Source organism: Triturus cristatus, chromosome 12, assembly GCF_964204655.1.
Source record: "Triturus cristatus chromosome 12, aTriCri1.1, whole genome shotgun sequence".
NCBI classification, from domain to species: Eukaryota; Metazoa; Chordata; class Amphibia; order Caudata; family Salamandridae; genus Triturus; species Triturus cristatus.
This window is the reverse complement of record NC_140595.1, coordinates 447046023-447190201: the sequence shown is the minus strand read 5'-3', so window position 1 is coordinate 447190201 and position 144179 is coordinate 447046023.

Here is a 144179-nt window from a genome sequence, read left to right as displayed (position 1 = left end):
TGTCCAGGGAATTGACTGAAGTAGCCAAACCCACGGTCAGGGATTATTGCCTTATACAAGTTCCTTCCTACATTGCTCCGTATCAAATATATGTAAATAATGTGCATGAAAGGAATCTGTTATCTAGATTCAGGCTGGGATCTTTTCATTGGTTGATATGCTTCCCCTGGTCAGTATTCTCAGAATCTATTATGGTCTGCCCCTGTGATGAACATTCGAGTCAAACCATTTTATATTTTGTATTTTTTGTCAATTTTATCTTCCATTTACCAGGAAATTTTTAATACATCTCTTGCACAGGCACAAATTTACTAAGTGCAAAGCGGGTTTGTACTTTTTGCAGCAACTAAATGATTTCGATGTCTGTTTTGTTGTTGGCAGCTTTTTGAAGTGCATTTTAGCAAAGAGAAGGAGTATGCTGTTTTAATTTTAATGTATTTTATCTCTTGTATGGAATGCATTGGTATTGCTGCTAAAATGTTTACCTGATTTGCTAACTCCTTCATAGGCCTAATTTTATTCATCTACTTTTTGCACTATTAGATGATATTTGCTGCTACTTACGAACCCAAGTGTTTTGCACTGTCACTTTAGTTCACATTTGATAAATCTGCTGCTACTTACGATCCCAAGTGTTTTGCACTGCCACTTTGGTTCCGAGAAAAAGTACTGTATTTTTTTTAAACGTAAAATGAGTTTGTATTTGCTGTGACAAGATTGATCTTATATGATGTTTATATCTATGTGTATCTTTTATGTCCTGTCTTTGGAAGGAGGAATAAAAAAAGAATTGAATTGAATTGTGTGAGGAATTCAGCTTTTGAAATTCATGCTGATAACACTGAAGGATCCAAAGATCATGTTATGCTTCATATAGGCAGGCAGGCTATGGCAGGTTTACAGCTGCTCTATACATGGTCTTGTGGGTTATGCTAAAGACTTTAAGGGCTTCCTAAGAAGCATTGCAGAGTTAGTGGAAGGATGTTTGGAGACTTAAAAATGCCATGCTTTTATGCAGTTTGAGGGATTGCTTGAGAAAGACCTGGCTACTGCCTTGAATACCATGAAGCAAGAGGTGACCTTTGTAACACATAGTTTGCTCTGCGTAGATGAGGAAGTAAAAGTATCTGGTACATCCTTGTCCCATAAAGGTAAAAACAAACTTACCATTGAAATAAAGGTCTACCCAGCTAAACACAATATAGGCACTCAGAGGAGACTCTCTGGTAAACCAAGAGTATCAAAGATTCAACAATCTCCACACATCATGCATGAAACACATACCCCTGTAACCTATCTGTTAGCACATCATTTAACTCTCGAGCACTCACAGACACCACAAGCCAGACTTCCATGAACGAGAAACTCAAACATGTGTAATAAATGCACACTTCACTCAGGAAGCAATGGCAGATATGTATTATATATTTGTTGATAACAAAAGTTACACTTAATTCATGGTATGCTTCCCAAAGCCATTGGTTAAACCTTTAGGAAAGCCACTTGCTAGCTTCCAGCATAATTCTCTGATCATTCAATTTTAGAAACTGCATTGTGCTCCATCCATCTACGGCACTCAAAGAAGTTATCTGGTACTTCTCAATATGATTCTGTGTGCTTGCTGCCTCTCAACAAGAGACTTTGTACTCACTCCAAGGGAGATGTAATGTGATCTCTCTGTAAATGAGTACACACAGCCACAAAGTCATGACCTCATCCACTCTTCCAAAGGGAATATCAACACCCAGCCACCCTAACCCTCTAAAACCCTGTGGCTCATTTATTTACTGTAGACCACTCAGTGATAGGCCAGATGCTGAGTAGCAGGACAGGCCAAGCCATGTGTGAAAGCAGGTAAACCAAGGCTCTCTAAAAATATCACTGCTGAGCTGTCTTAGGAGTGTGGTTGTTGGATCTCCTTCATATTTCCTTCACTGACAAATTATCTCATGATGGATTTGTTGCTGTAAGATGTTGGGTTGTTGGTGGAGGGGGTTGAAACCCTTCTCAAGCAGCAACCACAATTCTTATGAGGTGAAGTCACAAGCAAACCCTAAATTAACCTGTGCTCAACCATTGGGTAGCTCGGCACAGAGCAGCCAGGCTTAACTCAGAAGAAACATGTAAAGTATATGTGCAGCACTTCAAGCAGTAGCACATGGAAAACACACTACAAATGGATGCCCCACCAGTTTAGAAAAATAAAGTAGTTTTTAATAAGTAAAACAAGAAAGACCAAAATGACAAAAATTCAATCAGTAGAAACTGAGACATTCAAATTTAATGATTCAAAAAGCACAGAGCGCCAACTGTGAATATCTGGTTGCGTAGGGCTGGGACAAAGTCACAAGTTCAGTCCAACTTCAATGGAGCTCAGGCCGGCTACAGAGACACAGTTAACCCCTCTGAACCAAGTATCTTAAATCCTGTTTGCGGAGCCTTACGAGGGTGTACATTGAAGATGCGTCAAGTAGCCGAAGCAATACGTCGTTTCCGAGAATCGGTGAGGTTGTGGTGCGAGGTCCTGCATCATTGTCAAGGATCCCAATGATGATGGCTTGTGATGCAAAGTCCAGTGTCTAGGATATGTGGCGAATTCAGGGAGGTGTGTTGGTTCCGAGAAGCAGCAGGACTGAAATGTGGAGTCCATTATCAAGGCTGCCATCAATGAGGGATGCAAGGGCCTGCCCTGAGGATGCGTCACACAGTGGCGGTTCCGAAGAGGCAATGGGATGAAATATGATGTAGGTGTTTGGGATGAAACTGATCCATGCAGCTGCATCGATGTGTTGATTCTACTTGGGATTGAGCCACACAGCAGAGGAGATGCGTCAGTTCTGCTGGCACCACAGAGGCTGGCAGATCACCTTAAGCCCAATTTCAAGGGGCAATGACTGAGGTGGCAGGACTTGGCAGGGGAGACTCACCGATGGCAGAGTCCAGGTGCTGGTTTCAAGGTTGCAGTCCTTCAGAGCAGCAGTCTAGCAGAGTGGCAGTCCTTTCAGCAGCACAGCAGTCCTTCTCCTGGCATAGTATCCACAGTCCCAAAAATGTACTGAACAATTGGTCTCTGATGTCCAATATTTATAACTGGTACCCTCTCTCTGGAAGGTGGGAGAAGCTTCTAGAGGTTTCCCTTTGATGTCCCCATGCATCTTGCCACTCCTGCCCTGGTTCCAGACTAACTACAGGGAGTATGCAGCCCTTTGTATGGAGGCAGAATACAGCCTATTCAAGTGTAAGTAGGGCTGGGTCCAGCTCAACCCTCCCATCCTGCCAGTGATGTCCCATCCAAGCACACCTAAGTTCTCTATTGGATGTAACTGTCTAGGAGGAATACAACTATTAGCTACAACCAATCATGTGACCCAAAGGCAGGCTACAGGCACTAAATGGCTATGGCAGGAAATTGCCAACTTTTTAAAACGGCATTTTCAAAATACCAATTTAAAATCCATCATTACCAAAGGAGAGAATTTCTCAATACAATTCCAAAGACACCTAGCATAACTGGTTCTGCACCCATTTGGAATGTACAACATATTAAATGTAATAAGTTAAATCCAATATTCTCCTATGGAAAAGGTAAGCTCACAGTAGTGAAAAACAAATGTAATATTATTTCATTACCAGGACATATAAAACTTGAATGCCAACATCCTACTTTTATTAAATACGCTGCACCCTGCCCTTTAGGCTGGCCAGGGCCTACCCTAGGGGTGACCTAAATGTTTAAAAAAAGTAAGGACTGGGCTTGGAAAAAGGTTTATTTTTCCAGGACAAAATGGCAGTCAGAAACTGCACACAAGGCTGCAATGGCAGGCTTGAGGCATGTTTAAAATGCTAATTAAGTGAGTGCCACAATAAGTGTTGCAGGCCCACTTGTATCATTCAATTTACAGGACCTGGGTACATGTAGTACCACTTTAGTAGGGGCTTATAAGTAAATGTAATAGGCCAATTGGGGATGGACCAATGTTACCATGTTTTGAAGGTGTGAGCGCATGCACTTTAGCACTCATCAGCAGTGGTAAAGTATGCAAAGTGCTAAGGCCAGCAAAAACGAGATCAGCAAAAATGGAGGAGTAAGGCAAACATTTGGGGGAAGAACCCTGAGGCTGAGAGGTCTAGCAGTTTTGCCTGGAGCTATGAAACTCCTTGCAGCGAATCTGACTCTTGCCCCCCTGGTTAGGTTTCATTCATGTGAAATTAAAGGTGACATTTCAATGGTAGATGTCAGGGTCATGCTAAGAAGGAATCTGATCTAGCACCTTTCACAAGCCCCAAATCCACCCTCTAAATGTTTCAATACCTAAATGTGTTTTAATTGCCATGTGTCCTCTTATTGAAAAAAACGTTATTTTATCTTACAAATATTACCTACGTGTTTTTATATAGTATGTTTATCACATGGTTAACCATTGCACTATTCAATGTATTAGAGACTGTGTTTAATACCAGTTTTAAGATCGAATGTTGAAGACACATGCACTGGTTTGAGGGAGTAGCATGGACATTTCCAATTCTAAATTCCGACAGGATAGAATATAATTTCCACAATATTGATGGACAAAATATCAAATGGTAAGTTTCTATAAATGTTCTATTCCTAATTCCATATATTCGCTCCTTTGTGATATATACATATATCTTGAATGCACCCAGATGTGGAGTTAAGAATAGTAAATGCTTACCTCTCTCTTTGCAATTACATTTTACATATTTTGTCCCTCAGTAGTATTGTAAAGATATTCTGTCCTGTCGATATTTGTGATTCAATATTCCCAGCCACAGTTTGTATGAGTAAAGTTCCCATCACACAGACAGTCACATAGCAGTTATTCTATGTTTTTAGGGTCCTGCACTTCACAATCTGGGCTTTAAAAAAACTTTCTTCATGCAGTTTAGAGGCATATTAGCTCTAGCCCACCAAAATGCTGTGCTTTTGTCCCAACTGAAAATCATTTTGAAATGCAGAGACCTCAGCTGCTTTTGCAGCTTCCACACACTTGGTAGATCAAACTATCATCTTACACTCTGCAGTGAATCAAAAAAACAGATATGTTTCCTATTTACTGTGCAACGCTCTCTGTGTCCTTTGGCCTATGTTTGTATACATGTTCCCTCTAATCCAATCTTACAGTATGAAAATAATAACTTCCATTGGCTGTTTCAGCCAACTGGTTTATTATAACACCATTAACCACATACCCGTACTAGAAATTTGTGTAGATCACCTTTGTACTTGGGTAAATGTGATGAAATGAAAAATATGTTCCCTTTAGGTCATTGGGGTTTTCTGTGATGTTCAGCCTCTTGTAATGTGCATGTTGAAATGTTATAACTATTGGACAATGGTTCAAAGAAATAAAGAGTCAAGAATGTATGGAGACAAGAGAGAGAGGAGAGAGTGGTATTGATTAAATCAGTTATGTCATTATAGAACTGTCCTGGATTCCCTACTATAACTGTACATTTTGAGCATCCAGGGTATGTATTTATGATTAGAATATTGCTAAATATGTCAAGAGCTGGTTTTCTTAGTGGCACTTGGTAAGTCCTGTTCGTTCGTAGGTATGCCCTACTATGTCCATACACTATAAAGGAGGGGAAGCTCAGAGCACATCAATGTCCAGCATACATGCTCCTAAAAGTTAACTATGTATACTCCTACTATGTCCATGCTTATGTTCAAGGATGATCCTAAACACCTCTCAGTGTATGTGCTCTGCCCTGAAAAACATGGTAACTATTGGAAAATATAACTGACAATGCTAACTCTTTAGTAAGACCACACTAATATACTACAAAACATAAAGGTCCAATGTCACATATAGACCGCAGCATGCTGTTACACCATCCACAGGTGTAACTTTATACGCTTGACTACAAGACAGAAATTGCAAGCATAAACTAATGTGATCAGAAACTGCTGTCAGCATGTCAATGTAAAACATTTCTTACATATTGAAAGCATACACTTTACATTAACTAAGTTAATTAAGTTACCTACACTTACTACCTTGTGCTCCACAAGGCATGTGTGCATATTAAGTAAATGCAAAAAGCCATATTTTCCATACGTTGGCTTTTGATAGGACCAAATTATTACCCTTGCACCCGTAATATTCACCAAATTCTAATTCATTAGGTAAGATGTATTCTTGGTAAATATGCCACAAACATGGTATATGAAAATGTTGTCATTTCTGCACCAAGAACAGGCTGGTTCTGGTAGGTTTATTCTTAACTTCTACATTATTTCAATTCCTCAGCTCTGCTGAAGAGGTGTGAAGTGGTTCCTATGGAAGAACAAACAAAGTTTGGAAGCAGAATGGAGAGAACTTGAATGGCCTCTCACGGTGTTGCAAAAGCCATTAGAAGTTGCTTTAGGCCTTGCTTCTCCGGCATAGCTGGACAAGTTTAGGCTTAAATGTAATTCATATATTTGGCTATTATTATCACTGAGCTAATGTTACATGACATTTGATCTTGGTGCATAACTGTGTGAGTTCCATTAACAGAGCTACAATGTTTTAGGGCCAGCCTCAGCATGAAGGAGATGTGCATGTTTTGTTGACAGAAAGCACTGGTATTGAGTTGCACAAAAGGCATGCACATTTGTTGCACCTTTCAATTTGGACGGTGGAGACTCCCATACTGACAGAGCTGACAACTCTCTCTTCAGCTGTTGATGTGCAACATTGTATCACATGTCTCAAGTGCTTGCATGTGTGCCAGAAGCCAAACCCTGAGACCAACCTTCTCTGCACATGGCTGAAGAGGATCAATAATCCCCAGAAATTCACGCTAAAAAAACTAAGAAATAGCACTGAGAAAAAACAAACGTTAAAGTGACATTGTAATTCAGTATGATAGTAAATTCTCATTTTACCTTAAAAAAACTTTAACATTCACAAAAAAACAAAGGTACCTACTTGATGGAACCAGAGATGCAAAATTGGAGGAAATGTCCTACAGAGAACACTTCAGTAAATTAACAAAATGAGGGGTTCTTTTGTCACAGGAAGTATGGTTGGTGGTCTAGAAAGCTAAAATACGGACACATTTTCTGTGAGCTTTCAAATATTTTCATTATCCATTTCAGTAAAACGAAATGACATGCAGAATGAAACATCAACACCAGCAGCAGTCTGTCAGGCAATTCCCTAGGAACTAACTACAGCATCACCACAGAGTTCTCACAGACAATTAGAGCGGTAACATTTTACACTGAAGAAAAAAATGAGGCACTGCTGAATACCATTTTGTTGGAATAGGAGTTGTAGGATTTTAAGCGGCATTATAGTTAGGTTAGGTGCTAAGACCTAACTTATGATTTAAAAAAACAGAAATTTACTTAAAAACAGTTATTAGAGTTACACATTATAGTTATGAGACACTAGGTAATGTACAAAATCCCCAAACCACTTAAATAGGCCAGTTATTGTATGGTGAACTCACTTGTGCCATGCACTGCTTATGACCTCACATATTGCTTCACCAATGACATGTTTAATGACATCGTTGATGACATCACTCATGACATCTCACTTATAGCCTCTGGCCAGACTGCACCTAAACAGCATCAGATTTGAAATCATTACCTAGACTCTGGCAAGGCCTTCACCCAACCTCCGACCAGCATCAAACCTCCACTGCACACACTTTTCAACCATATTTAAGATTGGTTGTCAGAGGGCTTAGTCTGTGCCAAGGACTGCACCCACCCCTCCACAAGCAGCCAACTCAAACTATACACAGACTTTGGACATACACAGTGAGATTGACTGCAGGTCTCCAATCACACTAAACCCATGATCCATCATACAGTAAGGGTTGGGTGGTGGATTTTCTCTATGTTCAGACCCTGCCACCAATCCTAAGCATGCGAGCAACCCCGACTGTCTGTGTATCCTCACGTCTCCATGACGACCTAACACCCTAAATGCTCAGCCTTTAGCCCTTCACAGCTAAAGTTGACCAAAAGGTCAATAGTTCAATGATGTTCAGCTGCCAGCTCCCTGTAAGTGTCCTACCGAACTGTATTTATCCTTTAGATGAATATATTGGCATTCATCAAACGTTCTTCACTTCTGGAATATCCAGCTCCTTTCGCATCTTTTGAAAATGAACAGATAGGCTTATAAGAGTTGAACAATTGTTTTAGATTGTTGTAGTACTCCTCATCCACAAAGCCTAGAGCACAATGTCAGCATCATTGTTTGATCTCAGTAATCTCGAGTTTGCCTCCAAACAGGTGAGGCATGGAGGGTATAAGGAAAAGTGGCCTGCCTAAACGTCTGCTGAATTCATCCATTGCAAGTCATGTTGCTCTTTGGAAAAGGATGATAACAATATGCAAATAGTAGAGGGGTCTGTCTCCACTCAACACTTTTCTGTTCAAGACACAGTTCAGTCAGCGGTGACTGCACCAATGTAATCTGTGCAGGATGCTATTTGACACTGTATAACAGACTCATTGATCATTTTTCCTTGTGTTCTCTGGAGCTGGCAAATGGTTCACAGGGAGACAGTTCGTCCCTATCGGTTTCCATTGTAGGTTTCTCCAGAAAAACAAACTACTGCCTTCAGATCGGTTTTGTAAAACCCAAAATTTGCTGAGAGGCGGCATCAAACATGGTGGGAGCTCAGCAAACTTTCTGTACCTTCAAAGGAGCCACTAGTTGAGATCTTTAAATATGGCTGGAAATGGGTCACCTGCCAAAATCTAAGTGATGCCCTTAGGTTCTCAGGGGATTCCACAATAGAAATCGGGAGTGGTTACTTTACTAAGAGATCCATTTATGAGAAGGCAATCAGGCCAGGTGACTTTGACCCCGGTGCAGGAATCATTCCTTCACCTCCTTCTGAATTTATTGAAACAGTGACAATGACAAATTAGTGGGTATTGTGGTCACCTCAGGAAGTTCAAGTTGGGTCATTTTGCATTCTATGGACAATCCTTATTTTGTCCCAGAGGTTATCACGAATACTGAGTTGTGGGGGGGGGGGGGGGGGGTGGGCTACATCTCCTGCTATCACTGCATTTGTAACACACATAATACATACTCTGATGCTCACATGTGGTAGGAGTAAACTCCACTCAGAATGTCAAATAGCTATTCTTCTACGTAAACGTCTCATGACCCCAGGTGTTCATCAAGCAATAGTGTTCTTCTTATCGGAAAAGGGAAAGGAGCGGAAGAAGGATAGTATAGGACTATTCAAGCCTTTCGTCAAGACGTACTGTAATATGTGTTGTGTCCTTTAACTCAAATCATCAAAAATCCTGAGGATACGGCATTCACTGGTAATTCAGTCACTCTGCCTATCTTAAAGTCTTGGAAACAGTCAGCTATTTGTATACTGGATAACACTGATATGGCTATTGTGGAAGTATATACAAGAAAGTAAGATAACACACATTAAATATTTTGGTCCTGTTTACTACATACCCTATTTTCCAGTAGTATATATGGAAATTGCTCCTGAGCTAGGATTCGTAACAGAAACGAATAATATGCCACACGTTAACTTGTAAATTATTTCTCTATCTTCAGGGCACAAACCTTTTTACGTTTCTCTAAAGTAACCAAATGCCTCCGAGATCTTGGTTATTATTTGACACGCAGTACACACAGGTTTGTTCTTCTAAAATGCTATATCACAAAATATGCACATATTGAAAAGATAACTCGACACTTGGGAATCAGAAGAAAATAAACATTTTCTCTTTCACTTGAATTTAGAGTTGCATATTCCTGCGGTGATACAGTGCACCCCATAAAAATGCAAATGCAGTGGAATCAAACGAAAGAAATGCTATCTCAGTTTTATTTCCACTAAAACAACAATTTCAGGTCATGGGTGCAGTTATATTGTATTTTCTTCCGTGCTTGTGATTTCAGATGATGTCTGTCTGTTCTTGACATTTCATCCTATTAACAGGTCTGCTCCTCCTATATATTCCCCCGTGGCTGGAAAGATGATAGACAGGAGGATACATTTCACATGAAGTTTGCGTTTTTCCCCCTGCTTACAGTGATATTCTACATATAGGATCTGTCACTAAGGTAATACGGCCTGCATTTCCCTCTCTGAGGCATCTTGAGATCTGTTTTGCTCGGAGACCTCTGTCAGCAATGCAAGCTGAATTTTAAGTAGGACATAAATTACTTTTTTCAAGTTGAGTTTAGCATTGAAACAATTCTCCTTCTGGCGGTCAAATTGCTGGTGCATCTTCTGCCATTTGACACCCACGGATTCCAGACTGTGAAAGGCTTACTAGCACGTATATGTGGAATTCCATCCAAATCACCTTACACGTTCCTTTTTAATTACAGCTGAGTGCATCCCTTACAAAACAAGAACCCCTCGGAAATATTATTTCACTATACCTTGTGTTAATAAAAATGAACCCATAAGGTGGTCCATTTCATGGCACAATAAACATGCAATGTTTAGAGCGCACTGTATGCAATAACCTAATGAGTGAGAATGTAAATAGTAATGAGCCTGATTCACAAACTGCACTTTTGAGTAGGGGTGGGCGGAATTTGCGAAATTCACTTTCGCAGATTATCGCGAAAATGTTAAAAATCTCCGCAAACACGCGGAAATATCGTGAAGGTGCGGAAGTTTTTTCCCGCCCGTTCGTGGTATTTTCTGCGTGGTCACGGCTCACCAACTTACCCATGTGGTTGCTCACGGGCGCGGCCATCTTGTTTTCACTTGTCTCGCGGTGCATGATCGCGAGAAGAAAGACGTGATCGCGCGACGAATGATGTTACTGCGGGCGCGAACTGTCGCGAGACAGCGCAAATGGCTACCAACAATCCAACATCTCGTTGAGAACGCGACCGGATCGGGAAAAACTTGTCGGCGAACGCAGGGATTCAGGTAAGGCGTTCGCACGCAAGCGAGAATGTATTATTTTACAGCGCGAGCAAGCAAAAAATTTCCGGTAAAATGCGGATTGCGGAACGCAAAAGTGTCGAATTATCGCAATTTCCGCGAGCGGAACGGAATTTTAGCCCAGGCCTACTTTTGAGTACATTTACACCTTTGAGTACGTTTGCTACTTTTTGGTATTCACAAAATGCTCTTTTGTAGTGACTTACTCTTGTAATACCTTTTGTAGTAAGTCCAGCACTGCACATGGCCAACCACGCATCACCCTCCCATAGGAAATGATGGCAGTAGAATCTCATAATAAAACCCCATAGGAAATAATGAGAAATTAAATCGAAATCTTTAAAATAGATAATATATACAGAAAGATAAAGCAATGTTAAAAAGTATAAAAATATTACAGATTTATTATTTAATTATAAATTATTTAATAACCTAGTATGACATATTTCTGCAATCTGTAGAATATTTACAGCAGTTGATGATTGCCTGAGTGACATGAGGAGAATCTAATTAATAGAATGTCGAAAAACGGAGTTGTTTGCAGGGCACTCTTATGACTGTATTTCACTGAGAGCTGAAATGCTGCATGGGACCTAAACACTTGATATTGAAACTGACACCAGGGAAACCCAGGGTTGTGTACGGGGTATCTGCCTTACTACTCCATGTCAATCAATCAACCAAGTCAATCAGTCAATCAAACAAGCTTTATTTGACTATTAAAAAATTGCCATAAAAGCATAATAGATAAAACAAATAGGATACAAAGGCAATATACTATCCATACAATTAGAGATACAATTTATGTTGCCATACTTTTAAATTATAAAGAGACATAAGGAGAAGATAACAAATAATTAGTAAAATATTGAAACTTCATACTTTTGTGGTAGCAAATGGCTGCTTTTAAAAAACTATCTACAGCACAGCAAACTGCTGCATTCTGGAGTGACTGTAAATAATAAAGAGCTGGTCTACATTTAATAACCCCTTGCTTTTTTAGACTGGACCTCAAAAAACGCTTGGTAAAGTGTTTATAGTGCCCACAAAATAAAACAAAGCGCATCAAGGACTGGATTGAAAACATATCACATGACCAGACTAAAATGAATGAAGTATCATATTGATCAATAGGGAAGGATAAAAGAGACTTGAAATGTCTCGTCCAGAATCTCGTCAAAAAAAGTTCTCTCCCAAACATTATTTACCCAGTGAAGGTATGGCCCATGTGAAGGAGCAGACTGAATGTTTACAAAATCCTGAACTGAAGGTTTTGATAATACTGCACACTCTGTGTCACTCACCCTTCTTTCCAAATAATTTTTCTTCACTCAATTTTTATCTCATTAGTAATGTTCTCGGGTTTGAGGAACAAATCTGGTCTAACTAAATATTCACTCAACTTTTTAACATAATCCAACCATGGTATATTATGACTTTAAGCACAGCTCACACAGTCCTCAAAAACCTCCCTATTTAGGTGGGCTTTTATGAAAAGTGTTCCTACAACCAATACCTTAAACAAGCTTTATCAGCAACATGTACAGGTGAGCTTCGGAAAACCAGCTTGTCCTACTCATCCTTCAAACAAGCCATAAACAAATCAGCAAAATGTCACTCTTTGCTAGTAGACAAAAACATCCTCAGTAAGAGAAAACATGCCTGGATGGTAATTACCAACTATAAGACACTTTCCCCAGCACCATATCTAACCATCACATTCTCGGTCAATCGAAAGTTACAACTAATAGCCCTGTGTTTAGGCAAACTGCCGTCCATCACGGATCAGCCAACATAGGTCCACAAAGGGCCGAAGGAATGTAGATTATGTGGAAGCAGTAAAGAGGATTTCATTCATCTAGTCTGCACATGTCCCGAACTGTTAAAAGCACAAGTCACTTTATTAAAAAACGCTATGAACATCAGAAGAATAAGGATGTGCAGATCTACAATCAATGCTGGCTTGGATCCAACTGACACCTTACTGAACTGTCAATTGAAAGTTCCTTACCGTACATGAGCAAGCTTTAAAAACTGAATCTTGAGCCATTGCCCGGTAATGTTGAACAAGACTGATTGGTCTTTGAGAGTGAATACTGTATACTGAAAATACTGAAAAGTATGCTGAAAAGTATGTCGAGAACGTCTGAAAAGTATTCTCTTTTGTACAGCCAACTATGGGCTAATTAACGCTTCTGATCTACTAATTGTTAATCACATATTTTTTTAAACATCTGAATATTATTAATTGATCAATTCATTGTTTAACGGACATCTTTACATGTACTTGAGTATTAATAACAAAAGACTTTTATGATTTTAAGGAATTAACAAAAACATTTTTACTGTCTTTTTCAGTTTTTAGAATCTATATTGTTATGGTTTTAACTAACTGAAACAATATACATTTGAAATGAACTGAACTAGGTGGGCTTTATCATTGGTCCAGATCTATAGCCAGAGCCTTAGTGGAGCCAGCCTAAAATCATCCACAACGTAATTGAGCCTCAGCTCTTCATGGACTATAACATGAAAACTACAGGGCGGGAGCCTAATGAGTATTCTGCAGAACCTGTTTTCTTCAACCTGTTGGACCATAGCACCAAATAGGTGCCTTGTAGGTCAAAACAGGCAGAAAAAGAGCCCCAGTTGCTTGCACAAATCTATTGATCCTGTTTGACAGGCAGGGTCTCCGATTGCATCAGAACTACATGTTATCATGGACACTATTTCCAGTCCTGAACTTTTCCACTACAAATTATTGTGAAGAGTTGTTTCAGTCTAATTAGTTCAATGGAGGCAAAGCAAGACTAAAACACCCAGAATACATTAGGCTGACACACAGAATCCAAGAACGGAAAGCTGTGTCTTTATAGTTATCTAATCTAAAGATTTATGGTTAGACTGACATTTCTACATGGAAGCACAAAAATGCACCCCTTTGTCTAGAATGAGAATGGGGTGGGCGGGAGTCCCTTTTGAAAGACGTTTTTCCTCACCCAGTTTACCTGTTACCAGTTTATAACTGTTTTTTTATGTATTCCTGTTGGCACACAATACAATCCTCCTCAGATTGGGATGAATGAATGATATTACTGGGTTTGAATCAGGATACGTATGATATTATTATTCATTATATTAGATTTTCTTGATAGCCTATTACTTGGTCCAAAGGATACCCTTTTGATTCACTTTACAGAGTTTAGTGGCTGCCATAGAAAAGGAGTGACTGCCCCATCTGGACTTCAGAAATCTACGAGACACCATTTTTTTCTGTGAGGAGGATCTGAAGGTCCTCCCCACAGTGTATCTCTAAAACATGGATTTTAAATGTGATGAGCCTTTGCTATGCATAGCCTTATATACCATATTCAGGACCTTGAAGTAAATGCACTTCCTGATGGGGAGCCAGTGCAAGGCATGAATCCCTTCCCTGGCTGACTGATAGTTCAGAATGTTAAGAATCAGACTTGCCGCTGCATTATGTACCACATGAAGCTTGTTCACCCTGAAGCTTGTTCATGAATACTGCGTTGATGTTAAGGTACAGAGCGTTGCCATAGTCCAGCCGGGAGGTGACTTGTGCGATAATAATGGACCAATGCAGTTCAGATGGAACATATAGCAGCACCTTTCTCAGGGTTTTTAAGATGTAGAAACAGGTGCTGGCTGTACATCTGACCTGGGCAGCGAAGGTCAGACCCTCGTCAAAAATGACCCCCAGATTTTTTGCTGTTCTGACAGGAAGGGGACCACAGTCTACAAGCCACCAGGCATTTGACCAGATGGAATTTTGTGTTCCGAAAACTAGCACCTCGGTTTTGTCTGTATTGATCTGTAAGGAATTGCCCTTCATCCAGCATATAATGCTGGACACACATTGATTAAACTTTTGTGCGACCGATTGCAAATCATTTGTTATAGAAACAATGATTTGTGTGTCATCCACATAGGAAAGCACCTGGAATCCAACTGATCTCACCAACCCGGCCAGAGGATTTTCATAAAGGTTAAAAAGAGTGGGGCTAAGCGAAGATCACCAGGGGACCCCGCAGGGAAGGCCAAAGGCATTTGGTCTAAAGCCTCTACAGCTGATGATGTGCGTACTGCCAGACATAAAAGAGTGGAAAAGCTGCAAGGCTCTTCCAGTAACTCCCACTTCCTGCAGTCACTGGACCATGCGCGTTGGGTAGATGGTGTCAAATGCCGCCAAAATGTCACAAGAAATTAGCACCGCAGATCCGCCTGGGTCAACATGCATGCGGATGTAATCAGAGGCTGCTTTCAGGGCGGTCTCAGTGCTGTGACCAGCATGAAACCCATTCTGATAGCTGTCAAGGATTTCCTGGGATTCAATGTGTTTAATCAATTTGATATTGATGAATTTCTCCAGGATTTTGCCAGGAGGGGGGAGAAGGGAGATGGGGTGAAAGTTCTTCAAATCTGAGGGGTCGGCGTTGGGTTTTTTAAGGAGAGGTGAGACAATTGCTTCCTTCCAGGTGAATTGGTAGATGCTCGATATGAGTGTGGCATTGAAGACCTTGCACAGGAAGTTGGCTATTAAGTCAGGAGCAAGTCTGAGTGTGGGGGCATACAAGGGCATACAGGGGTCCAAAGGAGCTCCAGACTTTAGGCCGAGTAAGAGTTCCTTGGTTTGCAGAACTGTGATTTGTGGAAAGGAGGACAAGGCCTTCTTCCCGGGTAGCTTTGTGACCGCAGTACCTGCAAATGCCTTTATAAATGCTTGCCAGAAAGGTGGTAATTTATAAATTTGGTGGGTGGAGTAGCTTTGACCTGGAGGATGTAAAGTCCTCCCCCAAGCCAAGGGGAAATACTTCATCCACCAGAATATAAATCAGGCCCCAAATACTAGTACAATTAACATGCAATACAGCATGCCCTCCAATCCATTTAATTACAGAGACACAACTGGGAATGGAAATCGACAACTAACTTATCTCTACACTAGAAACAGCTTAAACCTAGTCTGTACACCAAGATAAATAATGTTGCATAATATACGATTTACTGGAACCCTCATAACTAGCACATCAAATTAAAGGACAGATTTATCAAAATGTCACGCAACCCAGTGCAGCAAGACACCTTTCTGCACTGCATTGCGTGACAGAGAGAGAACAGGAATTCACCATATTTGACATTATATTGTGCATTCCTGTCCTCTCCCTGCACTATGTACTATCTAGCACCAACGCAGGCTCCCTTGAACCCTGGGCACCTTCCTGCACAGAAACAATCCTCTGAGTCTTTTTCTTCCTTCTATGTGTGCTGCAGAATGCAGCATACACAAAAAGGGAAATAAAGTAGGAGAAATAAACATATTTCTCCTCGTTCTGCCTTCCCTAGGAAGACGTAACATTTGAACGCATTCCCAGGTCTACCAGTCATGGAAAATCTGAGAATGAGCCGAAATCCCATGGAACGCCACCCTAGGGCAGAGTAACGCCAGGCAGCAACTTGCACTGACTTGCATTACTTCAGATTTTCCAAGTCATGCAAGGCCACGCAATGTGGACTTGTGTGGCTTGGTAAACCTCATTCTAGGTTTGGAGTCACCCTACATGCCCTTGCGTGGTGCAAGGGTGCCACAGACATTTTGATAAATATGCCCTTAAATCTGGGTACCCAGGAAGATGCATGCTACTCATCTGCAAAGTGCATCAATGCTTTGTCAGGGGCAGTAAGCGTTAAATAAATGTACAATGCAATGCAATTCTATACAATGTTGTCAATTATGCTTGATTTGGAGTAGGGTTTTTCATCCCTCAGCAGATTTGTGTCTGTCATAACAGTGTTACTGTACACAACGGGAAGAGTGGCTTCTTGCATCATTGACCATGGTCCTATAAACATATGTATATATGCATTTCAGTGATGCAATATATACTAGGCAATTTAGGGCCTGATTTAAAGTTTGGAGGCTGGGTACTCTGCTACAAATGTGATGGACATTCCATCCGCATTATACATTATATAAAAATGCACTTATTGTAAGATGGGTGGGGTATCTGTCACGTTTGTAATGGAGTACCCATCCGCCAAACTCTAATCCGGACCTCAGTTTCTTGCACACCATTTGTACTATAAATACCAAGAAAGTTTGTGTGTGATGACAGTTTTATTTTCCATGCTAGAACACTGTAGAAACTTTCAGGCCAATGTGAACAGTGGAGTCATGAAATCACCATTAATTCCAAGGCCTGAATCTGTGCAACAAGTGTGCTGCAACAGTCCCAGCACCCAGGCCAACCTGCTAGCTCAGCATCAGTGATCAACGAGATACGCTAGCATTCTGAGAAGTACTCTGGTGTAGCTGAGTGGAATCCATAGAAGGCTGACATATTTACATCATATTATTGGTATCACAAAAGCACTGATGGAGTCTTCACTACCTTGTATGCAGCTATGTTATGACTTACCATAACATTAAAAACGGGTGCTGTTTCAATCATCTGATGATGTTATAGCTATTTATTAAGTGGTTGTTTTTTGTGCATCTAGGTTTTTTTTGTATTTGGCATATCATTCTTTCCGAAGGCCTAAATTACTTTCTGATTTTACAATATATTTGTTCTTGGTTTTCTGGCAGACACTCTGGAATATGCCATTAGTTCTCTTTTAGAAATACTTGTAAATCCTGGGTGCTCCATAGAATGTTTTTTAAAAGTGTGCTTCAAATTAACACCACTAGGCCCCTTTTCTTAGATTTGAGGTGGAGACCACTCTCAGACCTTCAAAGAGAGTGTCAAGCGTACTCTCTCTCTTGTTCGGTCCAATGAGGTGCTAGCATACATTTCTTTTGCCAGTGCTGACTTTGGAAATGGAGCGCCCCTGGTCTTCAGCACTTACTATTGTTAGCGAATTAACTGCAGTGGAAACAATTGGACCTGATTCACAAAGTGCCTCCGCATTCATGGCAGAGGCCCCGTGGTCGTGGAGGAGTCTCCACACTCAGGGTGGACTCTCTGCAATGAGAAATACCACTGTGGAGATTCTTCCCCGAGTGTTGCGACTTCCCCACGACTGTGGCGCCTCTGCAACGAGTGTGACGGCCCTTTGCGAATCAGGTCCTTTGTTGGTGGGGTGTGTATTTCCTTTGAATTATTTTTCTTGACTAAGCGTGGGTTCATATGTGGGTAATACTGCTTTGAAACCTTGATACAGATCTAGACCAAATACTGTGACTATGCTGGTTACAAGGGCTAATCCTAAATTGAAGCATTTGTAGGCAGCTGTCAAATTACATCACCACTGATTCACAAAGGTAACCCAAGGCTTAATTTGAGCTGGTGGTTTCCGGTGCACGGGTCCGGCACTATTGTCATTACCGGCACTTATGAAAGTCTGCCACATGGTGGTGCTGTTGTCTAATTTAGAAATTAGCCCAACAACAGTAGTTTATTAATTCAATATATTTTAACCCCTTGCGTGCTCATGACGGAACCACACCCTCATGAGCCACGGGCGGCGTGTGCTCATGACGGAGTGACTCCGTCATGCTGCGGCCGCTGCGGCCGCTCCGCCCACGCGTCGCTGATTCCCCGCCTGTGCGGGCGAATTAACGAGTGGGCGGAGTTGTGACGGAACCACTCCCTCATGAGCACAGCTCGCCCATGACTCATGACGGAGTGGTTCCGTCATGAGCATGGCAGCGCCGCGCTCACCCCGCACCCCCCCAGCGCCGCGGCAGAATTTGCGCCGCGGCGAAGGGGTTAAAAGGGAATAATACCTGCCACCTCTGACATTCTTACAGTGTTGGGTGCCTGGGATAGTCAGAATTGCCACACTTGTAGGAGTGTGAGGTTAGCAGTTGTGTTGATATTGTCATTTTCAGCACTGGCATGACGACCGGTGGCGCGAGCTGCAGTGTTCTCATGATGAGGGTAGTGGCCCTTTTATGTTTTTTTACAAATTAAGTTCTGAGGGAAAACCATTGCTACGTAGGCCTAAAAAATGGCCGTGTTGCTGTGGGATGGTCATATCTAGGACTCTAGAAATCACTGCACAGATGTGGCTTTTAAAAAACCGAGGCCCTTTGTGTAATGCAATGTCACTAGGGCAAGGAACTGTCTAGTAATGACCTAAAGCGAGATTGTAGTCATGTTGACCACTCTCAGACCTTCAAAGAGAGTGTCAAGCGTACTCTCTCTCTTGTTCGGTCCAATGAGGTGCTAGCATACATTTCTTTTGCCAGTGCTGACTTTGGAAATGGAGCGCCCCTGGTCTTCAGCACTTACTATTGTTAGCGAATTACCTGCAGTGGAAACACATTGGACCTGATTCACAAAGTGCCTCCGCATTCATGGCAGAGGCCCCGTGGTCATGGAGGAGTCTCCACACTCAGGGTGGACTCTCTGCAATGAGAAATACCACTGTGGAGATTCTGCCCCGAGTGCGGCAACTTCCCCACGACTGTGGCGCCTCTGCAACGAGTGTGCCGGCCTTTTGCGAATCAGGTCCTTTGTTGGTGGGGTGTGTATTTCCTTTGAATTATTTTTCTTGACTAAGCGTGGGTTCATATGTGGGTAATACTGCTTTGAAACCTTGATACAGCTCTAGACCAAATACTGTGACTATGCTGGTTACAAGGGCTAATCCTAAATTGAAGCATTTGTAGGCAGCTGTCAAATTACATCACCACTGATTCACAAAGGTAACCCAAGGCTTAATTTGAGCTGGTGGTTTCCGGTGCACGGCTCCTACACTTAATTGCCAATACCGGCACTTATGAAAGTTTGCCACATGGTGGTGCTGTTGTCTAATTTAGAAATGAGCCCAACAACAGTAGTTTATTAATTCAATATACTTTAAAAGGGAATAATACCTGCCACCTCTGCCATTCTTACAGTGTTGGGTGCCTGGGATAGTCAGAAATGCCACACTTGTAGGAGTGTGGTGGTTAGCAGTTGTGTTGATATTGTCATTTTCAGCACTGGCATGACGACCGGTGGTGCGAGCTGCAGTGTTCTCATGATGAGGGTACTGGCCCTTTTATGTTTTTTTACAAATTAAGTACTAAAGGAAACCCATTGCTACGTAGGGCTAAAAAATGGCCGTGTTGCTGTGGGATGGTCATATCTAGGACTCTAGAAATCACTGCACAGATGTGGCTTTTAAAAAAACCGAGGCCCTTTGCAATGTCACTAGGGCAAGGAACTGTCTAGTAATGAACTAAAGCGAGATTGTAGTCATGTTTATTTTCTGTGTTGCCATCGCATGTAATCTTTTTTGAAAATGTGTTTTGCTGAACCTTGTCAGAGTAGTATATTTTTAATCAGTTTGAAATACTTTACATTTTGCATCATAACAAAAAATGTTTACTTTGCAAATATATTAAACTGTAGTCTATATACCAATATTTTCCAGCATTCCCTGTCAAGAAGAAACGTGCGGTTTTACAGAGAAACACGAACCCTTCCAAAATCATTGTAAAACTGTTCCTTTAAAATAGGAAGCGCACAATTTCCTTATATAATGCATTGCTACACAAAAAGGTATATGCACATTCCGCAGACGAGACCTTAACTATCAGATTTGGAGAAAAAAATTAGTTTGAAGTTTCCTTAATGAAAAATAATGTAATTTCTGACTTTCCATTACGTTAAAGAAACGATTTTTTGCTTTGCGTTCCATTTTCATGCATGTAGTCCTCGGGTCACATTCAAGCAAGCTCGTCTAATCAATGAAGGTACCTCTGGAGATTTTACATCACTAACACAAGGCCCTATTGCATGACAGTTTGTAATTATTGTCTAAAATCTTTACGAAGGTAATGACAATGACAAAGCCAATTCCCTTTTAAGATCAGAATGTTGCTAATCGTTGCACACAGAATTGTTTATTTCTTGGACTAAAAGATATTGGTTACAATGCACTAAAGCCAGTGCTTAATTTGTAAAACAAAAATGAGTGCTGCTACCCAGAGCTCTGCTCTAACTCAAATGTCAGCGCGCCGAATACTGAGGATGCGCAGTCTTCAGGTCCCCTCATGCTCTTTAATCTCCTACCAGACACCATGTTCCCTTTTATCTTACTATTGCAGGTTCCTTCTCATCTTGCAACAGTTTTTCTGTGTTTCTCTTTCTCCATCTTTCTCCTTTGTGTGTTTTCCCTCTCGGGGAAATGTCTTATCAGTTAAAATAAGTGCAGGTCCCCAAAATGAGTGCTGGTGGCCCCGCCGGCTCAAATTAAGCACTGACTAAAACAGAGGTGTCCAAAATAAGCCCAGGAAGGCCTAATCAATGTCAGACTCTTCTGATAACCACGGACTGTGTAACTGAGTCAGTTTTAATTAACTTCATACAATGAACTCCCTGTAAATGTCGGAAAGATCTGCCAGGGTTTGGACTTTTTGGATGGAGCTTTGACACCACTGCAGTCAAGGTTTCTAAGGTTTGCAAGAAAAAAAAATATATATATATATGTTTAGACATCCAACTGCTGCAATTTGACTCTCTTCAAAAGAGCAGTTGTGAGGTCTTGCCTTTTATCGTTTGTCACAATAAGGCTTAAAGGGTATACTGGCTGCCCTATGAGGCAAGAATAAAACTAAAGATCGCCTGCATGACCCGTATAGCCCTGCATAGCAACACCCTCAGTTACTTAGCACAAAAGCTAGAGCCGTCGCGAGCATGCAGACAATCGCGAAGTGCAAGTTCACTACTACTGAAAACACAATCCTTCCACAAAAAGAGAACTGGTTGCAGAGCATTCTCATACATCGCACCGAAGATTTGGAACTCCTTACCTCCAGATGTACGCAGAATCTCTTCCTTTACCTCTTTCAAAAAAGAAGTAAAAATGCTTCTAATGAACACATTCACATCCTAAGACTTTAATTCATTGATGACTATTAGCCACCCGTGCTATCCATATACCACTGTCTACCTCTTTTGTATTGAAAGTCGAATTTCGAATTTATGTATATTACCCCAATCATCTAATGTTTAAAAACACTGTATTATAAAGCCCTCATAGGTCATGTTCGCGCTATATAAATCTTTATAAATAAAAATAAAATATTACAAATGGAAGTGAAACTGTTTGCCAGGTTCACTGTAAACCGAAGCACAATGGCTACTTTTTTACATTCATTGAGCCACCTCAAAATCAGCACTTAATACTCTGTAGTGGGAAGAGTGTCACTGCTTAAAATTGCCTCAAGAATTAGGGGTGCAATTAGTCACCAACATAAATAGTAGTAATGAGCGACACCAGAATTTCTTAGACTTTATTGCTTGCGTGAATTTTCCGATTCGCCGAAAAACTCTCATTTTATTTAGGTTTACAATGTCACTGGTGGAGCAAAATAGTGTCCAACAGTGAGCTAATATCGCCCACCTAATTTTAATTTTGGTGACAGCAGCTGTGTTGAGGAAAGTGCGCAAAGGAGAACACTTAGGCCCAGATTTAAAAAACTTTCAAACAACACACTGCAGCACCCAAAGCACCATTGGGCATACTTACAAGAAAATGATGCAGCGCTGCACCACAAGCCTTCTTGCTGTGCCGAGCTGCGTTAGTAGGAAAGTGCAGGGATATGTCGTATTTACAATACAAGGCATCCCTGTGCTTTCCTCTGTGCTGGCGCACAATTGTCTGCCTAGCGCCAATGCAGGCACCCTTGCACCATGGTGTCAATATTTCTTTTATTTTAAAATTGTGCTTCAAATGTACACAAATGGGCCCTTTTTCATTTATTTGGGGTGGAGACCACTCTCAGACCTTGAGAGTGTTAGGTGTACTCTCATTCACTCTTTATTGTAAGGTCCAATGAGAGGCTGGCATCATTTTATTTTTTGCCATTGCTGACTTACGAAACAGTGCGCCCTGGTCTTCATCACTTACCATTGTAAGCGAATCAGCTGCAGTGGAAAACATATTAGACCTGATTCGCAAAGGGCCTGTGATTCGTGACAGAGACCCGCGATCATGTGGGAGTCTCCCTACTTAGGGTGGACTCCGTGCTGAGAAATATCATCATGGACAGTCTGACCAGAGTGCGGCAACTCACCTAGGACTACGGGGCCTCTGCCATAAGCGCATAGACCCTTTGTGAATCAGGCCCATTGTTGGTGGGGTGTGTATTTCCATTGAATTATTTTGTCATGACTTTAAGTGTGCTTTCATATGTGGTTGATACCGCTTTGAAACCTTGATACAGCTCTAGACAAAATACTGTCACTATGCTGGTTACAAGGCCTAATCTTCAATTGGGGCATTTGTAGGCAGATGTCAAATTACATCACCACTGATTCACAAAGGGAAGCCAGTGCTTAATCAGTGCCGGTGGCTAATTTTGGCATAAGACTGGCCATTTTATGTCAGATAATATGGCCTTTTTGGGAAAACATGGTGGCTACCCTAAAAAAACAATGGCCCATCATTGACACATTGTAAACGGCGTGCATCCTGAATATTGACCTCAGAAGATTGATGGGAAACAAAATATTAAAAAAAGAATTTTGAGTGGTAAATTGGCCTAGATTTCCTGTACATAACTCCACATATATGTACCTATGCATATACATATATCTCAAATAGTACGTAGGGGTAGAGTTAGGAGAAATCAATCTATACTTACCTCTATGAACTTACCTTTCGATATTTTGTCCCTCGATATTCTGAACTTGACATTCTTGCACCATGATATTGTGGGTCTTGGTATTAAGCAGCAGAATCAGTGTAAACATTGTGGACAACATTGTGGCTACTCAGGGCATAACAGGGGCCCATCTTTCACATATTGTCGGTATCTGTGAGATAACTCTTGCTATCTCTGGTTTAAGGTTGGTGGAGCTGCCTCCCACTTGAAAGACGTCGCTTTTATTTCATAATGATAAATAAGCATTAAAGTTCAAATTTGCCAGTGTGTGGCAGTAGTACACAAATGTTTTTAATGAAAAAAACAAGATGATGACTACTTTCTAAAAAAACAAATCAGGCAGCTACTGACTTTTATACTTCTAGATTGATAAATATTTCCTACAGGATCAAAACTGCACTGTGATGAGGATTTAGCATGCATGTTTTTACCTGGGTTCAGATCCTGTTTTGTCTCAGAATATTGACTGCTATTTCAGCTTTATGAGACAGTATGATTCGCCTCCTACTGCTGTCTATTAATAGTGATTGTTAGATCTGTGGGATTAATGGGATTATAAATCAGCTCTGTGTTGTACCACAATGCTCTGCCCTTTCCAAAATGGAGGTTTGATCACCTCTCCTACAACAGCTTAGGGTGTTTCGGAGGAAGCCTTAAAGCAGTGCAGGAGAGGATAAAGCTCCACTTCCTAAAAGTTAAAGCCCTTAACAGGCAGAATTGACAAGGTATGGACCTGGTTGGAAAATAAAAGGCTGTGCCTTGTAGAAGATTGTGACCCATTTTGTTCCAACTTTCTTTGGGGGAAAACACTCCAGTCAATCTCAGTGGAACCAGGGTTTGCTCGAAAATGTAAAGTTCACCAGCTTCAAATGTAGATAGCCATGCATTTAAAAAATGAAATGGTGTAGCTTAACCGCCCATCTAGGTGTCCAAAATGTCAGAACCTAACAGCACAATATGGGAAACATGGGTCAGTTATGCCAGAGAAAAGGAGGGGCCAAAGACAAGATATTGTCAACCCTGCTGTAGAACTGTCCAAAGTGCACAGGCATGCTAGTGAGTTTAGTTTAAAAAAAAACATAAACATTGGTGGATTCAGAGGCAAGGAACATTTAAGGAAGAGGCGTTTTTCATTAGGTTGAAGCACACAGAAAAATTGATGCTCTGTTAAATGATTCAGATATTTTAAAAACAAACATTATTTTGTGTTGGTCTCTTGTATTAAGTATTCACCTTCAGAATGTGTAAGCATTTAAGATATGCCTCTGTCTTCACCAGCACAGATAGGGACACCCATTTTCATTAGCTTGAATCTTAACCTGCATATTGAACGATGGATTATATACTGAGACACAAAAACATAGTATAAAGCATATCAAAAAAACAAAAATATAGTCAGAATATATTGAAAATAAGTACATTTCAAAAACAAAAACAAATGAAACATGATTCAAACCACGAGAACAAAAATAGCTGAACATATCGAAAACATTAGAAATAAGTCAGATTGATAAAAATTAATTATATTTACTATTTGTGTATAAGCATACATTTTAATATATCACAATATTTATTATTTGTGTATAAACATAATTTTTCAAAATATCACATTAAACATAAAATAATGTAGAGCACACATATGTAACAAATGCTAAATATTATAGCAAGACTAAATTAAACAAAAGTACAGAATAGCAAAATGTATACAAACACAATACGAGTCAATCCCACCCAACAAATAAATATTATAAGAAATGCAATAACACCCGATGTTGTAGCTGAAACGCTGCTAAATCTGCAAAATGCTGCCCATAAATGTTAAAATATTGATAAAAAATGAAATCCTGCCAAATTGACCATATAAAATCCATGGACGTCCTCCTAAACCAAAACAATTTAGAAAATGCTCCACAAAAATTGAGAAAAAATTTGAAATAATTAAAGAAACAGTTTTTCCTTTTTAAAACACTAAACACATCCACCATTCAACTTTGTATATATTACCTGTAAAAGAAAACACACACAAACCCATCCTTGAAACAAACATACCTCACAGAAATAGTAACACAAAAGCCACAATTTCCAATAATAGTTAAAAATACACCATATTTCCTTACAATTATAATGCATATAAAATGAAACATAACTAGGCCTACAGCATGCACCTAGAACAAATATGACAAGGCCCTATACCAACTTTACCTAAACATCAAATTGACTTACAGCATTGATCCTGTCAACCTCTTCTCATCACACATTCAAATCCTCGAAAACAGATCAAAATAACAGTGACCTTTACCGAAGAGCAGCAATGTGGAACCACTTGCTTGAAGTCCCAAAATGACAAACACAGACAATAAAAGCAAACAGTAACAAGATGGCTGAATAACTGAAATGAAAAAAGAGACATTCAGACAACAGACATAAGGCAATAAATAAATGCAAGTATTAAATATATAGGGCCTCATTACGATGCCAATCAGACGAGCGTCCGACCATCATCATATCAGAATTGGGACTGACCAACAAATAGTCGGAGGTCCCACCTGCCAAATTATGATGCAACCACCGTGTAGACGGTTGGAATCATAACTTTTTCAATTGTGGCTTGTGCTGTGGCCCTGAAGGGCCGCAGCAAAAGGCACAAAGGAAAAACGGATATTTTCAAACATCCGTGCTGCGTGATCCAGGCTCCATGTGGTTTTTGGGGGGAACAGCATAGGTGCCTCCCTGCACCCATAGTGCAGGCCTACGGAGGATAGGGGCCTTCCAGGGTCCTCCAAAGGCTATTGTAATTCCTACAGCGGGGCCCGAACAGGCACCGCCTTTACTGTAGGGTATAACATTCCGACCTACAGGAGCTAGTCAGAAGCGTCCGTCGGTCTCTCTACCCGCTGCCTCCGACTGCTGTGCACCATGATGTGGAGGTCAGACCATGGCACCAAATGTCAGAAAGACCGCCACAGACAGCCTCCAACGAGTATGCTGCTTTTCCAGCCCTGCCCCCTGGTGTGACGGGGCACTGACGCAGCGCCAGAGGGCCAGAAGCGACTGCGCTGGGCCACACCTCTTTCTTCTAGAGCCTGGACCTCAGAGATCTTGCTGATTTTGCTGATGGTGAGTGGTCACACCTGCAGCTGTCTTCCAGTACTTTGATAGTGTTCTCCCTTCTCTGTCACTGCCTTGTTTGTTCATACCTTGGTGTTATTTTTATTCTGAGCACGGGGAAGAGAAAGGCAGAAACAACTAATGGGGGTGATGCATAGACCAAGAGCCAGAACATCGATTCTGTTTTTTTAAATTAGGCTGTGGGGGTGTTATTAGAGGAGATTACCAGTGCGGAAATGGATCTGTCTGTGAACCATCAAGTTATAGCCCGAGAGATGGACACTTTGACCGGGGGAGTGGTTGATCCTAACAACATCATTATCCGTCCGTCCTCCATGTCCCCCCAACCTCCACAAGCACTTTGACTGGCTATTCTAAAATCAAGGATTTATTGTCTACACCCAGGGATCCTATGTTGAAATGTCCCGCTAAGACCCGCAAACTAGTGGCCTGATGCAAAACCTCTGTCCTGGGACAGCTTGTTTCTACTAAATCAACAAAGAAGGCTATACATGATCTTGGGAAGGCTTCACTTACACCAAGTCAGGACAATCTTACAGCCAGTGGAAAAGACACTTCAGAAGACAGTCTTTTGGTGTCTTTCAGAAATCTGGAAATGAAGATCGCTGCGGCTGTAAATACATTTGATACCTGGATCTCTGCGCTCAAGTAAATAGTAGGATCATTAAAGGGGTCAGTTAATAATCTACACTCAAGCATAATCAGCTGGCTCTCTGATTTTCAGAGGAGTTTGTTAAACACAGGTTTGAGTATTATTTCTTGTGGTGTCATTGATAACTCAAGGGCTGGAGCATCCTCACAGGTTTATTACAATCATCTCTGTATACCCATATTTCCAACCAAAGTGGCCCACCATGTTCTTAATTTACATATATGTTCCTTAAGTTCCTTTAAGAATCTTACCTACATCTGGCTCTTATGTTTCTTAATATTCGGAGTCCCTGTTCAATGTACCTTGTTGGGTAAATCTGCTCCCACAAGTCCTCAATGTAAGAGTAATATGGGTACACTTAATGTGCCTTTCCGGAGTTATCTAATAATAAAGAGATAATACAGAAATATTATTAAAAGAAGGGGTACATTTTAATTCTATCTGATTTAGTCCAAACAACAATCAAGGTTAAGCCACTACATTATTTTTTGTTTTGCTTCAGTATGGACGAAGAGAATAGCATCTTCACCACTCTCTACTTTATAAGCAGTGTATTTGACCAATAATCCTATTCACTTTATTCTCACTGTGGCCTTTCATGTTATATGTTTTAAGAGTAAACTTAATGCTCATATATTATTTAGAATATTAGAAACTTTTCTTTCTTAATTCATAAAACAATTAAACCCCTCTAAAGCTGGCCATATTAAGGGTTTTTTCATACCCGACCCGGTTAATCTATATGTCACATTACACATGAGGAAATCACTCCAGGCGCTCATCAATTTAGGGTTTATAATATCCCCAAACAACCTCGATATTAGAGCAGGTCTTGCATGGTACCCAATCTCTGGGTAGATACTATTCTTGCTACCCTAACTGCTACGGTCTAGACCCTTTATACTGTAAAATCTACCTGCTAAAACTCCCCTTTACAAATTTCTAGTATTCCCGTCACAGCGATCAAACATTTATTTTCCTTTTTTTTAAAAACACGTTGTGGAGGTAGTTCTCCTTTTATTTTTGCTTCATGTACTGCGTGTAATGCGTCCTTTGTCTTACTGCACCACCCTTTTTAGGTCAGGCGCGGTTTCATCATATCAATTATCCCGTAAATTGACTATATATTGTTGTTCATGGATATAAGATACTTTAAATCAAAGCTGTTTCTATTTAATTTAAGTTAACCTCTCTACTCATTTTGATGAACATCGTAGGGGCAGTCCTCTTTTTCTTCTACATGTTTCGCTATGTATAGAGCCTTAGTGGTCATTGCCCTGTTTTAATTAGTCACGAATATGTACCACCACGTATCTATATTAAAAAACGTGAACTACTGTATTTGGTACAGGATAATGTGAATTTATCTTGTGACACAAAATTGATTAACATTGTAGTAAGTGCCTCTAATTTCATTGTGTCATATAATCTCTACAATATAAACATACATGATTCCTACAGACACTATAGATTTCATTATGCAGTGACAATTGTAACTCACTGAGGTGAAACTATTAATATGTAATTCTTATATTATATTCCATAAGAATGTAATGGTCATCATTGCGTCAAGCATTCATAATATATTAATAAGGTCCCTAATATAATTTCCTTGAGATTTTTAACTGACCTATTATAACTTGCATGTATTTGGCCAATTTTCAATCTGCAACTTTGGAAATATACATTTTGACAATTCAAATTATAATATTAAACTCCTTTATTAATTATGGCACTAGCCTTTCTCCTTAAGGTATATAAATTATTTTCCCTGTTTATGTTCACCTATGGCATAATTAATGTCTGTGCTAAGAGTAGATACTACTTCGATACTGCTGTATAGTTCAGTTGATCGTTGGATATCCTAATCTAGGTACCTAAAATTTATTTAAAAAAAATAAAAACACTTCGTTCCCCTATACCTACCCACCCCAAAAAAAGGTACTTGAATTCAGTTACCATAACTCACAATATACTATATGGACAATCCGACTGTTACTAAAACAGTTGTTCCCATTCTTCCCTATTGTTTAATCCAGATTTATATCTGTCGAACGTACTAATGTAAAACTGTTCTTGCTTCCTTCTTTTGTTATTAGAATTGCCACCCCTGGCTGACCCCTGATGCATTCTAACATACTCCACTTTATATCACGTTCTTTGTGTTTGTATTGTATCCAGTGTTCAGTAAGGGGCGCAGTCTCCCTATTCGTTCTTATAGCTGACCTGTGTTTGTTTAGTCTAACACATATTCCCCTTTTTGTTTCTCCTATATAACCTCTGTTACATGGGCATATTGTTAAATAAATTACATTCTTTATTTTACAGTTCATCATGGTCTTAAAGGAATGTTGTTTACCCTTATGTTCTATATTACTCCCTTTCATTATGGACTTACAGTTTCCACAGCTGCCAAATGGAAAATTGCCTACTAATTTCTTACCATTGATCAAACTTGTTTTTTTTACTGCATTCAGCTTCCTACATGTATGAGCCAGATGGTTACGGATGGTTCTATTCCTCCTATGGGCAAATAGGGGTTTTCATAGACTAACTTTCTCTATTGAATTTAATAAGGACCAGTATCTATTGATAATGTTTTTAATCTTGTTACTAATACATGAGAAGTCAGTGACACAAACTATCCGTTGTCCTCTGTCATTAGTTGTTTTCTCCTTGGTTTCAAATAGATGATCCCTATTATAATATTTAACTCTCTTATAGATTGTTTGAAGATTCTTTTAGGGTAACCTCTATTTTGCAATTTCTCTTTAAGTACCTCTGCATGATATTCAAAATCTTTTTTGTTTCTGCAGTTTCTTTTTAACTGTAAAAATTGGCTGAAGGGAATACTATCCCTTTGGGACCTTGGATGATTGCTTGAAGAATGCAGAATGGTGTTCCTATCTGACGGTTTGGTAAATAATTCCACTTTCAGTATATTATCAACCGCCTTAATCTTAATATCAAGAAAATCATAACAGTGTTGGCTACTGGTCGATGTAAATTTCAAGTTTATATCTCCACAGTTGATCCACTCAATAAATTCCTCTAGTGTGTCTTTATTACCATACCGAATAAAAAACACGTTGTCAATAAAACGTGACCAATGAGTTATATTTTCAAAAAATGGTGCCACCTCATTAAAAATATGTTTCTCTTCAAAATCACCTACATAAAGGTAGGCCAGACTAGGTGCCCAGGTTGTGTCTATCCTAGTCCCTTTAATTTGGCAAAAATATTCGCCATTAAAAAAAAAATGATTTTTTTTTAAAATAATCTGAACTCAATCAATGATCAATCTATCATGTAGTGTTTATTACCCCTCGTGATTTCTACTAGTTTTCTAATCATCTCTGGTGTAGCCTCTTGGGGGATATCTATGTATAATGCTAAGGACACAAGCCACTCACATTCAGGGTTAAATTCTATGCCTTCAAAAAGGGTAACAGGTCAGATCCGGCCTGTTTTAGGCCCATTTCCCTTATAGATTCGGAGGTGAAAATTATTGGTAGGATCTTATTAAACCGCCTCACAGAGTGGGCCGAAGAGCGTGGCATTTTATCTGACCTTCAGCATGGGTTTTGCCCAGGTCGGGGTACTATAGAGCAGACTTTGAACCTCTATCTATTAACTTGTAAATACACCAAGGACAAGAAGGGCGCCATCCATCTGGCCTTCATGGACCTTAGCTCTGCTTATGATAGAGTTAATCGCTCTAAGCTTTGGTCCATGATGGAACAGATGGATGTTGATTTAGTTTTAATCAATTTCTTACGTGATTTGCACAATGGTCTTTCTGCCAGTGTTAGGTTTGGTCCTAACGGGGAATGTATTGAGCACTTTGAACTTCGGTGTGGGGTGTGGCAGGGCTGTATTTTAGCTCCTTTTTTATTTATTTTTATATTAATATCATAGAGCAAGGTTTGACAGTTCTGGGTGTTGACGTCCCTAGACTAGGAAGTCATTCTATTCCTGCGTTGCTCTATGCAGATGATACAGTTCTAATGGCCCGTACTGCTAAAAGCCTGAAAAAGCTCCTTGCCCCTTTTTTAATTTTATGAATAGCCTTGACCTGTCAAAAAATTCTTAAAACTACACATTATGAAGTATGGACCATCAAACATGAAAACTATGAAATATGTAATAGATTGCCAACGTAATAGGCTGGTAGATAAGTTTAAGTACTTAAGGATAGCTCAGAACGTTTTATCTTTTAATAGGGCGATATTCAGCATTGGAGATTTTTCATGCCTATTGGGGCGTATTCATTTGTAATCGGTTGTGGAAATTTACAGGCCTAGTGTGCTATGGCAGTGGAATTTGGGGATATGGCCAGGTTGCTCCACTCCAAGTTGCTGAAAACAAGTTTTTATGGAACCTTTTAGGAGTTTTTGAAAGTATACCCTACGAAATTGTCCACGAAGAATTAGGTAGATATTTTTTAACTGACCGGCTCCACCTCAGTCCATTAAAACTTTGTAATTCTATTTGGACAAAGGAGGAACTGAGTTTTAGTAGACTGATTTTACAGGATTGCCTGCAACTAGAAAAGTCAATACTGATTCCCTGGCTGGCGTACATGGTGCGTGATTTGCGGGCCCTAGTGAGGCCTGAAATGTTTGTTAACACCTCAAACATAACTCCTGCTGATGGCAAATGGGTCAAAACCGCTTTTAGGGACAAGCTGACATCAGAACATGAGGATGTTGCATTAACGAAACACTCTATGCGACATGCAATATTGGTGAAAACAGTTAGCAATAATTAACCATCTTTGACTTGGAATATGCCTCGCCATCAACGCCGATTGACGACCTATTTCAGACTAAGTTTATTTCCCGCTTAGTCCCTAATAATTGTGGTTGTTTTAAGTATTCAGATTTGCCCCATTGCAACTGTGACAACACATCAATTAATGACACATTACGCGTGGCTATGCTCTGCCCAAAATATAATAACTTGCAATACAAGTTTATACATCCAATTTTAATACCTCTGAATTTTACTCAAGTTAGGCTAGCCTTACTGTTTTTACAGTTGTTAAACTCTTCTTCTATTTGCTTTTTCCTTGTACTTTTTTGATAGGGGGCATTAAAACATGAATGATTGTGGCACTGAAATTTTGTACGTTGTTTTTAACGATTTGTCTTTTATGATTTTATCCTAAAATCGAACAAAGATTATTATGATTTGGATTATGACAGACTGTCGGTGGCAGTCCGTCGGACATCATAATCGTGCCCATAATGTAAAACATGTGCAGTGTGAGTAAAACAGTGTTAAACAGAAATATAAATATCTATAAAAATACTGATATATATAGGAACACTAATTTATTTACAGTATTTGTTTAATAAATAAATAATATGAATAAAATGCAAGATAAAACATTTATAAACACATTAAAAATACAAAAAACAATTTGTGTAAAATTGTATGAAAAACTGTAAACAATATGCATTTAAATATGTATCTTTGCAATTTTACAACATGAAGGTGTGACAAGCGGTTTGCAAGTCACAAGAGTTGCACAGCTTCATTCACATTTGTGTTTTAAGTAATCCACGTAATCAGTAGTAATTTGCAGTTCATCCATTTTATTCACAAAATATGCTAATCCTTTTCCATCACGTCAAAGGTACATCGTTCCATTGTTTTATGTGTTTTATTGCTCCAGAATTGCCCATCCGGGCCTATTCATAGGCACATACTGAAACTTGGTTCCTCCATCACATTAAAATCCACCCAATGCATTTCGGTCCACCTGGACCTTCGTCAGGGGTATCTATGGTGATTTAAAAATACGTGTCAACTGCATGCTATGAAAGTGTATAATACAACATAAATAAATAACACATCCTTTAATTTAAACAAATCTACGCTCCCATCAAATCTATACCATTTCATCTGACCTCTGTTCAAAGAAAAACATTACACCCACCAACAACCTATCCTTTAATTTAAACCTATCTGTACCCCCATTAAATATACCATTACATCCAACCTCTACTCAAAGAAAACTCTAACACCCTCCATACAAAAACCTACGTAAGTATAAGTGCTCTAACCCCTTTTTTTTCTATGCTGTTTCCCAATAAAAACGATAAATATGGATTAAAAGGACTGAAATTCAAGGAAAGGTGTGCTTCAGGTCTATCACAAAGCATCTTTGCAATTTTACACATTTTGCACATAATAATTAAAAATTAAAAAATATTTTTTTGTTAATAAACATTGTTAAAATTAACTCTTTCGGTTTAAATAAAAAATAATAGTGAAGAAGTTGGGAATATGTAAAAATGTTTACACTGTCTTTCTGTTATTACTAAGGACCTTATTACGAGTTTCGCAGTCCCAAGAGCACTGTACCTGTGGAGGCAGTCCAACGGCTGCGACCCCCGCAATACAACTGCCGTACTATGAGATAGTCAGATTACAGTTTGAAAAACTGATGGCGAACAGCCGACACAACTGGCAAACTCCAACCACAGCACCCGCGGAAAGGGCCAATGAGGCTGTAGAAGGGCCAGACTGCCAGTAAAACTGCCGGCCCAATTATGAGATGCATTGCATCTGGCATGATCGTGGTGCTCCAACTACGACATCTGATATTGCAAAAAGGGAGGCGGATAGGGCTGAAGCTCACCTCTTCTCACCTTTACATGTCGTCATGGAGCCCCTCAGACACATCTTGCCGCTGCTGTACCTGCTCAATTACGTTCAAAACACACTCCGTCATGGACGAAATAGGCAGTAAGTCATACAACAACCAGTTTCCATACACTCCTCAACAAAATGATGCCCTGCCATGGACCAGGCAAGGGAGTTTGAGTCCCTAAGTAATTTACAAGTTTATAGGGACCCTATCTGGGATTGTTTCTTAAGAATAATCAGAAATATATCTGTAGGATGCCCTCCTAGGCCAAAACAATGGTACTGCACACCGCACACAAATGGACATGTGTTTGAAAATTCTATTCAGTGATAGTGATGTGTGCATTATTTCATATTCCACAACAGCACCTCCTCATCAATATCACACATATTGTCTGTCACACATATCTTTTGCCCTTTCTCACTTGTCTGGCATGTTACAACTGATCTTCACACATCATGAACCTTACTATTCCTCAGGTGTTGGTAAAATGAGATTGAAGTGACTACAACTACCATGTGGCCCTGTCACTGCAACTCTAACCAAGATGCTGGACTCATTTTGCCTCTTCTCGCTTGTTTGCAATGTCCCTACTGATCTTCACACACCATGCAGCTTACTATTATCAAGTGTTGATAAGGTGAGATTGAAGTGACTACAGCTACCATGCTGCCCTATTACTGCACCTCTAACCAGGATGCTATAGATATAGATATACTCACATTACACCCAACCCAGGTCCTGTTTTGATGTCAAAGAAAAATCCGTATGAATGTGTCATTAAAGTGAAACACACCTTCTCTGCTGCAACTCTGTATTGGACTCTCACACATCACCCACGTGAAAATGCAATGTCAGCCAATGGGATTATATAGCATTAGTGTGAATAGTATTCTAAGGGCAAAATAAAACACTCTCTGCAGGATAGCTATGACTCTATTGGGGAAAACCCTCAAACACTGGGGCCCTGGAGCACAGTACATTTTGCACATGCCTGACAAACTCAATGTGCACTGGACCTGGGAATTGAAGTATATCAAGGAAGACCAATAGCATAGCCAAGTGCCATGCATGTGTAATGAAGATGTAAGTGCAAATCATGAACGCAAACACAGCACTAACAGCATGTGACACACATCAGGCTAAAGTAGCTGTAAGGTACACACAGAAAAATGGGCACATGTTGATGCAGAACTCCACAATGGTATGACAAGCTAACACCCTCCATGTGTGGATTAACACATATCTAACTTAAACACACCTAACACATATACTACATACATCATAGGGAGAAGTGCAATCTAAATGATGTTGACAGTGACCAGGCCAAGCTGAAATACTTACTATATAACACCCAATGCAATGTCTGTCCCATTTGGATGTCATCCCACATAGACATCCATGAAACATTTCCCCTTGTCTTGTGTAACTCCAGCTCTGGCTCCAAGGTCACATCAAATGAGCCACTTAAACTTGATCAGTAATCAGGGATGAAAAAAACACAACTGTGGTCACACATCACTAACTATGCAATGACATAAAATACTTTGAAAAGTAATGGCAGAACCAATCTCTTCAAAACTATGAAACGATTTTAATGATAGTATGTCACAACAGGGTTCTAAACAACGCCCAAAGATCAGACCATTCAGTTTACATATACCACAGCACAATGCTCTGCCACCAAACTTGACCCTACTGACACAGCCAGGGAACCTCCTTACAAAGGGGCTTCCATTGGACACAGTAGGTACTTTGAAGATGGTACCTGGGACGGAATGTTAAGGTTGAGGGAGAGGTGGGTTTGTCCTTGGTAGGGGTTTTATATATTTTTAAACATTTTGCCAGGGTTTAGGGGGGAGGGAATGCTGTTTCTCTTGCGTGTCGTGGGAATTGAAAGGTGTGGTTTGTCCTTGGGAGGCGTTCTTATGTTCTTTTTTTTTTACTTTGGCCAGGGTTTAGGGGAGGGGATGCTGTTTCTTTTGGGTGGAGTGGGAAGTAGAAGGGGTGGTTTGTCCTTGTGATGAGTTCTTATGTTTTATTTTGTTTTGCCTGTGTTCCGTGGGGGGGGGGATGCTGTTTTTAGAGGGATAGTGTGGGAAGTGGAAGGAATGAGCTTGGATGTGGGCTTTAGTGGGATCAGGTATCACAGGGAAAAGGGCAAACAGCATATTCACAGGGGAAACACATAGGATGTTCGGTATGGAGTTTGGGTTGGGAGGAAGAGGGAGTGAAAGTGTAAACTGTGTCTGCTGTCTGCACCGTGTGTTGTGTTGGTGTCTGTTGTGTGGGTGACTGTGAGTGTTTGCATTTTGATCCTCTGTGTGCTGTGGACGTGCTCGGTGTTGTGGAGGGGGCTCTGTGTTTTGCTATGTAGTCTGCGGGTATGAGTGTGGCTGTGGAGGGCTTTATGTCTGTTGCTGTGTCATCTGTGGGTTTGAGTGTGGCTGTGGAGGGGTCTGTATGCCTTTTAAAGCTCATCCTTGCTAGGCGGGTTCTGGCCTTCCCAACAACTTCTAAGACCCAAAGTGAAAAAAAAATTCTTGACGTTATTGAGCCAGCTGACCCCATGGTTACAGTCCAGGCCAATTACCTCCTTAAGTGCGATGGTTTAGCTAGCAAGTTCAGGGGTTCGCAACAAACGAGCCCAAAAGAGCAATGGCCTTAATCTAGCAATGTCTTTAAAAGAGCGTCTTCCCATATCGCTCATCAAAGGCTTGAGCGGAACATTGCAGGGGAGGGTCACAAGCTCTCTCAGGAACTTATGTTCCGAACTGATGATCTCTTGCACATTGTCAAACCCCCAAAGTTCCGCACCATACAGGGCGATACTTACTGCCCTTGCTGCATAGATCGTGAGCGCTGGGGCAACAGGTCTGCTACATGAGCGACGATGTTCCCTGCCTATTGCCCCAGTCACACGCCTATGGTTCAAATGCATCTTATTGATATGGGGTTTCCATTGCATTGTATCTGAAAGGCGAATACCCAAATAGTCAAAAGTGCTAACTCTTTCTAGAGAAGCTCCACCCAAAGAAAAGATGTGCCTAAAAGGCTTATAGGGGTTGAATGTCATTAGTTTGGTCTTTGTGGTGTTAATAGTCAACCCTCTTAATGAGCAAAAAAGATGATACCTATCTAAGAGCTTCTGCAACCCGACCGGGGTCTTAGAGATCAACAAGGTATCGTCAGCGAAGAGTAGTGTAGGTATCCTATCTCCTGCCAGGGCTGGGGCATCAGATGGAATTTCCTGGAGAAAACTAACCAGCCCATTCACATATAAAGAGAACAGGGTGGGGGCCATAACACAGCCCTGGCGTACTCCTCTATTCACTGAGATTCTTTCAGTTTTCTGTTCTTGTGACCCCCATCTCACTTGGGCATAGTTGTCCTTGTGCAGTCGGACAAGCAGATTCAAAATGAACACAGGCATACCCATTTCTGCCAAGACTTCCCATAGTTGGTCCCGTGGGACCAAGTCAAAAGCTGTCTTTAGATCGATGAAGGCAAGATAGAGGCTGCCTCCACCTATCACCACTACCTTCCAGTTAAACACCTGGTCCATTGTTCCAGTTTTGGGCCTAAAGCCCGCCTGATATTGGGAAAGAATGATCTCATCATCGTCCCATGAATGTATCCTCTGAGGTAATACCCTGCCAACTACTTTTTGTATCTATCAGGCTAATTGGTCGATAGTTGGCAGGGTCCTCCCTGGCCCCCTTCTTAAAGATAGGCACCACTTCAGCTCCCTTCCATGACTCTGGTATGGGGCAGCCATTAGCAATAGAGTTGATTAGGAGCATGATATACTTTGCCCAATTACTAAGACTTGCACAGAATAAATCCCCTGGGAGACCATCCGGTCCCGGGGCTTTTAAAGGTGTTATTTTATTAATTTCTGCTGTCACTTCATTTAGATTAAAATAATCTGTGATACTAGGAGTTGGGCAAGTAATTAACTTAACACCGGCACCACCCTTATATGTTGTGACTGTCCTAGTGTACAAATTCCTAAAATGATCAAACCAGACTTGGCTGGATATGTGGTTGGGAATTACATCTGGATCATTCCTATTAGCCCCCTTGACAAGATTCCAGAAAGAGTAGGCGTTGTTTTCCAGACTCGCGTCTTTTAGGCTCTGCCAGTGCGATTCGTCCCAATCTAATTTAGCACGTCACAGCGTCGCCTTGTACTCCTTCCTAGCACATTGAACGCGAGAGATGTTTTTGCTTTTAATAGCTATGACTAAAGCCTTCCTTTTCTGTCTGCAAATTTTTGAGAACCCGGCGTAACTGCTTTTTGGACAAGCTTTTGCAGATCTGTGGTTAGCAGTAGTCATGAATAGGGATCCCAACTGTTCTACCGTTCTTGTATAGACATCTAGCACTTTCTGTGGGGCATCAAGATTAATGGATGCTTCTTGTAGGTCTATTAGATTTTTAACCAGTAGGCGATTAATTTCAGCCATCTTGACTTCATTAACGACTATTTTAGACCACTTAAGATGTCTCCTACTATTTGAGGGAACTATTTCCTTGGTCATTAGGTTATTAATTGCCTCAGAAACTGGGCCAGGAGAGGACCAAAGGAGTTTAGTACTCAAACAAAGAGGATTGTAGTCGCTGTCGATAGATGGGACAACTTCCATATCAATTATATTTCTCCACAGTCGTATATCTATTAGAATATAGTCAATACGGGATGGGCAACTAATTCTATTATACGTGCAAGCCCCACCAGAATCTGATATTGTTCTACCATTTGCAGCCCTTAGCCCATATTCCAAGACAAGTGCATTCAGCTGTATTGCAACCCGTGACCATTTTTTGATGGGGGGAATACTTAGGGGGGGAATGCCCCACCTGGTGTCATCCTCCTCCAACCCCATCATGTCTTCCCAACAAAGGGGTTCGAACATGCAGTTAAGGTCTCCCGCTATCATAAGGAGCGAGTCGGGGTGGTATTTAGACAGTTCTTGCTCCAAGGAAGATACAATAGGTGAAGATGTACCCCCTTTTGTCCCTCTCACATACACATTAAACAGTTCAAGGGGTATAGCTCCTTCCTTCCCACTTATAGTAAGTCTCATTATGTCTGGTCTTACACAATTATGATCGATGATTCTATAACCCAAGGCAATATTAAACCAGGCCATCAGGCCTCCTGAGGGGCGGCCTTTCCCCAGGGAGACAGCTGGGAGAAAAAAGCAAGTATACCCAGATTTATAGAGGGGAACTAAGCTCCAGGTTTCCTGGAAGAGGCAGATGTCTTGATCTTCTATTAGCCTGTTCCAGTCGGGTAAAAGCAGCTTACTACCAAGACCAGCTATATTCCAGGATATAATCTTGAGCTGTAGGTGTCGAATTACAAGGGCCGTCTCACATCAGGGTATCACTTGGGGTTGCAATAATGGATCAGATCTAACAGCAACAGAGGTTACCCTATTTGGTTCTGTAAGTTGGATCCTCAAATTGTCGGTATTACGGTCAATATTAAAGTTATTAGATGACTTTATCGACAAATGACCAGGGATGCTTAAGGGGTATGTGCAGAGAGTTTTTGAATTATTATTATAACATATCTCTATAGGCTCAAAGTTAGGACAGGGGCTGTTCTCAGTCAGTCATTGACATCCAGTGTAGATCCTCCCTCAACACTCTTCTCTGCTACTTTGCCCTTGGCCCCTGTATCAGTGGACATTGGAGAATTTCTAAATTGGATGACTGAGGACCCTGGAGAGAAAAAATCTAAACAAATGTTTAGAAAAACAAGTGCACTACTCAGTGCCCAGGTGGGGCATATTGATGTTAAACATAAATAAATAACGTACTATCACAAATGTTGTCTGGACAAGTGAAACAATTATTCAAGAGTGACACCAATTTTATAACATTTAAATCATCATAGTAGTTAATTCTCCACGCTTAAAACACAAATGAATGTCGAAGCTGAATCCATGTGTCCATATGGTATTTACTCGATAGCAAGAAAAAGTTAACAGAACAATGTTTCTTCTCAACGAGAATTCACAGTTTCGGAAGGCAAATCCCAATGCATTTCGGGCTTAAAACATAGCCCTTCATCAGGGAAATCTCTAGAAACAAACCATATATATATATCAATTAAAAATATGTCACAAATTCCACTAAGTTCAATTTCGCTGTACAAGGAAAGCGCAAGGGGATAACATTATAGTCATAACACCAGAAGTAAAGTACCACCACCAAGGAAACCGAAAAAATATGGTGTGAATGCCTCAAAAGTATGTGAGTATTGGAGACAAATTAATGCTCAAAACAGTGCCTTGTAAATAGCTGCACAAACCCGTTACCAGTGTAAAAACAGTACAACACCAACCCCTCAAGAGACCAAATCGTTGTGTCAGATTCGTAAAAACAACGCATACCTGCAAAACTATGATGGGTAAACCACAGATGGTGTGACAGAAGCACGACGCTAACTATATAATTAACAATCCGGAAGTCCCACTGTAAAAAATACGTGAATTAAACCAAAAACCTAATCGTAACAGCTCGTTTACGCAAGTGTATGAATAACCAAGATACAAAGCTTACCCTTAAAACTCACACGAGTGAGATTGATCAAATGGTTAACCGACCAGAAGTATTTTAGTGCAGCCAACGTGTAAGCTCTGCAAAATAGCAAAACACGATTTTTAGCAAGCTAGTAAAAATCCAAGACTGCTTAAGGTCTAAAGTGAAGACGACGTTAACACTTACCCAATTAAACTACGTTACACCTCAAATCACCAACAACGCTGGCTCTTCAAAAAAGCCGCCCAGGTCGGCGTGTTATTAAGTGAGTATTGTAATAGAAACAGGACTAACGTTTCCAGGACTAACGTCTCTCCCATATCTGACGGCCGCCATATTTAACTGGATGTAACAATAAGAAATTGTAGGAAATACGCAACAGAAATGCAACAAGTCAAAGATAAAGAAAAAGAATAGAACGGAAACAACTGGTGCATGACCAATAATGTTTTACATCAAGTGGGGGTACAAATGCAACAAACTATAAGCATTATGCATAATTAATACATCAATAAATTGCATGAGAATTGATAATGAACTTTTATAAAAAACAGGACAATTCGAACTTATCATTAAGCCCCTTTGGCAAGAGACTTTGCATGAACCAAATCCAATACGCTTCGCGCTGCAGCATAAACTTAGTCATATCTCTATCGGGACGTGGTATCACTTTCTCTAAAATACCAAATCGCAATTGTGAGATAGAATGCTTTTTTTCAAGCCAGTGCGCTGCCAGGGGTGAGCTGGTGGTTTTAGTACGAATTCTGCTCTTGTGCTCAGTCATTCGGACCCGAATTGACCTTTCCGTTTTGCCAACATAAAACATCTCGCATGGACATTTGATGAAATATATGACATGGTGACTGTTGCAATTTGCATCAAAGTTAAGGGTAATCTTTTTCCCTGTCCAGGGATGAGTTATGTACTTGCCAGTAACGGCATTATTGCAATGTGAGCAGTTCATACAAGTAGTCATACCTCTAAATGACATAGTGGGTTTGACAGAAGTCTGATTCAGCATTTCCTTCAGGTTGTTGGACCTTTTATAAGCAAATAGTGGTTGCTCAGAAAAAAGATTACCAAAATCAGCTTCATTTTGGAGTAAATCCCAACGTTGTAGGATACTTTTTTTAATGTGGTTGGAGTTTCTAGAAATAGTAGATACAAATACTTCCCGGCTAGAGGAAGCCGGTTTATCCTGTTTGCAAAGAAGTGATTCACGACTCTTAGTCATTGCTCGACTTTCTGCATCATTCACCAATTTCAAAGGATAACCTCTAGCTAGAAATTTGTCCTTGAATTCATGCATGGTCTGCACGCTTGACTCAGGGTCAGAGGAGATGCGTCTGATCCTTAATAGTTGGGAGAAAGGCAAATGTCTTTTTAGGGACCAAGGATGAAAACTCTGATAGTGCAGAGCATTATTGCGATCAGTCTGTTTCTTATATACCGCTGTCTCAATATGAGTTCCTGTCCTTGTCAGAGTGACATCAAGATATGCAATACTTAGAGGGTCAACAGAATATATGAATTGAATACGAGGATTAATTGTATTCAACTGATGGATGCATGATATTAGTGCATGTCTAGACCCCTGCCATACAACCAAAATATCATCTATGTATCGACGATACATCAAGAGATTAGATGCCCACAATGGATTAGAAAGAATATACTCAGTTTCATATTTAAGCATAAAAATGTTGGCATAGCTGGGTGCCCCAGAAAAGCCCATCGATGTGCCATTGGCTTGGAGAAAAAACTTGCCCTTCCACTGAAAATAACTATGGAATAAACAAAAGTGTAGTAGTTCTAATAAAAACACTTTATTGGCTCTGATGGAGTCCTGTTTAAGTAAGGCCCATTCAACAGCTTCTATCCCCTCCACGTGGGGAATCGAAGTGTACAAAGACACAACATCGATGGTACAGAAAAAGACTTCAGTTGACGATGGCAATCTCATATCTGCAATGATGTTCAATAAATGCGTAGTATCCTGTAGATAAGATGGACTAGACTGCACCACTGGTTGAAAAAAGGTATCTAAGTATCGTCCCAGTGGATCATGAATTGACCCACAACCGGAGACTATGGGTCTCAACATTACATTTTTGTGAATCTTTGGCAGCATGTATATGGAGGGTCTACGAGGAAATCTCGTAAACAAAAACTCTCTGGTCTTAGTGTTGATCCAACCCATATCCTCAGCATTCTGTAAAATTGAATTTAATAAGGACAAAAAGGAACTTGTAGGATCAGCGGTGAGCGAAATATAGGTGTCTTGGTCAAGTAACATTGTCTCAACTTTGGTTTCATAATGAGAACAATCCATCACAACAAGTGCCCCTCCTTTATCTGCTTTCGTGAAATGAAGAGTGGTGTTAGATCTTAGAGAATTCAAAGCCATTTTTTCGCCTTTTGTCAAGTTAAAAGACACTGTTTTTGAACACGGAATGTGTTTGAGGACCTGTTTGACTAGATTCTCAAATAGATCAATCGTTTTATGTGAGAAAGGAGGTAGGAAGGAGCTTTTAGGTCTAAATTCTAGATTATCATCCTCTGCTGTAAGATTGGGAGTGGTCTCAACTGTGGAAAAAAAGTAACGAAGGCGTAGTTTTCTGGTGAATTTGAAAAGATCAACCTGCGAATCAAGAGTCTTTCCTGTGTATGATGGAACAAAGGAACAACCTTTACTAAGAACTGAAATTTGTTTGGTAGTTAAAGATTTAGATGAAATATTAACTACTAGTGTTTCTTCCTTCTTGAGGGTCCTGTTTTTGTCGAATCTGTGCCCTCTGCGGGTTTTGCAGATGGAGTTCCTGTTGGAGGTTGGTTTGACGCTGGGCTTATCTCCAAAAAAGCCACCTTCGAAGTACTTGGCCCAGTTTCAGTTGGTACACTGTCTTGTGACTGAACATGAGTAGAGACAGATGGACGGGACAACTGAGTATCTGTAACCGAAACTAAACTCTCCTCAGAAGAGGTAGTTCCTTGTTTCTGCCAATTACGTTTCTGGGCGTATACTTCCGCCCAGGTATAGACCTCATCTAACTTATAATCAATAGTGTCCCTGCGGAATTTTCTAATTTTGCTCTCATGTATTTCTTTGGCATAGTTGTCTAGTTTAAGATTAATGTCATCAAGTGTTTTAGACCAAACATCAGGTGCCATTTGGGATGTTAAAGTGGCCTGCAAATTTTTAATTTCAGATTCAAGCTCAACGATGACTTGTGATAACTCTTCCACAATCAAAAGAATTAAATCCAAAGAGCACTTATTGAGAATGGCGTACCATTTCTCCATAAATTTCTTATTCATGTTAAAAAGCATGGGCTTAATTGCTAAACGCAAACCCCTAGGAATCCTACTCGCTTTATGATACTGAACAAGAGTCGTCGCGTGCAGGCGCTGATTGACTTCACGACGCATTAAATATTCCAATTGCCGAAGCTGCTGTAGGGTTGAACCTGTGGATGTATCAAATGCCCTTGCTTCCTTGATCAGCCCATAAATGTCACTAGCTTCAGCTGATGTGTATGCTTTCGTGTGGGCTCGATTATCTGTCAAGTGAACAATCTCTTCAAACGACATATTTACGATGGAGAATTAATTTGTCTCCAATACTCACATACTTTTGAGGCATTCACACCATATTTTTTCGGTTTCCTTGGTGGTGGTACTTTACTTCTGGTGTTATGACTATAATGTTATCCCCTTGCGCTTTCCTTGTACAGCGAAATTGAACTTAGTGGAATTTGTGACATATTTTTAATTGATATATATATATGGTTTGTTTCTAGAGATTTCCCTGATGAAGGGCTATGTTTTAAGCCCGAAATGCATTGGGATTTGCCTTCCGAAACTGTGAATTCTCGTTGAGAAGAAACATTGTTCTGTTAACTTTTTCTTGCTATCGAGTAAATACCATATGGACACATGGATTCAGCTTCGACATTCATTTGTGTTTTAAGCGTGGAGAATTAACTACTATGATGATTTAAATGTTATAAAATTGGTGTCACTCTTGAATAATTGTTTCACTTGTCCAGACAACATTTGTGATAGTACGTTATTTATTTATGTTTAACATCAATATGCCCCACCTGGGCACTGAGTAGTGCACTTGTTTTTCTAAACATTTGTTTAGATTTTTTCTTGACATTGTTGTATGTAGGTGGCTGGCAGTGCCATCTTTCAGGTGCACACCATAATTGTTTGAAATTTGATTACTTTTGAGTACATTATTACATTACAGTTTGAATTTGAATATTGAGTGCATTCCTAGCTGCTTTTGTCTCCAGTGAGGACCCTGGAGGGCATGTCCGAAATTCTAATGCCAACAAATTTGCCGCCAGGTCAGGCTTTATCAAGGTAAGTTCGATAGAGTCAAGGGAACGGTTGTGAATTGTACATCGTCGAGCCCTGACTATATCATCCCGTATCAGTGACCGACAGCCCCTGACGTGGCGGATCCAATGAATGATCTTATTTTTTAGGGAGTCTTCATTTTCACGGTCATTGCATGAAGTAAGCTTCGGGAACATTGACCGTGTAAACTGTACGCTTCTGTCCAGGGGGGTGGTTCAAAACATTTTCTGAATGCGAATGGTTTTTAGGGCGCTGGCAGGGATCTGCTGGTATATGAGAAGATCTAGCATTTGTCATAATAGGTTGGAGAGGCGAATATGCTGCCTGGTCAGTAAACGAGAAGATTTGCGAAGGAGCTGTCTGTTGGTAATAGGGGGGTTTAATGGCAGGTGGTTTAAGGGAGGAAAGAGAGCCATAATGTACTGGGGATCGTTCATTTTGTACATTTATATGTGCCCTATGGGGGTATGGGATAGATGTTTTATTTACAACCAGCTTGCGAGAAGTGTCACTCGGGCTATTAACTTAACTACTGCCACTAGCTCCTCAATCATCACCCTCATTGCACCAATTTCTAGCCTAAGCTCGTTAACAATCTGCAAAGGGTCTTCAAGTGCTAGGGCACCAGTCCCTCCTGTCTTGGGCAAAACTGCAGGGATATTAGAGCCTAAGATTTGAGATTGTTGTGCTGGCTCCTCCCGCAAATCAGGGGCCTCAGCGAACAACGCAAACCGATTAGAGCAGGGAATGGCAAGAGCCTCTGCATTAAGAGTGGAATCTCTGGGCAATTGACTATTCTCGCACTGTATGGGGGCAATCCCCCCCTGTGCTGGCGCAATATGATCGTTCTCGCCACTGAGTGCAGTGCGGCTTTGAAAAGGTTTTAGGAACATAGACGGAGTTATAGTACGACGGGATTGCTCACAGGAACTCCCTAATAGAGTTTTCTCCGCACCAGAGGCCACAGGCAATTCAGTTTCGAGAATCCCTTTACATTCTGTGATTAGGGTCTCGATTTTGTCGATCACACAATTATTAACACTGCGCTTGACAGTTTTCCTAGCCTTTTTAACCTTACCCACCCCGCTACTTGCTCCATGTGCCCCCCCCCAAACTTTCCATTGCTTTCCTTTTACCCATGGTTACTCTAACATTAACTAGTTAAATGCTGGAGCGAAAACTAGGATAAGAGCCTATGAGACAATGTTTAACAGCAAGACAGTGTCACTGTAGCTTCTGATCCAATTATCAGTTCTAAGTATCTTAAAACTCTAGTATCACTAAGCAGTCCGGATCAACACAGTACCTTAGTGAATATCACATAGATCCAACCGATGCTACATTAAGAATATTAGGGAGGTAGCCCTGCCCTCTCCTGGCGTTGACGGGCACAGGACGGGCCCGCCCTTGGCCCGGACTTCGCCAGGGCGAGTCCCGCGCGCATCACGCGCCGCGGTTACCGTTGGCGCGTTTTGAGCGCTGAGATGATGCTGACTCCTCCCTCCTGGTAGCGAAGCACCCTGGGGCTTGGGGTCCCCGCAACAAAGTTCAGGCTGAGGCAAAGGCGCGTCCCGCGCCACGGTTACCGTTGGCGCGTTTTGAGCGCTGAGATGATGCTGACTCCTCCCTCCTGGGAGTGAAGCACTCTGGGGCTTGGGGTCCCCGCAACAGAGTTTAGGCTGAGGCAAAGGCGCGTCCCGCGCCGTGGTTACCGTTGGCGCGTTTTGAGCGCTGAGATGATGCTGACTCCTCCCTCCTGGGAGCGAAGCACTCTGGGGCTTGGGGTCCCCGCAACAGAGTTCAGGCTGGGCAAAGGCGCGTCCCGCGCCGCGGTTACCGTTGGCGCGGTTTGAGCGCTGAGATGATGCTGACTCCTCCCTCCTGGGAGCGAAGCACTCTGGGGCTTGGGGTCCCCGCAACAGAGTTTAGGCTGAGGCAAAGGCTCGTCCCGCGCCGTGTTTACCGTTGGCGCGTTTTGAGCGCTGAGATGATGCTGACTCCTCCCTCCTGGGAGCGAAGCACTCTGGGGCTTGGGGTCCCCGCAACAGAGTTCAGGCTGGGCAAAGGCGCGTCCCGCGCCGCGGTTACCGTTGGCGCGGTTTGAGCGCTGAGATGATGCTGACTCCTCCCTCCTGGGAGCGAAGCACTCTGGGGCTTGGGGTCCCCGCAACAGAGTTCAGGCTGAGGCAAAGGCGCATCCCGCGCCGCGGTTACCGTTGGCGCGTTTTGATCGCTGAGATGATGCTGACTCCTCCTTCCTGGGAGCGAAGCACTCTGGGGCTTGGGGTCCCCGCAACAGAGTTCAGGCTGAGGCAAAGGCGCGTCCCGCTCCGCGGATTCCGTTGGCGCGTTTTGAGCACTGAGATAATGCTGACTCCTCCCTCCTGGGAGCGAAGCACTCTGGGTCTTGGGGTCCCCGCAACAGAGTTCAGGCTGAGGCAAAGGCGCGTCCCCAAATATAGAAGTAAAAAATATCAATGAAAAAATATAAAATGAAAAAATATCGACTCCCTATACTTAAACAGGTAAGTGCAAAAATATCGAAAAACATATTGATGCAAAAATATAGTTGTACAAAATATATATATATAAAATAATAAATATTGAATATGTTAAATAATAAAATTAATATAAAATAAATTAAAGTAGATTTAATATAAATGTTAGAAAATATAACAAATAAACTTAGAAAAGTTGAACACACATACATGATACGTAATATATATTTACTTTAAAACAATGAATAAACTTTTCATTTTAATTTATTTTATAATTTTGAAATTATATAAAAATTTACACACACACACACACATATATATATATATATAATATATATATATATATATATATATATATATATATAAACACCAAGAGTTGCCCCACTGAAGCAGTCGCACACGAGGGGGCATATCCATACTGCTGCCACAGGCGGTTGCAACACAGCGCTTCTGCCACACTTCCTCTTTTGAAGCCAAACGCGTTTCGAGTTTATCAAACCCTTGGTCACTGGCAGGCAATTCATACAATGGTGCACAGACAGGCAGATCATTTTTCAGGACGTCATTTATTAAGAATATAACCAAGGGTTTGATAAACTCGAAACGCGTTTGGCTTCAAAAGAGGAAGCGTGGCAGAAGCGCTGTGTTGCAACCGCCTGTGGCAGCAGTATGGATATGCCCCCTCGTATGCGACTGCTTCAGTGGGGCAACTCTTGGTGTTTATATATATATATATATATATATATTATCTACTGGCGGTCGCCAGTAGATAGTTATAGTTAGGACCGAGTTTCCATAGGAAATCTCAAAATTCTATTTTGAATAACTTTGGCGCCGATTGACGAATCCTCGCGAAATTTTCAAAACGAATGGGGCGCTCTGTTCAGCTCGTACCCTGAAAGTCTCGGGGTGATTCGTCAAGCGGGGGCCGAGAAAAAGGGGGGGTCCCAAAACGCGTTTTCCCCATGGATTTTTCCATAGGGACTTTAGTCGCAGCTACAGCCCGAACGGCTGAACAGAATTACGTGAAATTTGGCAGAGAGGTAGCCATAAGGTCCATGAAGTGCCGTTTGCAGGTTTGGTGTAAATCTGTTCAGTATTTCCAGACTGGCAGGCAACTATAACTCACGCGACCGCAATCCTCTGCTGATGACTACAGATATTACATCACTGATGACATATGTGTCTTTCTGAAAAAAAAAAAATTTAATATATGTATAGCTAAAGATGAATGGAAGAAGACATGGGTAAATAAGTGTCTAAATACAGTGATGTAATATCTGACGTCATCAGCAGAGGATTGCGGTCGCGTGAGTTATAGTTGCCTGCACTAACTATAACAGGGGAATTTCATTGGTTTTTTACGAGGGAAATGCCCAGCTAACTATAACATGTGTGAAACCTATGGGTTTTTAAGTGAATTTGCAAGGTTTTTTAAATGCTAATTCCTAACTATAACGTGTGTGAAACCTATGTTTTTTTCAGTGAATATATATATATATATATATATATATATACCAATAACATAAAATCTAATTATAAAATCTAATTAAAAAATCTATTATACATTAAAACATTACATTATTTAAAAATCTTCAAACTTAATTTTCTCACTCCAATCAGTGCAACAGTAGGGAAAGTGATGGATAGTGGAGGGATAAAAATTACTATTCCCACTCCAGTGAGCATAACAGTAGGGAAGGTGTTGGATAGTGGAGGGGTAAAAAATACTGTTCCCACTGCAGTGAGTGCAACTAGCACTTTCAGATGTTGCAATTTTCCCAAAATTTACATTATTAATGTAAGGCAGAAAATGATGTATAATGGAGTAACATAGTGTGTTATGGTTACAGTTGAATTTGATTAAGGCATTTGCATTTTGTACATACAGCGATAATGCACTGTCACTTGATGGCCGTATGTGCGACGTACTCTGCTCTGCTCTCTTCGGTCCTGGGGAACGCAACAACCAGCCTTTTTCTCGCCCACAGTGCATGGCCGCCAAGTCACATACCATCGCCAAGAGGCGCTTGAAAATCTCCCGCAGACTCCCATAACGCGGGTTCCATTCACTGTCACTTGTTGGCCGTATCTGCGGCGTACTCTGCTCTGCTCTCTTCGATACTGGGGACCGCAACAACCAGCCTGCTTCTTGCCCGTGGCGCACGGCCGCCATGTCACACACCAGCACCAGGAGGCGCTTGAAATTCTCCCACAGACTCCCATAACGCGGGTTCTATTCACTGTCACTCGTTGGCCGTATCTGCGGCTTACTCTGCTCTGCTCTCTTCGGTCCTGGGGACTGCAACAATCAGCCTGCTTCTCGCCCACGGTGCACAGCCGCCACGTAACACACCAGCACCAGGAGGCACTTGAAATTCTCCCGCGGACTCCCGCAAAGCGGGATGCTCGCGGGCGTGCCCTGGCGATGTCTGGGCCAAGGGCGGACCCGTCCTTGCCCGTCATCGCCCGGAGGAGGCTGGGCTGGGCCACTTCCCTGAACTTCTCTGGATATGCCTCCGTTGCGACTTAAGGTACTGTCATGAGCCATTGTACAAATTTATGCTGTTTTATTCAACTAACTGTGCTACACCCAGCTGGCCCCATTAATTTTCCCGTCTTTTCTTGGTTCAGTTGTTGTGCTTGCTAAGACATCTAACGGTGTTTAAGGGTCCCGTCTCGTGGCTCTATCTGACGCCACTCCATTAACCATAATTTAAATTAAATGAAAATTGGGAGGCATTGAGAAAAAAGGCTCTTTGGTGGCTCGGGACTCGAACCGAACTATCAGAGGCCTTGTTTAATGAATTTAAAATGGCAAAAAGAGTAGGTTGGGTCAGGAGAAGGGAGAAAACACTTCCCGGGGACTGTATTGTTCTTTCCTTTAAGTCACCTAAATTGGTGCGCGAGATTTTACGTAGAATTGGTAGCATCCATGTGCTCCATGGAGAAATAAATATCTTGCCCTTGGGTTACTTTTATCCCCCAAAGCCTCTTTCCTTCTGGCCCCCCTACCAGAAACTTAAATTGACTAATGATTATAAACAGTCTAGTTCACCTCTCTATAGCACAACTGATCTGCCTTTTCAAGCCCCTAGAACATTTTTTAACATCCCAGTAACAAATAGAAATGCGGCGCTTGAGGAGGTGGACTGACTTGTGTCACAGGCTGGTTATATTGCCAGCCCAGGGACTGGTGGGGATAGTATGGCATTTCGGGTGAGGGGTGGTGAGCTCCAGAGACAGTACATTCTTGGAGGTGTTGTACCGGTGGACCAACAACCTGAAACCTTTCAGAAAGTTTCGAACCACGATGGACCCGGACCGGGTCTGCCTAGTATTCCAGCTCTCACGTCTCCCGTTTTTTTAACTTCTGCTTCAGCTAGTGGGGGTCCCTTGTTGGAAGCTGTTGAATTACCCCCTATGTTCCAGCTAGAGTCCATCCAAAGTTCCATCACTACCGGTCTTAATGCACACGATGGTAGTCTTGATCCCGGTCACTCACTGAAGGTTCTATTGTGGAACATTGCCAGAGTAAAAAGTAAATTGCAAATTCCAGATTGGAGTCAATTTGTAGGCGACCATGATGTGTGTATGTTTCAGGAGACCTGGGCAAGGGAGGATGTGCTGAGGGAGGGAAATGTAACTTTTAATGTGTGGGCTACGACGGAAGGAAGGGGCAGACCCTCAGGGGGTTTATGCACTTGGGTTTCCACCTACCTTGATTGTATGGCAGAACAGTTAAACACCGCTTCTGATGACATCCAGTGCATTGTACTTACCTTTCCTTCCAGGACCAAAATAGCTTTTATTAACATCTATTCTTGTCCCGTAAGTTTTGCACATGAATCACCGACTATAGATCTATTGAACGCATTTATCGAATTAGTATCCCCAAAGACAAGGTTGATCATAGGAGGAGATTTTAATTGTCAATTTGAGCCCATTACCAATCCCACATATGCTTCTACCAGTGATGAGGATTGTTTTTGGCGAATTCCTGCCATTTAAATTTCTCCAGTCAAGGCCTGGAACCCCTGGTTCTCCAGATTAATGCTCTAACTTTATCCCATTCATTGAGGGCGTGCAATGGCCATTTTAAGTCAGACCAGCCAGGAAAGTCAACCTTCAACAGAATAGGTCAATCCTCTCTGTTGGAATATATTTTAGTAGAAACAAGCATATGGCAGTGGGTTGTTGACTTTGCGGTCATGCCGAGACATGCCAGTGATCATAACGCCCTGATATTGGAGTTGGAGCCTCCGGGCCTTAATAAACCTATGGTCACTAACACTTTTGCAGCTGACAATTTAATACTTGCCACCACAAGAAGGAGAATTAAATGGGGAGCTTTTAAACAGTCACCAGACAAGTCAGCCACATTATATTCTTTAGTCACCATGCCCTAAATGGAAATAGAAGAGACTGTCATGTCATTGGGTTCTCCCCAAACCACCAGTAGAGTGGAGGAGCTGCATGTGGAACTGACAACTGGACTGACTAACATTTTTAATCCTTTGACGCAGTCCAGGGCAAGCAAAGGTGTGAAGCAAATTTGGTTCAACAACTCTTGCCAAAAGGAAAAGGGTGCACTCATTGATGCAATTACAAGTAAAGATAGATCCTTAATCAAACTCAAGAGGGCTCTCTATCGGGACACAATAAACCTAGCCAGGAAAGATTGGGAGGTAGAAAGATGGAGTTCTATTAAAAAAGCTTTGGCCAACAGGGACATGAAGATGATTTGGTCACTAGTTAGTACAGGCACCAGTACGGAGAACTCAGCAGTAGAGCCGAACATTGCTGCAGCCGCTTGGAAGTCACATTTTCAAGCTTTGTACTCCACCGAGGTAGTTATAGATCCCATTGATATACCATCTTCGGCAACCCCTGGGATGTGTCTTGAAGATTTTTAAGGGTTCACTTTAATAGAAGTTTTGGATACAATTAGGAAGCTCCCTCTTGGGAAGGCCCCCGGATTAGACAAAATTCCTGGGGATCTATTCCGGGAGGAACCAAATATATAGGGACCATACCTCTGGGTAATCTTTAACGCCATTTTGAATGGCATGAAGGTCCCAGACACCTGGCTAGGAGCCGGAATTTTTCCAGCTTTTAAAAAGGGTTCTCATCTCCTCCCCACCAACTATAGGCCAATCAGCCTGATTGATGTCACCCAGAAATTGTTTGCTAGGATTCTCCATGAGCGTTTACACTCCTGGATGGAGGAGCATGAAATTCTGAGTGTGTCTCAAGCTGGCTTTATAAAAAATCTTTCAACCATCAACAAAATCTTTTGTCTCTAATTATTATTTTGGAAGACAGTGGCAGTAGAGAGTGGCAGCCTCTACTTGATATTTGTTGATCTTAAATCGGCCTTTGATTTGGTCCCTCGAGTTAAACTGTGGGAGGTCCTTGAGCAACTGGGCATTCCGTCCTATTTGCTGTCAATGATTATACGACTGCACGAGGGCAACTTTGCCCAAGTCAGGTATGGGAGAATCGGGGAATTGACTCCCCGTTTCCCAGTAAATAGAGGAGTAAGACAGGGGTGCGTGTTGGCCCCTACTTTATTTTGCCTTTTTTTAATGCTATGGTGGCCCAGTTAAATGAGGTCGTAGATAACGATGCTCCAAAATTGGTGGATGGCAAGGTGTCAGCAATGATGTTTATTGATGACACCTTGTTGTTATCAAAGTCCACTATGGGCAGCCAAAGGATTCTTGACAGTTTCTTTCTATTCCGAAAAAATAGGGGGCTGGAGGTTAATACATCGAAGACCAAATTTATGGTCTTTAATCCAGCAAAAACATCTCGACCAAACCCCTCCTTAAATGGCATTCGGCTTGAGAGAGTGACTGTTTTCGACTATCTTGGTGTTACTTTGCCTGAGACATTCAAATGGGGCCCGCAACTAGATAAGGCAGGTCTGAGGCTAGCACAGATGGTCGGGGTATTGCAAAAACTCTTAGGAACTTGTCATACAAGCTCCCGGGCCCGGTGGCTGAGATCTATAAAGTACAGGTCAGGAGTGCAATAATGTATGGGGCAGAACACTGGGGTCCTCATCCTTCTGACGGTCTGACAAAAACTGAGAACATATTTATGAGACAGCTTGTTGGTCTTCCGCCAAGTACCCCTCTTATCCCCCTGGGAATCTGACCTATTGCTGAGGAGGTTGGATTGAGACCATTGACCTTTTTTGGCGTAGGCTGTGGGCGACACCTGAACTAGCAGCTTATCAGTCTGAGCTCAAGGGGATTTCGCGACTTCCAGGGGTTGGTGAATTACCGTGGTTTGTACATATTAACCCGTTAACCGCGGCGTAAAATCCGCCGTGGTGCGTGCGTTTCTGTGCGTGGGCAGGGCGGTGTCGGCCAACGGACATGCGCAGCACTACAGAGGTAGTGCTCATGACGGCCGTTGGCCGACGCAAGCTGCGAAAGGGTTAAAGAACTATGTTTGAGATTAGGCATTCCTGGTCTCTGGAGTAATCCTGAGGAAGTGTCTCCAACTATTCCTCGATTAGAACTGATTAGAACTTATAGATGTCTAAGATTAGCTGATGTCCAGAGAAATATTAAACTCAGGTCTTTAACTGCTGACTTTCTTTACATCAAAGCGCAGTATCTTTTTGAGCTTTTTATGGACGAAATACAGCCACCCATGGCAAGGAAGCATCATATTCAGTTTAGACTAGGGACCTTGCCGGTCCATGCTTTTACAAACAAATGGTCAAAAAATAGCTCCCTTGGGTGTCCTGGATGCAATAGTCAAGACAAGACCGACTTACATGTTCTCTTTTTCTGTCCTGGATATAAATAAATTTGCCAGGCGGCGATAGCTCGTACGACTATGTAGAAATCTGGGGTGTGGGCAGTGCTCGGTGGCATTTAGAGTACCGAGATCGAACACCCACCCCCCTATAGTTATTGCAGTGTCTTGTTTTGTTAACGCCATGTGGCATAGGCGTATGTTGTTGTTAAACTTGCCCAAGTAATGCTTTCTATTGCACTTTCTTCTTTTTATTCGTTTTTAAACCTTTTTTAATCTCTTTTTATAATTATTTTAACTTTGTGAAACTTTAATGTAATGATACATGATCAATTTCAAATGGCCTTTTTTCGTTTATTTAATCTGTTCTTGATGAATTCTTTTTATTTATGTCTAAATTTGGCTATGCATGTATGGTATCATTTGCTTTTTATGGTCAATATTGGCTAAAATAAAGCTTGCTAAATGGAATGGAATGGATAATGCACAGCCATATTTACACCTAGGGCTCGGAGTTAATATGTGTAAAGGCACATCTGAGCTATTTTGCACAAACGCACTTGCACTTTAAGGCCTAAGTGTATAAGAGATTGTCGTTAAGGCACTTGCGCTTTGAAATAGAAGCAGTTATTTGCACAGATGCACTTGCACTTTTAAACCCAGAGTCTATGCAACAGTACATTACTGGAAGAGAATGTAGTGAGAAATAAACCACTGTGGGTTTATTACATTTTGCATAACTGCATTTGCACTTTAATGCAAAATTGCATTGATCATATCTGTTAAAATATCACTCAGTGAAAATACCTCAATCTCACATCTTAGCACAGTATATTTTGCCTTTTCAATACGAACTATGCACTTTAAAGTGGTCATCGCTTTGTGATAAATTAATGTCAACAGTGTAACTGCACGGACGTCTTTCCTCAGATTAGAAATATTCATTTTATCATTTTCAATTATGAAGTATTGAGGTTGTAATGTATATCTCAATTGTGAAAGTGGAAGAGAATTAATAATTGAGGTACATTGCCAATATTAAAATAACATAAAAATAAAAATGTGGGTCCCGAAATCAAGAGGTACCTCCAAGGGGCACACAGGTTAACCACAATGTTAGAATGATGTAACACATTTGGGTGTAATCATAGGATAGCATGCCTGTAAATAATATGGAGAAATATAAAAATAAAAAAATGGTTATAAAAATAAGAAAAAGCGATATGATTTATGTAAAGTTGTAAGGAAGGGAGCAAGATGTAGAGCATGTGAAAGTCTAGAAATATTTTGATGTTGAATTTATTTCATTTTTATTTTAAATCCTGAAAACGTGCTAGAAAAATAATGCAATTTTGTAACACCTAAAATACTTGAAACAGTGACTACTATTACAAAAAATGAACCTGTATATTATGTTGTTCATGTCTATAGAACCATGTGACTGCAACTCCTGATAAAGGAAGTGCAGTAATGGAGGTCCTTGTGTGAGCAAGGCAGGGGACCCTGTCAAAACGTGTAACAGCACTTAAATTAACAAACTTACTTCAAACTGGAACTGCAGTGTCGGTATCTGGCTGTGGGGATTGGTTTGCTCGAGCTGGTTGTGGATATATAAAATAATAAATATTAAATATGTAAAATAATAAAAGGTATATAAAAATTAAAGTAGATTCAATATAAATGTTAAAACATATAACAAACAAACTTAAAAAAGTTAAACACACATACATAATGATTAATGAATATATTTACTTTCAAACAATTAGTAAACTACTAATTTTAATTTATTTGATAATTTTTTAATTATATACTAATTTATATACGTGTGTAGAAGTGGAGAAGTGTGGCTCAATGGTTAGAGCAGCAGACCTCGATGCAGAGCACTGGTCCGGGACCAGGGTTCGATTCTTGTCGCGACAGGGTCTCGGGTTATAAATTCCGCGGACTGGATATTCTCGCCTCAGTGCCTATTCTAATCTTGGGTCCCATGCTGCAACTCTGGGCAATAGCTTGCTTAATCTCCACAACGGCCCTTCAATTTCCAAGAAGGAATACACCGCAGGTACGGACCACCACAAGCAGTTCTCCAAAACATTCAAGAAAGCAGGCTTACAGTTCCATATTTTTGATTTATTCACCCGTAATGGTAGAGACAAGTGTCTGCCTCAGACGCGTTTTGATCGCCTCCGCGATCTTGTTCACAATATATATATATATATATATATATATATATATATATATATATATATATATATTATCTACTGGCGGTCGCCAGTAGATAGTTATAGTTACAACCTAGTTTCCATAGGAAATCTCAAAATTCTATTTTGAATAACTTTGGCGCCGGTTGACGAATCCTCGCGAAATTTTCCAAACAAATGGGGCGCTCTGTTCAGCTCCTACCCTGAAAGTCTCGGGGTGATTCGTCAAGCGGGGGCCGAGAAAAAGGGGGGGTCCCAAAACGCGTTTTCCCCATGCATTTTTCCATTGGACCTTTAGTCGCAGCTACAGCCCGAACGGCTGAACAGAATTACGTGAAATTTGGCAGAGAGGTAGCCATAAGGTCAAGGAAGTGCCTTTTGCAGGTCTGGTGTAAATCTGTTCAGTATTTCCTGAGAAAATAGTATTTAAAAGCATATCAATATCTGCCGTGCGCGAGCGCAATTCTGATTGGTTGTTAGATGTCGGTAAACATTCAAATCGGTCGAAACCAGGAAGTGTCGGCCGCCAGTTTGTCTCCCGCAGTCTGAGGGGGTGAAAAAAAAAGGTGGAGAACGTGAAAAGGGGGCAGAGTGGACAGTTCCTGACCCCCTAGCCTTGGTCAGGGGGTCACAGAAGGACCCCCAAGGGAGAAAAAAACTAATTTTTTTTTTTTAAATCGCGAGGTGCGCGCACCGTGCGTGCACAGCACGCACTGCGAACCGTGGGTGCTCGGTGCGCGAAGCGCACCGTGCGCCCAAAGTCCACGCACGGTGAAAAACCTGAAAAAAAAAAATTAATAAATACATAACTTAGCATTTAAAAAAACGTACAAATTCACTGAAAAAACCATAGGTTTCACACACGTTATAGTTACGAATTAGCATTTAAAAAACCTTGCAAATTCACTTAAAAAACCATAGGTTTCACACATGTTATAGTTAGCTGGACATTTCACTCGTAAAAAAACAATGAAATTCCCCCGTTATAGTTAGTGCAGGCAACTATAACTCACGCGACCGCAATCCTCTGCTGATGACGTCAGATATTACATCACTGATGACATATGTGTCTTTATGAAAAATAAATATTTCTAATATATGTATAGCTAAAGATTAATGGAAGAAGACATGGGTAAATAAGTGTCTAAATACAGTGATGTAATATCTGACGTCATCAGCAGAGGATTGCGTCGCGTGAGTTATAGTTGCCTGCACTAACTATAACGGGGGAATTTCATTGGTTTTTTACGAGTGAAATGTCCAGCTAACTATAACATGTGTGAAACCTATGTTTTTTTAAGTGAATTTGCAAGGGTTTTTAAATGCTAATTCGTAACTATAACGTGTGTGAAACCTATGGTTTTTTCAGTGAATATATATATATATATATATATATATATATATATATATATATATGTGTGTACTAATAAAATAAAATATAATTAAAATATATATATATATTATAAATTAAAACATTAAATTATTTAAAAATCTCCAAACTTAAATTTCCCATGCCAGTCAGTGCAACAGTATGGAAAGTGTTGGATAGAGGAGGGGTAAAAATTACTATTCCCACTCCAGTGAGTGTAACAGTAGGGAGAGGGTTGGGTAGAGGAGGGGTAAAAATTAATATTCCCACTCCAGTAAGGTGTAACAGTAGGGAAAGTGTTGAATAGCGGAGCGTTAAAAATTACTATTCCTACTCCAGTGACGGCAAAAGTATGGGAATTGTTTGATAGTGGAGGGGTAAAAATTCCTATTCCCACTCCAGTGAGTGCAACAGTAGAGAAAATGTTGGATAGCGGAGGAGTAAAAATTACTATTCCCACTCCAGTGAGTGCAAAAGTAGGGAAAGTGTTGGATAGTGGAGGGGTGAAAATTATTATTCCCACCCCAGTGAGTGCAACAGTAGGGGAAGTGTTGGATAACGGAGGGGTAAAAATGTAATATCCAGCACCAGAAAGTGCAAGAGTAGGGAAATTGTTGGTTAACGGAGGGGTAAAAATTACTATTCCCAATCCAGTGAGTGCAACAGTAGGGAAGGTGTTGGATTGTGGAGGGGTAACAATTAATATGCCAACTCCAGTCAGTTTAAAATTAAAAACAAACAAAATATTAACAACAAAAATATATATTTTTTAAATATATATATATAGATATATATAAATATTTTAAAAATTAAAATACAAATATATTTAATATTTAAAATAGAAAAACATATTCTAATGTTAAATATATATGACAAATGCCTACAAATATTATATTAAATAAAATAAAAATTAATTTCCATACAAATGAGGGGTATATTCACAAGAACGTGTGATAACTACCGCAAGAGTAGCGTAAAGCAACTTTCAATATCGCAGCCCAGCGAGGGAAAATAACCCCGTGGGATTCACAACAAGGCGGCAGCATGCAATAGTTTGCCGAAACCGCAGACAATGTCTGTGATAAAACCACCTTGATGGAGATAAAAACACAAACCACAACACCAAAAAACCTGCGATGGGCCAAAGCGCGATGAGGAAATCAGCGATAAGCAGCGCCAGGCCTGCAAGACACACCTGGCAGATGGGAAAAATCTCCATAAAAGCAGAAAAAACACCCACACACAAACTGACCTACACCCAAGCACCATGGAGGCAGCCGGAGCAGGTGCAGAGGACGAGCCCAACCCCACAAGCACCCGGGACGACCAGCCTGGGACCCCGGGAACAGGGATGGGCAAGGACAAGAAGACGAGGAAGTTCAGTCCACAGGAGAACAGGATCATAGTCACGGAGGTGATGGAACACCATCAACATCTCTTTGTTACCTCCAACGTGACGCTGGGCACCAAAACTGCAATATGGCAGGACATCGTTGACAAGGTGAATGCCTTCGGAGAGCACAAGCGGACAATGGACGAGGTTAAGAGGCGATGGAATAACATCAAGTGGAAGACCAAGGAGACACTCCCTGCCAACCAGAAGGCAGCAATGCAGACTGGAGGTGGGGGCCCAGCACCACAGCTGGAGCTGGATGACATGGAGGAGCTGGTGTCGACAGTCATCAGTGTGGAGACTGTGGCCGGAGTCGGGGGACCGGACACTGCTCGACAGGACACAACACAACAGCAACAGGGGAGTGACCACCAGGTACTGGGGGGACGGGTGGAGATGGCCACAATGGCACACATGCACAATCAAGCAGAGAACATTGAACACCCGCCATGACTCTGGGTCATCGCCCAGATCTACAGACTGTCACAATGTACAATGCCATGCTGTCTGAATGTCAACCTGTACCATGCGACTACACAATACACCTTCTCCCCTTCACATCGCAGGGGCATCATCAACAACTCCTGCAGAGCAGTCCCAGCCACTCTTCACTGATGACGAGGATGACAACACCAGCATCGACGCACAAGCCCTCCTAGACATCATTGACCTCATCCGTGACTCACCTCCAGGATCAGGGCAGCCCAGCTACATCGAGGAGACCCCACCCAAACCACCCAGCAGGAGGCACCCACAGCCCCGGCACCCTCCCAAGACCTCCAGGAACAACACATGGCCTTCCAACGCCGTGCGCTGGAGTGCCAGATGGAGACGGCTGAGCAGGTGCGGGTGGGCTTCGGCATCATGGCTGCCAAACTGGACGCCATCCTTGGGTGTCTATGTCCACCCCATCGTCTCCAACGAGCCCAGACTGACATCGCTGGCTCCAGCGATGCCAGCTGTGATCTGGCACACATACGGAGGCTAATGGAGAACATGGTGCGGATGGAGGCAGAAAGGATGGCAGCCACCACTGCACATCATCGAAATGTAGCTGGGATCTATCATGCCCTACCGATCTCCACCATGGCATTGCCGCCACAAGGCGTGGTGCCGATGAATGCTGCTGCCCCCACACCATCCACATCCCCGCCCCCTGGTGTTTCAGTGCCTCCCAGTGTGGCAGCCGGATCCACTCAGGCCCATTATGTGTCAATGGCACACAGTGCGGCAGCCGGATCCACTCAAGCCCCTGAAGTGTCAGTGGCACACAGTAAGGCTGCCGGTTCTGCAACACCCACAGGTGGGGCAGGACACACACCCGGGGACGAGGACGTGGATGGGACTGTGGTCAGAAGGTCCAGGCATTAGCATTCATTACCACCACCTGGCCTGTGTCTACTTGATCACGCACATGGCCTAATGATCTTCCACTGACCCACGATACACTCCGATGCACTCATCTTGGACAGCGACATGGACTGCCACTTCCGGATTGATGACCAATGACACGGCGACCAGGCTGCGGACTGTACCTTTCCCTTCAGCAGAACTTGTCATCCCTGGATGGACTCTGGCTGGCCCTCCATGGGCCCATATTGTGTAGTGTGCTGGGCATTGCCCTGAACCGCTCCGGCTGCATAACTGCACTGGATGTGCAATAAACATCCATTGATGCACTGCTGTGTCATATCCCTCATAAGTAATGTTTGCATGTGTGGTTGAATGTAGGGACAGTGATTTCCCTTGCGTCAATGATGCTCATCCTATGCTCATCCTGTGGGATGCTACATTGCATTTTGTGTACCGGGTACCGTGGACACTACAACTGGGACACACGCATCACTCACTTCCTTCTCCGGACATGGACTGAACCATGTGTCATTGTGGCAAGCCCTGCGCTGGTCCTGCGTACGGCAGACCAGACCACTCCGCTTACGCTCCGAGGCAGGGCCCTCATTGCTCCCTATCGCAGACGAACTTGCTGGTGGTGTGCAGGTCACTGGTCTAGTCATCGACATGTCACAGCCACTCCCTGAGGGCAGGTTTGCACGCACACCACACCCATCCGGCACAGGTGTCACAGGCCATGTGACTCTGCCAACATAAGGGGCCGACGACGTCACATTCTCCTCTGCCTGTGGTGACTGGATGACGGACACCACGCTTCCCAATCATGAAGGGCACAGGAGTTTTGTTGCTCACAGGGTTAGTGGCAACCCAGGCCTGCGTACGGCATGGGCCGACCACCATGTGGCACTGACTGGGGTTGCACAGGGTTAGTGGCAACCCAAGACTGCGTACGGCACGGGCCGACCACCACGTGGAGCTGACTGGGGTTGCACAGGGTTAGTCACACCCGGCGCATTGGGGCAGGCACAGGCACCCCGCCACGGGACGGTGACTTTGGGTGCACTGAGTCAGTGGCACCTTGAGCTGCTGAGTGGGTGGGCACCCTGCGATGATGCCCCGTCCCGGAGGTCCTGGTAACTCAAGTTTCGTGTGCCCTGCTGGGCGGTGTGGGCCTACCGCCACGTGGCCTCGCTTCTGGATCACAGACTTAGTGGCACCCTTTAGGATGATCGGGTGTGCAAAAGACACTCAATTGATGTACGTAATGCTGAACAAATCAAAACGTAGCGGGTGGGCAGCCGGCAATGTTGCCGGGTGCACTGGTATGTCCTCTGCCATGGAGTATTCAAGTCCCAGAAACAAACGTGAGACCTGGTGGCCTGTGTTGGGCCTCCCATCTATGCACCAATGGCGGAAGGTGAGCAGTGAGGCCTGGGCGTGCATGGGCGGGCATGCTCCATGGGCGGCAGGTGCCTTTGTGATGCCTCTGCCTGGGTGTGCATGGGCGGGCATGCTCCGTGGGTGGCCGGTATCTTTGTGATGCCTCTGCCTGAATGTGCATGGGCGGGCGGGCTCCGTGGGCGGCGGGTGCCTTTGTGATGCCTCTGCCTGGGTGTGCATGGGCAGGCATGCTCTGTGGGCGGCGGGTGCCTTTGTGATGCCTCTGCCTGGGTGTGCATGGGCGGTCATGCTTAGTGGGTGACGGGTGCCTTTGTGATGCCTCTGCCTGGGTGTTCATGGGTGGGCATGCTCCAAGGGCGGCGGGTGCCTTTGTGATGACTCTGACTGGGTGTGCAAGGGCGGGTAGGCAATGTTATCTTGTGCAAGTGTGTGTACTGTGCCAGTCATGTATCTGGACTCTGTTTCAGATGACGGCTCTGGCTCAGATGTGTGTCCTGGTGTACTGCTATACATACTGGCATGTGGTTGTAGACACACCTGTGGCAGCAGATGAGCAGTGTGGCCTGGGTGCACAGGGGCGGCTCTCTCTCTCTCTCTCTCTCTCTCTCTCTCTCCCTCCCTCTCTCTCTCTCTCTATCCCTCTCTTCTTCTCTCTCTATCTCTCTCTCCCTCTCTTCTCTCTCTCTCTCTCTCTCTCCCTCTCTCCTACTCTCTCTCTCTCCCTCTCTTCTTCTCTCTCTCTCTTCTCTCTCTCTCCCTCTCTTCTTCTCTCTCTTTTTCTCTTCTCCTCTCTCTCTCTCTCTCTCTCGCTCTCTGTCTCTCACTCCCTCTCTTCCTCACTCTCTCCTTCACTCTCTCTCTGTCCTTTGATGTGCACAGGACACACCTTCTCATCATGTTTTTTGTCTTGCAGGCTGTGACCTACAGACTGTCCCGGGGGAAGCTGCCATGTGTCTTCATTTAATTTCGGTGTTCATTTTAATAAATTTTTATTTGTTGCTTTGAAAGTGAATGTGTGATGCTCATTTCTGTAACGACACATGCATTTCAACTGTTGTGATTGTGTGACATCAAGCAAAATATTTTGAACATGTTTTTGTGTAACTGATGTGGCATGTCTTTGTTGGGGGGGTGCCAGGGAGGGGTGGTCCGGGGGGTGGTGTCAGTGGGTGTTGTGGCCCTCTTGGGTGTCTGGGCCGCATGATGTGTGGCTCCATGGCATCTGTTGCCCTTCCGATGTTGCCCTGGGCTGGTCTCCCTTTTGTGGTGCTGGCTGCCGTCCGACTTAACACCAGGTCAGAGCAGGTGTAGATTTCCTGGTGCTAACATGCCTTATCGCCGGTTTTGTGTTCTTATCGCCGATCTGGCTGGTCGTTGAGAATGTTGAGATATGATGTTGTCGCAGCTTTCGGCACGGGAACCCCTACTCTGCATCTCATTAGCAATAATCCTCTGTGACGATGTTTTTTGCGGCTGCTATCACGGGTAAACTGGTGCTGTGGGCTGTTAGCACCAGCTTGTGAATGGGCAGGTAAATTTATCACGTCTTTGGCTGCGATATAGTGCTGTTAATTTGGCGATAGCTCCTTGTGAAAATGGCCCTAAATAATTTAATTAGAAATTATTTAGAAAAAAAAACAATAATTATTACATAAATATACTTTTTTATTCCCTACCCTATAACATCAAAAAATTCACAACCCACATCTACATTTTCTTTTAAATATACTTCCTTAATGAACATAATTAATTTCCAATTAAATAAATATTATTACTTAAAAAACAAATTAAAACTCATAAAAATGTATTGACTTCCCACTCTTTACCCCTATAATCCCCATATCCCACAGCTAAAAGTAAAGTGTAAAAAAATGTATTACACAATTAAAACTTATTTTTAATTAAATACTAATAGTATTCAGCAACAAATTATAAAGTAATTAAAATGTATTTACTCCCCACACTGTACCCCATAACAGTAAACCCCACACAATAAATACCCTAATTAAATATCAATCAATTAATTATTATTAATGATCAACTAATTATTAATTATTTAAGCATAAATTACTTCCCACTCTTTACCACTATAAACCACACAACCCACACCTAAAATTAATTACACAATTTCCATATTTAATTTTCAATTAATACATTAATGTTAATTGACAACCAATTAATAATTAATTAAACATTAATTACTTCCCACCCTTTACACCTATAAACCCCACAACCCACACCTAAAATTAATTACACAATTTCCATAATTAATTTACAAGAACTTAAGTAATATAAATTAACAGCTAATTATTAATTAATCAAAAAATTACTTGCCACTCTTTACCCCTATGAACCCCACAACCCACACCTAAAAGAAATTACACAATTGCCATAATTAATTACCAATTAATTAATTAACATAATTAACAACAAATAAATTGCAAATAATTTACTTCCCACCCTTTAAACCTATAAACCCCACAACCTGCACCTAAAACAAATAACACGATTACCATAAAATTACTAATTGATTAATTAATTTTATTTTACAACCTATTATTAATTAATCACAAATAAATGACTTCCCATGATTAACACTATAAAATCTCAAATAAATAAATATTAATAAATAAAAAATAATCAGTAGTTTATTATAATTAAATGACTCCCACAATATTGATAACTACTAAAAACGTGACACATTTATTAAAAAACAAACAATACTTATACAAAAAAAACATACATCACATACATTTAAAATATAAACTAAAATAGTTAGGGAGTACCTAGGAGAAAGTGGTTTAATATCTCTGGAGCCATCTCAAACCTTGAAATTGGAGAAAAGTGCAGATTTGGAGGAGCTGAATTTAGCAATTAGCTCTCTGTCTAACGGTAAGGCAGCGGGTGAGGACATAATTCCTCTTGAGTTCTATAAAATTTTTAGGGATACCCTGATGCCAATTTTTCTCGAGTTGATCAATGATATACTTCAGGGTGGGGAGGCTTCCCCCTCATGGAATCGTACTAATATTATGGTCTTTCTCAAAAAGGGCAAACCGGCAAATGAACTGGGCTCATACCGGCCGATTTCTCTTATTAACTCGGACGCGAAAATTTATGCGAAACTTCTTGCTTCACGTCTCTCTTTGTATATACATCGGTTGGTGTCAGATGAACAACATGGTTTTGTTCCAGGAAGGGAAACAGTAACCCATATTAATACTGCCTATGCGGCTTTTGATATTGCTAGTCAAGAGGGTCACCAGATAGGTATGCTAATGCTGGACGCCAAGAAGGCTTTCGATCGAGTAGCCTGGGGATTTCTTTGGAGCACTATGCTATCTTTAGGCCTCGGTCGAGGGTTTGTCTCGGCGGTCCAGCAATTATACCTTAGTCCATCAGCTGTTATCAAAATCAATGGGTGTACATCTAGTTCGGTTTTGATTCAGAGGGGTACGCGTCAGGGTTGTCCGCTCTCCCCATTATTGTTTGCCCTATACATTGAACCTTTTATTAGACATCTATTACAAAATATCTCTATTGCACCGGTAATACTTAATGGGATAACTTTAAAAGTTACGGCATATGCAGATGATATTGCCGTGTTTACCACTAATCCTGAAACAGCAATTAATACTATTATGCAAGCAGCTGAATATTTCGGCTCTTTTTCGGGGTATAAGCTCAATATTAATAAAACACAATCGATTCTTAACTACGAGACTTTATCTCCAATACCTTTTCTGGGGTTAACTAACTCGGCTACGTATTTGGGGGTCTGTATTAGCGGCCGTATAAAGGATTTTATGCTCCTAAATTATGAACCGTTACTTAAGAAAACTTTAGCGGATTTACGGAGATGGCATAAATTGCCTCTAACTATTTATGGAAGATGCAATGTCGTAAAAATGAATATCCTGCCGAAATTTTTATATCTTTTTCGATCCATTCCATTAAGAGTCCCAATGTCATTCTTCAAACGGCTTGATTCAGCCATTGGTAGTTTTATTTGGGGTTTTCGCAAATCCAGAAGAGCACTTAAATACATAAAAATGGCATACGAGCAAGGTGGTTTCCTTCTTCCTGATTTTAAAACTTACTTTTGGTCAGCTTTCCTTAACCGGATTCAGAGCTTACTTTTGGGACCATACGCAACCAAAACATGGTTAGCATATAAGCTTGCTGTTGGCTTTAATACAGGGTTTCTTTTACATAGTATGTCGGATCCTAATTACTTTAAGAGAGTGCATTTTAAGATAGTTAAACATATTTACTATATCTGGCGTGATATTGTTAGAAATTTTGTCATACCGGAGGTACATGAACTTATTGTTTTATGGGGAAATCCTTGTTTCCCGGATATATTTTCAGACTCAACATTCCAGCTGTGGTCTCAGTCGGGTTTAATAAGGTTGGGGCAGTTATATGATGATTATGGGTTTAGATCATTTGCTTCTATACAAGAGGAATTTGGATTATCCCATAAAATGTTTTTTTAAATATTTACAAATTAGGGATTATTTTTTACATAGGAAGGGCCTGTTTACTCTACCTGAAATTACAGAGGTAGTGCGTGCTGTTTATAGGATTTCTGGCCAGGGCCAGATTGGGAAAATCTATAAGAGTTTCCGATCTGTTAGTGAAAGCGATGGCTCGCTGATAACGACCAAACTTTCTTCGTTGTTTCATGCAGATATTAACACTGATGAAATTAGTGATTCCATGGCCACAATCAACTCGGCTGTTATCTCAATTAATTTGAAATTGCAACATCATCGCACTATCTTTATGTTATATTATACTCCGAATGTTATTTCTAAATGGACTACAGAACAGGCCTCAGTAAAATCATTTTGTCCTAAAGGTAAGGAATATGCGGCGGATCTTAGACATATGCTTATAAAATGCCCTGCTCTTACGTTATTCTGGCATGATATTGGAAACGCTATTAATAAGCTCGCTAGTAAGGATATACAATTAACGGAGAAGGAAATTGTTTTGGGCATGGTTTCAGATTCAGGCCCTCTGCCGGCCCCATTGATCTCAATTTTTATTATTACTGCTCGGCTCTGTATTGCTCGCGCTTGGATTGACCCAGTTTGCCCCAAGATTACTGATGTCTGGGTATTATTAAGAGGGGTGTATGAAATGGAATCCGCAGTGGCTAAAGCTCGGGGTACTCGCTTCAAGGTCAAATTTGGAAGGATCTGGTCTAGTTTACAATGGGATTAATGGGAGAGGAAGGAGAGGGGGTTCTCCCGTAGCTGGGGTATCCAGCTTGTCTCTCTGGATTTTTTTTTTTCTTTGTTATATGTATTGTTTTCCTGTGCCCACAATTTCAATTTGTGTTATTTAGGAATGCTTTGCTCTGATTCTCTGATTTGATTGGATGTTTCTTATGTGCCGTATATGTTACTCAAAAAAATAAAAAAGTAAGAAAAAATAAATAAATATATAAACTAAAATACATAACACTAATTGAAAAATCAAAATTTTAAACAATTATATTTTTGCAAATGATATTAATGAGTTCTATATTTTTGAAAACGATATTTCTTACCTTAAATTCCCTATTCTTGACCACGACATTCTTGCTGTCGTTATTTCTGCATCACAAGATTTCCAACTCGATATTCTGTCTGAATACCAGATGTAACAATACCCATTGACACAGACGAACCAATATCTCTGATACTTTGAGTAATGAATGTTAGGAAAGTAGAAAGAGAACACAATGGCAAAAGCAGAGTTGAGATAAAACAGGACATTATGATATTGAGACAGTTATTGAAGTGTAGCTTACCAGAGTCCACTCTATCAGCTATTCCTGTCAAGCCCTCAGAATGCAGGATGGCCAATAGTGTGCTGATAGGCCCACCGTCAGTCCTCTGAGCCTCCAGGTGTTGGTTGTTTCACTGAGTACACGCCCTCAACCCAAGGTCATTCCACCTCTTCCTAATGTTGGACTGTGTGTGCAGGGTGGTACCAACAGCATTCACACTGTTGACTATCCTGTTTCACATTTCTGTTTTCCTACTGAGGGGAGTATGTTGGATTTGGGAACCAAAAATGTGACGCTCTACTCTGATGATTTCATCCACCATAATCGTCAACTCAAGCTCAGTAAGGAGGTTTTTTTTTTGCCACGCTTGATGAAAAATAAAATCTGAGTGACTATATGAAAAGGAAAACAAACAAGTAATACAGGTAAAAATTTGCAAAAAAAAAATTGCAAGTGGTGGAGAGTGCTTAATGGGAAGATGAAAATGTAAAGATGAAAAAAGAGCTGCCTGTCTTCTGGGCTGCAGTTGCGAAGCAAAGGAAGCTAGTCAGGGATGGGGGGTGTTTTAAAGTGTGATTTGCAAGCATGTCCACTTGGACAAAGCACATCAGCTGTGTAGGTTTTTCAATCCATCAAATGGTCACTGTTGTGGTGTTTTTTGGCACGCATACCACGGCTGTCTATGGCCATCGGGTAATCACTGTTTGTTAACAACCTCTGGGAGATGCCAGTACGATTATATCGTCGTAATATGTTCAGCAGGTAGATTGCGGACCTGACAACATCAGTGGATGCAACACCCACATTGCACACAACTGCAGTCCCAGCGGGAAGCTTGCCATGGAACTATTTCCACCCTATTCCTCCACAAATTAAATGCTGACTCTCAAAAATGATAACTAATTTAATAAAATATTAAATACATATTAAAATTAAAAAAACATACAACAAATAATATAAAAATATCAAAAGCTATATTATATACAATACTTAAAATAAGCGCAATATTATTTTTTAAAATGTAAAAAAAAAGTGATGTAAAAACTATATTCTAATCTGTGATACAATATCCTGCTATATTTATACCATCACAATATTAGTGTAATGATATTGAAAACTGATAATAAATTTGACATGCTTTTAAGATAGAACACTATACCCCCAGCTCTGTGGAGGATGGTAACACACCTGGACCTTTCCTCTGCCTTTGATACAATTTATTATGATATACTAATTCAGTGGCTAGAAAGCCTTAACATCCAGGGCATGCCCTTGACTGTCTAAAATCCTTTATTTTCGATTGGATTCAACAGGCTCAGCTTGGCCTGTTCACCTCAAATGTTGTTTCCTTCTGCTGAGGAGTCCCCAGTGTATCCGTATCCCCTTTGCTTTTCAATTTGTGCAATTAATCCTAATTACTAGAAAACATTTAATGCAATTTCAAATTAAGAGATGCCCCAAGGGTCCCCTCTGTAGGCTTGTCCTCCATTTTAATCACAGTGCGTACTGAATGCATCATAACCAGCTAAAACAGAACATATGCAAAATTGAAATCCTGCTAGTTCAAAATAAATCAGACACCTGGGATTCATCATTCTAATCTTCTGCTATGGGACATGCCATGACCTATACTCAACAGTAGAAGACCTTGGGATGCTACAAGATTCAGAACTTTACTTGGAGCACCAGATCTTGTCTGTCACTAAGACCTGTTTCTTCCAACTATGTGCAATCAGGCACAATGGTGGCTGGTAATACATTTATACCGGCCAGAATTGACTACAGGAACTCAGTTTATCTGGGCTTACAAAAGAAGCATGACCTTTGGCTCTGAAAATACAAAATACTATGCCTACATATGTATTCAACTTGAAAGAATTGGACTCCATCTCTATTTATATCTGTCAAGTGATCTGGTTCCCATAGGGATAGGAAATTCTCTTTCATTCCTCCTGCATCATCCATACTTTTTTTAATGATGTGAAACGCCATTTCCTAAGAAAGCAGTCCCTTTCCCTTACATGAGATCAGAAAAGTAAGCCAATTTTGTAATCTCTCAAGCCAAATACTTGTAATGGGGTACAAGAGCTTTCAGCATCCAAGAATCCAGGATATTGTCAGTATAGCTCAGGTAATCTGTGGGGGTTACACAGATTATGGAAAACAATGATATCAGTGGACAAAATATTGTGTCAAAAATATCGAGAACAAAAATATCGCAAAGGTAAGTTTCTATAGGTAAGCAAAGTTTTACTATACTTGCCTTCACATGTATGTACCTTGATGATATATATAAATTTACAAGGTACGTAGATGTGGAGGTAAGAATAATAAATCTGTACTTACCTATTTGCACTTATCGTCTCGATATTTTGGTCCTTGATATGTTTTTCACAATATTCAGTTCACATAATATTGTTGTTTCTCATTTTTTTGTTAGTGATCCATCAGCCCATCTCCCTCTAGTCCACATGCAGTGCTCTTAGCGCAAAAAATATCCTCAGCAGTGTTAGGTGTGCCCTATAGAAACCCACAAATAGATGTATATTTATACGGCAAAACCACAGCAGATAACAGATACCACTGCTGCACACCACAGTACACTCTATATGTACTTGGGCTCTGTGAGTGGAGGCATGTTCCACACAAACGAGTCCTCATTTCTGACTCCAACAGCTCTCAATAAAAAAATGAAATTCTAGACCTCTGGGGCCCAGGAAAAAAGACATTAATTTAGACCAGTCCTTTTCTGTTCTAGGGGATCCCTGTTGTATAATTCTGAGACCGATCACGGGCATTAGGGATCCAAAAATACAGTGCTTAATTTGAAAAATTTAAGTACCAGGGCTCTGACCAGAAGGCCACTGCAGCTTGCACCACCCATCGCCCCTGTCACCGCTGCCAAAACTACTAACCCTCTCTCTCGCATGCAAATGCAACAGTAAAGATTATTCCAGGTCCCCAAAGCTAAAGGAATGGCTGCGAAGGCAGGTATTAGTAATTTTTAAATGTATATTGTTTCCCTAAACAGCTGTAATACTACTCCTCTCTAAATTACATGAGCAGCGCCACCATGTGGCAGACTGACCTAAGTGTAGTGTTGACAATTAGGTGCTGGTGCTGAGCACCGGAAACCAATTGAGTGCCGGTGCTCAGCACCGGAAAGCTCCGGCTCAAATTAAGCACTGCAAAAATAACCACTCCATACCCACACTGGTGGAACTAGATGCCATCCTCTTGCAGGGCACCACACAGCATCCTAAATCATGCCCAGACATTGTCAACTGGCACTTCGATGGAGCTGTGGGAGGGAATCATGTGGCAGAATGATAATGTGTCTCCTTATCCCATTTAAATACTTGCCCAGTTTGAAGTGGATAGATTTGTATATTTATTCTCCATTTGCCCGATAATATTTGTACAAAGAAAAGAACAGCTCATTCTAGTGGCAAATATATTTTATCTGATCAGTCAACACAAGTCTTCTTTAGGATAATATGGACTTAGACACCAAAAACTATGCCATTGTATTTTACTGGTACTCAATCGAATGTATTAATACTAACTTTTTCAAATGAAATTGTTTCATGCAAGTATATTTTATAGTTTTTTAATGATGCATGTGCCATTACATAATGGAAAACATTATGGACAACAAGAGGTAAACACAGCATTCAGTCTGTAAAATGTTTATAGTTATAATAAAGAAAAAATTACATTTTATATTGCAATGCTTGTAGCAATAACACGGAAAATAATGTCCAAAACAATACTACTAGAGTCAGACAGCATTTGCAATAGAACATTTTATGACATATGACAGGAATAGAGAAGACCAACAGTCTAAGGAAGTGTGCAGCAAAGCAGAAAATTTGAAAACCACTGAATTATGATAAATATGATCCTTACCATTGCAATGTAAAATTTATCTATAACATTCTCCACTGACATTTCATAATTACAAAGATATTTTAGACCATAGCAAACTCGTAAATAACTGAACTTAAGCCTCAGCCATTTATGTGTGAAAACAGAAGCCCAACATGGCAATTTCTTGCAAATAAACCTGCTGCTTGTGCTATTGCCCATGAATGCCAGGGAAGGATCAAAGAACGCGTTAAAATTCTAAATGTTTCTGGTTGCATTCCACATAACAAAGTGCTTCTGAGCATTCAGCCAATCAAAGAGCAAGGGTGTGTGACCCTGATACAGTCGACCATCTTTATCCTGTTTACAGTGTGGTGTGTTGCTGAATATTGAGAATGGTGCATTCTATGCTGAAAGAGCTAGGATAGTTTATTATCGCTAATGTCAATCTTTAACAATAAATTGTAGAAATGGAAGTGAATTATATTTCCTATAGAGTTTGACTTCACTTCAGCATGTCTGTTAGAACTCCAGTCTTGTGCCTTTCTGCTAAGTTTTATATGCCAAAGCCTTCTGCAGAAAAGAAGATCTTGTGTTAGTGTCCTCTTTGTCAAAGATTTATACTCTTTTTTAGATGTCATGAAATGCATATAGATATGACCAGTGGGGCACTTTACAATACATATTAGTGCTATAAGATCTGCATAAAACTAAATGATGTTGGGATAAAAACTTTGAGAAAGTGCTTGCACACACATGCACAATAGTTTAAACAGTAGTAACCATATTCCCATTGTAACAAAACAAAACAAAACAAAAATACCACACAATATGAACCATCACGCAAGTACTCATCACAAGCAGACTCAATTACCACAAGACACACTATGCCAGAATCTCCAATCAGCACCTACACAGACTTCAGACCATCCAGAACGATGCAGCATGACTCATACTCATCCTCCCATGCATCTTCCACATTTTACCCAACCTCAGAGAACTCCTCTGACTCCCCATTCAAATGCCACCAATTTAAACTCCTCACACACATATAAAAAGCCTTTTGAACAGCTGCATACACTTTCACCAGCCCACCAGTCCCCTACGCTCAGCCTCACGCTCTTACACACACCTGCATAACAAAAAATCAGAACAGGAGGTCGTTCGTTCTCATACATTGCACCTAAAACATTGAATTACCTCCCCCAATACATAGGGCCTCCTCCTTGCTTCTTTAGTTCCACAAGAGGCTGAAGACCTGCCACTTTGAATAATGCTGTGGGGACCACACCTGCTCAAGTGCCTGGATATCCTCACGGATGATTAGGGCACTGTTAAAGATTCACATAACACAACAAATGCTAAACATCAGTTTTTCTTCACCATTCTTCAGAAAGATGAACTCTAAACAACCGTCTACATTTCACCCAAGGGACAATATCAAAAAGTCAGAGACTGCGAATTGGAGTTTCTGCTACTGCAAAATCCCTTTGTGCATCTGGCCAAAGAAAAGTTGTATAGCTGTCAAAAACCCTGTGATTTAGAGAATCACAGGCTTTGCAACCTCTAAGTGGCTTTTTGTATCTGGCACATTTTTTGTGGCATTGTAATATTTCATCCGGTACACACGTGGGACTTGTGATGTCTGAAGGGACATCAAAAGAGGGGTTTTGTGGAAAAAGGGCAAGAAAAGAATCAGACAGCAGGTATTGCTTATGTACAGGTTATATATATATATCAAACACACAGAAAGGGGGAGGGGGGTCCAAGGGAACAAATTTTAAGACCTGCAAGAAGTTATTATCCCCAATACGTACTACATAACACACAAATCAATTCTCGGGTCTGAGCAACTGTTAAAACTTGAGCATGAAAGGAGGAATACTCTGTTAAAGCTGTGTCTAGAATGACAGTACCTTGAAAAAGAAAAGGAAAGGGATCCCTTTCAGGATGAATGCCCTCACTCACCCGAAGGTGACATGCTTCATCATTTGGGCTTTCTCCTCTCAGTGGGAAAACCTAGTCCCACTGAGGGCTACAACCACCACACTGAGAGGTGGGAGCTCAGGGATGTTTTAAGGATTTAGGATACTCAGATCCCAAAGATGAGCACTAATGTGGAGTGAGGGTGCAGCGCATAGAGAATAATGTGAAAAAAGATGTGAAAAAGGTGATCTAAAACTGACTAGCGCTATTGAAAAAATGATTTTTATTGACTCGTTAGCCCTGCCAGAGATAAAAACAGTGCAAAGCAGTTGCTATTGAAAACTGCTTAGGTGACAAAAGGACCTTTGTCACCTAAGCAGTTTTCAATAGCAACTGCTTTGCACTGTTTTTATCTCTGGCAGGGCTAACGAGTCAATAAAAATCATTTTTTCAATAGCGCTAGTCAGTTTTAGATCACCTTTTTCACATCTTTTTTTCACATTATTCTCTATGCGCTGCACCCTCACTCCACATTAGTGCTCATCTTTGGGATCTGAGTATCCTAAATCCTTAAAACATCCCTGAGCTCCCACCTCTCAGTGTGGTGGTTGTAGCCCTCAGTGGGACTAGGTTTTCCCACTGAGAGGAGAAAGCCCAAATGATGAAGCATGTCACCTTCGGGTGAGTGAGGGCATTCATCCTGAAAGGGATCCCTTTCCTTTTCTTTTTCAAGGTACTGTCATTCTAGACACAGCTTTAACAGAGTATTCCTCCTTTCATGCTCAAGTTTTAACAGTTGCTCAGACTCGAGAATTGATTTGTGTGTTATGTATATATATATATCAACAGGATGGAGTTGGATACAGAAAACTGAAAGTGAAAAATGAATACCCCCAAAAAACTTCATTATCAACAAGAAAGAATAAAAGATACTACAAAAGTTTACTTTACTGCATAAAATTAAATATGGCAAGACACTTGTGCACATTCTTTATCAACACACTTTAGTCTGAATGCTTTTTCAGGAACCTCCACCATTGGATAAAAGTGTTCAATAGAATAAATCTTTCGAAGGATAAATATAAAGGCAATTATGATCATAGGATAACCTGACAATTGTCCTTATATTTTTCTAAACATAAGAAAAAAAGATAACTTTTTGGGGTGCTTGTTATTGTCCCTCTGGAGGCTGAATCATTATACATGGCCCAGGGTTCACATTTCTCATAGGGTTCTCCCAGATGATCTCTGCATCCTTAGTTTATAGTGCAGAGCAGGGATTTTCGTATCTCGATCGTCAGGTACAATCACCTATGGCTGTATGGATCTCTGACAGTCGGCAAGAAGAGTGGATAAGGAGCTATTCTTTACATTAATTACCATAACAGTGAGGACCAATTGGGACTTTACAAAGAACAGCAAGGAGAATTGACGTGAGTTTCAAAGAAGCTTATTAACACATTAGTTCAAGGCCGATCATCATCTTATTTAGTATTCAAACTTCCTGGAAAGTTTCCGCATGATCTGACAAGAGCACTTTTTACCCCTTCAATTTCCATTGGAAAAATTAGACAAGAGACCGAGAAAATGACTGAAGAGAATGACACAAACATTTTTAGAAAGATAGATCTTCACTCAGAAAGCATGCTTTTAGTGATTTTGTGTAAATCCATACAGCCATTTTCTGAAAATCAAGCAAGCTCTAAAAAATAAAGATATCTGGACAACTGGTCGTGCGGCAGGCTTGTGAGAGTCCAGTGGGACAGCACATTAATAAAATATAGCATTTTCATTGGATGTGAGGGGCTTTTTTACCATATACTAGTTTTTCCCGCTGGTCTAAGCAATCCTGTCGGGCACAACTCTCTCATTAGCTGGCCCAAACATGAAAAATAATGCTGTGTCCATCACTAGAGGGCATGGGCATTAGATACTCAGTCGCTGTACCCAGACAATTGAAAAGAAAGGAGGTAGTAGAGGGTAGTGTTGGGGTTACATAGAAACTCCCCCCCAGAGTCAAAATTGAAAAGATCTGGCCAATCGGTCTCACAGGACTCTCTCAGGATATTTTAACAGCTCCTGTGAGGGTCCCTTGGGACACAGCATGGCCTCTATGTGTGGTCTAACAGCCATTTTGTAGAAACTAGACCAGCCTCATAAGCTCCTATTAGAGTCCTGCGGGACTGAATACAGATTCAAAAAACATAAAATGTGGAGTTGGGGGTCTGTGGGTAGTTGTCCACAATAACTCATGTCCCCACCATGTACACTGTTTTCATTATTGATGTAATTTCAGATGCTGTGTTGATATTGTCAATAGTGTGATAGAATATTTCATGAGTGATGTAATATGTGAAGTCGTGAGCAGTGCCTGACTAGGGCGTGAGTTAGGGTTACTTTAAATGACTATATCTAGTGATTTTTTTTATATTTAGTGATTTTTTTTTTTTTTTTAATTTTTTTTTGTTTAAATGTTATGTCTAAACTGACATTCTAACCTAACTGTATCATCACTTTAACCTTGGTTTTTTTCCAGTAAATTTCAGGGTTTTTTTAAATACAAAGTACATTTTATTACTATACCTAACTATAACTAAAACCTTTATAGGAATTCGCTTTAAAGTTTGTTGCTACGCTGCCTTGCCGCCTGTAAATTGGGGAAACAAGTCAGGCTTACCTGCACGATAATTGTTGTGTTCACCCGCATTCGGCGGGACTTAGTTAGCAGGGGCTCCTGGTTTGCGGCGCTTGTCCGCCATCTTGGGGTGGGCGAGGGAAGGCTTTGGCCATTCTAGGCGCCATATTGGGTGGGTCAGACGCCATACTAGGCGGAACCCACGCGGCATAATACTATTAATAAGAATGGAGGAACGGGCGTGCAGCGTTCGCGCGCAGCGGGCGCGCCGTGGGCGCTCCGGAGGTGCGCCAGAGGTAAGCCCGTTTGCGCCCGTTCGCGTCCCGGGTGCTCCCGGTATTACAGGGCCGACTACTCCACATTTAGTATACTCCCGAGAAGAATTGTGTGCCCTGAACCATCATAAGGCCCCAATGAAACGATTTACTATGCGGTCATCTATCCAGCCCACTATATCTTGCGGTCTTCTTAATGTCCGCTCCCTTGTAAAGCATCATGCAGAAATTGCTTTATTAGTTGAGTCTGCTAAATTGGACATTTTGTTTCTAACAGAGACCTGGACTAGATTAGATAGTGGAGCAGAGCTGGGTTGGGCTTGCCCTCCGGGCTATTTCATAAGACATATTCCTCGAACTACGGGGAGGGGTGGTGGAGTGGGATTTATGTGTAGGGACACACTCTCCCTCTCACAGCTCGCAGTTAAACAAGTGACAGGATTTGAACTCCTGGGCTTCTCGCTGATGGCCCAGGGTGGCATAGTATTAGCAGGTCTTCTTTGTTATAGACCGCCCTCCGGAATTACTTCCTCTTTGAAGGGGCATACCCTGGACCTGGTCTTTGCGGACAAGAAGTTGGTTGTTATTAATGAGGTCATGGATCAATGCTGGACAGATCATGCTTTGGTCCTTATGTCTATTTTTGTGTCAGGAGAACAGCGTAGTGGAGATGGCCTGGTTAGGCATAAATTTAGTAGGCAGTGGTCTCATTTGTTAAGGGGGCCAAGTTTACCATCACTACTGCCTACAACATTTGCGGTGGAGGAAACCGTGGATAAAAGCTATGCTGCTCTTAGTCAACAAATCCTGACATCACTAGACAAATTGATCCCTCTAAAGAGGGTTAAGAACAAACCTCGGGGACTTAACGCCTGGTTTACTAGCGACCTTAGTCAACAGAAACTCCGCTGTAAACAGGCGGAGCGTGCTTGGAGGAGAGGCTATGGGGAACTGGATCGTGTGGCGTATAGGCAGGCTTTGCGGGAATATAAAGTCCACTTGAGGATGGCCAAGGCGAAGTTTTTGGAAGATTCTCTGACCAAAGCCACTAATAAATCACAGACCCTTTTTAAATTGGTAAATAACCTGGCCAATCCTGCCTGCGCAGCACCAGTTACTGTAGCTTCTCAGGAACTGTGTGACTCCTTGGCCTTTGCGTTTGAGGAAAAAATTAAGTTAATTTTGAGTGGCCTCTCGATTTTGGGCCATGTGGCTTCGGGAAAGCCCTCTCCATTGGAATCTCCTCATTCCCCAAGGGATGAGGAGGTTAAAGAGGAGCGACAGCAACTATTTTGCTTTCCTACCCCTTCCTTGGAGGAATTTTATACACTAGCTAATGGTGTGTCCTCAGGTTCTCCACTCGACCCTTTGCCCCACAAGATATGGAAGGCTCTCCAGACAGAATTGCTACCCCCGTTACATACCATATGCTGCCAGTCATTGGCTACAGCTTCGGTCCCTGACAGCTGAAAGTTGGCTATAGTGACACCTTTGTTAAAAAAGCCTTCTTTGGACCCCCTATGTCCAGCTAGCTATAGGCCCATCTCGCTGCTACCATTTCCTATAAAAATCCTGGAGAGGCTGGTCACAAGAACTCTATCTAACTTCCTGGAATCCAACTCATGTTTGGACGCAGTCCAATTTGGATTTAGACCAGTGCATGGGACAGAGACCGCCTTGATCACCGTGTTGGATGATCTGCGAACGCGTGTCGACATAGGTAAGGCAGCATTTTTAGTGTTGCTGGACATGTCGGCGGCGTTCGACACGGTGGATCATGCGGTCCTTTTGGACCGCCTTCAGAGAGCGGGTGTTACTGGCTTGGCGCTGGGCTGGATAAAATCCTATCTTGATAATAGGCAACAAGCGGTTGCATTACCACCTTTTCGCTCAGCTATACGTCAGGTGAAGCAGGGTGTGCCACAGGGATCTGCGATCAGCCCGATCCTTTTTAATCTGTATCTTCGACCCTTAATCAGTTTGATAAAATCTTTCGGCATTTCAGTTATAAACTACGCCGATGATACACAACTGATTTTTTCTTTTGAGGGTAAGGGGGCAGTCTCGAGGGACACTTTTCATCAGTGTATGTCAGAAACTGCAGAATGGCTTCGGTTTAATTCGCTCCAATTTAATGGGGCAAAAACCGAGGTGCTTCACTGCTCCCTGGACCGGCCCTCTCGCCCGTTGCCTGGGGATTTCTGGCCGCCTTCTATTTTAGGCACTGTGACAGCTGCTGAGTCGGCCCACAATTTGGGGGTCATGTTTGAACCTAGTCTGCAGCTTGACATCTCTGTAAATAAGACCACAGCAACTTGTATGGGCCTACTTCGAGCCCTACGTAAAATCCTGCCATTGCTCCCTTGGGGAGCTCGAGCAGAGGTGGTGCGTAGTACGATACTCAGTAGACTAGACTACTGCAACGCACTGCTTCTAGGGGCTCCTAAGTTTTTGGTAGCTAGGCTGCAGAGGGTTCAAAACATGGCATCCAAACTGGCCCTAGCCCGACCACGCTCCGCATCATCCTCAGCAGCATTATTTGACCTTCATTGGCTGCCTGTTCAGCAGCGTATTCTTTTCAAGGCCGCATGCATTGTTTTTAGAGCATTGCATGGAATGGGACCTCTGCCACTCCAAAATCTTTTTTCCTGGTATCAGGCTGCTAGACCCGTAAGATCCTCTTCGGCGTTCCTGATAAATGTTCCTAAATTTGTCAGAGTGAGGATGGGTGGCCGCGCTTTTGGCTTTGCAGCAGCTAAGTGGTGGAATACCCTTCCGCTGTCGCTAAGGAGCAAGCAAGATCTTAATTCCTTTAAAAAAGAGTTGAAGACCTTTCTCTTTCCTAGAGCAATGTAGTGTACTAGATCTGATGAACTATTGAAGGTCAAGCGCCAGGATACCCTTGGGGTGGCAGTTGCGCTCAATAAGAATATAATACATACATACATACAACTTAACTTTAACCTTTGATTTTTGTCAGTGAATTTCTCGTTTTTTTATGTAAAGGAATATTTTATTACCATGCGAAATGATGACTACCTCCCGCCTTCTGCCAGAACCTGTGTCCAAAACCCCTACAAAATGTAATGAGGCTAAACATGTGTAGTTGATGGTTGTCAAAGTTCCTGGCCTACCTAGAAGGGGGAAAAGAGAGAGAGTGTGCCTTCAACCTGTTCCAAACTAAACATTCTTGGTACGGACAGCAGAATCAAAATGAGAGCGGAATTGATTTGAATCATCTGTACAGTGTGGTGCTGTTGGTGTCGTGCCAACAAATGCACCTCTGTGAGGTCATTGGAGGATAGCAAACTACATGCCATGAACCCACAAAATGCCCCTAGGCTAATCATGTGTAGTTGATGGTTGTTGAAGTTCGTGGCCTAAATAGAAGGGGAAAAAGAGAGAGAGTGTGCCTACAACCTGCCCCTGAACTAATCATTCTTGGTACAGACAGCAGAAACAAAATGAGAACAGTTTTGCCTTGAACCAGCTGTACAAAGTGTTGCTGTGGGTCTCATGCCAGCAAATGCACCTCAATGAGGGCATTGTAAGAAGGCAAACTGCAAACCATGAACCTAAAAACTGTCCCTAGGCTAAACGTGTGTAGTTGATGGTTGTCAAAGCTCCTGGTTCACCTAGAAGGTGAAAAAGAGGAAGAGTGTGCCTAAAACCTTTTCTGAACTAAACATTCTTGGTACAGACGGCAGAAAAAGAAATGAGAGTGAGGTTGTCTTGAACTAACTGTACAATGTGGTGCTGTGGGTCTCATACCAGCAAATGCACCTCAATGAGGGTATTGGAGGAAGGCAAACTGCAAACCATGAACTACAAGATGTTATTAGGCGAAACATGTGTAGTTGATGGTTGTCAAAGTTCATGGTCCTCCTATTCAGCAAATGTAAATGCCCAGGAAGAACAAATCAACAGGCATTTGCTGATAATGCCCTTATTAAAATTCTAAGGATGTCTCTGGCCTCCATCACTACTATGTATGGGTCTCCACACTCCAACAATAGATATGTAGTGAATTTACTAACAGTGTCTGGAGAGACTGTGTCCATCGTTACCATTGATGTTGCTGTGACGATTTTAAGTGGTTTTATAAACAGTGATGGAGTTACTATGTATTATGTGGGATAAAGTACCCCCTGGCGTACATGATAAGGATATTGCAAGTTACCTTGGAGTTCCATAACCTTATAAAAGAACTCTCCCTTCAGCCTTGTTCTTCTATATTGTTATGAAACTCCTCAGTGACTTGCAGTATCCTTATAATGCACGGCTGGAGGTACTTTATCACTTATATCTATTACAAAATGTTCAAATATGCTTGAACCACCAGAGTTATGATCAACTGTTCTATAGAAGATCATTTTTTTCAATGTAATTCATTTTGTAAAGAAGTATGAATACATCAAAATAGAAAGACTTTATAAGTAAATATGTGCATTCCGATAGGAGAAAATGGAATCAGCACATTTATATGGGCACAAATAATTAGAAGAAGATGTAGATGGATAAAGGACATTTAATAGACCATTGATTCAGCCTAAAACCAGAAATCAAACTGATACAATAGTCTTTCTCCTTTAATTAGAGTTAATAAATCATAGAGAGGTGATGCTCAATTTGTGGCATCCTATAAATGAAAACAGTTAACTTTAATGCATGTTCAGTAGCAAATCATAGCAAAAAATATTGACATAAAGGTAATCTGTATGATTTGACCATTTTGAGATGTAAAGTGGTGATGTTTTCATATTTTGCAGAGGAACGGAATACAATACACCTGAGGGCAAGCGAAGAAAGCATTGATGCAATCCTTTTTTAAAGAGTTTACTCCTAAAGATATATTTGTCTCTGAACTCTAGCATTACATTTTGTTGATACAGTGACTAACAGGACAAAGAGGAAAACCTAAGAGCCTTGCTACGAGATCCCCATTAAAGAGTATGATCAAACATTGACCTTTTCAGAGTTGGAACCTGAAGGTCCACTTAAGAATGGGGAATAGCATTTCTTGCTAGAGACTGTGCCTTATTTGAGCAGCCAAAGTACCCAAGGGACACTGAACATGTCTGCATTGTTCTTGCTTTAATTGTAATCCCATAGTGCTCTTTATTTGACCCATCAGAGATTACAAGTTGCTTGGAATAAAGCCCAAACTAGTATATCTTTTGTAGACCTATGGCATTAAAAGTAAGGACTAATGATGGGATGATAATAAATGTGTTTTCCTGTCAAACCATATGGATGTATGGCCCTGTATAATATGGCATTTTTGTACCTTAAACAAGTTTCTCACTTAGGTTTGCAGCAAGTTATTTGAGAGTAACTGATAGATGCATTGAGTGTATAAGTGGCTGTATGGGTGAATGAGTGGGTGTGTGAGTAGGTGTATGGGTGAATAACTGGGTGTTTGAGTAGCTGTATGGGTGAGTGAGTGACTGTTCAAGTAGCTGTATTAGTGAGTGAGTGGGTGTATAAGTGGCTGAATGGGTGAATGACTGGGTGCGTAATTTGCTATATGGGTGAGTGAGTGGCTGTTTGAGAGGGCGTTTGGTTAACTGTGTGGGTGTGGGAGTAGCTGTTTTGGGGAGTGACTGTTGAGTGGCTCTATGTTGAGTGAGTAGATGTGTAAGTGCTCATATGGATATGTGAATGGGCATGTAATTGGTTGTGTGGGTGTGTGAGTGGCTCTGTTGAAAGGCTGTATGGGTGAGTGACTGGGTATGTGGGTAGCTGCATGTTTGTGCCAGTGGGTGAGTGAGTGGCTGTGTGAATGACTGCATAGGTGAGTGGCTGTGTGAGTAGGTGTCTGGGCTGAAAACTGTTGATCTCCCATGCCTAGACTTACCATTTTAGTTTGGAATGGACGCCCTTTGAACAAGTGCACAAGGGTTTCTTCTCCACAAATACCATTGGCTTCAGTCCACTCACATATAGTGTGGACTGACCCAGGCCCATTGCACATAGGATACACTCACAATTTCACACAATCAGCACAGGAAACACAGTTGGCTTCCAAGACCTGGAGATCTGTGTCAGTACTTAGCTGGGCGGGGCAGGCATACAGCTGCAATGGGGCATGACAAGTCTCCATATTGCGATGCTGGTATGTTTATTCCTTCCCCTTCTGTAGCCATAGATGCCAAGATTCCGGGATCCATGTGTGATATGCTGCTCCAGTGCATGCTTTTTTTCTCTGACACTACAGCACCTCCTTGAGAAGCCTTTTACTTCCCACCCTCACTTTCCTGAGAGCCAAGTATGGAAAGTGAATCCTTGGAGCAGTTTGCAGAGTCATAGTAAGATGAACTCCAAGACACCAAAGGAAAGCAACTCAATATATCATGCTTTCATCTCAAAAGTTCTGGCCTTCCCTGGCACACCCACCTGCCTGAAAAGTGTCTGACAAAAACTAACTATAAACAGAAATAGTGATTGTAGATAAGACACATTTCAACATGTCATTCACCTTTGTGTACAATCAACAACACCGAGAGACCCTGTTGTACTAGGCATATTTATTCTTCACACATGAACATCATCAGTCACCCATGCACTACCCAGACAACCATACCTACATAGTAGACACATTGTATTGTATTGTAATTCTATTTGTATAGTGCTTACCACCCCTGACGAGGCGTCAAAGTGATTTTTCGGCGAGTAGCAGGCTACTCCGGGACCCATAGAGGATTAGTGTTGAATTAGTAGAGTGAAACATGCAAGTACATTTTAAGTGGTGGATAAGTTAGTCAGTTTTTTGGATTCGGAAGGATAGCAGGAGGATAGAAGAGGGAAAAAGGTTTGTATTTATATAGCACTTGTTACCCCTGATGGGATGTTGAAGCACGCTACTCCGGAAGCCCATAAAGGACTAGTGGTGAATTAATATGGTGAAATATGAAAGTAATTTGAGTGGTGGATATTAGTCAGTTATTTGGAGTGAGAAGGATAGCAGAGGGATATAATAGGAAGAAAGGTTTACATTCATATAGCACCTATTACCCTGGATGGGTGTTTAAGCGCTATTCTGGCGAGTAGCACGCTACTCCGGAAACCATAAAGGATTAGTGTTGAAAATTAGTATAGTGATATAAGAAGTAATTTGAGTGGTGGATATGTTATCCAGTTATTTAGATGGAGAAGGGTAGGTGCCGGGATAGAAGAGGGAAAGAGGTTTGTATTTATTTACCGTTTGCAATCCCTGATGGGGTTTTGAAGTGCTTTATTGGCGAGTGGCACGCTACTCTGGAACCCATAATGATGATTGTTGAATTAGTATGGTGAAACATGAAATAATTTGAGTGGTGGATATGTTAGTCAGTTATTTGGATTGAGAAGGGTTGGGGAGGGGTAGAAAAGGGAAAAAGGTTTGCATTTATATAGCACTTGTAACCCTGATGGGGTGTTGAAACGTTTTATTGGTGAGTAGCACGCTACTCTTGAACCCATAAAGGATTAATGGTGAATTAGTATAGTGGAATATGGAATTTGAGAAGTGAACATGTTAGTCTGTTATTTTGATTGAAAAGGATAGTGGAGGGATAGAAGAGTGAAGGATTTTTTATTTATTTTTTAGGTCCTAGCTGTAGGAGGAGGCTTTTGGATGTGTAAACAGGGTTTTTGGAGGGGAAGAGTCAGAGGGAAGATCGGTATAGTGAAAGAGGTGTCAGATGATGCAAGGAGGGGTAGAGTAGGAGAGAGTCTAGAAAGAGTTATTTTAAGGATCATAGTAGTGGTTTGGGATAAATGAGAGAGTGGATTTAGAGGATATATTGATAGATGTATAGGGTGAGAGATAGGGTAGTGCATTGGAAAGAGTAGTAGAAATAAGTTTGAGATGAGTCAGAAAGTTGGGCTAGAAGATATATTGAGAGAAGTATAAGCTGAGAAATAGGCTAGTGCATTGGAAATGCCAAATTAGAAGAAAGTGATAAATATATAGATCCATAAGTACATTGAAAGTATATAGATGCATAAAGGAGGTAAGTATATGCAGATTAAAGATATTGATAGAGGTACAGGATGAGAAATAGGATAGTGCATTGGATATGCTTTTTCAGGAGAAAAGTAACCGACACACAGATCCAAGTACACGGAGGTACATAGATGCACAATGGAAGCAAGTACATATAGACCAAAGAGGATTTTTTTTTGTACCACATCATCAGATATTGATACACTCATCAGACCACACACACCGTTGACTCCCAAACATTTCATCAGATACCAACATCTGCAATCATATGGCCTCTCACCTTATCAGAAAAATATGTGAAATTATATATACTCAAATATGTAATAATAAACCCATTATGAGATGTAACTAGCATTACAAAGAGACAACTACTAACTATCATGCAACTACAAGTATGACAATTCTGATGCTTCCAGGCCCCCAAAGCTATAAAAGTGGCTTGGCAGCAGGTATTAGTCATTTTTAATGTATATTGAATGAATAAACAACTGTTGCTGCACTCATCTCTAACTTAGACAAACACCGCCATCATGTGGCAGACTGTCAGACATACTGGTGTTGACAATTAAGTGCCGGTGCCGAGCACAGGAAAAAACAGGTTCAAATTAAGCTCTGTGTTTACCATAGAAATATTGATGATTATGATTGGAGAGGCAGAGTAAAGAGTTCTTCTATACAATTGAGATTGGGTGGTGCATGACACTAGAGCATGATAAGATTAATTGAGCAGGATGAGATTTCTTTGATACAATTCGGGATTTTGCATGCATGACAAATGGGTATTCTAGAAGCCAGTGTTGAGTCTGATTGCGGTTCTCAACCTGCAGGAATGTGTGTCAAGACTGTTTCATGGAGGAAGGGCTGGCTTCAGGGTATGATGACTTACTTGGAAGAGTTTACCTAGTGGACAGAAAAGCAAGAGCAGTGTGACAGCTTGGAGTAACCTTAGTCACTTGCCCATGTAGTCTTTTGGAAGCTTAACCTTATAGCCTCTGGAAACAAATATCACAACCACTCACAAAATGTTTGAGGGTCACTGCCCTAGATCAATGCAGAAACAATTGTACATACTGTCAAGAATTCCTGTCATACAAGGGAAACACGCCCTTATGTAAACAGGAGAGCTGTTACATAACTCAAGGGAAACACGCCCTTATGTAAACAGGAGAGCTGTTACATAACTCAAGGGAAACACGCCCTTATGTAAACAGGAGAGCTGTTACATAACTCAAGGGAAACACGCCCTTATGTAAACAGGAGAGCTGTTACATAACTCAAGGAAAACACGCCCTATAAAGGGAGGAACCGGGAGGTACAAGGCTGTCGGATATTGTGTTTACACCGACGTACCTGCTTCGTGAAGAGCAGTGTTCCGGAGTGGTGCTCCAGTAAGGCAAGAACGGAGGTAGGTCGAGTCGTTACTCCCTGGGCCGTGTCTTGCCCCATCGTCACCTGTGAAGGACCCGGAAGCTCTACCGGTCAACCATTGAGCTTCGCTTTTTGACTCGGCTGAGTCCAAGCGCAGTGGCGCTTTTGCTGGTTGGAGTCGTAACTCCCAGCCCGACCAGAGACACAGGGACTGCCAGCTGTAACGCACACCAGGAGGTGTTTGCCGCGTTACAGACTCGGAAGTCCACAGGATCGATCGAGCGGCTGCTCTCGGTTCAGTCTTCTTGCTTGTGATTGGGGTATCGGTGACGCATCACCAGGAGGTGACTCCGCGTCCCGGTGCAGTCGGAGGAAGAGGTTGAGCGGCTGCTCCCTTCAGGTAGAGACCCCGGCTGGGTGTTTCCCTGACTCCTCGATTCTCCCCAACACTCTTCGTGCCCCTCACAGCCTACCGATTGGCATTGTCGGCCATTTCATTTCTGCCCTCTGTTGGCATACGCCGGGATCGGCGTATATGCAGAGGACGGTTAGGACCATCCGTGCTGTGGGCTGGTAACGTACTTAGCCTGGAGGATTCCAGTGACTATAACTTTTGTTTGTTCTTTGTATTTTATTTGCCTTCATTAAAAGAACTAACCCTTCACAAGTGGTTGCGTCCTCATTGTCGTGTCTGTTAAACGATCCTGAGACGTTCAGGGCGTTACAAAATATCCGACCTTAATAACACTAACTGTCTCCCGGTCGATAACAGACATGGCAACACTTGATGATGTGCTGGCTGCTTTAGCGGCCATGCAAGTTGAAGTGGCTGCCTCTAGGCAAGAAACAGCCGATGTAAAAGCCAGACTGGATGCTATCCAAATGGACCCGCTCACGCCCAGTACCTCCCTCACGAACCAGACCCCTGCGGTAGTAGTGGAAATGCCGGTAGCCATCCCCTTGGCAACACCAGAGAGGTACAGTGGGGATCCTAACACAGTGCAGGTATTCCTCACACAAGTGGCGCTACATTTATCATGCAAACCAAAGGCGTTCCCCACGAGCCAGGCTCGTGTGGCTTTCCTTATATCCTATTTGGCTGGAAACGCGGCACAATGGGCCGTACCTCTGGTGAGCAGGGACGACCCCCTCTTATGTGATTGGGGTGCTTTTCGCGAGGAATTCCTGAAGGTATTCGACAGAAGGGCTGACTCGTACACGGCGGACCGTGAAATGCTTGAGTTGAGACAGGGATCCAACGACCTGGTGCAGTATCTCAACGCGTTCCGAAGGCTGGTTGCGGAAACCAAGTGGCCTGTTGCTAAACAGACGGCGCTCTTCCATCAAGGGCTGTGCGATGAGCTCAAGGACGCCGTGGCTCATATTGACCCTCAACCCAAGACATGTGAGGGCCTTATCAACCGGGTATTACGGCTGGAACATAGGCTAAGTGAAAGAAAGGGGGATCATGGGAGAAAAGGAAAATCCCTTCCATCCTATGTGACGGTGGGAAGTCCTGAAACTTCCACCGCATCCAAGGGAGAACCCATGGACATCAGCGCAATACGAGCGAGCCTCACAGCCACGGAGAAAGAGTCACGCCGTAAACAAGGATTGTGCCTATATTGTGGCAAAAAAGGCCACTACGTACGTGAATGCCCTGCCAAACCGAAGACGTCACGTTATCGGGCCAACCGGTCGGTAACAGCCGTGGTGGACATACCGGCGGAAAACTAGAGGACTCCAAGACCAGAGAAGGGGCATCTCGGAGTCACTCATCCATCCCTTCACTTTCCAACTCGGTCACTAAGGGACAACGACACCTGTTTATCACGGTGCACGTGGGAGTGCATGACCAGTGGATACCCGTTGTGGCCATGGTGGATTCAGGGGCCACTGGCATGTTTATGGACCACAACGAGGCATGCAGGCTAGGGCTAGTGCTTCTTCCCAAAGCAGTACCCGAAGACGTCTATGCGGTAGACGGAAGGCGATTGGTGACGGGGCCCATCGGACAGCACACGGGGGTCCTTCCGATGAGATATGGGAGGAACCATTTGGAACAAATCAATTTTAACATCATCCGAGCGCCCCAATATGGCGTCATATTGGGATTGCCGTGGCTACAGAAACACAACCCCTTTGTGGATTGGCCAACACATCGCATCGAAATGACGTCACCGTATTGCATCCTGCATTGTGGAATAAGAACGGAATCCCTTGACGCAGATGAGAGCGGGAGTCAGACGGTGGCTACAGCGGCAGAAAAAGATGTGGCTCTCCCCCAGGCTTATCACAGTTTTGAGGATGTATTTGATGAGGTGAAGGCGGAAGTGCTACCACCACATAGACAGTTTGACTGCCAGATCGACCTGGTGCCAGGGGCCAGCGTTCCCAGCGGCAGGCTGTATGCCCTGACGGAGCCTGAAAACGTGCATCTCCGGGGGTACCTGGATAAACTCCTCAAGCTAGGATTCATCCGCCCGTCCAAGTCTCCGGCCGCCTCGCCACTCTTCTTCATCCCGAAGGCTAATGGGGAGCTGAGAGCCTGTGTGGACTTTAGGGCATTGAATGCGATAACCATAAAAAATCGGTACCCCTTGCCTCTCATCAGTGTACTTCTGGAACAGGTCAAGAAAGCTCGTATCTACACCAAGTTGGATTTGAAAGGGGCATACCATCTGGTGCGCATGAGGGACGGAGACGAGTGGAAGACCGCCTTTAAGACCAGGTTCGGCCTTTTTGAGTACCTCGTCATGCCGTTCGGTCTGTGCAACGCCCCGGCAGCCTTCCAGTACTTTTTGAATGAGGTATTCAGAGAGGAGTTGGATATCTACGTGGTCGTATATATCGACGACATCCTCATCTATTCGTCCAGTGTGGAGGAGCACGTACACCACGTCAAAGCTGTGCTCCAAAAGCTGAGGGAAAACATGCTGTTTTGTAAACTCAGCAAGTGTGACTTCCACGTCACATCCGTGGAATTCCTCGGAGTGATGCTGAGTCCAGAGGGACAGGAGATGGCAGAACGAAAGATCAAGGCGGTGAAAGAATGGCCGGTGCCCCAAAGCGTGAAGGACGTCCAAAGTTTCATTGGCTTCGCCAACTTTTACAGGCGGTTTATAGATGGATTTTCAGGAGTGGTGGCCCCAATCACACAGCTACTGAGGAAGTCCAAGGAGTTTGTCTGGTCCCCTGAAGCGAACAAAGCCTTTGAGGCCCTGAAAAGCGCCTTTGGTAAGGCGCCGGTGTTGGCTCACCCCGATCCGGATCTCCCCTACGTGGTGGAAGCGGACGCGTCGGATGTGGCGCTGGGGGCTATCTTGTCCCAACGCAACCACGACACAGGGGTGCTTCATCCCGTTGCGTACATGTCCCGCAAACTCAACGACGCCGAACGCAACTACCATATTGCGGAGAAGGAGCTTCTCGCAATCAAGGACGCCTTCACCGAATGGAGGCATTGGTTGATGGGGGCAAGACATGTGGTATCGGTGTACACGGACCATCGGAACCTACAGTTCATGACGGCCACTAGACACCTTTCTCCCAGGCAGCTGCGGTGGATGATCTTCTTTGCGGGGTTCAACTTCCGCATCACATATCGGCCGGGGACGGAAAACCGGAAGGCGGACGCCCTGTCCCGTCAATCTGCAGTTAAGGAACCATTGCCTGCAACCGAGCGTTCCATCATTTCCCCGAGGATGGTATTGGGGGTTATCCAACCGGATACTTTCCTGAGGGGAATAAAGAGAGGGATCAGGTCATTCGCATGGCGGAGGTGGCTCCTCAGTCACAGAGAATGGCAGCTGAAGGACGGGATACCCCTGAAGGGCAGGTGCCTATTGATACCCACGCCTAGGCTAAGGAAACAAGCATTCATCTGGTGCCATGACTCTCCATGCGCAGGTCATTTGGGCTTTGAAAAAACGGTGGCTAGCATGGGACGGCATTTCTGGTGGCCAACCATGAGAGTGGATGTCAGGAGGTGGGGACAGGAGTGTCCTACGTGTGCTACCATGAAGGCCGACCATGGCCGAACCCAAGGGCTCTTACATCCACTTCCGACCCCGGATAGACCATGGGATAGCATATCACTGGACTTCGTGGTGGGCCTACCGGTAGACCAGGGGATGACGGCAATACTGGTGGTGGTGGATTACTTGACGAAAATGGGGCACTTCATCCCCTGCAAGAGAGTCCCTACGGCCGGGGAATTGGCGTCACTACTCCTAAAGAATGTGGTACGACTGCATGGATTACCTGGGGTGATCGTGTCGGACCGGGGGTCGCAGTTTACTGCGCAATTCTGGAAGACTTGGTGCACTGCGCTGCATGTTAAGACCGCCCTGTCCACCAGCTACCACCCTCAAACGGACGGCCAAACCGAGCGCCTGAACCAAACGCTCAAACAGTATCTGCGATGTTTTGTGGACCAGGGCAGGGAAGAATGGGTCGACTTGCTATGGGTTGCAGAGATAGCCTATAACAACGCCACTCACAGCTCCACACAGTCATCTCCGTTCTATAGCAACTATGGCCAACATCCCAGTTTCTTGCCATTTCTACATCCGTTCAGAGAGGACAGGATTCCCGCCACAGCGGACAGGGTGGCACACATAAAAGACACGTTGATGCGCTCAAGGGCTGTCCTAATAGAGGCCAAGAGAAGATACAAGGCTGCGGCAGATAGGAAGAGAAGGCCCGGGCCACTGTACCGCACTGGAGACTACGTCTGGATATCCACAAGAAACATGAGGTTTCGAAAGAACAGTGTGTTCAATCCCAAGTACATGGGCCCCTATCGAATTACCAAGTGTATGGGTCCCGTGAACGTGAAGGTGTGCTTGCCCCAGTCATTGCGGATACACCCTGTCTTTCATGTATCATTGCTCAAACCAGCACCCTCCAAGCCGTCTGGGACACCTAGGCCGGTATGCGTGGAGTCGGAGGTGGAGTATGAAGTGTCGGGCATACGGGCGTCCAAATGGCGCAGGGGGAAGCTGTGGTACCTGGTTGCGTGGAAAGGCTATGGCCCGGAGGAGCATTCATGGGAACCGGCTGAAGGGGTTCATGCTCCGCGCTTGGTCTCCTTGTTCCATCGGCGTTTTCCTGCCAGTGCTGGACCCGTGGGGAGCCGCTGAGAGGGAGGATGTACTGTCAAGAATTCCTGTCATACAAGGGAAACACGCCCTTATGTAAACAGGAGAGCTGTTACATAACTCAAGGGAAACACGCCCTTATGTAAACAGGAGAGCTGTTACATAACTCAAGGGAAACACGCCCTTATGTAAACAGGAGAGCTGTTACATAACTCAAGGGAAACACGCCCTTATGTAAACAGGAGAGCTGTTACATAACTCAAGGAAAACACGCCCTATAAAGGGAGGAACCGGGAGGTACAAGGCTGTCGGATATTGTGTTTACACCGACGTACCTGCTTCGTGAAGAGCAGTGTTCCGGAGTGGTGCTCCAGTAAGGCAAGAACGGAGGTAGGTCGAGTCGTTACTCCCTGGGCCGTGTCTTGCCCCATCGTCACCTGTGAAGGACCCGGAAGCTCTACCGGTCAACCATTGAGCTTCGCTTTTTGACTCGGCTGAGTCCAAGCGCAGTGGCGCTTTTGCTGGTTGGAGTCGTAACTCCCAGCCCGACCAGAGACACAGGGACTGCCAGCTGTAACGCACACCAGGAGGTGTTTGCCGCGTTACAGACTCGGAAGTCCACAGGATCGATCGAGCGGCTGCTCTCGGTTCAGTCTTCTTGCTTGTGATTGGGGTATCGGTGACGCATCACCAGGAGGTGACTCCGCGTCCCGGTGCAGTCGGAGGAAGAGGTTGAGCGGCTGCTCCCTTCAGGTAGAGACCCCGGCTGGGTGTTTCCCTGACTCCTCGATTCTCCCCAACACTCTTCGTGCCCCTCACAGCCTACCGATTGGCATTGTCGGCCATTTCATTTCTGCCCTCTGTTGGCATACGCCGGGATCGGCGTATATGCAGAGGACGGTTAGGACCATCCGTGCTGTGGGCTGGTAACGTACTTAGCCTGGAGGATTCCAGTGACTATAACTTTTGTTTGTTCTTTGTATTTTATTTGCCTTCATTAAAAGAACTAACCCTTCACAAGTGGTTGCGTCCTCATTGTCGTGTCTGTTAAACGATCCTGAGACGTTCAGGGCGTTACACATACTCATATAACACACCAAACATTCACATATATATCAGATGCCTATAGGCATAAACATAGACCACTGTAAACCAGGAGACACGCATAGTCCTACTCAATTGCAAAAACAGAAGCTCACCCACACACATTACTTTACCTCTTAAGTTATCATCTCAATGTTGTCATTGGGTTTTGGAAATATTTAAACCCTTCCTACATGCCAAATACATTCTTTAGTGTTCGTTGGGATCACATGTTGAGCAAAACTTCATTGGCCTCCAAAATAGTTCAACTCCATTGATTTTTATGGGATTAACAGACACACAAATCTAACTTTACACTTCTTGGAGATTTTATGGTCTCTCGTGGTACAAAACACACAGATGTCCAAAGATACATGTACACACCATCAGACAACCAAAAACCCGCACACATGCAGAAGCCACAACATCAAAAACAAACATGCATACCAAGAGACAGACACTCTAAAGTACCAGTCACAGTATAAATTCAGAATGTACACAGAGACGATATGAGATGAAAATTGCAGCTGGCATGGTATGTTAGCAAAAGCTGGAACAAAATAAGTTCATTTCTGCCCTGTGTCTTACTGGGAATAGGGGTACGACAAAGTGAATAGTTAAGAAATGAGGAGGAAGTAGCACAGTGATAATGATGTGAGTATGTGACAAAGGAGAAAATAAAGGGGAAACATGAAAGGAGCAGGAAACACAATCTGCTATACACACACGTATCATGGCTCATCATTGCAGACATATTTATTGACAAACATACAAATAAAACCCCTTGGTACACACACTCAAAGTACATTTGTATGCCTTGAAAATTGTGCCGTTTAAGCTCCCACCCAAACCCAGAAATCTCCAGTCTGCTCAGACAGTCTCACAACACTCTACAGAGATGCTCACAACTCCCCAACATTCATGTATTACCTCAAGCCACCAGTAAACACACCACCAGCCATGAAACACTTTCAGAAGGCACACTACATACCATAGAGATCTAAATTGTGGCCCCCAAAACACACTTTTGCTTGAAATGTACCTCAGGCACGATCGCCACTACCAAAGACAACATAAGCACTCCTGAGACACCCTCCCAACACATAAAGACATGTTCACAGTGCCACCCAGACACTCTCACAATGTGCATGTAAACCCTCAAGCCCTGTAGCCACCCTCACAGCAGTCCATGACTCTCAAGGGCTAATTTAAAATATTTTGAAGCACAGCAAGACTTTCTGCTGCACTGCTGTGCGTCCAAAGAAAATGGAAGGAATGCACCCTATTTACAAGATACGGGGGATTCCTGTCCTTTTCCCTGTGCTGGTGCACAATGGGCTGCCATGTGCCAACAACAGCACATTTGCGCCATTGTGTAATAGTGTCTGCGTTGTAGGGATGCTTTGTTTTTCTGCAGGAAGGGACACCTTCCTCCACAAAAACAATCACAGGAGGTGTTTTCCTCTTTCTTTATGTGCTGCAGGATACAGCACACATAGAAAATGGAAAGACGGGGAGAAATAACGTTTTTTTTTCATGTTGCTCCTCCTTTATGCCTCCCCTGAGAGGTGTAGGAATCTGACGCATTCCCAGATTTACAAACCTTGTAAATCTGGAAATGTGTCAGGTTCCGTGGATGCTGCGTGGGAAAACCAATGGAATGCCCCTTTCACACTGAGCAATGCGTGAAAGCGGTCTATATTTACAAGGTCATGAAAGGCCACACAGAGTAGCTTTAGGAGGCCTTGTAATATGGGCAAACACTCTGCACTGCCGGTGTGTCAAAAAAAAGTGATGCATTTGTGGCGCAATGGGTTTCTAAGTAAACAAGCCCCTCAATATCCAACCACACATACTTAAAATGCATTTTACCAACACTGCCAACCACCCTTGCAACTACCCCAAGTATCCAGTTTGCTTAGTCCCATAACATTCTTCAGGGAGACTCACTACTTCACAACACTCATACAACCATTTCAGACACCAAGACACATCCACTAGGCATATGAAATTCAATATAGTCATAATCCATACCCTATAAAGATACACCAGACCTACCTACGCAACCACACAAAATGCCATCCAGCTACCTGGTAGCCATATACGTAACCACAGACAGAAACTCATACTTTTACACATCTTAATTCCTTCTCATAAAACACGACATACAAACTTCCACAAAGAGCAAAACTGTTAATCATATGTATGCCATATTGCCTATAATGGGGAAAAATTGGAGTCATGGCAAGAAATATGTGCCTCCTCTGCACTTAAGCCAGTGCTTCCTAGACTTAGGCGTACCTTGTCCCTGAGTCATCCATTCCCCAGCATTCCAGGTGCCCTATCCAGTGTGATTCAATTGAGTTAATATTTTTCTAATCAGGCATTCATACACCTTCAAAAACTGTACACAGAATCAAAAAACATGTAGTCAACTAAACAAGCACCTACACACACCCTCACATCCATAAACTCATCCTCATGCATTCTCAGAATACCATGTACATACGCAATGAGCAACACACATCCATACTCTGAGACTATGACTACTGCACAATTTAACTCTCCACCATCTACAAAAAAAGTTTGCGACAAACGGAACCATGCATAGCCTTTCATACTAACAAATATGTAGAGATAGAGTAAATTCAGGAAAGTATAAGTGCAGCCTGCAGCTTTCTTCCTTGGCAAATTTCAACAGTCAGAGACTAGATGCTGTAAAGTGCATTTGGAAATAAAAAAGCGTCATCTTGCAACATGGAAAGCATCAGCCTTAGAGAACCTCATTATTATTGTAAATGAAATAAATGTTTTTTACCTGACAACTAAGTGCAGCTCTCTTAGCACTATAAACCAGAATCTAAAAATGTATTAGAGCAGGAGGTGCGAGCTTTACATGTTTTTTGCAAAGTGACCAGTTCTTGAACTCCCACCCAAAATAATGTCTTCAAAGATCTCCCGGCATTGCACATTTAGATCTGACATCTCTCTGCACATATTTCCACTCTGGATTCCACACTAAAACCTCGGTCCTGGGAAAATAGAACTTCTAGTCCAGTGAAAGCTGTACAATACCTGATAGCTACCTGAGCCGCTTAGCTGGTGTGTGCAGAACTCGACCTAAAATCATAATCTGGTCAAGGCACTTGCTGCATTGTCTCTGGGGCATACAACACTGCAGAAGAGATAGACTTCAGTGACCAATACCTGAAGCAAAGCAGTCTATTCTTCCCCAATGGGTCTCAAAACGTGCTGGTGTCTGTGAATGAGCATGAGACAAAAGTTTTCATGATTTACACTTTGTAAAAATGGGCAGGTTCCGGTCAATGATACAACTAGTGGAAGTGAAGGGGAGGGCCCCAGTTCCCTGGGAAACCAATGGGGAGAATGAGGCTACGGGGTTGGCTCAGCTTACCAAGGATGAGAGTTGGGAATCTCGGCCCGAACAAGAAGTAGCATCCAAAAACCCATGCACCCAAACGTCCACCCTAAGCCGATCAGTGGAGGATTCAGCAGTCACTGTAATTGTGAACAACACATGTTACAGTGTTCTAAAATACCAGGGGGCTGACGAGATCATGCCTGAGAGATGGAATTGTCCCCTTATCAATAAATACAACAGTTGTGCAAGGGTTCTCAGCACAGTGACTGGGATCTCCTTAACAGAAACTCCCAATTTGGAGGTTGGGAGAAATAGTGTGAGACAACAGTTATTATATTTTTCTTCGTTACAACGCGAGTCATTACTTTGTGTGCCATTACAACGCGGTCGTTACAACAACCGCATTGTTACCACGCAAAGCCATTACTATGCAAGTCATTACATCGACTTGCAGTAGATTGCGCGCTGTCATTAGAAATGTATAATTTACTATTCCTACTCCAGCCTACGTAACAGTAGGGACGGTGTTGGAATAGTAAAGTACTATTTTTAATGTTAGCACGGGCTGGCTGAACACCCCAGGGGTAGGGCAGTCTGACCAGGGGGGGGCAGGGCGACTTCCATCCAGTCCTTAAAAACAGGCACCCAGGCTCCTGCAGCCACAAGTCAATTGGGACAGGCTCCAATAACCAAATCAAGAGAACCCCATTCTCGGGCCCCCAGCCTGGGACCAAAAGTCCTTCATTTGGGTGAGGTTGCAACTGCACCCCCAAAAGATAGCCACCTCCCACCAATGAGGGCCCCCCTTTAAGTTCGAAAAAACAGCTGACTTCTAGTGTCAGGAGCCAAGGTTCCTGTACGATCGGATAGTGTAGACCCCATCACCTCCACCACATAGTATCTAACAAGTTGCGAGGCACTGAGTCAGTCAGGAGAGGAGGTCTGCTCAAAAGCCAACTATCCCAGTCCATTACCTTCATTGTATGAATTTCAACAAATTCTCCACCTTAGATTCATGTTCTCCATGCAGCAATGTTTTCCCCTCCCTTCTCCCTTAAACTTCTCCAAGCATCCAAAAGCCTTCTCACCGGGTTGTGCTCCTTCAGAATAATACAATCAGCATGCCACAGGGTAATTGGTCCCTGGCCACTGCTGGGAACCACAGGTCCAACTATCTAGGAAAAGAAGGGTCAGAGGGAGAGGAGGTTATCGGGCGGGGAACAGGGAGTCTGCAAAGATCCATGACAGATCTGCATGAGATTAGAACTCAAGAATGTGCCTTACACACTCCATCTAAAGGAGACAGTAAGTCCTATCTCAGACACTGCAATATCAGAAACACATGGAGCCATAGGACAACTTGCCGACCACCTCCATTCTCTCATGACAAAATGGGATAGCCACATCATGCGAGGCCTAGGGAAGCACCCAAAAGACTGAAAAAAAGAAGCCCAAAGATAGCCCAAAAGGACGTTTAGAGAAGACGGGCATAGTTAAGACACCTGGCACCACTGGGAGGTTCACGTTATATACCGCAAGCTGGGAATAGAGGGGGTATACATGTGACCTCAGGGCACGTTGCTATCTCCACCCGCATTCATTTGCGACGCGCCCCGTATATAGATCACCAGCACACGTGTAGGTCAAAACCACCACCCACATCGATAGCAGCTCCTATGTACACCTTGGAAAGAGGGGCTGGTGACACACATTGAACCCTAGGTAAGATTGATGACACCCCATGCTCATGAGATTACCCCGTAAAAATGTTGCACCAACTTAACTCCCAGCCAGGCATGGAGAGGGGGGAGACCTGACATCACATAAAAAGGAAAGGGCCCAACAAATCCTAGAAATTAATGTGTCCCATGAACAATAACGCACTTTGCAAAATAAGATACCCCAACTACGGCCACTTTCAACTGCCTCACTAAAAATGGCGTAAATAAATAGGGAACAGCACACCCCTCAAAAGAAAAGGCATAGGAACCCTGAAGGAAAATCAAGGCGCATGCATTAACACACTGTTTTTTGAACAAAACAAACATAGCTTGTAGGTAGGCATTCGAGCGTTTAAGTGCACCATCTTTTCAGCGACCAAACCAGCTCCCCAACAGGATCTACTGTGTGCAAATTAAGGAGTATGAACTGCACAGTGAACTTTTGCCTCGAACCTTTTGATTAAAGACACTCCCAATTTCCAGAGGATCACCAACACCTCCTCTGAATCTACTCCCAAGAACATCAATGTTCCAGAAGTTATTTATTGTTGTACTTCTATCTACACTCAGTTTGCTATGGGTGTTTCCGCATCCATTCATCATCAAAGCACTGCTTAGTCTAATTGGAGCCTACCTCGAAGCTATCACCACATTTGTAGAGGGACCTCTCCCACATCACAAATAATTACACTAAACCCAACACTAGTATTCCACATACAATACATAGCACCCTCTTACACAACATGTGGTATCAGCACATGAACACTGTGGGCTCCCAGACAACATACAGGTCATTTTATGTTTGTTTGCTGACACCGCACACACTAGGTGCAGACAGGCTTTTCTTGCCCCAAGAGCTATCACCCAAAAAAGTAAAATGCCTTCTCCACCTATATCTATGTAGAATTAGGGCCCAGATATAACCCAACAGAGCAGAACCACATAAAGTAGTAGTGAACCTGACCCAATACAAGACCAATAACACAGCATTGTACCTTTTCACCGAGCCTAGCAACATTCAAACAGAGCTAGATAGTAGGAACAGGGACACTGTTTGATGTCAAGACTTTTCAGAAAAGAGGTTCTTGGAGGTAGCTAAACCGCCACATCAATGCACAAACACATCTGCTCCTGACTCCATTTGTGGTCCTAGGGTGGCTCTTAGCATTTCTGGATCTGTCTTTTTTAATAACAAATGGACCCCAGACATGGAGTTCCAGTATCGGGCCATTCACCTTGATGATTGTTATACCTGGCATCATTGGTGTGGTTTCCTCTCTCTTTTTGCTTCTACCCCTGTAATTCTATGGACTGAGTTCCTTAAACCTATTAAAAGTGACATTTTGAGTTCTAAACCAGTGATTGGTCCATTTGTAGTGTTTTCACTGTGTTACTGTGTGTGTTATGTACAAATACTTTACACATTGCCTCTAAGTTAAGCCTGACTGCTCGTGGCAAGCTACCAAGGAGGTGAGCAGGGGTTATCTTGGGTGTGTAACTCCCTTACCGTGAGTACTTGGAAGAGTCCCTACTTGGACAGGGTGCATACCAATGGCAACTAGAGATCCCTACATGTAACACTGGTGGCAGCAGTGGGATAGGATTTATGTTTGTACTTGGCATATAGTGGATGGTGTACACTACTGCATGGTGCATACCATTACACAACCTTGAAGTTATCTATTAGTCATGTCTCAGTATGGTGAGCCAGTTTTGCTTTTAGAGGTTGTGTTTGAGATTGGGAGGTTGAAGTGCTACTCAGTGGCTCAATTAATGCAAATGTGCAAGGATCTAATTTGCCCTCTAAAAATTGCTACAGGAAGGAGGAGCTTCAGAAGGTGCTGAGGGCTTTTTGGACATGAAGAGAAGCTGAGGACGTTGGGAATGAGGAGGCAGATCTGAATGTACAGAGCCAGCAAGGGGATTTTGGAGCTCAGGATATGCCTTTGAAAGGAGTATCTTCCAGGGTTGGCATCAGTATGTCATCCTGGAGTCTGTCTCCAGAGGAGCTAGAGGATAGGCGAAAGATCAGAGAGCATGAGCTAGAGCTTGAGATGCTCAAAAGGGAAATGGAAATAAAAAAGCTGGAAATGGAGAGAAGGCAACAGGAGAAGGAGAAGGATCAGATCTTTGCTCTACCAGAAAGGAAGTTGCTTTCGACTCATGAATTGAATATGAAGGAGCTGGACATCAATTCCAAGCAGGCTGAGTCCAGTCCAAATGGTGGCAGTGTATGTCCAGTGAAATCTTAAGGGAGGGTACACATTTCTAAGGATTGGTAAAAGATTACAAGAGGAAGAAGGACACACATGGTTGTTTTTTAGCATATGAAGCAGCTCTCCTCAAAACACTTTGAGGTAGAGGGAAGGTACACTTTGAAAGCCCTAGGGCCAGCCACCAGTCTCACCTACTCTGTCATTAAGGATGCCCTGATCACTAGGTATGGCCTTGACCCAGAGCAGTACAAGGGCAAGTTGAGGGGCTAAAAGAAGGAGGTTGATTCCCAAACTTGGCTTGAATGTGTTGATAATTTTTGCTGAGCACTGGGTGATTGGGTAAAGGGCAGACAGGTAACAGACTATCAGGGGTTATACAATTTGATTGCATGGGCGCAATTGTATAGTCTTCGTTTTCCATAGATGTGCCAGCACCTGATTCACAGCAAGCTGACCCCAGAAAGCTTGCTTGGGAGGTGGATAGCTGGATGAGTACCAAGGTACTCAAGGGGTATGTGGGAGACTCCGCCAAGGGTGGACAGGGCCCCTAGCAGAAGAGTGGGGGAGACAAGGGTAAACAGAGGGAGTTCTCTATATGGCCCCAATCTAGTTCTCAGGGTAAGGATTCCCATGTCCCATGTGAGAAGAAGCCTTGGATCTCTACAGGGAAGTCTGCAGACAGGAGTTCCCAATAGTGCTATGCATGTAGTCAGGTGGGTCACATGAAGGGGATCCCAAGTGTCCCAAGCTGACGCCGGCACCCACTGGTGCGGTCCTGTGGGTTGGTCAGTGAAGTGCTTGGGGAGGAGTTGGTCCCAGAAAACAACAGTGGAAACCAACTGAGATGACCCTTGTCTAACTAGGGGAGAGTGAGATGGTCATGAGTACCCTTGTGCATGAGAGCACTAAGAAGTACTGGCAGTGGGTGACCATCAATGGACAGAGGGAGGATGCTTTGAGAGACATAGGAGCCAGTGTGACTACGGTAAGGTGTCACTTGGTGTATGAGGAGCAAGTAGTCCCCAGTGTGCACCACCAAGTGTTTGCAGGGTAATGACCTGGAGGATTCCTCTTGGGGTGAGGTGGAATGTTGGTCACACTTGGAGATGGTGGGGTTGCCTGAGTGGGCATGTGTGAAAACTCAGTCCATGGCAGCCGGTAAGGGTGATCAGAAGGACCAGGAGCCTGAAAGAGTGGTCCTGGTCCCTGCCATAAAGAAGAGGGGCTGTGGGCAAGAGAGACCCACCCCAGAAACTCCCATGGTCTGGGAGGAGGCTGACCTTGAGGGGGACACCCTGGAACTTATAGGGGAGCTAGTGGCTGGACTCGGAGACTTGGCCGAGCTGACCTTTTGGTAGCATGAAGGGGGGTCCCACCAGGGAGGAATTCTGCAGGGAGCACAAGGAATGCCCAACTTTAGTGGGTCTGTGGCAGTAGACTGCAGACCAGGCAGCTGGCAAGGAGTTTGTATCACACCAGATGTACTGGTAGAATGGTCTCTGTATAGTGATCCTAAGATTGCTGAGCCTGGAACAGTCCATATGCTTGCCGTACCCCATTGCTTCAGAGCTTTCCTACTAAGTCTAGCTCAAGATGTGCCTTTGGCAGGATATTTGGGGCAGGACAAGACCTTTGAAAGGCTTGTCTCCCACTTCTTTTGGGCCCAAATGTGAAGGCACTCTGATGGACATTGCAGGTCTTGCCAAAATTGCCAGGCAAGTGGCAAGAGTGAAGGGAGATGTAAAGCTCTGCTCCAGCCTTTCCCTGTCATGAGCACCCCTTTAAAGCATGTGGGCATCGACTTTGTGGGGCCTCTAGACCCCAAGACAGCCATGGGAAATAGGTTTATCCTGCTCTTGTTGGACCATGCCACCCATTACCAGGAAGCTATCCCTCTGAGAACAATGACGGCACCCGTGGTGGGCCGGGCATTGATCTTTTCCCGTGACGGTTTCCCCAAAGAGGTGGTATCATACTGGGATACCAACTTTATATCCACATATATGAGGTCGCTGTGGGAGGGTTGAGGGGTGACCTACAAGTTCACCACCCCTTACCACCAAGGTAAATGGCTGGTTGAGAGGTTGTTTCCGGTCCAGGGAAGACATGGCTTGGCAGTTCGGGCTGGACTGTTCCCATGAGGCACAGGGTCAGACTGATTTGCATATGGCCATGTCTGAACTGGGGTGGCAGAGTGGGCTAAAGAACGGTGATGGATTAAACCCAGATCAGTTGACTGGGGGTGAGTGCTTGCAATGTTCAACACTCCGTCCATCATTTCCTTTGGTTTTTGCTTTGTTCGCCATAAGTTGGCAGGGTATGCTCAGACGTGAGTCCCTTGCTCACTTTGCCACTGGATTCAAGCAAGCCTGGCTGAAGACGGCTGAAATGCTAGAAACCGGTCCTAGGAAGCTTGTTTCCGGTCCAGGGAAGACATGGCTTGGCAGTTCGGGCTGGACTGTTCCCATGAGGCACAGGGTCAGACTGATTTGCCTATGGCCATGTCTGAACTGGGGTGGCAGAGTGGGCTAAAGAACGGTGATGGATTAAACCCAGATCAGCTGACTGGGGGTGAGTGCTTGAAATGTTCAACACTCCGTCCATCATTTCCTTTGGTTTTTGCTTTGTTCGCCATAAGTTGGCAGGGTATGCTCAGACGTGAGTCCCTTGCTCACTTTGCCACTGGATTCAAGCAAGCCTGGCTGAACACGGCTGAAATGCTAGAAACCGGTCCTAGGAAGCTTGTTTCCGGTCCAGGGAAGACATGGCTTGGCAGTTCGGGCTGGACTGTTCCCATGAGGCACAGGGTCAGACTGATTTGCTTATGGCCATGTCTGAACTGGGGTGGCAGAGTGGGCTAAAGAACGGTGATGGATTAAACCCAGATCAGTTGACTGGGGGTGAGTGCTTGCAATGTTCAACACTCCGTCCATCATTTCCTTTGGTTTTTGCTTTGTTCGCCATAAGTTGGCAGGGTATGCTCAGACGTGAGTCCCTTGCTCACTTTGCCACTGGATTCAAGCAAGCCTGGCTGAAGACGGCTGAAATGCTAGAAACCGGTCCTAGGAAGCTTGTTTCCGATCCAGGGAAGACATGGCTTGGCAGTTCAGGCTGGACTGTTCCCATGAGGCACAGGGTCAGACTGATTTGCATATGGCCATGTCTGAACTGGGGTGGCAGAGTGGGCTAAAGAACGGTGATGGATTAAACCCAGATCAGTTGACTGGGGGTGAGTGCTTCCAATATTCAACACTCCGTCCATCATTTCCTTTGGTTTTTGCTTGGTTGAGAGGTTCAACTGGACCCTGACAGGCATGATTATGGATCTGTCAGACTCCATGAGGCATAAGTGGGATGTCCTCTTGCCATGCCTTCTCTTTGCTTACAGAGAGGTACCGCAGACGGGACTGGGATTCAGCCTCTTTGAGCTGCTGTATGGGCACCCTGTGAGGGGACCTCTTAGTCTGGCAAAGAAGGTTGGGAGAAAGCACCCAGTATGCCCCCCAGGATGTATTCAGTTACATGCTAGCCTTCAGAACCCAGAATGCACGTCTCTGGAAACTCATTCAGGCGAATCTGGAGGAAAGCCAGGAGTATATGATACACTGGTATGACCAGAATGCCACTTTGGTTGACTTTCAGCCTGGCCAAAAAGTGTGAGTCATGGCCACAGTGGAGCCGCATGCTCTACAAGACAAGTGGACTGGGGCTTTTGGGGTGGTGGAGCACAAGAGTAATGTCACCTACCTGGTGATCTTGCAGATTCCAGGGAACCCTTTGTGGGTCCAATATGTGAACTGCCTCAAGCCACACTTTGAGAGGTCTGAACTTACTATGCTCTTGGCTACAGATGATAGAATGGAGGAGATTGAGCCTATCTCCTGTTTACTAAGCAGCAAGATGTGTCCATGGAGGGTGTGAACCTCTCCCCATCACTGACCCTGGAACAACAGTGTGAACCTCTCCTCATCACTGACCCTGGAACAACAGACTGTCGACAGCTGCTGGGACAGTTTGTCTTTCTGATTTCCTTGACCTCAGGAGTTACCCACTGGTGTACTCACGATGTAGATACTAGGGATAGTCCATCTGTAAAGCACAACATTTACAGGTTGACTGATAAAGTCAACCCCAGCATCAAGGAAGAGGTTTCTAAGATGACTGCATTAGGGGTGATAGAGCCCTCCAACTGTCCTTGGTCCAGCCCAGTGGTCTTGGTCCCAAAGGCTGCTGCACTCGGTGCTACACCTGAACAATGGTTCTGTGCAGATTACCGTGGGCTCAACACCATCACTAAGACTGACATGCACCTTTTCCCCAGAGCTGATTAACTCATAGATCGGCTAGGAGCTGACAAGTTCCTCAGTACGTTTGACTTGACGTCTGGGTACTGGCAGATTGCCTTGACTGATTGTGCCACAGAGAGTTCAATGTTCTCAATGCCAGAGGGGCTTGTACAGTTCTGTGTCTTGTCTTTCAGTTTGAAGAACACCCCTGCCACCTTTCAGAGGTTGGTCAACCAGGTTTTGGCTGGGCTGGAGGATTTCAGCACCGCCTACCTGGATGACATTTCAGTGTTCATTTCCAGTTGGGAGGATCACATGCACCACCTCTGGGAAATTTGAAGGCCCTGCAGAAGTCAGGCCTCACTATCAAGGCCAGTAAGTGCCAGATAGGGCAGGGGTCTGTGGTGTACTTTGGACATCTGGCAGGAAGTGGTCAGGTAGTACCCCTACTACCCAATATTGACAGCACTCTGGCTTGGGAGCCCCCAAAGACAGAGGTAAGAGCCTTTTTAGGTCTCACTGGATATTACAGAAGATTTTTCAAGGGCTATGGCACCACTGTTGCTCCCTTGACTGAGCTGACTTCTAGGAAGCAGCCCAGGAAAGTGATCTAGACTAAGGCTTGTCAGATCGCATTTGATGCCCTGAAGGACGTCACCCGTTTTCTCCAAAGAATTCGCTATGCAAACAAATACATCAGTGCATGGTATGGGACAGTTCTAGCACATCTAAATGAAGAGGGCCTAGACTAACCTGTATCCTTCATTAGCAGGAGGTTACTTCCCCATGAACACAGGTGGAGTGCAATTGAGAGAGAAGCTTTTGCTCTGGTCTGGGCACTGAAGAAGTTAAAGCCCTACTTGTTTGGGACTCACTTCAGGGTTCAGACAAAACACAGGCCCTTAGATGGTTAATGCAGATGAGGGGTGAAAACCCAGAACTGGTGGGGTGGTCCAGTTTCCTACAGGGGATGATCTTTACGATGGAACACCGCCCTGGTACAGAACACACCAATGCTAATAGACTGCCCAGTGTCTTCTTCCTCAGTGATGAGAACTCACAGGAGGTTGGGTAGTTCTCCCTGCTTTCAGCTGGAGGGGACGAGTGTTAGACCTGGGATCCTTGGCATGGTTTCCTCTCTTTTTTCTACTAACTACTGTATTGTTTATTGTATGCTGGACTTTGTTTTTGCTGGTTTGTGTACTCTGAACACTTCACCACTGCTGATCAGTGCTAAAGTGCAAATGATCCCTGTTCTGTTTAAATTGTGGGTATGATTGGTTATTCATGATTGGCATATTTGCTTTACTTGTAAACCCATAGTAAAGTGCAATGTGTGTGCCCAGGACCTGTAAATCTAATGCTATTAGTGGGCCTGCAGCACTGGTTGTGTCACCAACATGAGTAGCCCTGTAAACCTGTCTCAGTGTAACGCCCTGAACGTCTCAGGATCGTTTAACAGACACGATAATGAGGACGCAACCACTTGTGAAGGGTAAGTTATTTAATGAAGGCTCAAATAACACAAAGAATAAACAAAAGTTATAGTGACTGGAATCCTCCAGGCTATGTACGTTACCAGCCCACCGCACGGATGGTCCTAACCGTCCTCTGCATATACGCCGGTCCCGGCGTATGCCAACAGAGGGCAGAAATGAAATGGCCGACAATGCCAATCGGTAGGCTGTGAGGGGCACGAAGAGTGTTGGGGAGAATCGAGGAGTCAGGGAAACACCCAGCCGGGGTCTCTACCTGAAGGGAGCAGCCGCTCAACCTCTTCCTCAGACTGCACCGGGACGCGGAGTCACCTCCTGGTGATGCGTCACCGATACCCCAATCAAAAGTAAGAAGACTGAACCGAGAGCAGCCGCTCGATCGATCCTGTGGACTTCCGAGTCTGTAACGCGGCAAACACCTCCTGGTGTGCGTGACAGCTGGCAGTCCCTGTATCTCTGGTCGGGCTGGGAGTTACGACTCCAACCAGCAAAAGCGCCACTGCGCTTTGACTCAGCCGAGTCAGAAAGCGAAGCTCAATGGTTGACCGGTAGAGCTTCTGGGTCCTTCACAGGTGACGATGGGGCAAGACACGGCCCAGGGAGTAACGACTCGACCTACCTCCGTTCTTGCCTTACTGGAGCACCTCTCCGGAACACTGCTCTTCACGAAGCAGGTACGTCGGTGTAAACACAATATCCGACAGCGTTGTACCTCCCGGTTCCTCCCTTTATAGGGCGTGTTTTCCTTGAGTTATGTAACAGCTCTCCTGTTTACATAAGGGCGTGTTTCCTTGAGTTATGTAACAGCTCTCCTGTTTACATAAGGGCGTGTTTCCTTGAGTTATGTAACAGCTCTCCTGTTTACATAAGGGCGTGTTTTCCTTGAGTTATGTAACAGCTCTCCTGTTTTCATAACCTCTCAACCGCTAAGCATCCTGGGAGATGTAGTCCGTTGTCGCTGGTTACCGTTTTCCTCCCCACGCATGACAGGAATTCTCGACACTCAGACCTGCCACTGCAGTGCCTGTGAGTTCAGTTTTTAACTGTCATTAAGACCTGTCATGTGCATCCACTTGCCTGGCCTAAGTCTTCCCTTTTATTACATGTAAGACACCCCTAAGGTACGCCCAAGGTAGCTCCATGGGCAGCATGCAATGTATGTGAAAGGTGGGACATGTACTGGTGTGTTTTACATGTCCTGATAGTGAAATACTGCAGAGAAAAATCACAATGGCATGCACTATCTCTCTCATAGGTTATCATTGGAGCTGCCTTGTAACATTTTACAAGTGTAACTTTCAATTGGGAAAACCTAGTGATTTAGAGTTTGGACTCTCTGAATTTAAAACATCTTTTAGGAAAAGTGTTTTTTAAATTTTGTGTTTGAAAATGCACTTTTAGAAAGAGGGCATTTTCTTGCTTCCCCCTCCTGTGCCTCTCCCTGCCTGTGGATACAAAGTCTGGTTTAGACTGACAGCTGGGTGGTTTGTGCATTCACTGTAGAGGACCACACAAAGGAAGATGAAGTGTGCCCTGCATATCCTGATGGCACATCATCAGGCTGATGGGCCTCCCTGAGCTTGAGTGGTTGGAGGAGTTATCACTAATACCTGTATAGGGCTGTGCCTGCCCCCTGTAGCATGTCTGGAGCCAAGGCAGGTCAAGAGAGGATCTTGTGGACAAAAAAGGCTTTCCTTTGAAGTATGCCTACTTCAAAGGCCAAAAGAGGTACAAGCATTGGACCTGTAACCCCATACTTTTAAAATACTTTTGAACTGATGACTCTGCAAAGAAGAAGAGCTGAATAGTTGTCAGGAGGAGTACTGCCCTTTTGCTGTGTGTTGCTTTGCTGGGTTGGCCTGCAGTTGCTGCTTCTGATGGTGAGCAGCAAAAAAACTGGAGTTTGCTTTCTTGAATCCTGCTTTTCCAATATTGTCCAAGGGCATGTGTGTGCTTGCCTCCTGTTGGAAGTCTCAGCTGCTTCACCTGCAGCATCCCTAAACTCCACTTCTGGGAGTTCTGACCTGCCAGGTGGTCCCAATTCCATTTCTGGACACTTGGAGGTTATTCCTGCTGCAAAAGACTGCAAAATAAAATCATTGCCGTTCCAGCACCTGTTTTTCAGCCACAGCACCACCATGTATGAGATGTTTTCACGCTCCGCCGCTATGCGGCTGAAGAAATCAACGCAGGGCCTGTTTGCGTCCCGAAGAACCACCGCAGCCCGAGTCCAGTGCACCGTGTCTCCGTTGTCCAAAACCACCGCACCGACTTCTGACTCAGGCCCTGCTAGGCGTCTGAAAGAATAGACGAATCACCAGTCTACGACTGTACGAATCGATGCAGCGTCTCTTTGCCGGCGCCACTTCGACTTCTAGTGCATCTGGATTTCCACACATTGCACCTGTGCGCCACGTTTTCCACCACATCACCCGCAAACCAGAACCGTCTTCCGATTTTGACGCATCGCTTCGCCTTACGGTCCGGAACGAACACAACACTTCTCCTGCGTGCCGCAGAACTGATGCATCACTGCCCCAGGTACTCAAGAACCAACGAATTGCTGAGTTTTCCAATGCTTCCCTGCTCTGCGGCCATTTTTCCTAGTGGATTTTATTGTATCAAAGGTACTTTGTGCTAATATCAATGCATCCATAGAGTTCTATAGACAGAGTTGCTTAAACATTTTAAAAGTGATTTTTTGAGTTCTGCATGTTTGATATTTGTTGTTATGGTCTTGTTTGGGTTAGATAAAGATTGTCTTTTTTTCTAAACTGGTTTGGTGTCCATTTGTAGTGTTTTCACTGTGTTACTGTGGGTGTAATGTATAAATACTTTACATATTGCCTCCGAGATAAGCCTGGCTGCTCATGCCAGACTACCAAGGGGATAAGCAGGGGTTATCTTGGGTGTGTAACTCCCTTACCCAGGCTAGAAGGGAGGGTCCCTACTTGGACAAGATGCAGACCGCTGCCAACTAGAGACCCCCATTTCTAACAATGATACAAAAGGAAACGATTTTCGCAGAGAAGGGTTGAACAGCAGCATAGATACCCCACATCATGAAATCTGGGACATGGAGGTGAATAAATATATATGGTCAGAAGGGAAGGGGCAACTCTTTATTGTATGGAAACTTACACTGTATTCCTTGTGTTTCAGAGGAAAAGGAACCATTCCTTTTCACTTTTTGTAACAAAGAAGGAATAAGTCAGATTAAAGGAAAGAATGGTATAAGAAACACCTAATTTCACAAGGAGGTGGAAATAATTTAAAGAAATACGAATAAGAACTTAGAAATAATTAATACAGAATTTAGTATGAAACATTAGACACTAAGATAAAAAGAGCAGTACTCAAACAAACATAATATATTGAGAGTGTGGCTGATAAAGTGTTTGTTCGGAAGCATGAACTATTTATTTTGATACTAAATAGAATGAATACACTGGGTAAAACAATTTTCAAAGTAGAATGGAGGCGTATGTCTACTACTGAGCCTTTCTTTAATGAAAAAGGCTACTTGCAAGAGAATGAATTCATGTATGCAGTTGAAACAACTGGCCAATGGTATGAAGTAAAAGACAGTAGTTCCATTGCAAAAGAAGAGATGGTTCCTAGAAATGTAGAAGAAATAGGTGAAGATTTACAAGGAAGGTGTAGACATGCTCCTGTGCATAAGTGGCAATGCAGTAGTATTTGCCAGGAATAAATTGATACAGTAGGACCACACCCTAGTACTTGCAGTGTTGCTGTCTATTTTCTTTACCTCTGCAACTATTCGGATAGATGAGTATTGGTATTGTTGACATGTTGAGTTTAAGTGCATGTTGTGAAATTTAGTAACACCAACTTGGTGTCTGACCTTGAGTTGGGCAGAATATCCATGGGGTCACTTACATTACTTTCTGAGAGAAGCAAAACGTAGCATTAAAGGTATCATTCACTGAGCTTCAGAAAGGGCTTAGCGGTAAAGTTGTTTAATTACCTTTCCATGTTAAGCGCAATATTGAAACTGTGGTTTTAGAAAGACATTTGGAAGAACCACTTGATATTTTAGTGAGTGGTGTGCCTACGAAAAAACGAAAAAATATGGCAGGAACTTGTGGATGTAAATAAGGTGAAGAAAGCTACATTATATCTTAAATACAATAACATGTATTATAAAGATGTAGATGTTGTCTAACATGGAAGTTGCATGGTAGAAGAAATGTTGCCTTCAAGTGGAAAATTTGACAAAGCGGATTGAAGCAGAACTGAAAGAATATATGAGCATTACATTATCCATGCACTATAGTCAAAAGAGGTTATCGTCGTAGCCATTTAGTTGCATTAGATGAAAAAAGCTAAAAGAACTCCAATGAGTGTCTTGTGAAAAATTTTGAGACTCAATATTTTGCTTAACTATTTTGAACTGGACTAGGAGAACAGTATGATGACCACCCTGTGCAAATACATTCAGCAGAGTGCAAGTCAACAAGATTATATTATCAGAACTCTAGATTTTATATTCCATCTGTTGTTTGAAACAAGTTGCTTGTTCTCAGTTCTCTTTGTAAAAAAAGAAAAGCATAAAACTTTTAGAAACACCTTCTTAAAAAATATCAGTACTTTTAACAAACATTTCAAAAGTGCCATACGAAATCCTCCCACTAGCAGTGACACAGTTTGACTAACCCTGAATTTCAAGCTGCACTCCTCTGGGGTTAATTCATACTTACTGACAAGGGCCTTCTTTATACTGGAATACGTCAACCTCTTCCCCTTCTCTAGAGCCAGTACGTTGTCCCTCCCATCACCATGAATATGACTCCAAAAGCACTCCTGCAATCCTCTTCAGATATCCACTGTACCTTTACAACTACTTCTTACGCCAGTAATAACCTGTCTATATCAACGCCCTCCTTAAAGTCAGGCACCAAGTCTCTGAATATGTGAACTCTTTCTTCTGCAACTTACACAGTAGTGGTGCTCCCATCATTTTTGCTAGACTCTAAGAGCTATTTGATCTTCAAGTGCACCTCCTTGACACTCCAGCGAGCAAACCCTTTTCTCCTCCAAGGCTCTCTTAGCTTCATCTTTTTTCTCCTCTTCACCCAGCTGGGTCAGCTGCAGCCTCAGGTCCCACTCAGCCTGTCTGTCCTTGAGATCTTCGGGAGACTGGGCTGGGGAGGAGACAGTGCTTCCTGCACCATATCCAATAGAGAAGCCTCTCTCTGGGGGATTCCCTCTCTCCTCTGGAGACTTTACTCACTCATTTTTCCATTCCTCTCCTTCCTTCTGAAACTCCCTACCCTTTGGGGCAGTGATTCTGAGCTTGAACAACATTCAGCGTTCTCACTTTTCAAGATTGCTGAAGTAGTCCTCTTCAAACTCTTCATGTGGTGCGGATTGCAATCTGCAGATATCTCCCCAAGCTCTAAGGGTGAGCTAGTACTCAAACTTTAACATACGCATGAGTAAATGGGTGTGTGAACGGTCTTATGAGTGAGTATGGCAGTCACTGCCTGGCTATATGACCAATGGGTTACAACTGCTTTCATGAGAGTGTAACTGGGTCCTAACCACAGAACATGAATTGGCTGCAACCATAAAGTGTTTTGCCAAAAACCTTGCTCACGGGTCACAGTGATAATTAAGGGTGTGTTTTGTAACCCTCTATTACTTTACCTGGGTTTTGTTCTGTGAATTTTTAAAGCCATTTTTAAACATATGTTATGGTCTTATAACCAAAACTTACCATAGCATCACCTTAACCTTTAACTTTTGTTTATTTTCAGTGAATTGTTGTTCTTTTAATAATATACCACATCCTGCTGTTCCTTGCACTTAACCTCTTATTACAGCTAACCATCACTGCGCATAGCCTTAAACAATGTACAGCAGGGCTAAGTTATAGGCTCTTGCCTTCGACCAGAACCTGGACCTGCAATTACCACTCCATGGTTGGCCAATCCTCTGCGCATATCTTTCAGCCATGTGAAGTGTGGGTGCAAGGCCTTTCTCATCATCATCATCATCATCAAAGATCTTTATTCGGCTGAATAGCAGCCATTAAAGAACACATAAAAAACATTATTTCACAACAGTTAGCATAATAAAATTTAACTGACACAATCAATGCACCAAAAATCAATTTCTTACAATATTACGGAGACGAACAGCAGAGGAAATATACCTATAAATCATTAAACAAGTGAATTCATAATTTAAAAGGAGTAGATGGCATAATGCAAGTTGACACTTTCTTATGTTTAAAAATCTTAACAATGGTTTTAAAAAGATGCGTCTCGGGTTAAGATAAAGTTTACAAAAAAACATAAAATGCAAAGTGCTCTGTGCGGAGATTGAATCACATGGACACAATTCTAATTTAGAATCGCCATATACATCACGTGGATACGAAACTAGAAGATGAGCAATACCCATCCTAAATCTAATCTAATCCCGGTGCTGCGAGAGCCCGCGGCCGTTTTGGAGCGCCAGGTGATGCACACAAAGAGCGCTGGCGCCTCCTGGCGTGTAGGCTGCCGGGCGCTGTGGTCCGGTTCCTTTGCGCCGGTAAAGTGCGCTGTGCTCTGTGCAAAGTTTGTCTTCACCAAAGGGCTCTTGCTCCTGCCCCGGTAATGTGCGCTGTGCTCTGTGCAGAGTTAGGCTTTTGCGATCAGATAGAAGGCCTTTGTCTCAGCCTGACCCTGCAGCCAACCCATTTGCTAAATCCATAAAATTCAGCTATATATCTATTACAAAGGAAGTAATAGTTTCTTAACTCCGGGTCAGTTTGACAAATTTGCATGAAATCTTTGAATGAATAAAAAAAGTTAATTACATTTGGGTTAAAAATGGCATATTTCGTGCAGATGCATACATAGGGTGCTAAAAAACGGAGAATCAAAAGGTGACCCTTCTCAATTTAGTTACCAGAAGATCTTTGCTCCCAAATACAGAAAAAAAATCAAAATGGAACTGTACCAAATTTGCATTAAAGTAGAACTTTACTCAAGGAAGTGCCTGTTATGTTCTAGGGGAACACCCCCCTGCTCACGGAGCGGGTGGTCTAGGCTGTGACCCGGAAGAGGTCAAGTAAATAAATGGGGGCTGGACCGGATGATCCGGGTCAGTGCACCGAAGTACAACCAAGGTGTAGGTGTGTGTTTTCTCTTACCCCGATTCCGGAGCGCATGCTGCCCGCCTAACATACTGGCTGTACTAGCTTGGTCTCCATAGCATTTAACAACTGGCGACGAGGGGGTTTTTGATGACCTCCCGACCCACGAAGGCTGAATCCTCGCTGCCTGCTCCCCCGGAGCCCGTGTGTGTTCCTGAGCGCCGGAGCGCTGCCTGACCCGCTCTGGTGGCGGCTGCCACTCGGAGCGCTGATTCTCGCACGTGCGTGCGTCTGCCGCCTCCCTGTTTTACTCTTCATCCAGGGCCCACATCGGGGCCGATGTCGTCACGGTGACGAAGCACGCGCACGTGCCTGGCGCCGTGCATACAGTGCGTGTGGGAGCGCTCTCTTCGGCCGGCCTGCTGCCTGGCTGCTTCCTCGCAGGAGATTGAGTCCCGGTGGTGCTGCACGGAGGAAAGAAGGACGCCACCTACAGCCTGCTCTTCCCGGTCAGTTCCTGTGTGTGTGCCCTATGCAGCGGCCTGCTGGCTGTGGTGGAAGCATCGGTGTATCTTAAGGGCTGCTGGGAGACGGCGGGGTGTTCCTGACTGCTGAGTTTAGCCCAGGGGGCCTATCTGATTGCCACGTGGGGCGCGCCCTCCTACGCTGACCGCCCGGACCCTGAGGCCTGGCTGCTGAGTGCCTGTAGGCCGCACTTTCACCACTGCCTGCGCCGGAGGTGAGGGTTTGGTTTTCTTGACTGCGTCCACCCCTGTAGCGCATACTCTGTCGCGCCCAGGTCCGCCTGCGCCTGCTGAATCGGACCTCCCGCCTAGCCGGTGTGAGGATGACGACGGTGCCCCCGATTGAAGCGTTCATAGTGGACGGCCCGCCATCCGCCCAGGTGGCTAAGTGGAAAGAGTGGCTGGAGCGCCTGGAGAACTATTATGCCGCAGTCGGCCTCAAGCCCGAACGACATCGGCCCATGCTACTGCATCTGGGTGGTTCTGCCATTCACCGACTGGCCAAATCCGTGGTGGAAACCGGCCCTCCCCACACCTATGCTACGCTCAAGGCAGCTCTGACCGCGCATTTTGAACCCCTAGCAAATCCAGATTACGAACGTTTTCTCCTACGACAAGCTAGGCAACAACCGGAGGAATCCGTTGACACCTTCTATGCTCGGCTGAAGGAGCTGGCAAGTACCTGTACCCTACCGGACACAGATGACGAGCTGCGGGCGCAGTTTATCCAGGGCTGTTCGTCCGTCAAGCTGAGAGAAAGGGTCCTCGAAACGCCCGGAATCTCCATGGCCGACATTCTCACCATGGGCCGATCTAAGGAGTTGTCCAAAGTGCGCGCCGCACATATGGAGACAGCCCTTCAACGTCAAGTGAAGACGGAGCCAGTGAACGCGGTGGTGGCGACCACCTCGAAGAAAGCACCTGCAAAGAAATCGGAGCACAGCAAACCACCACCCTCGTCTCGTTCCTGCTACATGTGTGGAGGACCGTACCCACACCAAGGTCCATGCCCTGCACAAGGGAAAAGGTGTTCGGCGTGTCGTCGTCTGAACCATCTTGCCAAAGTGTGCCGCTCGGCGGGACGTCAGCGGCAACAAAGTCGGCAGATCAATGCGGTGGAGGCCCCTCAACAGGAGGCTGAGGAAGATGACATGGACGACGATGAGGACGAAGGCACGGTCCACGTAATTCACGCCCTGCAACCTGATGGATGTCCGAGACGGAGGGCCCCAAAGTGTAACGTCAAGATTGCAGGACATCTGACGCCGGTGCTGATTGACACAGGTGCGTCCATAAACATAATGGCCCAGTCCATGCTGAGATCCTTCCCGATACAGCCTGTCCTAAAGCCTACGTCCATACAGGTGTTTGCCTATGGCTCCGGCACACCACTCACTGTGCTAGGCGTCTTCACCACCGACATCGCACATGAGGCTAACTCCGTTCGCACAAAAGTGTACGTCACCAAGGAGGGTGCGGGAATGCTGCTGGGCTGTCGTACGGCGGAACATTTGCAACTGGTGGTGTTTGCCTTCGCTGTGCACCTGGAGGATGTTGAGTCACTGGTGGACGAGTTTCGAGACCTGTTTGATGGAATCGGATGTTTAAAGAACCACCTGGTACGGCTGCACATAGACCAATCAGTACAACCAGTTGCTCTCAAGCATCGGAGAGTAGCGTTTCATCTGCGGCCGAAGGTCGAGGAAGAACTAAGAAAGTTGGAGGCCGCTGACATCATTGAGAGAGTGGAAGGACCGGCACCATGGGTCTCCCCCATCGTGATAGCCCGAAAACCGAAGCAACCAGGTGAAGTCAGAATATGTGTGGACATGCGTTTGCCGAATCATGCCATCAAGCGGGAACGCCATCTGACACCCACGGTCGACGACATTGTTGCGGAGGTCAGCGGATCACACTGGTTCTCGAAGATGGACCTTCGGGCGGGCTACCATCAACTCCTGCTGGATCCCGAGTCAAGGGCCATAACCACTTTCTCCACCCATGTGGGACTGCGCCGCTACAAGCGCCTCAGCTTTGGGGTGTCCAGCGCGGCGGAAGTGTTTCAGGACACCATCAGGAGAGTATTGGCTGGCCTCAGTGGGGTCATAAACGTCAGTGACGACATCCTAGTACATGCACCGACTCTGGAGGAACACATGAACCGTCTACGATGCGTATTCCGGAGACTCCAGGACAGTGGCCTTACGTTGCATCGCGAAAAGTGCGAATTCCTAAAGAAAGAAATAGCGTTCTTTGGATATCACTTCTCACAACAAGGAGTGTCGCCCGACCCCGCGAAAGTCCGTGACATCCAGACGGCACCTGCCCCGACCACAGTTACCGGAGTGAGAAGCTTCCTGGGCATGGTCACCTACTGTGGTCGTTTCATCCGGAACCTCACGAACCTAACGGCGCCCCTGCGGGACCTCACGAAGAACGCCGCCACATGGGAATGGGGCCCCGTTCAAGAGAATGCTTTTCAGGCCACCAAACACGCGTTGTCCGCCGAAACAACCTTAGCGTATTTTGACCCCACCCGGGAGTCTGAACTATCGGTGGATGCCAGTCCCATTGGTTTGGGTGCCGTATTGTCCCAGAAGCAACTGGACGGTGAGTGGGCCCCGGTAGCCTACGCGAGCCGGGCTCTGACGGAAACAGAGCAAAGATACTCACACATCGAAAAAGAGGCGATTGCGATACATTGGGGGTGTCGCCACTTCCACCTCTATCTATATGGACAGCCATTCACAGTTCACACTGACCACAAACCGCTGATTCCTCTCTTCATGGGCGTGTCGTCGAAGCCACCTCCAAGAATTGAAAAATGGATCCTGCAGCTGCAAGAATATCAATTCAAAGTAATCTACCGCCCCGGGACACAAAACCCGGCGGACTTCCTATCCAGACATGCCCGGCCGGTTACCCGAGAAGAGGAGTCTGAAGCACAGGAGACGGAGGAGTACGTCAGACTGGTGGTGGAACGCTCTCGGCCTCTGCCCATCAGGCTAGAGGACATCCTGGAGGCGACCAAACGGGATGACTGCTGGGAGATGGTGATATCAGCGATTGGATCAGGAAGGTGGCATTCCCTGCTGGAGAACCTGACACACCGTACAGATGATGCACAAGTGGCGTTAAAAGCTCTTCACAACGTCCGGTCCGAGTTGGCCGTGTCCCCCGAGGGATGTCTGATGAGAGGTACGCGTCTGGTCATCCCCAGGTCACTACAGCAGCGAGTGGTGGACTTAGCTCACATCGCGCACCAAGGGGTGGTCAAGACAAAATCACGCCTGAGGTGCAAGGTGTGGTTCCCGGATTTGGACAGTGTGGTGGAGAGGACTGTCCGGTCCTGTGCGCTCTGCCAAGCGGTGGGCCCCGCTGATCCGCCAGCCCCAATCCTGACGGAAGACATACCTCCTCACCCGTGGAACCGGGTGAGTGCCGATTTTGGGAGCCTACCGGATGGCCGACACATGCTTGTTGTCATTGATGACTTCTCAAAATACCCCGAGGTTGAGATACTGGACTCTATTACTGCGAGCAACACCATACCTCGGTTCGAGAAAATCATGGCCAGCCATGGGCTAATCAAGGAGCTACGCACAGACAATGGCCCGCCATTCGCCAGCCACGAGTTCTCTGAATACCTCCGGTCAAGAGGTGTCCGACATGTGAAGATCACACCCCGGTGGCCACAGGCTAATGGTGAGGCTGAGCGTTTCATGCGCACCCTAAACAAAGTACTCCGGATAGCAATGTCTCGAGAACAGAACATGGAGTGTGCCCTGTACAATTTCATGAAAGAATACAGACTCACACCTCACTCGACCACCATGGCCAGCCCTGGGTCTTTGTGTAATCAACGGGTGCTGAATGATGTGTTTCCTCAGTTGACACCATCCTCGCCTGCGTATCGTCAAGTATCCAAACGCCTCCGACAGAGGCGGGCCAAGAATGACCGAATGTCCCAGAGGCGCCATGCCAGAAGCAGAGTGTTGGTGGCCGGTGATTTGGTGCTGGTGAAGAATCGACATCCCCGAGGGAAGTTCTCCCTTCCGTTTGAACCTGAGCCCTGGGTGATCCAGACAGTCAAGGGCACGATGGTCACTGCCCAGAGGGGTCGCGAGACAGTCACCCGGAACATCTCCCAGTTCAAAAAGTACCAGTGTCCGGCACAACCAAGTGAGGTGGTGCCAGAGTCTGAGGATGGCGAACCGATGGGTGACGTGTTCAACGAGGAGAGTGTCTCACCCGGGTCAGCCCCCCCAATGCCCGGGGCAGCTGTGGAACATTCGCCAGGGGCAGTGGGAGCTGAAGGCAGTAGAGATGGGAGCGAAGGTCGAGGTGGACACAGATATCATCTCCGAGCCAATCCGGCGGTGTCGTCTCGACTGAAAGGTTTTGTGATGGACTGAGGAAAAGAAATGCAGTGTTTTTCTTTCTCTCTCTCTCTCTCTCTCTCTCTCTCTCTCTCTCTCTCTCTCTCTCTCTCTCTCTCTCTCTCTCTCTCTCTCTCTCTCTCTCTCTCTCTCTCTCTCTCTCTCTCTCTCTCTCCTTTTCTATACTGGAAGGTTTTCTCCAACCGGTGTTGTTGTTGGTTTTTGTTTTGCTATAATAAAGGAGGAATGTTATGTTCTAGGGGAACACCCCCCTGCTCACGGAGCGGGTGGTCTAGGCTGTGACCCGGAAGAGGTCAAGTAAATAAATGGGGGCTGGACCGGATGATCCGGGTCAGTGCACCGAAGTACAACCAAGGTGTAGGTGTGTGTTTTCTCTTACCCCGATTCCGGAGCGCATGCTGCCCGCCTAACATACTGGCTGTACTAGCTTGGTCTCCATAGCATTTAACAGTGCCTTTGTTTGGTTTGTTGCAATCTGCTCTGTTTTTTGAGAAAGTACTGTTTATTAACCCAATCCTGTGGTCGTAAAGTACCTGACAATATGAAAGGAGTGGAAGGTGTGACCACCAATATATAACTGCAAGGTTTCACAAATGGTTATGATTGAAGCCCAAACGGGTTAGTGGACTACAGGTTTCTTTAGTCCTAGGGTGAGAATTGAAAAAGTAACACTAAGGTGGATCATTTAACTGAATGGATGGCAGTACTCAATTATTGCAGTAAGAAATGAAGCTCAAGTGGGCCATCGGACTGGGTTATTTGTTTCTACCTTGTGCGTTTCTCCTGGAACAGTAAATACTTGTTTTCAAAGCTACAATATCACAGCCCACAGGCACATCAGTCTTTCTGCCATGTCTTGAGGCTGAAAGGGGTGTTTTCCCCAAATCTGCACATTCTGTGCTTGATAGTCCACTAGACCACCAGGCAATTGTTTTATTTACTGATGGGGGAGTACCACAGTATTTCTGTCCCCTGGGTGGCAGATATGGGATGTCTGCCACCAGTGTTTCTCCCCAGGGGACAGAAAGCCAAGTAGACCACTAGGGATTGTTCTTATTTAATGTTTGGTGGGAAACCATCCACCAGGCATGGGACTGTGCTTGCTTCACTCCCAGGGCAAAAAGTTTGCTGCCCCACAGAAGGTGGATAGTGGAGGTGCACAACTATCTACCTCCTCTGCAGGGGGCAGGAAGCTCATTAAACACCAGGAAAAAATAGTGCAAAAGAAAAAGGGGTGGGGATGAGGCTGAGGCATTGGACCATGCCCCCCCACCACAGAGCATGCTCAAAAGACTGTCTGGTCCACATTGGGGCAGGTTCAGAAGTTTACCATAAGACTTCCCTCAGGAGAACAGAAAGCCCACTGGCCAATAGAGATTTTTTGGGGATGAAACCAGCTAGACACCACTAGATAAATTGTCAAGAAAAAAGTAGGGGTGACCCTCCAAACCTTTGGGCGGTCCTCCCACCCAATTATGAGCCCAACAGTCTTTCTGCCCGTATGGGAAATATTTAGGGAAAGTAACCCTAATCTACCCCGGGGAGCAAACATCCCTCTACACCTCAGAGACAAAATGGTCAAAAAAGAACAGATGGAGGTGTGCTTCCATCCCAGAAGGAGCCCAACAGTCAATTCAATTCAATACAATAAGCTTTATTCGGTCAAAGTGTAGCAACCATAAAAGCAGAGGTACATACACAGACACTAAAATCCAATTTCATTAAAAGCAGCAATAATTAAATCACAGTTCATAATTACATTAAAACATCATACTTTTTCTCACATGAATTGATCTTAAAATAAATGTCGCAGCATAAAAACAAATCTCAGGCTCTCTTAGTGTAAACAATAGACTCATAGCAGCATTGGTGGTTTTAACGTTATATTTCTTAAACAATGGTTTTAAATAGACAATTTAAAATTCAAGTACAAGTCGCATAAAAGTAGAAAGTCTGCCCATCACATGGACACGGGGAGACTGGTCGCTGATTCTTTATGGGAAATGCTACTAAGGGGTGAACAAGGCCTAGTCTCATTCTTGTTAAAACAAAGCGGTGTGAGGGTCTTGTGACTAGTGTTAGATAGCTTTGGAAGCCATCAATATCTATATGCAAGTGGTAAAGCTGATATGTGGTTTCAACAAAATGGTCGCACACTGCTGACCTACCTGCGTGTTACCCCAAAGAACTGTGGTCCCTGTAGTTAGCGTCGGCGGATACACCTATGCTCGTGTCGTGAGTGCAAGTGTGAATAGCGTTAGCCATCCCTGGACACGTGTTTCGAGGTAGTTGCCTCTCGTCAGCAGGGAGTAGGAAAGAGTGTAGGGTTGCAATGTAAGCTGCTAAAATCATTATCAGGTCTAGTACCTCTCGTAGCAACGCAGGTGCGTAACCTGAGTCCGTCGACTCCCCGGCTCAGAGAGCCACTAAATAGTTACAACAAAATGGTCGCACACTGCTGACCTACCTGCGTGTTACCCCAAAGAACTGTGGTCCCTGTAGTTAGCGTCGGCGGATACACCTATGCTCGTGTCGTGAGTGCAAGTGTGAATAGCGTTAGCCATCCCTGGACACGTGTTTCGAGGTAGTTGCCTCTCGTCAGCAGGGAGTAGGAAAGAGTGTAGGGTTGCAATGTAAGCTGCTAAAATCATTATCAGGTCTAGTACCTCTCGTAGCAACGCAGGTGCGTAACCTGAGTCCGTCGACTCCCCGGCTCAGAGAGCCACTAAATAGTTACAACAAAATGGTCGCACACTGCTGACCTACCTGCGTGTTACCCCAAAGAACTGTGGTCCCTGTAGTTAGCGTCGGCGGATACACCTATGCTTGTGTCGTGAGTGCAAGTGTGAATAGCGTTAGCCATCCCTGGACACGTGTTTCAAGGTAGTTGCCTCTCGTCAGCAGGGAGTAGGAAAGAGTGTAGGGTTGCAATGTAAGCTGCTAAAATCATTATCAGGTCTAGTACCTCTCGTAGCAACGCAGGTGCGTAACCTGAGTCCGTCGACTCCCCGGCTCAGAGAGCCACTATATAGTTACAACAAAATGGTCGCACACTGCTGACCGACCTGCGTGTTACCCCAAAGAACTGTGGTGATATGTGGTTCGTTTCCCTACTCTTCTCAACTTGCACTCTTTCTTATGGTACAAGAAAGTATTCTTTATCTCCTGTTTAGAAAACCCTGTTACGTCATTTGGATTTTCCAGGGTCATCAGATTGAATAGATCTCTATAAGCATTAGCTATATATTTAAGCCAGTGGATCTTAAAACAATTGTCCAATCGCAGGCAGTCCTTAATAATTAATTTAGTAAATATGGTGTCCTCTTTTGACCATATTGATCTCCAGAGCAGTAAGGGTCTCAGTGCAATCAGGTCTGGCAGGTAATTGAGCCCCACTTCGCAATGAATTAGTTCAGAAGATGCTGAAGCAGGCAGACATAGGAGCTTTATTAAGAAGGAAGTTTCCTCTATTTGCAATACTTGGCTGGGATGGTGACCCCAAACCCCTGCGCCATATAGTGCAACAGAGACGCATCGAGCTTTATAAATATAAGTCATATCTTTTATGCGGCGATCCCCCAATTTAGATGCAAACCTAAAGACCACATTTACACTTTTAGTCATCTTGGCCCGGACGTTAGACATTTCACGCATCCATTTACAGTCACCAGCGAAAGATAGCCCTAAATAACAAAAATTGTCTACATTTTGCACTTTTTGCCTATCTATAAAAAAGGATTTCATATTCCTGGGTTTCAAACCACAGACCATTGTCTATGTTTTGGCCTTGTTAATCAGCAGCTTCCTCCCATTGATAAAATCTGCCCAACAGTCTTTCCACCCTCCCAGGAGTAGATGTGGGCAGCCAACCCAGGCATCTGTGTGTGTTCAGACTCTAGAACAGGCCCTACAGTCTTTCTGCTCCACCTGGGGGCAGATTCAGAAATGTACCACACAATTTCTCTCAGGGGGACAGAAAGCCCACTGGACATAAGATTTTGGAGAAAAATATCTGGAATATGGGTGGGCCACCCTGCCTTTGGGCATGCCCCCTCACTCCTACAATCCCAACAATCTTTGTTCCTACTTAGTGTGCAGAACATCTCTATCCCCATGGCAAGCAAGAGGAAATATGGATTCTTTTGGGTGTAGTTTTGACATATGATCAGCAGATTTGCACTGTTTGGGCTCATGCCCAACCACTATTCAAATCAACCTTTTAAACCCAGACATTTCTTAAAACTAAATACCCAAGGGGAGCCTAGGGTTGTGTGACTAGCATGAATCCCACTACATTTTGTTACTCAGAGAGTTCTGCAAACTGCAAATGTTTCTAAAATCATAATATTTTCCTCGTGTTTCTGGTCACAATACTGATCCAAAGACACTGTCTATAGAAATATTTCTTGAAAATTACTTGTAAGTGAGTAAAGAAGGTGCTAATAATTTTAAGAACTTATATTTCTAGCATATATCTCTTCCTAAGCAACGTTTTTTACAGAGTGAGAATACAATCCCTAATTAATTGATGGAAACTCCTCATGGATAACTTATTCCACATTCGATGGTTGTAGTAGGTCTGCAAACAGCATAAAAATAATATTGTTCAATTTAAAATATTCTTGCTCAGTAAACTTTCAATACACGTACAAGCAGCAAGATTTGAATGTGAATTACAGATGTACTCTCACCTCTTCTTCCATAATTAACCCCAAAGTTTTTGTTTCTAGGCCAATAATGTATTTGGACTCAAGTCATCTTAGGGTTTATTCCATGTTGCCCCCTCGCATTCTCATCACTATCGTGTCAATTGCCACACATTTAAGGGAATCAAGTTACCATGATGTTCATTATAATGCCAGCCACTGGGCAGTGCCTATCATTTTGTCATAATACCCACATGTACTCTAAAATAAGCTATTTGATAGTGCTGCCTTTATATCTCTGAATACATGGACAAATTAGCATGTATCCCAACACAATCAGTTCTTCATATGTTGAATTTCAATTATTTTTCTCTTTCTCTTCATATATGGTCTTCATAATTCTTAACATTCTTGCAAGAGCTACAGGCATGCAGTTATCACAAATGAAGAAAATGGATAGATCACTATCCTTCCTCTCAAGTGTTCCTCCCATCATGCTAGTTACCAATTTGTCTTTAAGAAAAATGTTCTTTACATTTGCTACTCTAGGGCATATGGCTATTGTATTGAGATTAAATATACCTGGGTGCCAATTACGATCCGGTAAAACATTTCCCCGTACGACTCGTATCCGGTCTTTTTACCGTACGAATCGTACAAGTGCCGTACAAACTTGCAATCACGATTCGCATGGTAAAAAGTCCATACGAACCGCATTGGCAATCATTCCCCACACGTCCTCGGGTCGGAAAATGTGTCCGACACGTCCTCGGACGATTTACCGTACAAATGTGAAAAGTGAAGTCCGACCGAGGAATCACGATCCACCCCGTGCGTCCGATCTCACAACCGTATGGTAAAAACACTGTCCGCACCGAACTCCCATTGCAACCATGGAGACATGTGCCCGCATACGCGCCCAACACTCCCCCCAGCACCCATACGTTCGAGTCGTACTCCCCGTGAATGTACACCCCCCCTGTATGTACACCCGTGTATGTGTCGAACCCCCACCCGTGTATGTACACCCCTGTACGTTCGAGTCGTACCCCCACCCCTGTACGTGTCATACCACCGTGTACCTACACCCGTGTACATCAGAGTCGTACCCCCACCCCTGTACGTGTCGTACCCCCGTGTACCTACACCCGTGTACGTCAGAGTCATACCCCCACCCCTGTACGTGTCGTACCACCGTGTATGTACACCCCAGTACGTTCGAGTCCTACCCCTACCCCTGTACGTGTCGTACCACCGTGTATGTACACCCCTGTACGTTCAAGTCGTACCCCCACCCCTGTACGTGTCGTACCACCGTGTGTACACCCCAGTACGTTCGAGTCCTACCCCCACCCGTGTACATGTCGTACCACCGTGTATGTACACCCCTGTACATTCGAGTCCTACCCCCACCCCTGTACGTGTCGTACCACTGTGTATGTACACCCCAGTACGTTCGAGTCCTACCCCCACCCGTGTACATGTCGTACCACCGTGTATGTACACCCCCGTACGTTCGAGTCGTACCCCCACCCCTGTACGTGTCGTACCACCGTGTATGTACACCCCTGTACATTCGAGTCCTACCCCCACCCCTGTACATGTCGTACCACCGTGTATGTACACCCCAGTACGTTCAAGTCCTACCCCCACCCGTGTACATGTCGTACCACCGTGTATGTACACCCCTGTACGTTCGAGTCGTACCCCCACCCCTGTACGTGTCGTACCACCGTGTATGTACACCCCTGTACGTTCGAGTAGTACCCCCACCCCTGTACCTGTCATACCACCGTGTATGTACACCCCAGTACGTTCGAGTCCTACCCCCACCCGTGTACATGTCGTACCACCGTGTATGTACACCCCTGTACGTTCGAGTCGTACCCCCACTCCTGTACGTGTTGTACCACCGTGTATGTACACCCCTGTACGTTCGAGTCGGACCCCCACCCCTGTACGTGTCGTACCCCCGTGTACCTACACCCGTGTACATCAGAGTCGTACCCCCACCCGTGTACGTGTCGTACCCCCGTGTACCTACACCCGTGTACGTCAGAGTCGTACCCCCACCCCTGTACGTGTTGTACCACCGTGTATGTACACCCCAGTATGTTCGAGTCCTACCCCCACCCGTGTACGTGTCGTACCACCGTGTATGTACACCCCTGTACGTTCGAGTCGTACCCCCACCCCTGTATGTGTCGTACCACCGTGTATGTACACCCCTGTACGTTCGAGTCCTACCCCCACCCGTGTACATGTCGTACCACCGTGTATGTACACCCCTGTATGTTCGAGTCGTACCCCCACCCCTATACGTGTCGTACCACCGTGTATGTACACCCCTGTACGGTCGAGTCGTACCCCCACCCCTGTACATGTCGTACCACCGTGTATGTACACCCCAGTACATTTGAGTCCTACCCCCACCCGTGTACATGTCGTACCACCGTGTATGTACACCCCTGTACGTTCGAGTCGTACCCCCACCCCTGTACGTGTCGTACCACCGTGGATGTACACCCCTGTACGTTCGAGTCGGACCCCCACCCCTGTACGTGTCGTACCCCTGTGTACCTACACCCGTGTACGTCAGAGTCGTACCCCCACCCCTGTACGTGTCGTACCACCGTGTATGTACACCCCAGTACGTTCGAGTCCTACCCCCACCCGTGTACGTGTCGTACCACCATGTATGTACACCCCTGTACGTTCGAGTCGTACCCCCACCCCTGTACGTGTCGTACCACCGTGTATGTACACCCCAGTACGTTCGAGTCCTACCCCCACCCCTGTACGTGTCGTACCACCGTGTATGTACACCCCTGTACGTTCGAGTCGTACCCCCACCCCTGTACGTGTCGTATCACCGTGTATGTACACCCCTGTACGTTCGAGTCCTACCACCACCCGCATATGCATGGAGCGTACCCACACCACAACATCCTAAGGACAGAGCGCACCCCAGGCTTCAACATCACAACCGATAGTACAACTCGTACCAAGCCACACACAAGGACAGCACTGTACAACAAAAAGGCCCATGTACACACCGTATACACGCCAAAAAACGCACGTACACAACCAGGAAAAACCAAAACGACACAAGAATACACCATTCGAATGGCACAAAGCCACAAAACATGTCCAACAACTACCAAAACAACACATTCACTGACCTGCAATAGCCAAAAACAAACAGAGGCCCAAAACACCACCACCCAAAGTTCAAACACAGCCACACCCACCAATGGACCAATAAAAAGGGCCCACACACACAAACCATGAGCCTTTGCAACAGACTCACTGCTGCCAGACCCCACAGACAACCTACAGCACCAAACTAGAAGCTTCGCCACACCTTACACTTGCACAACTTCACACAACCACCTTCTCAAACACACCCTCATCACATTCACACACACACCTGCACAACCACACCCACACACCCACAGCCATCCACACACCCCCCCCCACCATCCACACCCACACCCCTCACCATGCCCACTAACAAGAATCCAAAGTTCAGTAACCGAGAGTTGGAGGTCCTTGTCGATGAAATCCTCAGAGTCGAGCCACAGCTCTTTGGAACCTTGGTCAGACAGACCAGCATGTCAGAAAAAACAGCCATGTGGCAGACCATCGTCGATGCTGTGAATGCTGTTGCAGACACCAGAAGGAACAAGCAGGAATGCCAAGCCAGGTGGTACGATCTGCGGAGGAGGGTCCGAGCCAAGATGCTGGATGAACACAACCAGGCCAACGCCACTGGAGGAGGGCCGTCCCGCAGACCCGTACACTACCATCCCTGGGAGGAGAGGGTGATGGCCATACTGCCGGTGGAGGCTGTCGAAGGATTAGGAGGACTCCGAGACCCGGGTGAGTACACCAACAACGCACCTCACATGGGGGGAACGTCATCCACAACCAAAATCACAAACAGGCACGCAACCACCCCAAGCTATCGCATGACTCAACCACACTCCATGAACACGCACATGCCACTGCTGCCACCATGCCCCATGCACCCAGCTGGACAATGTCAAGTCACAGGCCACAGAAGACACCAACACATGACATGGTAACCCGGATGGTGGGAGGGTGGGCCCCAAAATTCACATAGTGCAACTCAGAAGCAGACAACAATGCCCTCTGCCCATATGGCCTAGGTCACAGCCAGACAAACACTGTGTCCCCACACAGGAAAGACTTGCCAGCAAATGGCGGACGCCTTGCATCAACACATGGGGGTGAAGGGACTGTTTTGCACATGACAGCAGCTAATGAACAGCCTACATCGTGAAAGAGTGGCAGCACACACCACCACAACAGCAGCGCAGAGACACACACTACACCCAATGGGTGCCTGGAGATCAGAAACAAACTCACATCAACAAGCCAAGGGCCATTCAAAGATCTGCTAACAGTGTGCGCCCAGGAAGCTGGGCTGAGGTGACAGAGGCTGACACACAGAGGGAGGGAAAGGGGGACTGAGAAGGAGGGAGAGGGGGACAGAGAGGGAGGGAGACACAGGGAGACGGACAGAGGGAGGAGGCTGACACACAGAGGGAGGGAGAGGGGGACATAGAGGGAGGGAGAGGGGGACAGAGAGGGAGGGAGAGGGGGACAGAGAGGGAGGGAGACACAGGAAGACGGACAGAGGGAGGAGGCTGACACACAGAGGGAGGGAGAGGGGGACAGAGAGGGAGGGAGACACAGGGAGAGCAAATCAGTCCTTTGGTGTGTGGGAATGTCTGCTCGTCAGCAGGTGGACTGCGTGCATGTAGACAAGGGTGGCCAGTGCCAGCACCCCCCCTCTCCTCCATGGCTAAACACAGGGCCATGTCACAACCTGTGCACGAGCACAACGACAGCTACCTGCATCATTGAAGTGTGTGTAACTACTTCATGTGCCCACGTACAGTGCAACACGGAAGGCGCCAATGCACGTCTCGCCACACCTGCCCACTCCACTGCTGACTGCAGTCACACTTGAAGTAAGACTGTGCCACACATAGTTAAAGGCGCCAAACCTGTGCCCAAGGGACACACCCATGCACAAATGCACTGTGAGTGGAATGCCAGACAGATCCAAATTCCCAGAGGAAATGTTCCAACTTAGAAACTGATGAAACATGGATGTTGCATGGACCTAAATTAACATTGTCTCTCTCACACACAGGTCACCTCGTGGTTCACCCCCCAACACTGGGGGGGAAGACTCACAGGACCCGGCTCTGCGGGAGGCCGATCCCACCGGCAGCGACGACTCTCACCACTCTGTGGACGAGCCCGACCAACCTGGCCCCTCTGGTGTCCAACGACCTGCAGCACCTGCGTCAGGTACAACGGGGCCAACCACCACCCCCACTCCTGCCACATCCCAGGAGACACCCAGGATCCCTGCCCCACCACCACAAAGCAGCCAGGCTGGCCAGGAGGGACACGGTGTCCCGGGCACCCAGGAGGAGGCAGGCGACAACGCCAATGCCACCCCTCAGGGGTCCCGGAGACCCGATGTGCCCACAAGGGCAGGCCAGGTGCAAGTGGGCAGGGGTGGTGGGAGTGGAGAACGGCGGAGGCGCCAGCCTGACCAGTTGGCTGGGGACCCGGTATTTTCCCATGTCCGAAACATCCTGGAGCTACATGCCTGTCTACTGCAACACCAACGGAGGATGGAGGACGGACAGGCTGAGCTCGTGACGGCGTACACGGGAATTCACGATACACTCCGTCGGATGGCCGACAACATGGGCAACCCTCCCTGTGCCAGAAGGCTGAGAACATCACCACCCACAGGGAGGGATCAGGAGGAGGAGGAAACATCCGATGGAGCATCCCAGACGTCGTCACGGCCTGCTTCTGAGGGTCCCCGCAGGAGGGCGGGTCGTCCACGGAAAAGACCGTGAGGGTCGGCGCTACAGCACCATCTCCCAGGACACCTGGCCTGGCACCTGGCCCACTGGAGCAACAGCATCACAGCATCAAAAGACATTCTCTGCCACATGGCCTTGCTGGTCACTGTCTGACCAATGTTGACAAAGACTGTGGCATGGACTCTGAGGATTTCCAATGGCAAGGACACCAACTCCCCTACTGAACTTTGGATTCCAAACACCCGGAAAGCCCCTCATGTCATACCCCCCCCCACCAAAATAAAAAGTTACACCATAAAGAGAAGATGCCTACCTTTTGCATTATTACCTTACATGTGTCTTGTAAAGTCTAACCATGCCTGAGTTCTCTATTGACTTCAACCATCCACACCCTGGGGCATGAGTCTGGCACAGGACATACGGGTCACAGTGTATTAGGCAAGATAGACATGGAGCACCATACACAGCCATGATGGGCCCAACCAGCTGAGGGGGTGGCCGCACAACCGTGCTGACAGACATGTTGAGTACAGCAACAGTCATGCACAGAGGTCAGGGATCATGTCCAGTGTCCTGGGGGGCACCCAGGTATGTGTAGACAGGTGGCAGAACCATGTCCTGCAAGCTTGAGTCTGGTGGATGCACCTAATGGGGGCCTGGCCAACGTTGGATGCATGGGGATGGCACATGTCACAATACCCACACAGTCATGGACATCATGCACGATACACAGTCACATCCCACACACACAGCTTGCATCTTGCTACTCGACACATAGACACATAGCCACTATCAGGGAAAACCATGCCAGACATGCTGGATGCACCGTGGCAAAACACCAGCATTGACTGAGAAGAGGCACCTTGGAGGCCTAGGGACACCTTTATTAGTCATGTTTTCGGGATTGCAGAGGCAACTTAAAGTACACATGAACACTTCATGTGGAGTAACATGTGGGTCCAACACTGGCACCCCCCTTCTGCAGCACAAATGCGTGATAGCCATGGAACTGGCACACAAGCGTCGGCTAAAAGCTAAACACCCACAGCTGCTCACGGAGAGCCTGCCATACACCATTGATCAGCTGATGTGGAAGTCCCACAGCATGTCAACCCGATGCAAACCGTATGTGTCCGAGGGCAGTGTTACACACATTGATGCCATCATCACAATCCACCATCCCATCACTGATGACTGTCAACAAGTCTGACCATCTATTCAGGTGTACCCAGCTGCATGTCATGTGCACCATGGTGATGCGACATGTCTGCAGAGGAACCAAACATCCACAGGGGCAGTGTGCATACATCGTGAACAACTGCCACACCCAATACACCCCTGATGCATCCCTTACCCTAAGGAGACTTCCAAACTTGTCCGTGCCTGTAACGCTGAGTCAGCACACGATGACGTGTCCATGAGGAATAGCAGTGCCACAACAATGCAACCAGCAGACGGCATGCGCAAGTACCTGGGGAAGAGAGACACACAAGCAGTCAGACACAAAAAGAACAGCCACTTGCATGTGCATGTACTCGACACATGTATGGATGACAACATGCTAGGTCACAATTATGACTGGGGAAATACAACCATCACTGGCACCATCACTCCAGTGACACACCCACACACACCTCTGACTCACGTGGCATACATGCAGGTGGAGACACACATCACAACCCATGCCACACGGGGACCAATGCGTGCACACTCAGACACTGGTACTCACCACTAAGCAAAGAAGTCGCGTATGAGCCGAGTCCGGATGTCCTCTTGCGGCTCCACATCCTCCACATCACTAGCCCCATTGCCAAGCCCTTCGTCCTCCACGGGTGGATGGTCCTCGTCATCTTGATCCAGGATGAGTGGCACAGCTTTCTCAACTGCCATGTTGTGCAGCATGCAGCAGACCATGCAGACCTTCGCCGGGGCATATGGGAGTGCGCCGCCGGTCTTGTGTAGGCACCTGAATCGGCTCTTCAGCAGGCCAAACGTCCTCTCTATCACTCGCCTTGTCCGGCCATGGGCGGTGTTGTAGCGGAGCTGGGCCGGCGTGATGGGTTTGCGGAGAGGTGTGATCAGCCATGGCATGTTGGGATAGCCAGCGTCCCCTACATGGGAAGCACATGGACATCGTTAGAACAGGAGAAGCTGGAAGTCAACGCTAAATACAGGACAGACAGAGTGTACCCACCAACAACACATGCTCGTTTGTTGCGCAGCTGCGTCATCATTTCAGACATCCTGCTACGCCTCATGATGTAGGCATCGTGTGCTGATCCTGGGAAACGAGCACAGACATGTGAAATCACCATGTTGGACAGACACACCACAAGGGCATTGATGGAGTGGTAGTGCTTGCGATTGCGGAACGCTATCTCCTGTGCGTGTGGTGGTACCAAAGCTACATGTGTCCCATCTATGGACCCAATGACATGGGGCATCCCTCCCAGGGCATAGAATCCACGCTTGACCACAGTCAACATTTCAGGGGTTGGGAAATGGATGAACTCATCCAGGTGAATCAACATGGCCTCTAAGAAATCATGCAGCACACGGCAGAACATGCTCTGGGACATGCCACCAACATGAGCTATGGTATTTTGAAAGGTACCCGTGGCTAGAAAATGTAGGGCTGCCATTACCTTCAGCTTGGGTGTCAGTGCCGTAGGATACCTGTGCAGCGGTTGCAGGTGTGGTGCCAGTCTCGCCGTCAACTCCAGAATCAACTGTTGGGGGAAGCGGTAGCACCGGATACGATCATTCTCCCGCATGTCAGCCAAGTCCGGAATTGCTCGGGGAAGAGGCGGCGCTCTGCAGGAAATTGGAAATGACAAGGAGGAGTGAGTGCACCACAACAACAAATAATTTGCCCTGAGCACACGTTAATCTGTCTATACACATATGCTACATACGGAGTGAGGTATGTGCCACATGCCCTGGACACGTGTGGCTGGCAGGTGACACTCCTCCCAAGACCTAGCGACACACGCAGATTGAGAACCTCCACATGCCATGGCATGGGATTAGCTGTGTCCCAGTGCAAGTGAACAGCCAGACGCAAGACAGGAGTGACATACACCCACACATCAGCAGAAGTAGGATGTCGATTGCAGAGCCTGGTAGCGGAACACTAGAGCCACAGGTCACATGACATTACACTAGGACAGCCCACACACCTTGCCATGAAGGTGCACATGTGATGACTCACCACACATTCATAGAGAGGATGCAGACATGTCCTTGTTACGCAAATCCGTGTCCAATGCATACATACGCACCTCACATCCGAGACCACATGTGGCCTGGTGTACGCAACAGTGTGCCATGGCCATCTACACACAGACACATGTTGGTTGCTGCAACGGCTGCAGCTTTTGAGGGAGCTCAAACATCTACCTAATGTGAACCCCCCACACATACATGACATAGTCACATCGTGCACCGTGGGTAGTGACATGTCAGGTGTGGTAACCCCTGTACCGGGCCTCAGGGGACACTTCCGTGAGTTGGTGTCCGTGCCATGCCAGTGACGCTCATGCCAAGTGTGCAGTACGACATGCACACATGTCAAAGGAGTCAAGGGCATGCCTGGCACACATTGCACCGTCACACATTACATATGTACACATCTCATCATACATCTGGTGCCTTCTCCACTCAGGAGTATTGTGCCACATCACACCCTTTCACACCTGTGCCCCACACATGTAGTACTGGCCAGACAATGCCTTGATGTCCATCCATGGACAAGTATGTCAGCCCTATCCCTTCCTGTGTGCTGCCTGTCACCACTGTGATGTGTGACAAACACCGTACTACTGCTAAGAGGGCCTGTGTACCTTCCCGTATCACTATGGGAGTGCTGCCACTATGAGTACGCATACGCGAGGACACCCATAGTGGTACGGCTCGTACACACGCCTGTACGGTCCCCATCACTATGGGTGTCCAAGCATATGCATACTCGTAGTGGTACGGCTCATACACACGCCTGTACGGTCCCCATCACTATGGGTGTCCTCGCGTATGCGTACTCGTAGTGGTACGGCTCGTACACACGCCTGTACGCTCCCTATCACTATGGGAGTCCTCGCGTATGCATACTCGTAGTGGTACGGCTCGTACACACGCCTGTACGCTCCCCATCACTATGGGTGTCCTCGCGTATGCGTACTCGTAGTGGTACGGACCGTACACACGCCTGTACGCTCACTATCACTATGGGTACGCATACGCGAGAACACCCATAGTGATAGGGAGCGTACAGGCGTGTGTACGGGCCGTTGCTATGCATTTGGGGTGCCCTAGGGCCCCGGAACGCACCGTACCTGTGTGTGAAGCTCCAAATTACATAGGGGACACATGGGGGACAAGTATTAAGGCCTACATGCATGCTGGTTGTCATGGAGACCAAGTTTTAAGTTTGAATTTGTTCTGGAAGGTGCACAGCAGAAGTCAGTTGGAATGAATCTACATTGTTGCAATGTGTTTGTGGGGTTCACATGCTGACGAAAAAAACAGAATAATAACCCACTGACTGCTAGGTTTGAAGGGATTGGAGGAAACATAGGATGCAAATGTGAGTGAACAATCACTCTGCACTCCTGTGAATGAAATGGGCCAGCAAGGCAGTTATAAGGCAGCCAGGTCCCATGAGGGAGCACTTGCCTGCACATCTCTGTATTCCACGACCCAGCTGCTGCTACTGATTCCCTGGAACCATGTCAAGGGCTGTGGAGAGGTCACAGCCATTCACCCTGGAGGAGAACATGGCTTTGGTGGATGTGATCCTCCCACAGTACCCCATGCTGTATGGGCGACCAGGTTATCAGGTGAGTGCAGTGTCCACTGGCACAGACTGTGCCCCTTTTTCGTGACTGTGACTTCTGGCATTGTGTCCAGGTGTGACCCACATGCCATGTACTGTAGGGGGGGTCCCAGGGGTGGGAATGCCTGATGTCTCCCAGCAGTGCCCAGAGTCAGGAGGGGTGGGTGCAGAGTCCTCCCAGCAGTGCCCAGACACAGGAGGGGTGGGTGCCTATAACTCCCAGCAGTGCCCAGACACAGGAGGGGTGGGTGCCTATCACTCCCGGCAGTGCCCAGAGACAGGAGGGGTGTGTGCAGAGTCCTCCCAGCAGTGCCCAGAGACAGGAGGGGTGTGTGCAGAGTCCTCCCAGCAGTGCCCAGAGACAGGAGGGGTGTGTGCAGAGTCCTCCCAGCAGTGCCCAGAGACAGGAGGGGTGGGTGCCTATCACTCCCAGCAGTGCCCAGAGACAGGAGGGGTGGGTGTGATGCACAGTGTGAGCCTTGATAATTGATTGTGTCTTTGCCCTCATTCCACCTGTGTACTTTCACTGGCACGTACTGCTTTTGCCCTTCCCCAGAGGAGTATGTCCCTATGGCAAAGGTGCAATGCGTTGGCTGCATGACATGCCTTGTTGTAACCAGCTAATTTGTTCCCATATGTGTCTCTGTGACATGTTGCAGGTGTATTGATGTAGTGTCACTTTTTCATCCTCACAGGTAGGCGCCACTGCCAAGGAGCAGATCTGGCTGACCGCCGTCAGTGCCGTGAGGGGTGCGGATGGTCGGAGGCGGAGCCTGTCCCAGGTGAGGAAACGCTGGCAGGATATCCGGTGCTGGACGCGGAGGATCGCACGGGTCCTGCTGGGGGACTCACCTGAGAGCCGTAAGAACCGCGGGCGCCGCCATCTCTCCCACATCCACAAGCGTGTGCTGGCGGTGGTCTTTCCCGACTTGGACAGGCGCCTACAGGAGATGCAGCAGCAGCAAAGGGGTAGGTACATGTGTGTTTGTTGTGTTTCACCAGCATTTGTACGTGCACTGTTCCATGGGTACACTGCCAGGGTTTTATGGTGCTGTGCGGATCCTGTTACCCACAGTGTTGCAGTGCTCTCCTGCCTCCCTTCCCCTCCTTGCAATGTGTTCCCTGGTCTGTGTGTAGTCACTCCGTCACAAGGTTATGTAGCCTGGCACCTTCTCAAAGTGTACTATGCCTGCAGCATCATGTGTGGGGGTGGTGTGTAACAGGTATTTGGACCTTGCCTGTGCCCTGTACTGTTCTGGACTTGTGGGTTCCATGTCAGTTGGCACTAATGCTGAGTCCAGACATGGGAGTTAATCTCTCAAGTGCGAGGCCTTCCAGCACGCATGTCCTATGTGGTGGCCTGTGACATGATGTGCATGAGTGTGCGGTACGCATAGTGCAGGGATGTTAGCGTGTGTTGCAGTCATTCCCATTCAGGAGCATGGAGTTGTGTGGCCACTACTGTCCCCAGGGGCATATTTTCCTAGGTCTCATGTGTGTAATCCGAAAATGTCGACAATCTCTGTGTCTAGAGCATAGGTTGTGCTGTGTGCCAGTGTCCCCTGGCACCATGTATATTGACGTGAAATGTAGTACAAGTGTCCACTGTCCAGCCTGACCTGATTTTCCCAGTACATACTCACGGTGGCCATTGCCTGTGTGTCTTGTTACAATCATCTCATGATGCCCATTTGTACATGCTTATTTGGACAGGCGCACCTTGGGTATTTTGTGTGCAATATAGAACTTTCGCATCCCATGTGTATTTCACCCAGACTAAGAGATGTACGTGCTTCCTGTGTCTCCATAGATTTGTCTCATGTAGGGGGTGGGTGGTGCGGGCATGGCTGACATGTCAAGACCTGAAATCTCCTTGCTAGGACTGGCCAGTGTGTGATGTTTGCCTGGACATACACTCAAGGTGCAGTGTGCCAGTCAGGGTGGGCATGTTATCAGTATTACCTATGCTGCATGTGCCTCTAGTACCTGCCTATGGTCCCTGCTCATCCCTATTTCCTGCCACGCTGTGTGGTGCAGATGCAGTGCTGGATTGTCCCCAGGGCCTTGCTCCTCAGTCAACATTCCATGTCATCTCATTTGCTATTGTGTCATGCTCTCCATAGTTTTCCGGTGGCATGGTGGGTCAAACAACTGTGTCTTGCAGGGCCTACATATGTACCTTGTTTAGTAGTTGTAACTCTTCTTTTGTTTCAGGCTATGCACTGTAACCTAAGTAGATTGGACTCATGTGACATATGTATACAGGTGTATGATTAATTTCTGTCTCTTCACCCTGCCCACAGCATCGTCGGGGGACACGGAGGGAGACATGGACACAGACGGCGCAGAGGGACCGAGCACCAGTGCCAGCGGTGAAATCGCGGCTGGCACATCGAGTGGGCCTGAGGCGGAGGAGAGTGAACCCGGGGACCTGTCGACTGGCACAACAGAGTATGAAGCTGACGGGTCCGAGGATGATCTCTCCGAGTGGGCGGTGGCTGCACCACCATCTGACAGCAGCCCTACATCTCGCACCGCCCCCTCCATTGGCATCAGCCGCCTCCCACGTGCTCGTGTCCCTTCCCAGCTTCCCAGTCACCGCATGTCTCCTTCCTGCCAGGCACCGCACCCCCTGCCCCTGTCTCCACTGCTGCCACCAATGCCGAGTCTGTGGACATCCAGCGGCAGTTGCAGGTTGGTCAGACTGCGATCCTTAATGTCCCCCATGCCCACAGCCAGGTCCTCAACAACATGGAGGCATACTTGGAGGGCATTCATTCATCGCAGGCTGACCAACGCAACTTGCTGAGGTCGATAGACTCGACACTGACTGCAGCAGTGGGTCTCCTGCAGCGCTACGTCCCACCCCCTACCCCTGCCCCTTCCACACTTCCCACTCCCATACCTATCCCACACCCAGACGTCAGCATGCACCCACCACAACAGACACAGGCACCACACCAGCAGGGAAGGTCCGCCGCACACCTCCTGACACGCACACACAGGGTGTAGTAGGCACACCCACTGGGTTGGGGGGAAAACGTGTGACACGCAGCCAGAGTGGGAGTCCGCATTCCACCCAATCCACTCCCTCCAAATCCCCTCCCCTCAGCTCTCCTGGCCACATCTCCCCCAAAGACTCGTTCATGGCCGCTCTGTCCCTGAGCCCCACATTGACACCACCCCGCAAGCGGTCAAGGAAGTCCACGGTCAGGGTGCTTGAGTCCCCCCCCTGTCCACACCCACCCCCAGTGGCGCTGCGACCCATCCCTCTGACCCCCCACCCTCCTTGGGGCCTGTGGTTCCTTTGGGTGCAGGGGAGTCCCTGGAGGACCTTGCCAAGGTGTGCAGCGTGCTCCTAGAATCCACCTTTAGCCCTGCCCCACCCCCTGTGGTGGAGTCCTCCATCCCTGCACCCAATTCGCCTACCCTTTGCCCTCCTGTCCCTGCGGTGCCTGTTCCTTCCCCCCCACATGATGCCCTCACCCCTGTGGAAGACGAGGACTTGTAACTGTGCAGGCAAGCTAGGGGACACGCATCCCACTGTGTCCCCCATCCAGCTGTGACTTCTGGACTGCCCTATGGGCTTTGTTACTATTGAACTTTCTAAGAACAAACACTTTAAGAAAATGCTGATTAAAGCCTTTTTTGTTTCCTTTGAACACTACTGCTTTACTGATATTGCTGTTGGTGGGGCTGCTACATGAATATGGGTGGTGATCATGTGTTGGTTGTGTGGGAAATGTAGTAGTGTGCTGGTCATAGGGGGGACCCTGGTATTTCTGTGCCATCACACGGTGTTAGCTAGGTTTCTCTGTCCATGTACGCAGTTGCTGCATGGTGGAATTGTACCACGGTGTATTCCTTCCTCTGTGTACCCTGACATCTTCCCTGAAGGGTGTTCCCAATATGTGGTGCTGAGCTGTGTCTACATCAGCTGGGTGTGTGACGGACTCCTTCTACTTTGCACATGCATGCTGAGCGATGTCTCCACCTGCATCATTCGTGGCATCCTTGGTAGTCATAGTACTTGTGTGTGTGGACTATTGACATGACTTCATGTGGACATGTTTTATTTTCTGCGCTATGCATGCATATACTCCCAGCCTCGCACACATGTGGTACATGTACTGCAGGGTCTTTGTGCACCTGACTGACATTTGTGGGCATGGTATCTGTGGCTACTCCACCCTTAGCGTTTCATGGGCACACTGTGAGTGTTAGGCACCCACCCCTCCTATGTCTGGGCACTGCTGGGAGGACTCGGCACACACCCCTCCTGCCTCTGGGCACTGCTGGGAGGACTCTGCACACAACCCTCCTGACTCTGGGCACTGCTGGGAGGACTCTGCACCCACCCCTCCTGACTCTGGGCACTGCTGGGAGGACTCTGCACACACCCCTCCTGTGTCTGGGCACTGCTGGGAGTGATAGGCACCCACCCCTCCTGTCTCTGGGCACTGCTGGGAGTGATAGGCACCCACCCCTCCTGTCTCTGGGCACTGCTGGGAGTGATAGGCACCCACCCCTCCTGTGTCTGGGCACTGCTGGGAGTGATAGGCACCCACCCCTCCTGTGTCTGGGCACTGCTGGGAGGACTCTGCACACACCCCTCCTGTCTCTGGGCACTGCTGGGAGTGATAGGCACCCACCCCTCCTGTCTCTGGGCACTGCTGGGAGGACTCTGCACACACCCCTCCTGTGTCTGGGCACTGCTGGGAGGACTCTGCACCCACCCCTCCTGTCTCTGGGCACTGCCGGGAGTGATAGGCACACACCCCTCCTGACTCTGGGCACTGCTGGGAGGACTCTGCACCCACCCCTCCTGTCTCTGGGCACTGCTGGGAGGACTCTGCACACACCCCTCCTGTGTCTGGGCACTGCTGGGAGGACTCTGCACACACCCCTCCTGTCTCTGGGCACTGCTGGGAGGACTCTGCACCCACCCCTCCTGTCTCTGGGCACTGCCGGGAGTGATAGGCACACACCCCTCCTGACTCTGGGCACTGCTGGGAGGACTCTGCACCCACCCCTCCTGTCTCTGGGCACTGCTGGGAGGACTCTGCACACACCCCTCCTGTGTCTGGGCTCTGCTGGGAGGACTCTGCACACACCCCTCCTGCCTCTGCGCACTGCTGGGAGTGATAGGCACACACCCTTCCTATTTAACAATCTGTACGCTTAGTACATACACGTGTGTGGGTTCGCTCCATGGGGGTACCGTTCGTACTTACACTGTTGGGGTGGGAGTCGGCTCCATACGTACGCGGGTGGGGTACGGGTCGTACTTACACTGTTGGGGTGGGAGTCGGCTCCATACATACGCGGGTGGGGTACGGGTCATACTTACACTGTTGGGGTGGGAGTACGCTCCATACGTACGTGGGTGGGGTACGGGTCGTACTTACACTGTTGGGGTGGGACTTATATGTACGCGGGTGAGGGTACGGGTCATACTTACACTGTTGGGGTGGGGGTTCGCTCCATACGTCCGCGGGTGAGGGTACGGGTCATACTTACACTGTTGGCATGGGGGGTACGCTCCTTGCATACGCGGGTGGGGGTACGTGTGCCTGCTGGGAGTGATAGGCACTGCCGGGAGTGATAGGCACACACCCCTCCTGACTCTGGGCTCTGCTGGGAGGACTCTGCACCCACCCCTCCTGTGTCTAGGCTCCTGTCTCTGGGCTCTGCTGGGAGGACTCTGCACACACCCCTCCTATGTCTGGGCACTGCTGGGAGTGATAGGCACCCACCCCTCCTGTCTCTGGGCACTGCTGGGAGTGATAGGCACCCACCCCTCCTGTGTCTGGGCACTGCTGGGAGTGATAGGCACCCACCCCTCCTGTGTCTGGGCACTGCTGGGAGGACTCTGCACACACCCCTCCTGTCTCTGGGCACTGCTGGGAGTGATAGGCACCCACCCCTCCTGTCTCTGGGAACTGCTGGGAGGACTCTGCACACACCCCTCCTGTGTCTGGGCACTGCTGGGAGGACTCTGCACCCACCCCTCCTGTCTCTGGGCACTGCCGGGAGTGATAGGCACACACCCCTCCTGACTCTGGGCACTGCTGGGAGGACTCTGCACCCACCCCTCCTGTCTCTGGGCACTGCTGGGAGGACTCTGCACACACCCCTCCTGTGTCTGGGCTCTGCTGGGAGGACTCTGCACACACCCCTCCTGCCTCCGCGCACTGCTGGGAGTGATAGGCACACACCCTTCCTATTTAACAATCTGTACGCTTAGTACATACACGTGTGTGGGTTCGCTCCATGGGGGTACCGTTCGTACTTACACTGTTGGGGTGGGAGTCGGCTCCATACGCACGCGGGTGGGGTACGGGTCGTACTTACACTGTTGGGGTGGGAGTCGGCTCCATACATACGCGGGTGGGGTACGGGTCGTACTTACACTGTTGGGGTGGGAGTACGCTCCATACGTACGCGGGTGGGGTACGGGTCGTACTTACACTGTTGGGGTGGGACTTATATGTACGCGGGTGAGGGTATGGGTCGTACTTACACTGTTGGGGTGGGGGTACGCTCCATACGTACGTGGGTGGGGGGACGTGTCGTACTAACACTGTTGGCATGGGGGGTATGCTCCATGCATACGAGGTGGGGGTACGTATCGTACATACCCGGTTGGGGTGGGGGTACGCTCCATGCGTCCACGTGTGAGGGTACGGGTCATACTTACACTGTTGGGGTGGGGGTTCGCTCCATACGTCCGCGGGTGAGGGTACGGGTCGTACTTACACTGTTGGCATGGGGGGTACGCTCCTTGCATACGTGGGTGGGGGTACGTGTCGTACTTACACTGTTGGCATGGGGGGTACGCTCCTTGCATACGCGGGTGGGGGTACGTGTCGTACTCACACTGTTGGGGTTGGGGGTACGCTCCATGCATACGCGGGTGGTGGTACGTGTCGTACTTACACTGTTGGGGTGGGAGTCGGCTCCATACGTACGCGGGTGGGGTACGGGTCATAGTTACACTGTTGGCATGGGGGGTACGCTCCATGCATACGCAGGTGGAGGTACGTGTCGTACTTACACTGTTGGCATGGGGGGTACGCTCCTTGCATACGCGGGTGGGGGTACGTGTCGTACTTACACTGTTGGCATGGGGGACGCTCCTTGCATACGCGGGTGGGGGTACGTGTCGTACTCACACTGTTGGGGTTGGGGGTACGCTCCATGCATACGGGGTGGGGGTACGGTCCGTACATATCCGTCCCCACGCTATGTGATGCTTGTGCGGCCCGTACCCAGGCCTTTGCCACGTGGGTACGAGCCGTCCCGCCATTGTTGGGGTGACGTAGGTGTGGGCGTGGTACGACTCGTACCCACGCTCTTAAGGCGTGGGTACGGGACGTACCTGTCTGGTTGTGTTGCCGGTTCGCGTCGTCATGAACTTCCGTTGTGGCGGTCGCTGGCTTAGCTGGACACGCCCCCACCCCCTCGTAGTGACCAGGGCCTGAGGGTCAGGTATGTCCAGGGCATGTGTGCTGTGTGACTATGGTGGGGGTTTTGTGGCCTGCCCTGGTCCTGCCCCCCCCCCCCTTTCCCCCCTCCCTTTGTTGTTCTGACCTTCTGCGGTGTCTGCGTCGTAACCTGTAGAGGAGGTGGACTGCTATGAGGGCCGGGATGACATGTAGGTTCGGGTCCATGTCTGTCCGTCGCGTACGGGTACTCCTTGTTCGCCTCGTCCTGTCTGTCCGTCGCGTACTGGTACTCCTTGTTCGCGTCGTCCTGATTTCCCGGCAGTTTTTGGCTGCCGGAAAATATTCACCATGTGGGATGACGTCGGTGCGAATCGTAATTCCTGGTTCGTGAATGGCAGGCTGCGAGCGTCCCGACTTCAGCTCGGCGCTTTCCCGGATAGCATTTGTATGTTTATTTTCGTCGGTCGGGGTTTTGTACGATTCGTACGGAAATGGTGTTTCCGTGCGAATCGTAATTCCATGTTGGTAGATTTTGACGACCGGGAACGCGTCGGACGGAGATTTTGCTCCTTCCGACGGTTCGTACCCGGTTTTTACAGGATCGTAATTGGCACCCTGATCTGAGAATGGCCCAATATTTGTAGAAATGTTTCCTTACTTCAGCAATTAGTTTTATGAAAGTGGTGACAAAACAAAATTCAATATCAGCATTCTTTTATTCTGTGTCTGAAAAAAACAGTGAATCCTGTCTTGATTTAAGCCTTATTTTTTCTATTACTTTATTGAGGACTTAATCAGGATATACAACTCTTTAAGCCATTTTTAATATGATATTCTGTTCTCTGTGAATTATCATATCAGTTTTACAGTTCTGCTTGTCCCTGAGTAGCTCATGTATGATATGCTGCACTTAACTGTGTTAGGGTGACTACTAGTTGCATGACATTTTTATATCCCACTGTGGGTTTATGGTACCAAGATGTAATTCGTTTTTCCAGCTACAGCGGTTCTTTTCAAATCCAAGTCCTCAGCCGTCTGATAAATTATATTACACATACCATACATTCCAAACCCAAAATATGAGGGGTCAGAGGGTCAGACTTGTGTCATTGTTTCAGAATATCCAGATCACAAATACATCCTTTCAAACCAGAGAACTTTCTACTCACATCAAGCTTTAGCAAACTAGTATTAGCTTGGGTTGAAATAGGTGTCCATTGCCGTTTCTCAAATCTGTCAGTATACCTCATTGGGAAACCTAAAGATGTTATTCTCCCAACAAAAGGTAATCATAGTGCAGAACATTCAGGTAGTTACGAATGGTCCTAAGAACGCGTTTACAAGCTTGAATACCTTCAGTTTGAGTAATGCTGGTTGATACAGCAGTATATCGGGCATCATCAATAAGAAACATTTTTCCATTCAATATCATGAACTCTACTCAAGAAATCTCTGCTCTCCTCCATATAGCACTGTAGATTTATAAAAGAATGCAGAAAAAATTCAAGTTACCTGGGTTCCTATGGGAATTAAAAACTGAAATGTTGCTTTTGGGAACCTACCTCTTTTTTTTTGGCCACCTCTTGATGAATATGCTCAAAACCTTCATTGAAGAACTGAATAGGGATGTACCTTTTGGGAATTTAGTGATAAGTTGAATGGTTGTACAAAATCATAAATATAAAACTGTAATAATTTTGAATCACTTACACTACCTATCACTGCATTTTCAAGGTAAGTATTCTACTATTTTTACCTTCAGACCACCTGCATAGCCCTATAACTATTATATTTGTTGATTGTACTTCGTGTGGTAGTGTGTAGATCGTAGTAGTGGATGCGCTATTATTATCTTGCAATATAATAAATGCATAATTGTAAGGTTTTACAACGTTGAACTTGACATAATGTACTACTTCTCTGGTAGACTAGGAAGACAACGCATTGTGAGTGGAGTTTGGCACATCTTGTGTTCTGTTTGAGAGTTTTATATGGTCAGTTGTTCAGTATATTTACTTTTAATTGAAGTGTGATTTCTGAGAATTACAAAATGAGCACAGTTGAGCACAGTTTGAATGTCACATGGTACAGTGAGGTTTTAAGGCATAGTCTAAGTGCTATAAACAGAATGCTAGTGCCACAGGGTGCCACAGGGTACAGTGTGAAATGTATGCGGGTATGCAAGTGCACTTTGATTTTTAGTTCACTCTTCCCCAAGGTATTCTCACTCAAACTCATAACTCATAACATTTTCACAGAGCCCACTACTTTCACAATGAACCCAAATGCCAACCTATTGCGCACACAGACATTACCACACATGTACATGCACGCGCACACACACACACATTAAACTGCACTTATTGCACTTACATTGTGTGATATTTCATTTTTATGTTTTAAAAACCATTGTACCTTTAGAAAGAAACAATGTTCCCTCAGGATTGATTTGTTATATCGAGTAATAAATCTGTGAGGAAACAGTTCCTCAGTAATAATACATAGTCAGGTACACCAAATGGCAAGAATTGGCAGAAATATATTTTATTTATTCATTATAAGTGACATATTAGTGTATATAGGTGAGCAAATGGTAGTGCAGATAAAGCAGTAATCAATGTGCACTAATTTTAACTTGGGAGTAAAATCATTTACAATTTTATTGAGGAAGCAATACTGAGAGGACAAGGTTTTTTTGTTAATAAAGTTTGTGTGGGCTCTTGAGTGGTACAATACAACACAACATGTAGTGATAATTTACCATATATTATAAAATCCCACAAGCACAAAGTACAATTGCACTGCAAGAGCACTAACACAATCATTAATAAATGTACCGCATTGAGTTTTATTTTATCCTTCATTTGTGCACTGTTGAAATAGAGACTAGCTCTATGTATGTAAATTTGCCAAGTTTAACAGAGGATAATACCAAGTTGATTTCATATTCTGTAACTTTACATCTAAATACTTTAAAAATATTTATGTTTGCTCCTGTCCTTGGATGCACCAAATATATCCAAGCAAACAGGTTTCAAAATCAAGCTATTACATCTCCATGTTATTTGTAAGCAGCAAGTAGCACAGTGTCTAATAAGCCAAAGAAGAACGTGTTCTCAGCAACAGTTTTACTTTTAAATATGTCCTCAAAATGCAAATCCCAAAAGTTACTTTTTTAATAGGTACATGAATTACTCTTCCAATTCACTTACATCAGGAGACACAAACAGATCATCATTAGCTAAGATATCATGCTTTAGTCTCTCTACACGTTAAATTGCTATTGATGAGAATTGCCCCAGGGTGTTTGAAAGCTTATAGTGACATTTTCATGCCAGAGTGCCTGAAATATTATCACTGTGCGCAAGGTAAACAAAGAATTTTAACTTATGCAACTTTATATGAAGAAATAGTTATCTGTATTTCAAGATCACTAATGTTTGGTGATCACAATCCCTTCAAAAAAGACAATATGCATATCTCAATTACTTACTGGTAATGTTCTTTACTCCAAATCCAGGCTTCTCTTGAACCAGTCCTCATATTTTTTGTCTCACAGCTCAAGGCAGGCACCTTTATTTACTTTATGATTAATGCCAAGAAAGTCTTTCCCAGTGTAACACGACCATTTAGTCTTTCTTTTTCTCTTTATTCCTATACTCCCTGTTTCTTCCTTACCACTTCCTATAATTTTCAAACATGTTGAATGGGAAAATGATATAAGGAATATATGGGCTGGGAGTAATGAAGATTACTGGTAATTAAAGAAGTTAATATATCCTCGTAGGTCTTCTTCTTTGTTCCAGTCCTTACTTTTTGAGGATGTGACAAGCTCATAATAACTTATCTTGAAAAGTGTGAAAATAATGGAAGAAGCCAAATTGCTGCTCCTCGTCTGTATTTTTACCAAACAGCAATTTCAGAATCAAATGCAAGAACAGAAAGACTGTAAGAAACTGAACTAAATTAACCTTCTTGAGCAGAAGCAAATTTAAGACAATAATGAAGAAACAATTATATTTTGTGATAACCAAGTACCTGCTTTGCATACTTCTGTTGCCCTGTTTCATGGTCAAAGAAACTGTCAAACATCTGGTCAAATAGGGTGGTACACCTAAAGGAAATGAGGTTCCAGAGGTCTCACAGGCTTGAGTAATTGTACCATCAACCCACCAACTAATGATAGAAATTGAAACCTTTTCCTAATTGTATGGCTCAATCTTTCAAAGAGAGCTTGTGAAGACCTGATCCATTTTGTGAACTGTGCACAAATTAATAGTAGTCTATGACTATCAAGATTTCCAGGACTGCAAATGGTCTACAG